The sequence below is a fragment of the Dama dama genome, chromosome 29 (genome assembly GCF_033118175.1).
Source record: "Dama dama isolate Ldn47 chromosome 29, ASM3311817v1, whole genome shotgun sequence".
NCBI classification, from domain to species: domain Eukaryota; kingdom Metazoa; phylum Chordata; class Mammalia; order Artiodactyla; family Cervidae; genus Dama; species Dama dama.
The window spans coordinates 38,180,235-38,324,413 of record NC_083709.1 but is presented as its reverse complement, the minus strand read 5'-3'; the positions used below and the strand labels follow the sequence as shown (position 1 = coordinate 38,324,413).

Genomic DNA, 144,179 nt, shown 5'->3' with positions numbered 1-144,179 from the left:
GTTTCTTAGATGTAGAAATGAATCTTATATACAGGCAGGGGCAGGGTCTGGCCGAAAGGGCTCTCATATTTTCCAGGGGACTCCAGAATACTCTTCCAGATTCACAGGTCTTAGGAGGAGGGGTGGGTAACCTTCCAGCTTTGGAGATGAAGCTGCAGAGTTTCTAACACTGGAGCAGCACTCTCAGTGCTGGCATCAGGAACCAGTGTTCTCAGTTTTCATTTTGACACCGACTTGCAGTCTTTGAAAAGGGCCCAGTCCACATAAATGACTGTGTTTTCACTTTACCTCCTTTCTCAAAAATTATTTAGAAGCTGTCAGTGTTGTCACTTCAGTTGTGTCCAACTCTTTGCAACCCTATGGACTGTAGCCCACCAGGCTCCTCTGTCCATGGGATTCTCCAGGCAGGGATACTGGAGTGGGTTCCCATTCCCTTCTCCAGGGGATCTTCCTGACCCAAGGATAGAACTCACGTATCCTGCATCACAGGCACATTCTTTACCATCTGAGCCACCAGCTTGGGTACTTTCTTTCTCACTTTGCCAAAGACCTCTGTCCCTCCTAACCTATTGATTCCATTTGAGATTTTGGTTATTCTGATGTGTCTTCTCGAGTCCTCATCCAAACACCAGATGTTAAAATGCTAATCCATAACCGAGGGCTTTTCCAACATTACAATAAAGGTAACACACGTGGAAAGGTGATTGAAACCTTAGAGTGGGAAAATAATCAATTCTCTTAAATGAAACTTCTATCATCAAAAATAAGAAATTTCAACAAAAAGTTCACTTATTCCAAAGTCTTCTTGCTTTGGTCATTTACCCCTCAAAGTATATCAGCCTTTTCCAAAATCTCTAAATCTGTAGACCCCTGAAAAGTCTTAGTCACCATGATAAAGGTAGAGTTGAGAAAATAGGAAATGGCAAATGCTGATAACAATGGTTATTTCCCTGCTGGCTGACTTGGTGAAAACCATGGGCCTGTCTGCTAGAAGGGAAATACTATTTTGCAGTTTTAGCTCCTGGACCTTATTCCAACTCTCACTGTCAGCTTTAAAACTTTGCTGCTAATTTCACTGTAATTCCTACATGCTTTTAGCACTTAAGTTTCATCTTGAAAAGGGCAGCATGGTGTGTATAACTTGGGCCACAGATTAGACGCCCATCAACATTGATCAACTTAGAACTTATTGTGTCTCTTAGTCGAAGGGGTTAGCAAGGGTCTTGATGCAACTTAACAATTATTCATTAAGGGCCTTTTATGTGCAAAATGTGTTTGAAAGTGTTAGTTAGTCATGTCTGACTCTTTGCAACTGCATGGACTATAGCTGCCAGGCTCCTTTACATGGAATCTCCAGACAAGAATACAGGAGTGGGTTGCCATTTCCTTCTCGGGAAGGAAATCCCCTTCTTGGGTAGGGGATTTTCCCGACCCAAGGATTGAATCCAGGCCCCCTGCATTACAGGCAGATTCTTTACTGTCTGAGCCACCAGGGAATTTGGTAAGTAAGACTTGGTCCTCATCCTCTTGGGGTTTATAATTTTGGTTGTACATCTGAGCAATAAATAAGACAAATCTTATATCCAAACATAGTAAATATCATATGAAAAACTACAATCATTTGTATGGAACACAGGTTAAACACAGCATAGAAACATCAAATATGCTAGGGTGTCTCAGTTCAAACAGTTGTTGATACTGTTACTTCTAACAATTGTGAAAATGAGAGAAAAAAAATCCCATTTAGAGTATACTGTGCTGTTCATTATATTATGGGATGAGCTAAATCATTCCCATTATAATACATGCTAAGTGTGAGTTGCAATAATAACTTCATCAAGGGATTATTATAATCTGAGTTTTTGTGGTACAAGAACGAGTTTATATCAATGAAAAATCTGAGATGAACTGCAAGGTGGTACAGATGACCCCTGGGAAATCGTCCTTATGACTTCGCCTTAAATATACAAAAGTGGGTGGTGGGTATTGTTATCACTGCTATTGCACGGGATGTGGGTGAACTAGAGGTGCACTGTTAGATGAAGGATTAAGCCCTCTGAATTTAGCAGTAGATTTTGCGAACAGCATCATATAATGTTTTAGATAGCGAGCATTTTCTCTGTGCCTGGTGGAAATTTACCATTATCTCATGCTCCAGAACACTGCAAAATTCTGGGAAGCTTTCCTTCACCTACCCATGTTTAACACAACCAGATAATAATATGTGTATCTTCGATTGGTTTTGCATTTTACAGTTTTCAAGCATTTATTACGTATTATCTCATTGGAGCCTCACAAAAACCCCATGAGGTAAAGAGATATTATCAAAACTCGAAAATGGAAACGCTTTGCTTGCCAATTTCTTTCCAAAAAATTTCCCCCAGATGGCTTATGACTATAGCGAGTCTAATTGTCTCGAGGAAAGATGAATGGAATCACATTTCCAAAGAATTCAGCCACCTCCAACCCTGGAACTGTATAATTCTCAGATTCAGCTGGAGAGGTGGTGAGCTGGCCCACTGGACACGCAGGGAGAGCTGAGCCTTGGGAAGAGGTCAGGCTCCAAACCAGAGGGGTAGGCAGGTGCCAAGGAAGCAAGGGCACCATGCCTGACTGTGGTCACATATCCTGAGTTGTAACCCAGGTCACTGCATGAGACTGCTGAGTGCTGGGTTTTGGGGGGAGGTGGAGCAGACAAACCTCAGACTTGGTGAATTTCAGTGTTCTTTTGCCCCCCTATTAATGGCATACACTTCAGTAAGTTTCCTGACCTCAGAATCCAGCGGCCGCATCCGTGAAATGGGGCTGATAATTCCTGTTTCATTGTGCTATGCTGAAGACTGAATGGGATGACGGGTATAAATTGCCTCCCCAAGTACCCAGCAAACACCTGGCAAATAAGAGGCTCATAATAATCAGTAAGTCTTCTATCTTTAAAAACATAGTATTTTAGTTTAAATTAGCTTAAAATTAATTTAATATGTAACGTTGACCATTGAATATTGCTAAGCCCCAGGAAATACTTCAGAAGGGTCTGCTTTTAAGAAATCTGCTACAATCTGCAATGAAAAATACTGACTTTTTAGGATTCATTTAATGCAGTGGTCCCTAAACTTCCTGGCAACAGGAGCTGCCTGGTTTCGTGAAGGACAATTTTTCCACGGACTTGGGAGGGTGGTTTTGGGATGATTCAAGCACATTGTATTTAATATTCACTTTATGTATATTATTATTATATCAGCTCCACCTCAAATCATCAGGCATTTGCTCCAGAGGCTGCAGACTCCTGATTTAATCTACACAATTCCCACCAAAAAAATTTAGATAAATTCAAAAGGTCAACATGGTTATGAATGCCCCATAGGAAGTACTAGAGTTATACTTACTTAAGCCACCTCATGTATTTTTGGAGCACCTACTAAGTACGCAGACTGAAAGCCTGTATAGTCAGAGTTTATTGTGGCCCCTTGTGCCGTGAACGTGGTATTTACACTGCATTCACCAGGTGCCTCACTGACTCCATCTCATTCATCCTCACGACAGGTTGGAGCGACAAGTAATGAGTATGATTATCTGCACTTTACAGCTGGCTCTACCAGGCACAAGAGGAGCAAATTCATTTGCCAGAGGTCACCAAATCTATGTTTCCCAGGATTCAGTCCTGTGCCCATAAACATATCCATTATGTTATAACCTCAGAAAATGAACATAGCACTGAGAAATTTAAACACTGCTTTCTGAATAAAGTCATATTTTAGAAAGGTGCTGGGATGAAATTTGTGTTAGAACATAAGAAATGAAAATTGTTATTAAAGCTGTCCATTACACGATATGCTAAATCTGCCACATTATAAAGCATGCTAAGTATAATCTTAAATAACAATAATGATCATAGCTAACATTTACTGAGTTTTTTTCTGCTTACTCTTTGCTAAGCACTTAAAATCCAACAAGATTTTAAATGCTGTGTTAATAAAACACATAATATAGCTACACATATGCCTTAAGAGAAGTTCTTGTGAAAAGAACTTTTGCCTGAAGTGCACTACCCCATTTTGCACATTGAGACAGAGGAAGATAATTCTCTTTTACTGGGCTGATATGTTTTCACTGGTATGATTTTCCTATATCCAAGTTCATTTTCTCAGCCCCTCAAAATATATATTATAAACCATAGTATAGAAAAATATCACAAAATAATCTCAGAATCAAAAAATGCATACAGGATAGTGCTTGACATCATTCATCATCTTCCAGAAATACACTATAGTTTCAATGACGTTGTAAGCATCAGATCTCTCTCTCTCTCTCTCTCTTTTTTTTTGACTAGTCTCTAAACTGGAAAATCAACACCAGCTTTCCCATAGATTGAAGAGATAACACTTCTTGAGAACATGACCCTTTGCTTCCAAAAACAAACTGAAAAAAAGGATAGACAAGCATTTTGTTTCCTTACTCACTGATTAAATTAATAACCATCTAATCACTATTTATTAAGATAGGATCCAAAAGATATTTTCCTTATGTAAAATGTATATGGTGAATTTGTTATGCAAGCACATAAGTGAAAAGAAACCATGAAAAATGAAATAAAAATCATTCTGAGGGAAAAGTGTCTTAGAAAAACATTAACATATTTGTATTTAATTACATCTTCTGTACAGTTTATTTTTATTTAAATATGCTAAAATGGTATCACAAATGAAAATATCTCACTAAAGAATATAGGTATGAAAGATGTGTAATAAAAATTCAAATCTACCTTTGATAAAATTTGAAATATTAACAAAGTATGAACATTATTTACAGATGTTGAAATCATGTTTTTCACTCAGACATCACCATCATCATTATCATCATTTTGTTTTTTGACTCAGAAACTAATATTTAATAAATGCTTAGTCTTTATCCACATCATTTATTGCACAGGAGATGGATTAGATAATGGTAATGTTAACATGTTAACATTCACCCACATGACTAAGAGAAAGTATTGGAAAGACATATTAACTACCTTGGACAGTGAGTGACAACTCTGCAAATGTAGTATCTACATGTTTACCGATGCTATAGATGAAACAGAAATCATTCTGAAGCTTTGACTAATATGGGTATCCCCCGCTTATAATATTGGGACCTAGGTTTGATTCCAATATGGAGAAAGAGTCTTGCTTGCCTCTCCACCTAAAACACTGTCTGGAATATAGTAAGTTCTTAAATATTTGTTGAATGAAACATAAGTTTTATAGCTTTTAATTCTGGAAATAAAGGTATAGACATAATATCTTCATGTAACTAGTTGACATGGTTATTATCTATACTGTGTGTATTAGTTTCTATTCCATCGCTAAAGGAAATATAATAAAATTCAAAATTAAATATCAAATTTTGATTTTCAGATATACATTTGCATGGCTGGTAGCTTACAAAACAATGTGAATGTATCAGTAGACTAGGTATGAAGTTTCTCATAAATCATTTTAGCATGTTAATTAGGTTGTTTAGGAACTCTTGTAGTGAAGTAAAATAAAATGCAGATTAATGTATACTAGTTTTAGCATTTGTAAGAAGACACATTAACTTTATAATTTTCAGTTAAAAATAATAGTAAACCAAAGTTCAACTTCTCAAAGACTTTAGAGAAATATTTGCTGTGAAAATAGTCTCTTCAATGTTGTTGTATCTATACTGATATTTGTTGTCAAGTCACTTAATTAAAATTTGTATTGAGAATAGGATTTGATTTTTAGAACAATAAAGTGATGAGTTTATCACCCTACTAAAATGGACTTAAACCAAATGATAAAATTATATAAAAGTACCATATTTTAATATATCAACTTTTCAAAAAGTAAATTAGATTCTTTCAAAAAAAATTAGAAGTATATTAACCTGAGTAGTTTCATTGGTGTTCAACCAGGAATCACCTTTATGCCTTTGATAATGTGAAAACTGGTTAAACTTTCATGTTCGTTTGCCTGTTTTCTTTGATTAAATTTATAGGACCCTGAGAATTTCAAGTCTCATAAACTAACAATTAGTTTTTAAATTAATCTTATGGATTAACATTTATATAATTGTCTTTCATGATTAAAGTAAATTTACAAGTGTTCTAGCCCAATTTTGTGGGATCAAAGGATTAGACTTATGAAATTTGGAAAAAAATAATGTCTGGTGCATACTGTTACCCTGAAGTTCTAAACAGCTAACAAATAAGTCCTAAGTCTTACAGAGAACTTTAAATAAGCAGCAGAAAATAGAATGGAAAGTCTAAAAATTGCTTTTTGTTAGTTTCATTCTTTCAGTAGTTCAAAAGGAAACATATAGCATCATCAGTAACCATTAATGAAATAGTACTATTTATGATACACATCTTTAAAACATTTCAAGTGGTATTTCTTTTTAAATAATGTGAAAGGTCATCAACAGAACTCTAAATATAGCCAACCAACTGTAATTTAAACTGCTTACATGATCTTTCTCTTTGAAAGAACTTACATGCAAAATAATCTAAAGAAGTAAAACATACATGGATGCCTTATTTTAAAAACTGCATATATGTAGATTTTCGACACACACACACACACACACACAAACTCATTCTTCTTGTGCTTGTTTATTTTTAGCTGTCTCAATAAAATGTTTTTCCATCCTCTGTTTTACTAAAACATGCCTATCTAGGAAGGGAAACAGATGTAGAATTGGACAACCACGTCTTGTTTGGGTTTTTTCCCTGTCAAGTAGAATTTATGATCATTGTCACACAATAAGAGAATCTAAGTGAAACGGACAATAAGTCAGGAAGCAATTGCTGGATACTCGAACACTGTAGCTTTGGAATTCAGGATTTGGTTACTAAAACTTCATTTGATTAAGCCAAACAAGGATACAATATCCTTTCTTACACAAAAGGCTCAGAGTAATTGTAAAAATAAAAGAAGCAGTGTCATGGTGAGAGAAGAATCACAATAAACTCCTTTGTAAGAATCTTAAAACACCTTTTAAAATTGTTCCTTAAACCCCAAACAGGGAATCATGGTAAAAGTAATTCACATGCACTTTCTCCTTCTTCTGCTAGTGATAAGCAATAATTTCATTTAATTAATATAGGTTTTCCACAAAACATCTGTCATTCCAAGTTTTCAATGACACATTATATGTTAATTGCTTAGACATTTTTTCCAAAATTAACCAACTTTATTAAACCTGAATTGTCCTTAGTAAGAAACTTACATACTATCCATGTAACCTAACAAAGATTAAATATGAAAATACTTCATGCAAACATTTTTCATTTAATATTTTGTCTCTGAACCTGTCCTAAACATTCTGCATCTTCTCAGGCAATAAAAAAGTAATTTAAAAAAATGAGTAATCAGCTTACACACACCTTTGACAATAGTACTCACAACATACTTCTCTTGGGACATTAAGATCTCTCTGTACAGAATTAGAAAAATGAAACTTAATGGCAAAAATATTTACAGTGATTATCTCAGCATACCCATATGAATCTCAGTTTTTAAGTGAAAAAAAAAAAAATTAGAGTAAGACCTTTGACTTTTTTTTCCCCAACAGAGAAAAAATGTTTCATTTAGTAAAAATATTGATTTTAAAACTTGCTTCTGGGAACATTCTTAAATGATAGTGAAGAGACACAGTAACTATTCAAATAACGCTTCCAGTTCTTGGTACAGTCACACCCAGCAAGGCTTTTAAATACTCATTTTGTAATGTCTTTCTCCAAATATCTGCCAGTTATTTTAAGAGTTCACTGCGCCCATGCACATGCCAGAGCTAAAGTCTAAGGAGATACAACCACCCATGGACATGTGCCACCGCAGAGCTTTTATCCCTTGTAAAATGTACTCCAACTGGAGTAAAACGGTTGAGGGAGAGGAGATAGAGAAATGGGAAGAGGGAGAGAGAGAGAAATGCAGAGAGGCTTTTGTCTCTCCTTGAGGAACTGGCCTTTCTGAAACTCAAAACAGCAACAAGTAGCAGCAGCAGAGAAATTTTCCTGCAGGCTCCCACATCTCACATTGGTGAGAAAGTACAGGCAAGAGCTGCCGTGTCAGAAAAGCTTCTGCACACCGAGCTCCCAGGAAGAGCCCAGAAGCAAGGGCACGGCATTCACCTTTCAGGAAATTCAAACACATTAATAAGAAACCCTCTTGCCCAGCAGAATCAGAAGCCCAGACTCATCAGAAGGCTTTCTCCTCCATCTGACCACTGGGGCTGGGTTGGCCATACCCCTCCCCATCTAGAATAAAGTCCCCATTGTCTTACATTGTACTAATTGAGGGAAAACAGCCCTTGCAGTAAGCATAATAATTATCAAAGCCAGCAAGTAAAAGCAGTCAAGACGTAAATGAAAGGGGCAGAAGGAGAGGAGAGGAAGAAAGAAAGAAATGAAAGAAAGGAAGGAAAGAAAGAAAAGAAAAAAGAAAGACAATAATGCTCAAATGAATTAACCCAAGGATGAATTCAATATTCATACTGGAATGCTTTCCTGCAGAACGTTTGCCCATTCATGTCACGACTATTGCATACAAGAGACCATTGTCCACACAACAGAAATCAGCAGATTGAAGTTTTTCATGTAGCAATTTTTTGATCTGAAAAGTTTCCTTTCCCAAAGCCATAGCCTTGAATCCCAGCATCCTGATTAAAGAACATTACAACTTCTCTCCTCTCAGTATTATTTTTAAAGTTGAATCACCAGATTCTTCAACGTCCTGAATTTTTATGTTGTTTTTCCTCTTCCCCAAATTTGCAGCTGGACAAATATGGAGATAAAAAAACCCAGCAACAACAAACCCACACACATTTGCCCGAGCAAAGAAAAATAATGAACTGAATATGCATATCCTCATTAACTAAATTTAATTACGCTGAGTGGCATAGTAATCAGTGGTTGCTCCAGTTACAGTATTCACTGAAAGGGAGGTGGATTCCAAATTAAGGCGAAGCATGGGGGACAGTCGCATACTGATGAGGGAACCGCACACAACATGATACAATACGCTATCTAAATCATTATTCACAGACGCTGCAGAAAGAAGTACATTACCCTGTTCTAAGACTAATGCAAGAACAATTAGCCAAGAAGGCTCCAGTCCCCCACTGACTGTCCCACCTCCATACATTTCACACCAGCCAGCCTGGGGCCGACTGTACCATTTGCATTTTTTTTTTCAAAAAGTGAACAAAAACACACTGTCTTTTTTTTTTTTTTTTTTTTTTTTAAAGCAGGCCTATGTCCCTGGCCACAATAGCAGGGAAATCCTATCTTACACACTGGTGCGCGGAGCCACGCCAGGCTCCCACAACTTCAGCCTGAACTTTCCGAAGGCAAGGGAACTTTATAACACGTGCATGGAACAACAAAACAGGGAGGCGGAAAGTTTGGGGGTGGGGTGAAAAATAATGGGATCACATCAAACTTACCATCCACCAGGTCCTGGCTGACATGTCATAACATAGCTGCCATTTTATGGAGCTGTCCGACGTTTTCCCAGCCATTATGCTGTCAGCGGTCTTCATCAGATGCAGCTCATTGGAAGATAAGACACCTAATCAAGGAAACATCGGCGGTGGCTTTCTGGACTACATGTAGGCCAATCCTTATCACACTGCATCATGGGAAAAGCTCCTTTATTAGCAGGAGGAACTACTGCAACCTCACAGATAGAAAGACAAGGATCAGTTCTTTCCTTTTTTTTTTTTTTTTTTTGGTCTAAAGGGATTGGTGAAAGTAGCTAGCGTTCTTTGTGTATCATGTGTACAAGAGTTAAGTATCTTGCAAGTGGGCGGCTAACTGCTTTGCTGGGCTATGCAGACTAAAGTTTATTTGCATTCTTCTCTGTTGTATATTGTTTGACATGGTCCATGGTCCTTGCTGAGCAGATGAAGGGAGGGGAAGGGGGTGGGAGGGAGGGAGGGGAGAGGGAGCCGTAATTGCTCAGAATTAATATCTCCCCCAACAAAGACATAACAGTTTCATTGACACAGTCGGAACATGGTTCAGATGTCAGTGCGCACACGGGCGTGCGGGTGTGTGTGCGCGAACACACACACACACACACACACACAGTGGAACACACAGGTAGCAGCTGCAGCTGGATTCAGCCGAGGTTGCCAAAGGCTACAAACTCCACTCTCATGCTGGACATATGGAAGCAGTTTAACTCTTTGAAATCTCTGTTCAAGAAGAGCCCTGCCGTCTGCAGAGATAAATCAGCCTTGAGAACACTTTCTCAATCAGGAGGCATCGGGCCCAGGGCTCTCTCCCATGTGAGCATAGCCTGGAACCATTATTTCCTTCATCTAAGAAAAGTGATTAAAAACAATGAGAGGAGAAGGGCAGGTTTGCCTGCAGTCTCAGCTCTGGACTTCATTCCTCACTCAGTCCTTCTCTGTCCTGCTTGTAGAAAGGGATTCCTTTATTTTCCCAGCTCATCATTTTTCCTTCATCCCGGACTTAGAATAAGTTCTTCCAATCAGCATGCACAGAAAACAGGAACCAACATTTACTCAGAAACCCACTTGCCCAGAATAGCTTTTCTTCCTTTCTAAAGAGTAAAAAGAAAATTTGAATATTTCAGGGAGAAGGAGTCCTACAATTAGAAATCCAGGCCAAGCAAATACACGCCTGCTCTTCCTTTTCAAATACAAAAAGGCAAAAATACCTCTGTGAGTAGTGGTACTGATTTTCTGGGCCTCTACAGTCCACCCCCAAAACCAAACCACCATTTTTAAGGCATTCCGTCATCTTTTTTTCCTTTCCTTAGTGTGCACTAAGATTCTCTAAATGACTTTTAGGCTTAGAATTTACATTTGCTGCGGACAATTTAAAAGGACAAATTCCTACTTGATTCAGATAGAGTGAAGGGGACAAAAAAAAAAAAAATTGCTGTATTACCGGCGTTTTCTTTTCTCTGCATGCGGTGTGTGAGGCTGCAAAGGCAACTTGTTTGGGCCTGGGAACTTCAAAGAGGAAAAGTGACTGCTGTGAGGAGCCCATTTTTATATTCACTGAGGAGGCCTGTCAGCCACAGAGTCAGGCGGGACAGGAGCTTACAGAGGCCTGCCTCTGGGCTGGCAGCGAAATAATCTGCCCTTCACAGCCCTGGTGGATCATCTCCCGGCCCCAGACTCTGGCTTCTCCGTCCTCACGTCGTTGGTTGTGTTTATTCTCAGACGAGTGGGTGGGGGCAGGGGACAGGAGTGCCCACCCAGGCCTCTGCCTTTGGAGTATCCTATGACCCCAAAGCCTCATTTTTTCTCCTTTCTCTTTCTCCACCTGCTTCTTCACATCTTATTATTATTTTTAAAATTTTGAGCAATGATTGTACAATAAGTCCAGGAATAGAAATCATGCTTTCCGGCTTTAATTTGCTCAGCTAACAGCAGCTCTGCCAAACGCCTCCTGTGTGTCAGGCAGCCCACAGTGGACATGGGCTGCAGAGGTTTATGAGATATAGTCCATGTCCCCGTCCTCTCAGAGCCGTCTTTACCCAAAGTTGCGACAGGCAGGCTGAGGGGAAGAGATGGGCTCAGGAAGGCATTTCGTCCGGCTGCTCAGGACCATCATCTCCCTGCACCCAAGACCTTGCTCTACATGCATTTCCAGGGCCTTCTTGGGGGCCAGCTTGTGGGGCTGGATATGAGGCTGGTGTGGCTTGCACACTTCCTCCCTCTCCCCTGCAACCAGACCCTGCCATGGCCCTGTCACCCTCTCAGCTGCCCTGAGTGGACGGAGGACCCGCGTCCTCCTCTTTCTGCTGCGCTGCCTTCGAGGGGCTCTGTAGGGGCAGAGCCCGATGGTGGGGTGCTGGTGAGAGAACACTCCTCAGCCGCCTTTGCGGCCTGTCTCAGGATCCCTGAGGAATCCTGGCATGGCTGATGCTCAGGACTGTCTGCTGAGAGTGTCCGCTCTCACTGTCATTGTCGGGACACCTCTGTTGGCACGTTAACAACCGCACGAGGGAAATAATGGGATGACGGGGTAGCAGAAGCCAGTGGGGCAGAGGCTGCGGTTGTCCTCTACAAACGTGTGAACCGTGGGGAACACAGCCATGGGGCAGAAATAACAAATCTGTGTGCCTCGCTTGCTCGGCTGGGAAACGCCAGGGAACAAGAGACTGGTGGGGCGGGGGTTCCCTGGCAGAGCTAGAGAGGGGGTAAACTCAGAATTGGGGTCACAGTCAGAAGACGCACACCTGGGGGCTGGTCACTCACCATTTGCGTTCCTGGGGGATGTCTTTCACCAACAGGGAAACTTCTGAGCGTGCCCATGTCGTCCACACTCAAGAGAGACCAGCCCAATGGGCTTATGGGTAGAAGCCAGTGTGACTGGATTCATTAGCTCAACTAACCTCACCTGACTCGGGTCAAAGGTTACCTCCATGTTACAAAATACGAATTACGCTCCCAAAGCACTAATGACAAATGAGGAAGGCTTACGGGGAGGTGAGCGTTCTATCCCACCTGATTTAAATCCCTAACATTCCATGAATCTTGGGCTATTCCCCCTTACATTCCTCTTTCCAAATTCTTAATCCCTACCCAGTTCTCTCCCCAAAACCTAGTCTCCCATCTTCTGTTTCCAGCCAGGCTGCCTGTAGCCACCTCCACCAGTTTCTTCACCTCACTCAGTAAAACAAAAAGCTCCGAAAAAGCCAGATCTTTAGCCCTAAGCAATGACCAATTATATCCTGGGGGATGGGGTGGGGGAGTTGGATTCTTTCTCACAGACAAATAACCTAGAGATTGGCCCAGAGCTGAGGTGGAGGACCCTGATATTTGCAGACAGGTTACTATGCCCAGCAGGGCTTCCCTGGTGTTTCAGGCGTAAGGAATCTGCCTGCCAATGCAGGAGATGGGGGTTTGATCCCTGGGTCTGGAAGATCCCCTGGAGAAGGAAATGGCCACCCACTCCAGTACTCTTGTCTGGGAAATGCCATGGACAGAGGAGCCTGGGGGCTACAGTCTAGTGAACGTTACTGTCAGTCAGTAACGTCTGACTTTTTGTGACCCCATGGACTGTAGCCCGCCAGGCTCCTCTGTCCATGGCATTTCCCAGACAAGAGTACTGGAGTGGGTGGCCATTTCCTTCTCCAGGGGATCTTCCAGACCCAGGGATTGAAGCTGAGTCTTCCATTTGCAGGCAGATTCTTTACTGCTGAGCCACCAGAGAAGCCCTACAGTCTGTGGGGTCACGAAAAGAGTTGGACAGGACTCTTGTAGTGACCAAACAACAACTATGTCCAGCACTGCTTTGGGGGATTCAGCGTCTCCTCTTTGAGAAGCAGTCTGGGGTGAGGTCAAGGACCCTGAAGGCACGAGGCTGGGATTCAAATCACAGTGAGGCAAGTCAGTCAAACCTCATTGCCTCAGTGTTCTCATCTGGAGAATGGAGTTTTTAATAAGAAAGACCTTCTAATTGACATGAAAGTTTCCATCAATTAGTGTAAGTACAGGGCTTAGCCTCGTGCCTCGTGGACCAGACCTGAGTGTGTGGTGGTTGCCATTAGACTTCATTTACAGATAAAGAAACAGAGACCCATAATTTGACCAAAAGCATAGAGATAAAAATTAAGGGGAAATGAGAAAGAAAGAAACAATACCCTCCCCCTCTGAAAAAGAGAGATGTTTTAAAACAACATATTAAAAAAAGAGCTATAAAGATAATCGAAAAAAAAGAGAGAGAAATAAAGGGATACAGAGATAAAAAGACAGAAGGACAGCCAGAGAATGAGAAGCAAAACTGAAGTCCTTCTGGTGTCCCCATTGCCCCTGGTAGGGGCTCTGAAGTCCACTCTGCTCGAACAGACCCTCCCCAGGGTCCCTGCTGGCTAGTGGTCCAGACACTGCATGGCCCTCAGGCTCCTAACTCCCATGGGACCCATGGATGGGCAGGGTTACTACTGAGGGCTCTTGACCCATGAAGGCTACACGTTTAGATGCTGTTTGAAGGCTCATTCCCTTAAACTCTTGTGATTTATTTTATTTTTAGGTTTCTGGCCCTGATGTTCAATTCTAATCTAAAGCTGAGAATGTTAGCTCTGTGCTCAGTAAATAGTATCCCTTCTAGGGTCATTATGAGGATTGAATAAGACCGTGTGAAGCTCCATCACAAGCCAGAGTTATTTTTAAAATCAGGACAAACCACAGGGCTGTGTTATCTGCTCCAGCTCCGTTCTCAAGGTTAGGGAACTGACACTTCCCAGAAGTCACATTGGAAGGGAGGAGCTAAAATTCAGTCTTTGCTTTCTGACTCCTTTATCTAGTGCCTCTTCCCTTCCCTACCAAGAAGAGGGACAGGATGAAGATGTAGTTTGGAGAGTTTATTTGTTATTTTGCTGGTTATTTTATTTGTTTTGCTTTTAATGTGCTGGACACTACACTGGAGAGTGAACTGGTCAGCAAAAGTGAGGATGAACAGAGAAGCCCAGTGAGAAGGTCTGGGTAAGACCGATGAAGACTTTAATTTCCTAAACTATCTGCTTGAGGAGGGCAGGGAGGGTGATGACTGAGTCTGCACATCACCCATGCCCAGAGGCTGGCAAACAAACACTCAAATACTTGTCAAATGAATGACTGAAATCAGAAAGTGGTGATGCCTGTGGAGAGTTATTACAGAGAAGAGAAAGGCAGGTCTTCTGTGTGTGGGCAGAGGGAGACAGGGGGTCTACAATGCCTCCCGGGGTCCAGGCTTGGGATCCAAATGGAAAAACACGGGAGAAGAGCAAGTCTGGCTAATAACGGGAAGTGATGATTTTCCATGAAGAACCTGTTTGGAAGAGTCAGACACATTCTCCGATCATTTACCTAGACCTGGCAGAAGCAGCCAGACTGGGGTCGGGAACGTTCGGTGAGCCTCCCATTGGGACCAGGTCAGGGGAGGGTAGCAGAGAAGGGAATGAGAGGCATGTGACAGAGAATGAGGCCAAGGGATCTACATCATTATGTTTCTCCTCGGAGGGAAGCAGTCCCACTTTCCAGCCTTCGTGAGGATTCTGGGAGAGATGATGGTCTTTTTCTACTTCCCTCCATCCTTGGGTGCTGTCATCATACATTGCAACCCCCTCAAGTCAGAGTCCTCCCAATCTGAGCTCAGGGAAGAAGGGAATACTCCAAAGGATGAACCGAGAAGGCTTCCTGCCCCAGCGGCTGCCTCTCCAGCACCTGAGCCCATCAAAACAGTCAGCTGTCTTCCACAATGCCGACCCTCCTGGCAAGGGGGTCAGAAGGGGGTCACAGCCCCTGGGCATCTCCTTTCGCAGGAAGCCCAGACTGAGCCAATCCCATGCCCACCCACTGGAGAGGGCCCCCCGCCCCACCACCTGCTGCCGTGGCTTCCAGCAGCCTTCCCACTGTGTCATCCTGACCTGAGCTCAACCGGTCTCACCCCTCCTCACGAGTCCCGAAGGAACACCCTGAGCCCTGTCCAGCAAGCCGGACAAAAGGCCGTTTTTGAAGTGAGTAGCAGCTTTCTTACCTGTCCAAACGAGGAGAGGGAGGCTTGAATGGAAACAGCCGGTTCTGGAAGTTGGAGCCGTCGCAGTAATGACCCACCTGAAGCTTCTCCTACAGACAGGTGTGTTTCCAGAGGATGATTTGATGGAAATCATGAACAGTCTTAGCTTCCCTTAGAACACTCCTTTTGAAAAGTAAGTGACTCCGGAATTGAAGTGTGCTCATTCTTACTAGCTTTCCTCAAGTAAGTTTCCCCCCAAATGACAGTTTTTCTGAACATAACTGTTTGAAATATTTTTATATACCCATTTTCAAGAATATGCAGCACCTCTGGCCGCTAACCCAGGAAGACTTTTGACTTAGATTCTGGTAAAGAAAAGGTTTGCTGGATAGCATGATTCCATTTGTGATAAACAGCTCCAATTGTATTAGCATATTCATTTGTGCATATAAAATGCTCAATATGGACTCAATAAGTAATGGGAGGAACCTGCCCTGTATATACTTTTGTACTCTGAAGTTTTATAATGTTCATACATTACATTTATAAATAATAAAAAGTACGGTGAAAAGTGCATGGGACCTTTCTGTACTCTTTTTTTTTGCAATTTATTGGGAATGTACAATTATTTCAAAAGAAACTTTTGGGAAAAGAAAATAAGTAAATACACTTCCAACTAAATATTTAAACTTGTGAACCCTAAGCCAGGGATGGATACTCTATAGAGAACTGTCTGTTGCTATAAGCAACGCCAGTCCATGGTATGGTACTTTGCTTTTGTGCTTTGGAAGGCAAAGAATAAGATAAAGAGACAGTGAAGGCAGAGTAACACTATATTGCCATGTTGCCCCTTTTGAACAAGGCGAACCTTGCCAAAAGACAGGAGAGTTTCACAGCTAAGATTCCTAAGAACACTCAGGCAGGCTGTGCAAGTTCAACATATGAATAACACAGGTAAACATGAAACCCGCAAGTCCTGATGGAAAGCGGCGATAGGCGGCCTGGAGTGCCCTCCAGTGAAAAAGTTCTTAAGAGGGAATAAAGGCGACTGCTGATTTCTTAATCACTGCGTCAAAACCTCCCACTGCAGAGATCCTCAAGGGCAGGCTTCTCACTCCCAGGCTGCCATTAAGACAAATCTCCCGACTGCCCCAACATCCACTCCCTCCACTCTTCTCCTCTACGTGCTATAGACAAGTAAAGGCTGGTACTAACCAACTTAGGGAAAGGGCCAAGGGGAAAAGAAAGCCCCAAGGCAGTCTGGGGGGAGGGAATGTGTATTTGGAATCTCAGAAGGGAGGGAAGGGTGGATGGCAGAGTTTCACTGTTTCCCCTCCTTTTCCCAGACACAATTTATCCAGCAAATATTTATTGTGCCAGGCACTGTGCCATGTGCTAGTGAGCAAAACTACTACATGCTGCTCTCCCTGGAGCTGTTTATAATCTAGGGCTGGGGTCAAGGGGTGCTGTTAAATACAAGTAAATACAAAATGACATTTATGATATGGGTGCTTTGCCAGAGAAGTACCATGAACATTTGTAAATGGGAAGGCGGTGGGTTTGCAAGACTCAGGGAAATGGGGAAAATCTTCCCAGAAGTGACCGAAGGAGAGAGCTGAACACTATTCCTCACAATGACGTTCAAGACAAGGTTAATCCTCTTCAATGTACAGAACTGAAGGCTCAGGAAAAATTAAGTCATTTGTCCCGGAGTAAATATTAGAATTTGGAATGCAAACCGGGTCTGTCACACTCTAAAACTAATCATTGTTCTGAAGTTCACACCGCTTTTTTCTCAGAAGCTGATACTATGTTTCAGGTTCTAGTCTTCCTTAAAACAAGCTGACAGGGTGATCACCTTCTGGGACTAGAAGCTTGGATGAAAGCATCTTTGATTCACCATGTTCGAGGGGCAGTTCTGTCTTGAGAAAACGAAGATTAGAACTGAAAGTTCTGCTGAGGGTCCTCCCAAAGCTCCTCCTTTTACAATGCACCCTGGAGGACTGCAAGCCATAAAGACAGGATTCCTGCTGCCATTTATCATCTCAACAAATGGCAACCTACTCCAGTACTCTTGCCTGGAAAATCCCGTGGGCAGAGGAGCCTGGTGGGCTACACCCCATGGGGTCACAAAGAGTCAGACGTGACTGAGCGACTCACACACACACACAAAGTTCCTCTGAGATACCATTTACATACAATGTTCTGTGCAAATCTTAAGTGATGAGTTTTTGCAAACCCATCCACCTGGATAATCCACATTCCTGGTAAGATACAGAACATTTCCAATGCCCTGAAAAACTCCTCATTGCCCTCTTCATGGTATACCCACTTCCCCCAAGCCATACATGGCTACTGTTCTGATTTCTATCACTATTTATGTATACCTTTTCTAGACATCTATATACATGGAATGATGCAGTATCTGTGTGTCTGGCTTCTTCCCCTCACCTGTGTCTGGCTTCATCCCCTCAACATCATGTTTTTGAGATTTATCTGCATTATTGTACACCACTGGTTTGTTACTTTTTACTGCTGAATCTTATTCTATTGTATGATTTTACCACAATTTGCTCATCCAGTCTCCTGTTGATGGACATTTGGCTTGCTTCCAGGTTTTGACTATCATGAGAAACATTATGAACATTCAGGGACAAATCGTTTTCTGGGCATGTTTTTAACTTTTCTTGAGTAAATAAGTAATGACGTTTTGGGACATAAGATAAATGTATACTTAATAACAAACTGCCATACAGCTTTCAAAAAGAGTTGTACCATTTTACACACCTTTGGGTGATCTATGAAAGTTCCTATCATTCCAAATCCTTGTCAACTCCTTGTGTTGTCAGACTTTTTAACTTTAGACTTTTTGGTGAATGTGTGAAGGCATCTCATTGTGGTTCAACAAACATTTACCTGATGACTAATAGTTTTGAGACCTTGTTCACCCAGCCATTTGTATCTCATCATTTGTGAAGGGTCTACTGAAGTTTAATGTCAATCTTCAACTTTTTATTATTGAGCTGTGGAAGCCCTTTGTATATTCTGGATACAAGTCCTTTGTTAAATATTTGTATTATGAATATTTCTCACAGTCCAGAGCTTCTTTACTTTCATGTTTTTCATTTTGATGAAGTCCAATTTATCTTTTTTTTTTTTTTTGCATTTTATGACTAGTGCTTTCTATTTCCTATTGAATAAATTTTTACTTACCCAAAGTTCATGAAGATGTTTGTCTTGTCATCTAGAAGTATAATATTAGTTTTTATATTTAAGTTTATGATTCATCTAAGGTTAACTTTTCTGTTTGAGTTAAGGTAGAGGTATGTCTTCATATGCAGAGGTGTTTTTGTATTTCATATGAATACCCTATTATTCCAGAATAATTTGTTGAAAATAGTTGCATTGCTTTTGTACTTTTGACAAAAAGCATTTGGTCTTATTATACATGTGGACCAATGGCTGGACTTTATTTGTTCCATTGCTAGATTTCTCTATCCTCTAACAAAAGACACACATTGTCTTGATTATGGTCACTTTTGAAAAGTGTAAGCCTATCAACTTTGTTTTCCTTTTTCAAAAATATCTTGGCAATTGTAGGTTCATTGCATTTCTATATGCACTTCATAATTGGCTTGTCAATATCTGCTTAGATTTTTTACTGGGATTGCACTGACTGTCTAGATCACTTCAGGGAGAACTGACATCTTAACAATTTTGAGTCTTTCTATCTATGAATATGTTATACATTTCCCTTTAGATTTTCTTTTATTTTTCTCAGCAATATTTCATAGTTTTCTCTGTAGAGGTGACACATGTCTTTCTTTAAATTTATCTCAAATTTTGGGATGCTATTGCCAATGGAATTTTATATTTTCCTTTCCAACTGTTCATTGCTAGACTGTAAAAATACAATTGATTTTTATATACTGACTTCCAATTTTCAGAAACCTTGCTTAATTTGCTCATAAATTCTTGGTGGTGGTGATGTTGGTATGTGTGCGTGTGTTGGAACATTTCTTAGAATTTTCTTTATATGCAATCATGTTATCTGTGAAGAGAGTTGTACTTTCTTCTTTTCAAACTGTATGTTATTTACTTCTTTTTCTTCCATTATTTCAATGACCATAGCTTCCATGTACAATGTTGAATAATAGTGGTGAGAAAATACCTTCTTGTTCCCGTCCTTGAAAGGAAAGGCTTCAATATTTCATCATTAATATGATGGAAGCTATAATTTTTCCAAAGTGACCTAGACTGAGGAAATTCCTTTCTATTCCTAGCTGGAAAACAGTGTACTTTTTAAAAAATCAAGAATGTGAGTTGAATTTTGTCAAACGCTTTTTTGCATCTACTGAGACAATCATAAAATTCTTCTCCTTTAATCTCCTGATATTGTGGACTAATAATTAATTTTGGAATGTTAAATCAATCTTGCATGCTTGTAATAAATCCCATTTGGTGAAATATTATTCTTTTTATACACTGCCAAATTTGACTTGCTAATATTTTAAGAACTTTTGTATCTGTAGTCATAAGGGGCATTTTCTGTAATTTTCTTGTAAGCTCTTTGTCTGTTTTTTATATCATTGCAACCAAGCATCATTAAATGAACTGGGAACTGTTCTGTTCCTCTATTTTCTGAAAGAGAGTGGTGTCATTTCTTCCTTAAATATTTGGTAGAATTCACCAGTGAAGCCATCTGAGCCTGGAGTTTTCTGGAAAAGTTTTAAACTAAATTTAATGTTTTTAACAGCTACAGGCTATTCAGACTTCCTATTCATTATTGTGTCAATTGTGACAAATCATGTTCTAAAGAAATACATTCACTTTATCTAAGTTTCCAAATTAATTGGTAGAAAATTATTTATAATATTCTCTCATTATTGTTTTCATGTCTGTAGAACATATTATGATATAGTTCATTCATGAAATTGGTAATTCATTAAATTATTTACAGTGTTCTCTTATTATTGTCTTCATATCTGCAGAATATATCACAGTAACTCTTCTTTCATTCTCAAAATCGGTCATTCTTTTTCTCTCTTCCTTTGCTCAGCCTGTGTGTGTGCTCAGTCACTCAGCTGTGTCCAACCCTTTGGAGCCCCATAATCAGCCTAGCTAAGGTTCAATTACTTTTCCTCATCTTCTCCAAGAACTAGCTTTGACTTTGTTTCCTCTATTGCTCATGCTTTCTGTTTCATTTATTGCCACTCCTAGTTTTATCATTTCCTTTGTAAAAATTGCCTTTGGATTTAATTTTCTCTTTTCCTATTTACTTAAGATTGACCACAGATCACTGATTTTATACATTTTTTCTTTTGTTATATAGTCACTGAAACCTACAAATTTCCCTCTAACCACTGCTTTAGCTGCATCCAACAAACTTTAATATAGTATCTTTTATTAGCATTTATTTCAAAATATTTTCTAATGTCTATTTTTTTGGTTCATAGATTATGTTCCAGTGTACTTTCAATTTTGCAAATATTTGGATATTTTACAGACAGTTTACTTATGTTGAGTCCTAATTTCATATTGGGTGGCCAGAGAACATCTGTTATATAATTTCTTTCCTTTAAATGTATTGAGATTTGTTTTATGGCCTAGACTAGGATACTATTATTCCTCGCTTTTAGACCCTTAAAATGTGGTCCTCTGAATCTCTTGCTCATGTCTTCATGTTCCCACCCTTTTCCACACTCTGGCCTTTCAGCTTCTCATTTTGCTGAAACACCTGTCAAGCGCCAGACTCACAGCCTTGTCTTCCTTACAAGCGTCTCTTCTTTTTATGTAAACTAAACTTTAGATTTTTTTTTCAAAGGCTTGCAATCAGACTGATTCTTTGAAAGATAGCTTTCAGGAATATATTCCAAACCTCTAAGAAAATGGAAATCTGGGAGTTAAGTTTATGTTTTTATATATCATAGAGAAATACATGGACTGAGAATAACAATAGTAATAAATAATAATAATGAACTCTTTAACATTTCCTCCAGTGATTTACATCTTAAATGGTATCTGAAACGAGATCATCACAAGGGAAAGCTAGCCTAATATTAGTATCTTGAAGGTGTGGGTTGTATTCACCATCCCAAACATCTGTTTAGTCACATTTAGTGAGTTGTAAGAAGACACTGCCATTGTTTCTCAAATGGAAACTCAAGTATGCTCCTGCAGCCACTTAGCGCTATTGTTGGGTAGCAGTAAAATGTGTGAAAGGGTAAAATCGAAATGGAAGTAGAGTGGAAGTTACTAGTGCTGTGCAATTACTCTCCCTGGTATCCAGGCAACCTCTCATTTCTGGGCACAAGGAAGACTACACTTCCCAGACTGCCCACATCTAGACCAGATCACATGACTAGTTCTGGCCAATGGCATATAAACAGAAATTATGTGAATCACTTCATGTTATGGTTGGAGAAGGAAATGGCAACCCATTCCTGTATTCCTGCCTGGAGAATTCCATGGACAGAAGAGCGTGGCAGGCTACAGTCCATGGGGCCACACAGAGTCGGACACAACTGAGCAACTCACTCATCACTCAGGTTAAGGTAATATAGTACACAGGCATCCTTTCAACATCTTATTTTCCTGACTTGGCAATGAATGATTTCCTACCTGGAAAGTCATTGTCAGTTTAAGTTCCTGAATGGCTATGCAGATGGCATCACCAACCCGACTCACTTTAGATATACAGCAAGAAGTAACACCTTATTTTGTTAAGCCATTGTGGTTTCAGGATACAATTGTTGCTGCAACCCAACCTAGCTCCTTCTGACTCAAAGCATCATCCCTGGACCAGCATCAGCATCACTCGGAGACTGGGGAAAGCTCAGTCTATACACTGGACCTCTTGAATCAGAGTGCGCCTTTTAAGAAGATCTCTGGACAATTTATATATTAGTTTTCTGGGACTGCCATATCAAAAAAAACACAGAAAAGGTGGCTTAAACCACAGAACTTTATTTCTCACAGTTCTGGAGTCCCAAGATCAAGATGTCAGAATGACTGATTTCCCTTGAGGCTTCTCTTCCTGGCTTTCATGGCTGGCAGCCGTCTCGTGTCCTCATGTGGCCTTTTCTCTGTGTGCATGAATTCACGGTGTTATCCTAATCTCCCGTTCTTATAAGGCCACCAGCCAGATTGGATTAGGGCCCTCCCCGGTGGCCTCATTTTAACTTAATTACCTCTTTAAATCAGTCACATTCTGAGGTATTTGGGTGTTTAGAGTATCAACACAGGAATTTGGGGGGAACACAAATTTTCCCTAACAATTCATATTTATTAGGAACACTGACCTAATCTAGCCAAATGAATAGCAAAATGTCATCCTGAGACTGTACAATGACTACTGTGGTCTGATTTGTGCTTCAATTCAGTTCAGTTCAGTTCGGTCACTCAGTCGTGTCCGACTCTTTGCAACCCCATGAATCGCAGCATGCCAGGCCTCCCTGTCCATCACCAACTCCCGGAGCCCACCCAAACCCATGTCCATTGAGTCAGTGATGCCATCCAACCATCTCATCCTCTGTCATCCCCTTCTCCTCCTGCCCCCAATCCCTCCCAGCATCAAGGTCTTTTCCAATGAGTCAACTCTGCACATGAGGTGGCCAAAGTATTGGAGTTTCAGCGTCAGCATCAGTCCTTCCAATGAACACCCAGGACTGATCTCCTTTAGGATGGACTGGTTGGATCTCCTTGCAGTCCAAGGGACTCTCAAGAGTCTTCTCCAACACCACAGTTCAAAATTTGTGCTTAATTTAATGTAACTGCAAGGTTCCTTCCTGACTTTGGGTGTTTTATAATCATTTAGACCCACCTTCCCATCAGTTCTTGAAAGAAGTAATCCTCAGAGTGCTCCCATATTCTACTTCCGAGGGTTGATAAGAAACCAATGGCACAGCTCTGAAATGCAGATTTTGTTTTGGTAGTATGGTCTTGACATCCCAACATCAATTCAAAGGCTAAAGGATCCTTACTGGATGCTTCCAAAATAAAACAAGAGCATATGTTATTTTCTTTTGCAGAGATCCAAGCTCTACCTACTGCTAGGCATCACACAAGGGAGTTTGTCTGTTGAATGCTGGACATTTAGATTAGACAGACATCTTCACAATGGTGCCAAAATTCATATACTGAGGTCTAAATTTAGATTTAGAGGGAATCATGCAAAGCTTAAAAACATACTTTGTCATTTCAACTCACAGACTCTTAGGGATGTAGAAATGTAAGCCAATAATTTGCCCATGCATGGGTTGACTTTACAATGTGCCCACCAAGTTACTGTGTACCCTGCATGAACAGCTCCAGTTCTAGGGGTCTACTGTCTTCCAAGCTGGCCTTCTCTCTCTTCCCACAGAGCTGTTTTTTATCCATTGCTATCCTTGTGGTCATATTCACTGTTCCCAGCCATGACCATTTGGTCATATAGAAACCTAGTGCTTTCTCATAAAATTGTCTTCTCAGGCAATTTTTCTCCTTCTCAGGCTAACCATATCTATTTGACCCTGGGAGGAAAAAAAAAAAAAAGAGGTAATCAAATACTCTTTTAAATCCTAACACCATACTTCTTAATAATACCATAATAATAATACCATACTTCTTAATAACAAAACAAAGGGTCCCTTATAAAACTTCTATTCTGTGACTCTGAGCATTGATCCTGCATTTCTGATTGGCAGGTCATTTGGCATTATTTTAAAATTTCACAAATTGCAAGTTCAGAATACCATTAAATCCAGAGAACAGATACCAAGGAGCACAGTACAGGAATCTAGAGCTATGCTATCCAACATGGCAGCCACAAGTCACACATCTGAATGGTCAGGCCACTCTTGGCTTTAACTCCAATTCTGCCACTTGGAAATGCTACTTAACCACTCAGAGTCTTCATTTTTTCCTCTGTAAAGTGGGAGTAATAATAGAACTCAAAAACAGAACTCACTTTACATTACCAGTTCTTGTTATGACTTCATGTGATAATGTGAATAAAGTGTTTAATACAATAAATACACATTCCTTCTCAGAAAGTGAGAGATTACATAACAGGACTAATGGTAAACATCAAGCTGGGGACAGTCCATTCAAACTCTATCAATTTTATAACCAGAGTACCAACAAACCTGATGATCAGTGGTAGCTGGGAGAGAAATTGGACTGCGCAGTAGCCAGGTTACTATGGCTGGAGGCTGTCATTTAGATAGTAAAAAACAAAATGCACAAAAATAATAGAGTGGAAATGCTGGAAGTTAGAGCAAGGCTAAAAGGAGATATAAGAGTGCAGTCAGAAGTGGAGGGTATAGCCATGCAACGGGCCATGAGCGTGGGCATGGGAGGAGTACCACCTCGAGGCCTTGCAAGCCTGGGGTTGGGGCCCCAGGGTCAGTGTCTATCTTGAATATTTAAAACTACAACCAACAGGGGCTCCTGCTGCCATTACAACAACAAGCTAAGGCTTCTTTCCCTCTCCCACTTAAAGATTAAAATTCTATTTTCACTATTCCAGATTCCTTTGCTAAGGATCAACTGTGTGTATATGAACCAGCAAAATTTCCTCATTGAACCAACATCATTTCTCTTTGACCAACTGCGCATGAGCTAATCCACATTTACAGAAACACGAATGACTGTAGAGCAGGCCGTAGTGGGGAATGGAATGAGCATAGAAGTGGAAAAAAGGTCAAGTCCTGGCTCACCCGTAAAAGCTTTATCAACAGCATGTATCATTCAACTTCTCTGAACTGCCAGGTCCTCTCGCCTGTAGGATAGTGTTCCATGCCTGATAGTTGCATGGATTATTTGGAGGTTCAGACAAGAAACTGTGGAGTGCAGCACTAATATAAATTTCCTGGGAGGATGGAATTTGAATGAGGTCAGTTTGGCTCGACTGTGACAGAGACATGGGCGTTGCCAGCTGCAGTTCGGCTCTTGGGAGTTCCTGGATGATTTAGGAGGTACAGGGTCTTTTTCTGCTTCCTTCTCCTTACGTCACCAAGAAACTGAACCCCAATCACCCCCTCATTCCTGCTGCCGCACAGGGGACTCAGGAACCTTGGACAGGTGCAAGGATCTCTGATCAAAGAAGCCCACAGATCTTTGGGCCAACAGAAACCTATTTTGCTTTTGATTTATGCATTTTCCCGTACTTTCTGCAAATGAAGCAACACTTGGGAAAAAATCCTCTCCCCTCCCTCTCTCTGCTATACCCCCAAGGCCAAATCCACTCATAAATCCTACCTGGACACCACCCACCCCCATTAACTGTTAAGGTCAATGTTTCAGAAGGGACCCATTTCTCTGTCTATTCTCCCCTAAATGCAAAGGCATGATGGAGAAGAAAGATGACTCAATACTGCTTTGTTTTTTTTTGTTGTTGTTATTTTATTTTTTAATTAATTAATTAATTTTTTTATTAGTTGGAGGCTAATTACTTCACAACATTTCAGTGGGTTTTGTCATACATTGATATGAATCAGCCATAGATTTACACGTATTCCCCATCCCGATCCCCCCTCCCACCTCCCTCTCCACCCTATTCCTCTGGGTCTTCCAATACTGCTTTGTTTTAAGCACTTTGGAGACAACAGACCAGTTTTGTACTGGGTTTTTTTAACATCTATCACTTGAGATAGAGAGCCTTTTCTCTGGTACTGCGGTCCTTATGCAGTCCATCCTTCTCTCTCTTCTATCTCCTCCTCTAATTTCCCCACTTGGTTTATCTCAGACCACATTCACAGAAAAAGAATTGCAGCTTCCTGCCCTCCCAGAGGAATGTCACCTCCACAACTACAAAGGGAATGTGGTCATTAGTTTGCTGTTATGCAGTGGGGCAGAGCCTGGATCAAGCCTGGAAGATGCCAGAAGGCTGGCTTCTCAGTGGTCTTATCTTTGCAGATGTCACTGTATAATGGAAGAAACTGAACTGAGAGTCTGCAATTCCTTCTGCTCCTAGGAGTTCTACAATCAGCTGTATGAACTGGGTTAACTCACTTCTCCATAGGCCTTCACCTAGTCTCCTTATCTATAAAGTAAGAATGGTGAGTAATGATGATGATGATGTTAACTATCATCTAATGAGAATTTACTATGAACCAGGGATGTGCTAAGCTTTTTACATGAATTTCCTCACTAGTATTATTTATCACATTTCTACTGATAAGGAAATCTGCCCAAGGTCCTGGAGTTATTTTCTCTGTAGAAGTGTGATTTACATCCAGGCTGTTCCACTGCCTGTGTTGGGGACCTCTGTGTGTACAATCATTACTTCTCTGAAGACTTCTTTGTTGACCAAATAATTGTAATGCATACTTTATCATTTTCATTTATCACACTGCAATGCAGAGAAGTTTGAGGGCCTGTATCTCCCATTAGACTTGAATTATGTCTTCCTAAGATTCTGTCCTAGCACAACTCTCGGTATATAATAGCTAGTAAGGATGTCATAAATCAGCAAACAGCTTCTGCACATCATATCTGAAAGCACTAAGGTGACTTAGTAACTAACTGCACCCCATTCTCCCTTTGAATTTAAGCACTCCCACCCACCATTCTCCCAGAGTGGTGCTTTAGCCTCCAACCTTCACTCATGGGGAGGGGTGGGGAGCAATATGTGGAGTTCACCAGAGGTATGAGACAATTTCCATGTGATGAAAAATGAAATGTTTATTTTAACCAACATTATTTTAGTATCACTGCTCTCTGCTCCTTCAATATATTTAGACTTAAAGGTAATAAGTTATAAGGAAACACAGCCAGAAAAATGCATAACTCAATGAGATGTGGTTTCCAATAAAAGACAGAAACTTAGGCACAGATTTTAGCACATTTAAGGGAGATATGCTTTAGTCTGATTTTATATAGCTTGGGGAATTTATTTCCATACTTATCACATGGTACTAAAGGACCCAAAATAGATAAATCTTTGGTATACCAGGAAAGCAGTTCATCTGTGATTATGGAGAAATACACATTTAATAGTTGTTACAATTTAGCATCAGCACAGCCATTTACACTGATAATGTATGAAACCCTCCTTTTCCTCTCCTCAGGCACAGTGAATGACTCCCTGGGCAGGATTACCTTCCACTAAGCAGATTTCACAGCTCCAAGCCTCAGCAGGGAAAATGTGAGGCTGAACCAATTTAAAAAAATAAAAACCTTCCTGAAGCTCACAAAAACCACATAATTAAACTGCATCACTTAGCATTTTGATTGTTTGAAAATCCTGATACAAAGACTCAGAAATTGCCCCAAAATGCATCACAAACATGGTGCTTTTACTTACGTAAACTCTAGGCAAAGACGAATGCAGAGAGTAGAAATGTAGGGACAAATACTATTGCTATTTTCCCAATCTAAGTCCATTAAGTATTATTTTTGGTGTTTAATCATTTTCATTGCTGTTTCACATTTTAAATAGCAAATTGTCATTTTGCTTGTAGAAATACCCAGCAGTGTAACCACACTATTTCTTTCAGAGTGTCTATTTGTACGAAAGTACACAGGCCACTGGTGGTGATCAGATGATGGAGTTTGACACTACATTTTCCTTTACCCTAAGATATGTCATTTAGTTATTTTTGGTACTCAGTACTTACATCAGTAAAAAAGGGACTGTCTGCCTACCTCAAGATTAGAACTTAAGGAAATTCAGCTTGTTAGTCAAAGCCACAGTACAAATACGAAACAAGTATTGGGGACAGCATATATTGCAACATGCTATCGTTGCAGTTCTTTTTTGACCCTGAACCTGAATGCATTTTCCCCATCCACTAACTCTGCCAACTCTTACCTCCCCATCAGTGCCATCCCCATGCACTTGGTAGTATTAGTCTTGTCCTCAGTCTTCTCCTGTTACTTTGCTTTCAGACAAAAGTCTGTCTGTAGCCAAGTGTGGTTAGGTTTCATCCACAAACAGAGATCTGGCACAGGAACCCAAGATAGAAAGGTGCTTGATGGAAGCAAAGAATAAAATTAAAATGAATGCTTTCACGGAGGCCAACAACATCAGGGAGGAAACAGGAAAAGCAGAGAAATACAAAAGGGGGCCTGAGAGCAGGGATGCAAAAGACTCAAAGCAGAGGAGAGAGAAAGAATGAGCACGGTTTTGGGGGCCAGGGTGTAGATATAGACAATGGCTTTTTTAAATAGTTAATTAAAATATTACCTATAGAAATCAAATTGCACTATCTCTTCTACATAAAACAAAACCCTCCTTATTATTTCTTTTCCTTCAAGTAGATAAACAAGATAGAAGAGATACCCAAAGAATTAATATTAAAACCTTTTTAAAATCATCAGAAACAAAACATTAGAAATAATCTAATGTTCACATTAGAGTATAACCTGCCAGGCATATTCATAGCTTGTTTATTTAGGTTTTGACTTTTTATACAAAAGAAAATATTTTATATAATGTCTTATAATTTTCTTTTTTTACTTAATAGCACATCAAAAATAGCTTCCCACATCAGTAAACATATATCAATGTCATTATTCTTGATGGTTATCTCATTTTTCAATACATGAATGAATGAAGTTTCATTTAACCAGTCTCCTGTTGGACATGCAAGTGGACTGGTTTTTGGCAATTACAAATAGTGTCTTATCAATTAGCTTTCACTGGATAACAAAACCACCCCAAAACTTCACAGCTTAAAATAACAACCATTTTTGGGGACCTAATTAAACTCAAAAGCTTTTGCACAGCCCAGGAAACCACAGACAAAACAAAAAGACAACCCATAGAGTTGGAGAAAATATTTGAAAACAATGTAACCAACACAGGATTAGCCTCCAAAATTTAAAAACAGTTCATGTGACTCAACATCAGAAAAAGGAAACAACCCAATCAAAAAAAAGGGCAGAAGACTTAAATAGGTATTTCTCCAAAGAAGACATACAGATGGCCAAGAGGCACATGAAAAGATGCTCAACACTGATAATTATTAGAGAAATACAAACAAAACTACTGTATACCTCATATCAGTCAGAATGGCCAGCATCAAAAAGTCTACCAACAATAAATGCTGGAGAGAGTGTGGAGAAAAGGGAACCCTCCTACACTGTTTTTGGGAATGTAAATTGGTAGAGCACTTAAGGAAAACAGTATGGAGGGTCCTTAAAACACTAAAAATATAGTTACTATTATAGTCCAACAATCCCACTCCTGAGTACATGTTCAGAGAAAAACAAGGGTCAAAAGGATTCATGCACCCCAATGTTTGCTGCAGCACTGTTTACAATAGCCAAGACATGGAAGCAACCTAAATGTCCATTGACAGAGAATGGATAAAGATGTGGTCCATACATACAGTAGAATGTTAGTCATTGAAAAGAATGAAATAACACCATTTGCAGCAACATGGATGGACCTGGAGATCATCATACTAAGTGAAGTTAGTCAGACTGAGAAAGACAGTATCATATATCGCTTGTATGTGGAATCTTAAATGATACAAATGAACTTATTTACAAAACAGAAACAGACTCATAAAGAATGAACTTATGATCACCAGGAGGAAAGGCGGAGGAAAGGGATAAATTAGGGAGTTGAGATGGACATGTACATGCTATTATATTAAAAACAGATAACCAACAAGGATCTACTGTATAGCATAGGAAACTCTGCTCAATATTATGTAATAATCTAAATAAGAAAAGAATTTGAAAAAGGATACATGTATAACTGAATCACTTTGCTATACACCTGAAACTAACACATTATTAAGCAACTATGCTCCAACACAAAACAAAAATGAAAACAACCACTTTTTCAGCTTAACAGTCTCTGAGGAAACCACAGGAGTTGTCACAGGTGACACAGCTGGGGCCTCTCTCCACACGGCTTCTCATCCTCCAGGGGGCTGTCCTGGACTCCTTCACGTGGCTAAGTTCAGGCAAAATCACACAGGTCTCCTGGGCCCAGCAGAGAAAGCAGTTGAGCACGAAGGGAAAGCCCAGCAAAGTGGGCAGTGCTTCACCTCAGGTCTGAAGCCAGAAAGACACAATGGGAGCTTAACTGAGTGGAGTTCAAGTCTCCGGGAAGGCAGAAACTGCCTATATCCCATTTCCAGTTGCCTGTGTATCACTATATTTAACATATAATATATATATTATATATATATATATAATATACACACACACACACATATATCACTGTATTTAACATATAATGATAGAAATTGTATGCAGTTGAGTAAGCGGTGTACATGGTAGGGTCTTATTTGGCTGGAAGTCTAAGGAAGAGTCTGGAAGGGTTGTGCTAACGGTCCCAGCAGTTGGGATTCCAAGGCTACAGAATAGGGTCTGGTACCCAGTGAGCCCTCAGTAAATATGTCACATGAACATCTAATAGGGTTACTAGACAGGTGAGGAGACTGCTCAGGACAGTGTATCTTGATTTTGACAAACAAAATCAAGTGGATGAAAGTCTGTGAGTATATCCTGTGATAAGGGTACTTTGTGGGGTGGGTAAGAGCTCTCTTATGTGTATTTTTACCTGATTGACCAAAGACAGCCATACTATGGATTAATAGTTCAGGGTATATGTCAAAGGGCTCTGTCTTTGGTTTTTTTTCTGGTTTAATACATTCACAATTTGAAATTTTATTTCTCCAAAGTGATTTCTTTTAAAAAAAATTTTGACAGACCCTCATGGTGCTAGTGGTAAAGAAACTGCCTGCCAAGGTGGGAGACGTTAAGAGACACAGGTTCAATCCCTGGGTTGGGAAGATCCCCTGGAGAAGGGCATGGCAACCCACTCTAGTATTCTTTCCTAGAGCATTCCATGGACAGAGGAGCCTGATGGGCTACAGTCCATTGGGTCACAAAAGAGTTGGACACAACTGAAGCAACTTAGCACATATATACATGCAGTGTTTGACTTAAACTATTTTAATATTACTTAAATATAGACACAAATAAGATTCAATGTTGCTGGTGGTTTTTATATAACTCCAAAGCTGAAAGTTAAAAATAAAATGCAAACCCCATGAAAGTCAAGTGAATAGTATTAACATGACAGGTGATATTCTCTGGCTGACATGAAATCACTGGTTGAGCTCACGTGGTCCTGACAGTGACAGTGGGTGCTTTCGAGCTCTTAAGGTAATCCTAGAAGGGCTTGGGGATGTCTGTGAGTCATCTTTCCTCAGCTTGATGCAGTGTCATCAGCCTCAGCTCAGCTTGGCACACACACACCCAGTTGCCTAATTTTCTTTTCTCATCAGCCTGGACCACTTGTTACAAGGGCAGTCTTTAACACCAATGGAAACTCATGCACCAAATACCACATTGGTGTCAAGACAACTAGAGCTTTCATTTTTTATATGTTCATTGAAAGGAAAGCAGAAAGTTTCCGATTCCTATAAAGAACTCTTTCAAACAAGAACGGCTGAGCACCAACAAGGTGCTGGGCAGCTGCTAGATGCTGTAGGAACACTGATGAACTATACTGAGCATGCCCCCACCTGCAGGATGAACGGAACTGGCGACGCTGGGGTTTGCAGCTGACACAGCATTGGGACAGGGAAGCAATACATGAAAACAGGACCTGGTTAAAAAGAATCCTTACATTTTCTTCTCATGGTAACATTTTAAAATTCTTAAGTTAACTACATTTACTGTTTAGAACTTGCAAGTGATATGAAGTCTGTAAACCAATAACTGTAAGCTGGTACCCTCTAACCCAACTCCTCAAGAGTCACAACTGGGCTAACTTGAACCTTCCAGACTTTTCCATGAGATCAGAAGGCACTGAACAAATTGATTGTGTGCAGAACTCCTTAGTCTCTTGCCTTCTTCTCCCCTCAGTGACATTTTCTAAAAGGATTCCTTCTTCTGTGAGAGAATCTTCCTAGATTGAAGCTACCAGGAATCATAGAGACTGGCCAAAACTCTTCAATTTTGTAGAATCACTACCTTGTTCTAAGATTCATGAAAAGGATTAAAGATACTGTATACAGAACACCTGGCATACAGTAGACACTTAATAAACGTTGACTGCTATTATTATAATTTAAAATACTGGTTGTTCTTAAAATGTACCAGCTCTTCCAAGTATAGGGTTCTATGTCTTGATTATGGAGTGATGGCAGTTCTTTTCCAATGATCCTGGAAAAAAAATTGTCTTTTCATGTGGCTGCCCACTGGGGATTACAGCTTTCCATAATCTTTGGAACACCACTTCGCGGTTGCCCTTGCATTTAATATAATATCCCCTTGTCCCCACAGAGGAGATGTTGGAGGAAGGTGGAGGTTTGGTCATTTGAATTGAGACAGGGTGTAAGTGTCGGGACCATATTTCTTTTCCAACTCTAAAATCTAATTTCCTCAGAACTGTGTTTAACAGTTCAGCATTTACAGCTCAAGTTCCTGGCGTCCCATCCGCTCACACTCACCACATCACTTAGGTAATGCTTGGAAAGTACTTTGGAGGAAATGGGCCCAGAAGTGCTAAGTAGAATTACACGATACAAGTCGACAGTGGGGAGCCACAGTGAATAGATAAAATCTCCTGTCTGCACTACATCTCATTTTCTCCAGTAGATTTTATGGAACCCTCATGTGTTACACTGGAAATAAAGCAGGAAGTCACATTTTTATGAGTAATATGTGTGTTGAATATTGAAAAAAAAGTAACAAAGTAGTGAAAGGCATTATTTGCACTCAGTTGGGCATAATAAAAACAGTCGGAAATTAAGGGTCAGTCGCTTTCCATTAAGTAATATTTTTAATAAATAAAAAATAAAGATAGGAGGAGGTAAATCGCGAAGGGGAAACCGCTTGGGACATTTTTCTTATTCAGGGAAAGTGATTCTGGAGAATTTTAAAGGTTCTTTGTGCATGAAGAACTTCTTAAGAACATTCACCCATACATTCATTTGCTCATTAAGTCAACTTTTACTACATTCCTTCAGAGAGTCGAGTGCTGGGCTAGATACTGATGTAGAAGGTGTGGTCTCCTGGAGGCAAGGTAAAGTGTGTCCCTGCAGGACACAGAGAAGGAAATCCTCTGAGAGGTTCATAGAGAGTGTCTCTGGAGGAGGTAACAACCAAACTGTCACGAGGATGAGTGTTTTCTAGGTGGAGATAAACAGGAAGGGATTCGTGGTGGTGGAACAGCAATAGGAGAAGCGCAGAGGTGAGAAAGGCAAGGACAGGTGAGGAAATAAGGTTTAATGACCTGGAACCATCATGTTATGTCTAGAGGGAGGACAGAACAAGACGCTAGCTCTCATTTCGCAGCACCTTGTAGGGATTGCTAAATGTGAGCGTCCTTTCTCCCTTTTTCAGAGCGGCCTATGCTGACTTATCTGTGGAAATGGTGCATTCCACTCAATTAAATTCAGCAAGTATGCCTAGGGCTATCCTGAAGACATGGAGACGAACATAAAAAGATTCCCATGGTCCAATGTTTGCAACGCAGTGGCATAGTGTTCCTCCACACGCTTTCAGTGTTCACTTCAATCATTCGTTGCTCTATCAGTGGGCCCCATATGCTGTGCATCACTTCTAAGATCAAGAGCAGTACAGCACCAAGGGAGGTGTGGGGCTCTGGCGCTGGACTTCCTAGGCTCAGCTCTCGAGTCCCACAAATTCTAGTCTAGCCGTGTGAGTTCGGGCAAGCTAACAGGTTTCCTCCTCTGCAAAACTGGAACCCTCGTGGTTCAGACTCACAGGGCTGTTGTGTGGATGAAGTGCGAGGAGGCAACACATCGCTCAGTTGGCACCTGGCAAGTTATAAGCAGTGGAGAAACGGGCACCGTTGTTACAGGCACATCAGATCTGTGCTCCATGGAAGACCCGTGCCGCTCCTCAGGGAAGAAACCACTACTGCCCACTGCTCCTGTTCTGGGGCTGCTCTCTGTACACTCAGAAATAGGTAAGATGATAGACTATATGTTACAAATATTTTGCCACAATAAAAAAAATTTTTTTTTAAGCAAGCAAACAGGTCAGTGGCCAAATTTATGCCTTGGGCCATAGTTTGCCAACCCCTGGTCTGAGGTTAGAGGTGATGATAATCAAAGAATAGAAAGAAAACTTTTGCATTAAGCGTTGTTGAGCACTGTGGAGGCAGGGCATCTTGGAGGCCTCTCTGAATCTCTGGGACTCGGCCGTGTGGGTGGTCAGTCACAGACGCTCCGCACACAATCGATGAATGAACTGTAGTTCCTGAACTGCAGACTCCTGGAGAGGGTTGAGTCTGGAGTGAATCAAACAGGGAGGGAAAGAAGGGAAGGAGTAACAAACATCATTTCCATTGGAGGAAAACTGGTTTCAGTAACACCGAGGCTCTCCCCCAAAAGTAAAAGTTCCAATCACCCACATTAAAGGTATCCCACGTCCCGGGACCCTGTAATAAGCCTCTGAAAAGCCACCATGTCTGTCTCCTCTACGGAGCTGCTTTCTTTTCAGTGTTCGTTGTTTTTAAGGTGTCCCCAAGGCCACGTCAGAAAATCTTTTGGGAGGATTTCCAACTCTCCTGCTGTACTGGAAATGCAAGGCATCTAGGTTTAAAATAAGAGAACAAAGTCAGCACCAGTGGCCTGAAGACCCACATCATATGCACTCTCTTGGCGCCATGTTACCTAAGCGCGGGAATGGGTGACAAGGGGGTGGCTTGGTTTCCTCACGCATAAACCCTGGAAGCTGTCACCCTCAGGGACAGCATTCACGTCCTCCACTTATGCCCACGTTTCCCCATTCTCTCTGAACTACCTATGGGCACAGTTGTTCTATCAGACCCATTTCTTTAAAAGACACCTCCCCTCAAGTTTGGAAAAGATTTTACTGAGAAATGGAGACGACACAAAATCACATTATCAAGGGGCATCATAAAGGATTTCTGGAGCCTTCAGAACTAATGCCCAGTTCTTAGCCTTGCTCTCAGAAAGTCAGACCCAGGTCGGGCGCGGGGAACTCTAAAATCCATTTCCAAAGCCAAGACCTGCTCCCGTTTTATAAGGTTAAATGTTGAAAGTGGATTTGGTCGTTGGCTCCGCAAAAATGGAAAAGGAAGAAAAGGGACAAAAATGTGCCTTTTCGGGGTAAGACTTTTATCAACAGCAGGTACACTGTTCAACACAAGCTGAGAGACAAAGGGCGCCTTGTGTAGCTCCCTCCACAGGTGGTTCTCAAGCTGCAAGGGGAGGAAAGGACTCAGGGAATGTTTTCTGTGTGCCCTGGAAAAGAAAGAGCGATTCACGAGAGCTGCACACAGGACCTGGCTTTGAGGTGCGCCTGCAGGCCCTGCTGGGCCAGCGGTCGTGTTTCATCATCAGGAGAGGAGGCCTGCGGGGAGCCAGGCCTGAGGGAGGCAAAGGTTTCCCTGTGGCCCAAGGGCGACGCAGCCTCCCCTGAAAACATAATGGGAGCAGGCAGGCGTTCAGCAGGTCCCTGAGCAGGCCTCCCCAGGCCTGGGCGCCCAGCAGGGAGGTGCAGGTGACGAGAGACAAGCCCTTCTGCTTGGCAGTCTGTTCTCTGAGGCACTTCCGAGTGCCGTGGACCGCGCTGTCCACCACGCGGCCACTGGCCAAAGGCCCCTACTGAGGACCGAAAAAGTGGCTGCTCTGAAATGAGGTGTGCTGACAATTTAAAGGCAATTCCAAGAAAAGTGAGCTCAAAATAAGAAGCTGTGAAATGTCTCAATAATTTTACAACTGGTTTTGAGCTTTTGAATTGTTATGAGAGGATATACCGAGTTAAATAAAACATGATTGATTTTACCTGCAAAAATTGATTTTACCTGATTTTACCTTTTTACTTTTTAATAATAGTGACTGCTAGAAAATTTTAAATGGTACATATGGCTCATATTATATTTCCTTTGGGCTGTGCTACTTTGGAGAATGCTCAGCCAGAATGGCTCTGACATTCTGAACTAATTTTCTTTGGGGTACTGGATAAAGGAGAGATTAAGAGGCAGGGACACATCGAGTGAAGAATGTGCTTATGGTCCCGAGTCCTGCAGCCCCTGCTTTGACATAGCTCATTCCTAGAGCACCAAAGCAGCCTGTCTACCTCTTTGTGGTTGTGTCCCTCATGTCTGATTCACACTGTGGTCCTGGCACCCAGCCTGGCGTGGAGAGGCCCCTGGGTTTGTCCTAGGAAGGGGTGTTTTGTCTGGTCTCAGTTAAGCTCCCTGTGTGTGTGGTCATCTGTAAGTCACCCCAATGGCTGTTTCTGGGGATCCACAGGATATCAGCGAGAGGGACAGAGAAGACTGGGCTGCATGTCTCTCATCCTCCAGCAGCAAACTTGAGCTCGTGGCATGTGGACAGGTTCCAAAATGGTGAGTAGAAGGTGCAAGGCCCCTTGTGGCCTAGTCAGAGCCATACACCGTCCCTTCTGCCACATTCTGTCGACCAGAGCCTTCACCAGGCCAGATCCACTTTCAACATCTTTATCTGGCCAGGCCAGATTCCAGGGGCTGAGGAACAGACTCTCCCTCCTGACGGAGGAAGCTTCAGAGTCATATGGTAAGACCTATGCCTCAAGGGAGGGAAACAATTCGGTCCATTTTTGAAAACCAATCTATCACAGGGGCTGTCTACTTCACTTAGTTATCCCTTGTCCATTATAGCCTAGACTCCAGCCAAACTGTAATCCTCACTTCCCAAACACGATGCCAAACACTTTCAGACTTCTCTGTTCTTGCTTGGACTTGTTGTTTCTTTGACCTCAACTGCCTTTTTCATCCCCTCATGCCTTCACCCTTACTTAAACTGTCTTTGAAAGGGTAACTTACGACTCCAGGTTTAAAGCAGCTGATTGAAGATGTATTCTCCTCTGCTCCCTCTTGAAAACCTAGGAAAAGGATATAATGGGGGCTTTCTATAAAGATGCATAAACCCACAAAAGCAAAGAGAAGAGAAACTGACAGCTGGTAAAGTATTTCAACAAAATGCAGGGATGTGGAAAGCAGATGCACAGTGCCTAACTGAGCAGACCAGAAAGGGATGTGTGATCAAGCCATCAGTCTCCAGCAGAACCCGAGCAGCCAGGAACCAGGGGCTGGGCGCCCGGCAAGGCGGGGTGGGAGGCGCTCAACTGTGCATTTGTTGAGTGTACAGGAAGCCACCGATCCCTGGATCTTCCCATCCTCCCCACCCAGGCAGGTGAATAGCCTTCTTCACCCAGAGGCTCATAGGTTTCATCCTGAAGAGGCTTAGCCTGAGGAACTCTGGAGTTGGGAAGGGTAGACATAGCTCATGGCGCCATTCTGAAAAGAGAGATTAAGGAGATGTCTATGCACAAGAGGGTGAAACTTTCAGCTGCATGCCCAGCCTGGCTCTGGAAAAGTTGGCAACCAGCTTTATACATCCTGAGCAAGAGCCCAAAAGATTCCTCTTTAGGGAAACGGACCAACTCAAAAAGAAGATGTTAAAATGCTGACATGTGTGAGTTGCTCAATAAAATTATCAGGATAGCTGCCTGATTCCCTCATAGGGAAGCCTCCATGCACAGCCCTAGCTAGCTCTTCCATACAGGTTGTTCCAGGCAGCTTGAAACAGGAACTATTTGCCAAGGTCAAGAGACATTCGAACAAAGCCTCTACTATGACAGACAGCAATAAAACCAACAACAACCAAAAAGATGGGGAGGTGGGTGGCAGAAGTCGGGTAATAAAAAAGGCAAGTCTAAGTTTGTATAAACAAAAGTCAATATATACTACTTACCTCTGAAAATATCAAGCAGGAGCATCATAGGCATATTAGTTAGAAATATATTGGTAGCAGAGTTAAAACTGGAAAGTGCTGGAAATCATTGTTTCTAAGGAGGAAAAAGAGGGCTTGGCTGATTTCATGAAAAGTCTTATAAAAGTATTAGATGGACTCAACTCTGTACATGCATTAGTTTGTCAGGAGAAAAGATTATTTTTTTTTTTTAAATAAACAACACCTACTTAAACATCCTCTCTTCCAAAAAGACTTCACAGTCTCCCGAGCAAGTCCGTGGCTATACTTTATGTGTTTTCCTGTAACTACATTCAAAGAACTATGTTCATAGTTTATTGAAAGTCATGAATGAATACATTGAGGAAAACACAGTCATGCATTTAACCATATTTTATCTGTAATGTATCTGTTAGACTGCCTACCTTTTTACTAGGCTTTATGCTTTTTGAAGTCAGAGCTAAGCCTTAATTTAGCATTGGGCATTCAGAAGATGTTCCCTACATATGAGGGGTAGGGAATGGAGATTAAATTATAGCTACTTCATAAGGCAAAATTTTCTCCCTTTAATTCATTTTCTATTTTATTTTTAATTTATCAATTTGTAATTAGTCTTGTTCCTAAAAGGAATCTACGCTGACTTGTTAAAACATATCCAAGTACAAAAAAAAAAAAAAGTGAAGAAATCAGGGCACATGGGAAGCCTGTCTTTAAAAAGTCACACCAACATACTATTTAAAACAAGGAAGAAGGAAGGATTGGGGACGGAGGGATGAGAAACACAAGCAAGACAGCAGGAAGGAAGGACATTTAAATCACTCAAATGGCCAAAAAATTTGCCCAATGCTTGCACTTCATATCCGCCCCACCATCCACTCTGGAAATTTCACAGCCAGCTCTTCGCTCAGGCTGTCTGTCCTTTGTGCTAACCAGTCCTTTCCACTGGCCAGTGACTGATACCGACTCATCCTATAAGACCAGGCCAGCCAAGGTGTAGTCCGTGGATGTGCACCTGTCTGTTTTCTGCATTTTTAAAATTTACATTGTTGTGCTAGTTTCTGCTGCACAATGAAATGAATCAGCTGTCTGTGCAAGTATATTCCCTCCCGCTGGTACCTCCCTGCGACCCCCGACTCCAGCCATCTGTTATCACAGAGCACCAAGCGGGGCTCCCTGGGCCATGTGCAGCAGCTTCCCATTCGCAATTTTAAACCAGTTAATTGAGGGAAGTCTACAAGTTGAAAGAGAGCATTTAGATATGTTATATTATGATATGCTAATTTCATATCTTTGTACTCTAATAACAAAGTTGGGCTTGATTTTTTAAAAATTTTACTTTCCTAGTCAATCATTTTATTGTATTTGCAAGGTAGACTGAAAATTAAAAAGAGAACAGCATTAGGCCTTTAGTATAGTTTGAAAAGCTACTTTAAGACTCCTTTCAGATATCACCTCCTCCAGGAAGCCTTACTATTTTCTCTCAGGTTCGGGGAGGGTGCTTCTCCTTGGCTATACTTCCACAAAGCCAAGCAAGTTTCTGACCTTGTGCAGTTCAAGTATCCGTTTGTAACTGTTTCCTCCAACAACTGTGAGCTTCTTGAGGGCAAGCACTGTATCACTCTATCTTAAGCTATCTTTGCACCAAGGACAAAGCCCACATCAGATGTTTAATAAATGTTTGCTGAATATAAGAAACTGAGCAGTCCTGCTTGGGTATACACAGCCAATATGGGATTCAGTAGTACCTGCTTATCTAAGTTTCCATTATTAATCAAATCATCCTCTTATTGACGATCTTTCTTTAAAACATGTTTAATTACTAGACACAGCTATTGGATTCGATCTGATAGGCAAACTGCCTGAAGAACTATGGATGGAGATTAATAACACTGTATAGGAGCCAGTGACCAAAACCAACCGAAAGAAAAAGAAATGCAAGAAGGCAAAACTGTTGTCTGAGAAGGCCTTACAAATAGCTGAGAAAAGGAGAGAAATGAAAAGGAAAGGAGAAAGGAAAAGATATACCACACTGAATGCAGAGCTCCAAAGAATAGAAGAAAAAGATAAGAAAGACTTCTTAAGTGAGCAATGCAAAGAAATAGAGGAAAACAATACAATGGGAAAGACTAGATATCTCTTCAAGAAAATTGGAGATACCAAGGTAACATTTCATGCAAAGATGAGCACAACAAAGGACAAAAACAGTAAGGACCTAACAGGAGCAGAAGAGTTTAAGAAGATGGTGCAAGAGTATATAGAAGAACTGTACAAAAAAGGTCTTAATGACCTGGATAACCACCATTGTGTAGTTACTCACCTAGAGCCAGACATCCTGGAGTGTGAAGTCAAGTGGCCCTTAGGAAGCATTACTATAAATAAAGCTAGTGGAGGTGATGGAATTCCAGCTGAGCTATTTCAAACCCTAAAAGATGATGCTGTGAAAGTGCTGCACTCAATATGCCAGCACACTGGAAAGCTCAGCAGTGGCCATAGGACTGGAAAAGGTGTTTTCATTTCAATTCCAAAGAAGGGCAATACCAAAGAAACTTCAAACTTTCGAACAATTGCACTCATTTCACATGCTAGCAAGATAGAGCTCAAAATCCTTCAAGTAATGCTCTATCAGTACGTGAACCAAGAACTTCCAGATGTACAAGCTGGATTTAGAAAAGGCAGAAGAACCGGAGATCAAATTCCCAACATCTGCCAAATCATAGAAAAAGAAAGAGAATTCCAAAAACATCTACTTATGCTTCATTGACTATGCTAAAGTTTTTGACTGTGTGGATTACAATAAACTGTGGAAAATTCTTAAAGAGATGGGAACACCAGACCACCTTACCTGCCTCCTGCAAAAGCTGTATGCAGGTCAAGCAACAGTTAGAGCTGGACATGGAACAACGGACTGGTTCCAAATTGGGAAAGAAGTATGCCAAGGCTGTATATTATCACCCAGCTTTTTCAATTTATATGTAGAATACATCATGTGAAATACTGGGCTGGATGAATCATAAGCTGGAATCAAGATTGCAGGGAGAAATATCAACAATGCAGATGACACCACCCTAATGGCAGAAAGGGAAGAGGAATAAAAGAGCCTCTTGATGAAGGTGAAAGAGGAGAGTGAAAAAGTTGGCTTAAAACTCAACTTTCAAAAAACAAAAATCATGGCATCTGGTCCCATTACTTCACGGCAAATACATAGGGCAACAATGGAAACAGTGACAGACTTCCAAAATCACTGTGGATGGTAACTGCAGCCATGAAATTAAAAGACGCTTACTCCTTGGAAGAAAAGCAATGACAAACCTAGACAGTGTATTAAAAAGCAGAGACATCACTTTGCCAACAAAAGTCTGTATAGTCAAAGCTATGGTTTTTCCAGTAGTCAGGAATGGATATAAGAGTTGTTCCATAAAGAAGGCTGATTGCCAAAGAATTGATGCTTTCAAAGTGTGCCATTGCAGAAGATTTTTGAGAGTCCTTTGGAACGTCAAGGAGATCAACCCATTGAATCCTAAATGAAATCAACCCTGAATATTCATTGGATTGTCCAATATTCATTGGACAAATGCTGAAGCTCCAATACTTTGGCCACCTAATGTGAAGAGTGACTCACTGGAAAAGACCCTCATGCTGGGAAAGATTGAGAGCAGGAGGAGAAGAGGACAACAGAGGATGAGATGGCTGGATGGCATCACTGACTTAATTGACATGAGTTTAAGCAGACTCTGGGAGATGGTGAAAGACAGGGAAGGCTGGTGTGCTGCAGTTCATGGGGTTGCAAAGAGTTGGACACAACTTAGGAACTGAATATTACTATCCTGGGAGCCATTCTGACAAGTTTGTTTAGCATAAAGCTGTAAATCTTTTCTCTGTATTTCATTTTGTGTTGATTTCATAGATTAACTCTGAGTAATTTTTCTAATTTTTGAGTTCAAATGAAATTTTTGCTCTACTGCACTGCTCGTATTGGAAAATGAAACCATTTCCTTGTATCACTATGAGGAAAATAGCACATAGTATATTCATATAACAGTACTATACATAGCACATATTAGACTTACAATAAGTATTTCTCTCAAGGTATGGCAAACTTTAGGCATATAACTTCTTCCTCTTGTATCTGAGGCAAACATTGCTAAACAATCATACTTTATTATATTGACCTAAACCATCAGGTTTCCCTGGTGGCTCAGTGGTAAAAAATATGCCTGCAATGCAGGAGATGCAGCAGGAGATATGGGTTAGATCCCTGGGTCAGGAAGATCCGCTGGAAGAGGGCATGGCAACTCCAGTCTTCTTGCCTAGAAAACCCCATGGACCTGGCGGGCTGCAGTCCATAGGGTCACAAAGAGCCAGACACAACTGAAGAGACAGCATGCATGCTGCATGCACCCACTGACATAAACAGACCCTAGGCTGCTATTCAGCCACCATCAACTGAAGAGAAATGGAAATACACACTTTATTTGTCACCCTCAGGACATATCATGCAACTCATGATGTGAGTGTACGCTAAGGCTGAAGCGAGTGATGATCCCAATTTCAAACTAGTTTTTAACGAGTGTAGGATAGCAAGTCTAGTCAGCTTGCATTAGATGGTATAGAAAATGAGAACATACTTGTCTTCAGATTTCCTGAAGACGCAAGAACTATCACACTATGGAAGGAGAGGCAAGAAGTCCTTCTGGATGTTAATGTAGTCTCTGATTCTAAGAAACCAGAAGAAATGTAAACAGATTACAGCTGGATTGAGATCTAACAAACCGGACTTCCCTGGTGGTCCAGTGATTGGGAGTCTCCCTGCCAATGCAAGGGACATGGGTTCGATCTCTGGTCCAGGGAGATTCCACATGCCATGGGGCAAGTAAATCAATGAGCCACAACTACTGAGCCCATATGCCACAACTACTGAAGCTCAAATGCCCTAGAGCCCGTGCTCTACAACAAGAGTTATTGTTGTTCAGTTACTCAGTCGTGTCTGACTCTTTGTGACCCCATGGACTGCAGCATACCAGGCTTCCCTGTCCCTCACCGTATCCCAGAGTTTGCTTAAACTCAGATTCATTGAGTCGGTGATGCCACCCAACCACCTCATCCTCTGTTGTCCCCTTCTCCTGCCTTCAATCCTTCCCAGCACCAGGGTCTTTTCCAATGAGTCAGCTCTTCGCATCAAGTGGCCAAACCATTGGAGCTTCAGTTTCAGCATCTGTCCTTCCAATGAATATTCAGGGTTGATTTCATTTAGGATTGACTGGTTTGGTCTCCTTGCTGTCCAAGGGACTCTCAAAAGTCTCCTCCAGCACCACAGTTCAAAGGCATCAATTCTTCAGTGCTCAGCCTTTTTTACTGTCTGGCTCTCACATCCATACCTGACCACTGGAAAAACCATAGCTTTGACTATATGGACCTTTGTAGGCAAAGTAATGTCTCTGCTTTTTAATACACTGTCTAGGTTTGTCATTGCTTTTCTTCCATGGAACAAGTGTCTTTTAATTTCATGGCTGCAGTCACCATCAACAGTGATTTTGGAGCCCAAGAAAATAAAGTCTGTCACTGTTTCCATCGTTTCCCCAAGCATTTGCCATGAAGTAATGGGGCCAAATGCCATGATCTTTGTTTTTTGAAAGTTGAGTTTTAAGCCAGCTTTTTCACTCTCCTCTTTCACCTCCATCAAGAGGCTCTTTAATTTCTCTTTGGTTTCTGCCATAAGGGTGGTGTCATCTGCATACCTGAGATTACTGATATTTCTCCTGACAATCTTGATTCCAGCTTGTGCTTCATCCAGCCTGGTATTTCGCATGATGTACTCTGCATATAAGTTAAATAAGCAGGGTGTTCAATACACAGCTTTGATGTAGTCCTTTTCCAGTTTGGAACCAGTTCGTTGTTCCATGTCCAGTTCTAACTGTTGCTTCTTGACCTGCATACAGGTTTTGCAGGAGGCAGGTAAGGTGGTCTGGTGTTCCCATCTCTTTAAGAATTTTCCACAGTTTGTTGTGACCTACACAGTGAAAGGCTTTAGTGTCATCAATGAAGCAGAAGTAGATGATTTTCTGAAATTCTCTTTTTCTATGATCCAATGGAGGTTGGCAATTTAACAACAAGGAGTCAATACAATGAAAAGTCCAAGCACCTCAACTAGAGAGTAGCCCCCACTCGCTGCAACTAGAGAAAGCCCACACACAGTAATGAAGATCCAGTATAGCCCAAATAAATAAATAAATAAATAAGACCTAACCAACCAATGCATTTCCCTCAAGAGAGAAGAGTTGGTAAATACCCAATTCCCAATAATTTACGTGACAATGTATGAAACCTTTGTGTCACTCCTTAGGATGAGGCATGGAGAGCGAATGGGTGCTTCAGACATAAAACTAAAATGAGAAACAATATAAAACTGTATTAGACAGTGAGTACAATTATGTAGTAACTATCCATAGCATAAGAAGACTGGATGGGAATACATCCAAATAAAGGCTGTAGTCTCTCTTAGAATGTAGTTATAGATATTTTTCTTGTTTTCAGATCTTCTATAAGAAGTTTTATTAAAAATGGGGAGGGAGGTTCTAGAGGGAGAGACCATGTATATACCTATTTCTGGTTCATGTTCATGTATGGCAGAAACCAATAAACACTATAAAGCAATTATCATTCAATTAAAAATAGATAATTTTTTTAAAATAACATTAAAAATGAATTAACTCTTTCACATCCTACAATATTCTAAATAAAAGGACACTTAAGAATAGGGCAAAGAGGGGTCTCTTTAGCTGTAGGGGCCTGAAGCAGGGAGGTTGAATAAGTAAGCAATGAGCATTTCGTTGGTTTCCTGATTCTTTCCTGGCTAAGTACAGGAAGAGAGAAGAAAAACCCATCTAAAGGAAGCCATATGACAAAAGCATAGGAAACTGAGATTCCCATATCCCCCAAGAAGGAGAGAGCTTGATACCTCAATGAGAGAAGTGAGGATTGATTCGCTAATTGTGCTATTTGTGTGTGTGTGTGTGTGTGTGTGTGTGTGTGTGTGTCTTTCAAGGTCAGAGGTAAGTCTGGACCATCTGGGATGAGTCTCTTCTTTGCATAACCTGGTTTGATTCCAGAGCACACAATAGTATTACCACATCCACACAGCTTATGAACTGGAAGTTTGCGAATCCTCTTCAAATATGCCAGTGTCAACTGGGGGTTTCTGAAAGGGCCCATTTAAACCTGACCATCACTATAATACATTACTGAGACAGCAGTGTGCAAAAAAAGTATCAAAGGAAAACAAAAGAATGTTGTCCTTTTATTGTAATCCATTGGAAGAGAGGTGATGAATGCTTTCAAACAAAGCATTTAACAGGAGAACACTGAATACTGTGTCACTAGGAGGAAATAGTCTTGTTTATCTACAAGATAAGGGCCATGTGTTGCCAGGTGCATTGCTAACTCTTTCCAGAAACTTGGTGTCTGGGTTGGAAATGACCTGAGTATCTCTTCCCCCAGAGGCTTTGGTTTTCTAATTATTAGTGGAATGTGGTATAAAGGCCAAAGACGTGATCTTTTATTAGGTTACAAGTTCATTGCCAGCCTGAGGTGTTGTATTTTTTATCCATTTTCTTTAGAATAACTGCCTTAGATGTCTCCTTCATGTTGATTCCTAATGCTTTTTTTTCCCTCCAAGTCTCCTGAAACCTAGATAAACTCAACACATACCCACATCCTCTAAGTACAACTGTCAGGGGCTCTTTTGCATGCTTAAGAGACTGAAGGGATGGGGTTTAGACTGACAGGGCAGGCTGGGCACTCACTGAGCCCATGAGAACCTCTCATTAGCACACACACACCAGCCACGAGGCAGGGCCGGATCCCTATGAAGTTGCCAGAATTCAGCCACTAACTATAGTTGCTGTCAGATGGGCTGCTAGGAAGGGCTACTGCCATGTGAGCCTCCTCCTCCTTGACTATCTTTTCACCCTTGCAGTTTGATAGTCAGCAGTTCTTTTCTGTTGGTTGGTTTTGTATGTTTTAGGGGATGGGGAGCATGATGAGAAAAGGTATTCATTTCTATACTGTTGTGGCTACTAAAAGACAAAGTTGAGGGTAACTGCCAAAGGCTACTCCTTTCTCTTCTTTTTGTTCACTTGATCTGTTTGGACCAATGCACAAGGGAAAAAGGCAGACAGAATGGCTCTGAAAAGTTGCACTCTGTTTTAAAGCTGATAAAAGGATGTGTTTCAGCTTAGGAGAAAAATATATTATAAAGTGCCTGAGTAATTAAACAAATGGTATTTGCAAACATCTGCCATCCAGTACTGTTGCCTGTGTTCAAACAAAGCCTCCCAGTGTCTTTGGCAAACCAGGGTGAGATAAGCTGGGTGCCATTTGCTAAATGAACTCTTCCAGATTACAGTTCTATGGCCTGAGGGAATTCATTCAAACCCACATGGGAAAATTAATTGCCAAAGAGGTAGACATTCCCTAAAAAAAACAAAAAAAAAACCCTAGAAACAAAGAAACAAAAAAAAAAAACCTGGAACCTGGAGTGAAGTTGGCAGTAAGTCAATGAGTATTTTATTAACCTTTGCCAAACAATGTTTATTATTTACATCTGAATCACAGAATCCTAAAGTTATAAAAGGGAAAAATGAGACTTCTGGTTGATAATGGCTTCTAACAGGACTACTGCTTCCCTTGCAATTTCTCCAGTCCATACCTATAAAGATAAACCCAAACAGAAACTTTCAATAGCATCAAAGACGACCAGTCCAATGCACAATATGGGGGAAATGGCTAAAAATGCAGACGCATTCTGAACTTTGGCTCTCCTATTTAATAGTTGAGTAACTTTTTCTCACCTGCAGAGTAGAGATGATGGGGACATTTTCATAGGCTGGTTATGAGGATTGGAGAAGATATGCCTGTAAAGCCTTCACCACTATGCATGACATCAAGTAAATACTTAGTAAATGTTAGCATGAGTAGCATAGCTTCATGGTTATTCATGTTGTCATTATAAAACAGGATTTCCTCTGTAGTCCTGAAATTGTAGCAAATGGAGAAAGTAATGGCAAAGAATGTTCTAGATTTACTGACAGGTGCTCATTTTAGTTTATCTCCTATTCCTAGTCCCAGTCCTATCTGCAACTAATATAAAGGAGAAACTGGCAGAGAAGTGTGTCCTCTGGGTGAATATTTGGAAAAAAGAGACTATAACCTCCCCTTCCCCATGGGGGAAGACACCTGGTGTTTCTTCTCTAAGAGGTTGAGGGAGGGAGATCCTAAGAAAAATTCTAACTATGTTTTGGGGTTTCCAACACCTCCATTTTTCATTGACTAAATGACTATCCTTCCCCTGAAGGTTGGTGAGGCAACAGGTCTGCTAAGTAGCCAATGTGTCCCTTGGTCTTGGAGAAAAGACAAGAAAGAGATGGTAGAGTTGAGGGAAGAAGTGACTGAGCGACTGCTTAGGTTTCCACTGCATTCATGGCAAGGCTAAAAGAATGTTCCATGGTTGCATGGACACCACTTTGAGACGGCTGGCCTTTTTTCATTTCACCTATGTGTCAACAAGGAGCCCCATCTACCATGTAAAAGCAAGTCAGTCACAGAAGCTGCTGGAATCAAGAGGTGGGAGAGAAATCCAATCCCTCAAGTCAAGGGCTCTACAGAGTTCAGGATCCTTTGTCTCCCAGCTCCTCCAAGGAGACCATCAGAGAGCCAGAGCCAGCAAGGGGAAACTGGCCACACACAGAAGTGTCAACGATCCACTGGATGCAGTCAGAGAAGCCGAGACAATGAAGAATGAAAGGACCTGCCTCTTGTCCTCTGTCCTGTCCTTCTTTCCCACTTAAATCCCTTGAGAGGAGACAGCTCTGAAGGGCCATCTTTAGCCCGATTTGCAGTAGGAATGGGGATAGAAAGAGCTTTGAATTCAATGTAAGACTGACACTTAAAACTGATTATGAGCGAGGCTTATTAATCTATTCTAATAATCAAGAGTGACTGAAAACACTGCAGAATCTGAGCAAAATACCAACAAGGGAACCATCACCCGGTGGTGGAAATGGCAGCTAACAGAGCATAAATATTTAGAAAAAATTTCATATTTTTGAGTCATTTTGTGAGATTTCTCAATAAAGTATATGTTATTATTATTACTAGTTATAAGGCTGATGGGGCAAGATTTAAAAAGAGAACTGTATATAGAGGTTTCAATTCACAACCAATGCTGGCTTTAAATCATGAAACAGAAACTCTCTGAGAAAAGGCATAAAAGATGCCAATCATTCTACCATGAGCCCACTGATCCAGATGATCAAGCCGACACAAACCAGAAAACGGGGCTACGACCCCTCTCTCTCCACTAGGAGTGCTCTGCGAAAACATTTTTTTCCTGCAGCAGTCTTCATCAGCATCGTCCTGTAACCAAGCAAGTAACACACACACACAAAACACCTTGCTCAGAAATTTAAGGACAAACCATGGTGTTGTCTGAAGTCTACAGCCCACATCACAAGCACTGGTACATGGAGACAGCCTCGACAGTGTACCCTGATCCCTATACTTCATTCCTTTCCTTGGCTCAGAATACCAGAGAATCACACAGGAAAAGAAGCAGCATCTGTTGAGAGCAGAGGTTCATTAGGTCAAAGTTTCCCGGGAACAAGGGGTTGGAAGGGAAACAATATACACTGACTTGTCTTTTAGCTGAAGAGGCATCAACTCAGTGAAGCCTGTGACCAGGTGAAACAGAGATATACCTAGGGAATGCATTCGAGAGTCCAAAGCATTCCTAAAACTGAAGATTTCTAATGTTTTTTAAAACCACTTTATTATACGCTACATGTGTAAAATAAATAGCTGGTAGGAAGCTGCCGTGTAGCACAGGGAGCTCAGCTTGGTGCTCTGTGATGACCTAAAAGGTTGGGATGTGGGGTGGTGGTGGGAGGGAGGCTCAGCAGGGAGGGGATGTATGTATACACATAGCTGATTCACGCAGCCGGACAGCAGAACAAACACAACACTGTAAAGCAATTTTACTTCGATTTAAAAAAATAATAAATAAATAAATAAAATCCCCACTTTATGGAGGTAAGTTAAAAAGTTGTACATAGTTAATGTATACAACTCGATGAGTTTGACGATAAGTATACGCCTGTGAAACCATCACCACCATCAAGGCCATAAACAAGAAAGAAATCTTAGTCACAATACGGATGGACCTGGAGAGTATTAAGCTAGGTGAAATAAGCCAGGTACAGAAAGACAACGATCATATGTTCTCTCTTACACGTGGAATCTAAGATAGTCACATTCATAAAAGCATAGTAGAATAGTGGTTGTCAGGAATGGTGGGGATGAGAAAATGGAGAGGTGATATCCAAATAGTACAAAGGTTTAGACTGCAAGATAAATGTGTTCTGGAGATGAACTATACAGCTTAGTGTCTGTAACTAATAACACTGCATTGTATACTTAAAATTTGCTAAGAGGACAGATCTTATGTTAACTGCTTTCACCACACACATGAAAAATAATAAAGCAAGTTGGGGGAAACTCTGGGAACTGAGGGGTATATTTATATATATTGATGTTGAAGATTTTAAATGTTTTTAATGTTAAAAAAGTAATGTAACCTCCCATAACAATGAAAAAAGTGAACAAAAATGTGTTAATCAACCATTCTGAGACATTGGTTGATAGGGAATACCATTAACAGAGTCTGACCATGAAAGAAGGGAAAACAAATGAGGTAAATCCTGAAATCCCCTGGATTTCTGTTAACAGACACTCTGTAGGTTGCTAAATCAGGAAGAGAATCCTACACAGAGCATGGTACTCTCACTGAAGTCAGGGAGGCAGAAGAGGCTGGAATTTGCAGGGCAGAGTATCATAAGGGAAGGTACCATACAGAACAAGAACTCCAGAAGTTTTTCACGAGGATGTCTGAGACTCCTGCTGAACACTATGCCACCTTTACGTAGGATGAGACTCCACAAGGTTGAGCAAAAAGTGCTGGGGAAATTATAAGCTGAACCACTTTCCGAGCTCACAGCGGATTGGAGATGTTCACGCTTCACACACATGCCTTAGACTAGGATCAGTCTAGCCTTCTTTAAACAAAATTTTCAAAGGATCAAGTTGATCAACAAATAATTGCCTGTCTTATCAAAGTCCAACACTCTAAAAGAAAGACAGTAATCTCCAGTGCTCAAAAATATTAAAACATCCATCATCCAACCAAGAATCACTAGACACAGAAAGAAGTTAGGACATATAAGTCGTAACGGGAAGAAAGGTCAGTCAGTCAAAACAGATGCAAAATGACAGAAATGGAGGAATTAACTGACAATGGGCCTAAAACATGATTGTAACAGTTGTGTTTAAGTATTTAAAGGAAAATATGTACATAATAAAAAGGGAAATGTATGACACAAATAACTAAATATAACTTCTATGAATGAAAAACATAATATCTAAAGTGAAAAATTCACTGTATGGGATTAATAGTAGATTAGACACTGCAGAAGAAATGGTGCTGAACTTGAAACATCAAAAAAGAAACTATTCAAACAGAAGGACAGAGGCAGACTGAAAAAGTCTCAGTAACCTATGAAACAACACAAAGTGTTACAGTGTATGTTTAAAAGTGATGGGGCAGACAAAATCTTTGAAGACATAAGGGCCAAATTTTTCAAATTTGATAAAAATAATAAACCCATAGATTTAGGGTATTTAATAAACTTAAGTAGCATAAACACAAAGAAAACCACACCAAGACACAATGTAATTAAACTGCTGCAAACTACAGATAAACGGGTAAAAAAATTATAACACAATTCTCACCAAAAAATAGGCATGCCAGAATGGAATGGAAGGGACTGACTGTGTGTCTTGTGGGGTGAGGTGGAGGGCATAGAAGCCCTATACTTAGAATTTTATATTCAACAAAAACATCCTTCAAAAATTAAAGTGAAATAAAACTTAACCAGACAAACAAAAGTTCAGGAAATTCATTACCAGTAGGCCTGAATCATAATAAATATGAAAGGAAATTCTCAAGTAAAAGGAAAAAGATTTACTTACACCAAGATCTATAAATGAAAAAAAGAAAAGCACCAGAAATGGTAAAGAGATGGGAAAATCTTTAAAATATTTTTCCTACTTTAAAATTTTTTAAAAGACTATTGACTAGTAAAAGAAAGGTAGTAACAACATAGTGAGGTTTATAACACATGTATCAGTAAAATATATGCCAACAAGATCCAAGAGGGGAAAAAAGGGAAATGGAAGCAAAACAATATATGATTTTTATATTATACATGAAATAGAATGATATTTAAAAGTAGACCAATAAATTAAAAAGGCATATTATAATTTTGAAAGAAACCATTAAAATTAAAAGAGGTACAGTCAGTAAACCAGTAGTGGGGATAAAATGAAATATTAAGAAAACAGAACAAAGGATAGGACAAACAGTAAATAAACAGCAAGATGACAGGTTTAAACACAACTATAAAAGTATAAAAGGGCTTCCTGGGTAGCTCAAATGGCAAAGAATCTGCCTGCAATGTGGGAGGCCTGGGTTTGACCCCTAGGTCGGGAAGATCCCCTGGAGAAGGGCATACCAACTCCAGTATTCTTGCCTGAAGAATTCCATGAACAGAACAGCCTGGTGGGTACAGTCCATGGGGTCTCAAAGAGGCAGACATGACTGTGTGATTCACTCACTCTCACTCATTAAAGTAATTACATTAAGTGTAAATGACCTAAATGAGTAGCTCTAAAAACTGTGGTCTACTGGCCCCTCAAGAGAAATCAGCATAGAACATCAAACTGTACTGGCAACCACTGTACTGTCATTATCATTAAATGCACAGAGAAAAGAGTCAGTCTCACTTAAGAAAATGTTTCATGTAGCAGTACAAATTATTGACATTATTAAATCACAACCCTTAAATACCTCTTTTATAAAATACTCCCTCCTCTTTGTCTTTTGTAATACTTCGTGGCATAAAATCTATTTTGTCTGATATCATTAGAGCTATTTTATCTTTCTTATGATTACTGCCTGCATGGTATAGCTTGTGTAATCCTTTTATTTTTAATCTATTTATGTCTTTGAACATAAATTTTGTCTCTTGTAGACAGCAAATAGTTGGATCTTGCTTTTTTTTATCCAGTCTGACCATCTGTGTCTTTTGATAGTTCTTATTCAATTTATTATAAAATAGTAATTGATACAGTTATGTTTATAATTAGGAAGTTATAGCAATTACAAGTCCATTCTCATCTAACAGCAAAACCTTAAAATAAAATGATGCAAAAACTAAAAGAATTGAAAGGAGAAACACACAGTTCAACAATATATTTGATCATTTCAATAGTCTACTCTCAATAACTGACAAAATAACTAAGCAAAAAGCCATAAGGGATAGAGACTTGAACAAACATATTAATCAACATTCCAAAACTGACACTTGTAGACCACTGCATCCAAAACCAGCAGAACATACCTGCTTTTCAAACATACTTGGAACATTCTTCAAGAGGTATGATATGCTAGGCCATAAAATAAATCTCAAAAAATTTTGTAAACGTTGAAAAAAAGTGTACTTTTCAACCATAATGAAATTAAATTAGAACTCAATAGTTGAAATAAATTTGGGAAATTCCTAAATTCTTCAAATTAAACAACACACTTCTAAATAATCCACGGTCAAAAAATATGTCATGAGGGAAATTACAGTGTTTAAAATTGAGTGAAAAACTACAGCGTATCAAAATTATGGGATACAGCTAAAGTAATACTAAGAGGGCAATTCATAGCTTTGAAAAATCTATGTTAAAAAAGAATAATGGTTTCAAATCAGCAATTTAAGCTTTCACCTTAAGAAACTAGAAAAAGAAAAACAAACTAAACTCAAGGTAAGCAGAAGAAAAGAGAGTGGAAATAAGAAATAATAGTACAAATCAATGAAATAGAAAAAACAGAGAAAATTACTGAAAAAATATCTTTTACAAAAAATCACAAAATTGACAAAAAAGAAAAATAGGTTTTAAAAATTAAGAATAAAAGATGGGACATTGCTATTTAAACTATTGAAATGAAAAGACATCTAAGGGAATACTATGAAAAACTCTGTGTCAACAAATTAAACATGTTGGATGAAAAAGACAAATTTCTAGAAAGATAGAAATTCCCAAAACAGACATAAGAAGAAACAGATTCCATATGTTTATCTTTTTTTTTTTCATTACCCTAGGAGAGAAATCCAAAACAAAACAAAAATACTGCTGCAATTTATGTCAAAGAGTATTCTGCCTATGTTTCCCTTTAGGAGTTTTACAGTATTGGGTATTACGTTTAGGTCTTTAATCCATTTTGAGTTTATTTTTATATATGGTATTAGAGAATGTTCTAATTTGATTCTTCTATACACATCTGTCCAGTTTTCCCAGCACCACTAATTCAAGAGACTTATCTTTTCTCCATTATATATTCTTGCCTCCTTTATTGTAAACTGATTGACCATAATTGTGTGGTTTTATTTCTGGGCTCGCTATTCCGTTCCATTGATCTAGAAGTTTGCATTTTGTTTGTTTGTTTGTTGTTTTAACTTTTAATTTTATATTGGAGCATGCTTGTTGACAATGTTGTGTTAGTTTTGGATGTACAGCAAAAGGATTCAATTATACATATAATGGATCTATGCTTGTTCAAATTATTTTCCCATTTAGGTTGTTACATAATAATGAGCGGATTTGCTCGTGCTATACAGTAAACAACTGTTTTTGCCAATTCCACACTGTTTTGACTACTGTAGCTTTGTTGTATAGTTAGCAGTCAGGAAGTGTGATTCTTCCACTTCTGTTCTTCTTTCTCAAGATGGTTTTGGCTATTTGGGGTCTTTTGTGCTTCCATATAAATTGAAAATTTTTTGTCTTTGTTCATGAAAAATGCCATTGGTAATTTAATAGGAATTGCATTGAATCTGTAGATTGCCTTGAGTAGTACAGTCATTTTAACAATATTGATTCTTCCAATCCAAGAACACATATATCTTACCATCTGTTTGTGTCACCTTCAATTTCGTTTTTCGGTGTCTTATAGTTTTTTGAGTACAGCTCTTTTGCCCCTTAGGTAGGTTTATGCCTAGATATTTTATTCTTTTTTGATGCAATGGTAAATGAAATTGTTTCAGTAATTTCTCTTAAGATAGTTCATTGTTAGTATATACAAATACAACAGATTTCTGTATATTAATTCCAGCAATCTTATGAAATTCACTGATGGACTCTAATAGTTTTTTGGAAGCATATTTAAGATTTTCTATGTATATTATCCCCTGCAGAAGGAAATGGCAACCCACTCCAGTATTCTTGCCTGGAGAATTCCATGGACAGAGGAATCTGATGGGCTACAGTCCAGAGTCACAAAGAGTCGGACACAACTATGTGACTAACACACACAAACGTATATTATGATCTCATATGTGAACAGTGACAATTTTACCGCTTCCTCTCCAATTTCGATTCCCTTTCTTTTTCTTCTCCAATTTCTGGGGTTAGGACTTCCAAAACTATGTTGAATAAAAGTAGTAAGAGTGAGCATCCTTGTCTTATTCTTGACCTTAGAGGAAATGCTTTCAGCTTTTCACCATTGAGTAAGATGTTAGCTGTGGGTTTGTCATATACAACCAATATTATGTTGAAGTATTTTCCCTCTATGCACACTTTCTTAAGAGTTTTTATCATAAATGGATATTGAATTTTATCTTTTGATAAAATTCTTTTTGATAAAAATCTTTTTCTGCATCTTTTGAGATGATCATATTATTTCTATTCTTCAGTTATTTAATGTGGTCTATCACACTCATTTGCAAGATATTGAAAATTCCCTGCTTCACAGAAATAAATCTCATACTACTCAAGGAAATCTACAGATTCAACGCAATCCCTATCAAATTACCAATGGCATTTTTCATAAACTAAGACAAAAAATTTTTTAATTTATATGGAAACACAAATGACACCAAATAGCCAAAATAAATGTATTGTTGAAGTTGGTTTGCTAGTATTTTGAAGAATTTTGTATCTATGTTCATCAGTGATACTGCCCTTATAATTTTCTTTTTTTGTGATATCTTTGGTTTTGGTATCAGAGTGATGCTGACCTCACAGAATAAGTTCAGAAATGTTTCTTCCTCTGCAGATTTTTTGGAATAGTTTCAGAAGGACAGGTGTTAACTCATCTCTAAATGTTTGGTAGAATTCACCTGTGAGGCTATCTGGTCTTTTGGGCTATCTGGGCTTTTGTTTGTTGGCAGTTTTTAAATTAATGATTCCATTTTAGTACTGGTAACTGGTCTGTTTATATTTTGTATTTCTTCCTGCTTTTGCACAGCAAAAGAAGCCATAAACAAACTGAAAAGACAACCTATGGACTGGGAAAACATATTTGTAAATGATGCTATTGACAAGGGATTTATTTTCAAAATATATAAACAGCTCATATAGTTTAATATAAAAAACACAAACAATCCAATCAAAAATGAGCAGAAGAGTTAACCAGACATCTCCCCAAAGAAGACAAATAGATGGCCAACAGTTGCATGAAAAGATGCCTAGTATCATTAATTATTGTTGTTTAGTCACTAAGCTGTGTCCGACTCTTTTGCAACCCCATGGACTGCAGCCTGCTGCTGCTGCTAAGTCACTTCATTTGTGTCCAACTCTGTGCGACCCCATAGACGGCAGCCCACCAGGCTCCCCCATCCCTGGGATTCTCCAGGCAAGAACACTGGAGTAGGTTGCCGTTTTCTTCTCCATGTAGCCTGCTAGGCTCCTCCATCCATGGGACTTCCCAGGCAAGATTACTGGAGTGGGTTGCCATTTCCTTCTCCAGGGAATCTTCCCAACCCAGGGATCGAACCAACGTCTCCTGCATTGCAGATGGATTCTTCACCACTGAGCCATGAGGGAAGCTCTACCACTAATTATTAGAGAAAGGCAAATCAAAACTACAATGAAGTGTCACCTCACAGCAGTCAGAATAGCCATCATTAAAATGTCTCCAAATAATAAATGCTGGAGAGAGTGTGGAGAACAAGGAACCCTCCCACGCTGTTGGTGGCAATCTGAATTGGCATAGCCACTGTGGAGAACAGTACGTAGGTTGCTTAAAAATCTAAAATCAGAGTTATCATATGATCCTGCAGTTCCACTCTTGGGCACACATCTGGAGAAAACCATAATTTGAAAAGATATATGCACCCCAATGTTCACTGCAGTAGTGTTTATAATAGTCAAGACATGGAAGCAGTCTAAATGTCCATCAACAGAAGAATGGATAAAGAAGATATGGTACATATATACAACTGAATATTACTCAACCATATAAAATAATGAAATAGTGCCATTTGCAGCACAAGGATGGACCTAGAGCTTATCATATAAGTGAAATGAGTCAGAAAGAGAAAGGCAAATATCATGTGACATAACTTATATGTGGAATCTAAAAAAAAATGATAGAAGTGAACTCATTTACAAAACAGAAATAGACTCACAAATATAGAAAACAAACATATTTCCCAACGAATAGGAGGGGAGCACAGGAAGAAGTAAATTAGGAATTTGGGATTAATATAAACACACTACTTACTATACATAAAATATATAAACAGCAAGGTCATACTGTATAGCACAGGGAACTATATTCAATAGTTTATAATAATATATAGTGGAAAAGAATATGAAAAAATATATATTTATATACTATATAATATGTACATACATGTTACTGAATCATTTTACTTTAGCTGTATAATTGAAACTAACATTGTAAATTAACTATTTCAATTAAAAATGGTTAAAAATTCCAAAAAAAAAAAGAAGAAATAGAAAACCTGAGTAGATCTCTAACAAAGTAACAAATTGAATAAGTAACTAAAAATTTTCTAGCAGAGAAAAGCTTAGGTCCAGTTAGATTCACTGGTGAAATCAAACATTTGAATAAACAATACCAATCCTTCCTAAGTGTTTCAGCAAGTATATTAGATTAAAAATTAGGATTATTTATAAAACAAAATACCACTGTAAGAAAAGGAATCAAATTGATACTCACAACATGAACGAATCTCAAAAACATAATGCTGACCAGAAACCTGTAAAACAAAAAGGACATACAATATAATTCCATCTATGTGAAGTTTTAGAAAAGGCAGATCTAATCTATAGTGAGAGAAAGCTGACCAGTGTTTTCTGGAATTGGGAGTGAGCTTCCCCAGGGAACTTTTTGTGGTGACTGAATATTCTATATCTTGACTGTGGTCATCACAAGGTATAAAACCAACTGAAATGTGGGTTTCCCATGGTGGCTCAACAGTAAAGAATCCCCCTGCAATGCAAGATATCCAGATTTGATCCCTGGGTCAGGAAGATCCCCTGGAGAAGGGAAAGGCTGCCTACTTCAGTATTCTTGCCTGGAGAATTCCATGGACAGAGGAGTCTGTCAGGCTTAAAGTCCATAGGGCCATAAAGAATTGGACACGACCGAGTGACTAACACTTTCACACACACACACAACTAAAATGTACATGTAAAATCGGTACCTTACATTTCACGCAATCTACCTCAGTAAAACTGATTTTAAAATGAAAGATACAAAATATTATCTGACTTTAAAATTTCAAATTATATTCATTAAAAAATAAGTGGAAATATGGAAAGAAAAAATAAAAAATTCCTTGCTTCAAATGGGTAGAGGTGTTAAAAATACTTTTTTTTTTTCATTTATTTTTATTAGTTGGAGGCTAATTACTTTACAATATTGTAGTTGTTTTTGTCATACATTGACATGAATTTAAATGAAGGTCACAGTGAGGAAAATACAGGTGAATGCTTCTGAAATTTTAACCAATAATTATTAGAAGCATTAAATGCACACTACATACCTTCAAGAATATAATTAACATTATATATCATATATGAAAAAGTGAACTGTGCAAAAAGTTGTGGCGATATTCTGTAAATGTAAACAAATTTAAAGTTAGTCTTCTGTGTGTGTATGTGTGCTCTGGCGCTCAGTCATGTCTGACTTTCTGTGGCCCCATGAACTGCACCCCGCCAGGCTCCTCTGTTCATGGGAGTTTCCAGGCAAGAATACTGGAGTGGGTAGCCATGCCCTCCTCCAAGGGATCTTCCCGACTCAGGAATCAAACCTGCATCTCCTGCACTGCAGGCAAATTCTTCACCACTAGCTCCACCCTTTTAATATATACTTTTTACAAAAATACAGGTTTATAGAAATACACAAAAACACTGAAGTTTTAAAAAATTAAAGTTACATTGGAGTTTATAGATTGGAGTAAATAGATTCAGCAGCCTAATACAAATGAGCAACACTATCAAAGTTTTCTAAGAAATAAAGGAAAATACATAATGTTGATTTAGGAAAGGCTTTTTTAAAAATAAGATAAAACCCCAGGCATCTTACAATGCTCAAATTTCAAGATAATTTAATACTTCCATAAACCATAATGATTGTAGCAAATTTTATTATCCATATTTGTCCTCAACAATATCTTCCTTTTAAAATGATTTTCCTGTTAAATGTGAACTTGACACTCTTCCTAAGAAGACTGTCAAATTCTCTTTCACTGAATCTGGGTAGGCTTGTAACTACAGCAGGCTTCTGAGTTCTGGAACTAGGTCACAAAAGGTGATACAGCTCTTACCTGGTTCTCTTGGGCCACTCTCTCTTCTGGAACCCAGCCATCATGAAGTGAGGAAGTACAAACAGATTTATGGAAAGAACCATGTGGATGTCCTCAATGACAGCCCCGTTGTAGTCCCAGCTGAGAACCAGCATCAACCATCAGACATGTGAGCAAATGCGCTCTGGCTGATTGTGGTTTCCAGTAATACATTCCTTCGCAGTCTTCAAAACTTTCTAGCTGAGGCCTGACACACTATGGAACAGAGAAAAACTGCTGTGCCCTTTCTGAATTCCTGACCCACAGAATTTGTGACCATAAGAAAATGGTTGTTGGTTCTGTACCACAAAGTTTGGGGTTATTTGTTACACAGCAGTAAAGAAAAACCATAAAAAAAGAGACTGGGATAAAATAGAGAAACATGTTGAATAAGTTAAAAAAAATATACAGAAAATATGAAGTTAATAACACACAATAAGGAAAAGCAAAGAGTCTAGTCAAATATTCAAATGCCATACAGAAGGAACTTGGAGAAGAAAAAAATGAACAGATGCTCACCTCTATTAGAAGGACATAAATTTTAAAGAGTAATAGTACCAAGTGAGGCTGTGTGTAAACTAAAGAAGTTTGGAAGGCAATTTGGTATTTCCTATCAAAATTTAAAATATGCACATCCTTTGACTTGTCAATGTCACTTCTAGAAATCTACTTATAAAAATACTAGCAAATGAATGTTAAGATTTTTGTACAAGTGTTTACTGTAACATTGCTTCTAATAGCCAAAAAAAAAGAGTATATTTGATGTTCATTGTAGAGGCATAAATATATTATAGGATATAATATAGCATATAATATAGGATATTATAGGATATGATGAAATCTACAGTAAAGGTAGAAGGAATGGGGGAAGACTATTATGCCTTCATAGAGATGATCACCAAAATACACTGTTAACAATGAAAAGCACAGAAAAGTTAGTTTGGTCTTCCTTGAAAGCCAAACAACTGTGCATGGGAAAATACTTAGGTTGTTGGGTAGGTAGGCAGATATGAGATATGTGAAGAAAAGGAAGAGAAATGATGGATACTAAGCTACTGTCAGTAGCTGCCTCTAGGGAGTACAGAAGTAGGGATTTTTCACATTTTGTTCTAAATGGTGATAAGTGCTATGGAGAAAAAAAAATAACAAGAACAAATAGATAAATGCTGGTGACAAAGACACATGTACCCCAATGTTCATTGCAGCACTATTTATAATAGCTAGAACACGGAAGCAACCTAGCTGTCCATCAACAGATGAACAGATAAAGAAGCTGTGGTACATAAACATAAGGAATGCATTTGAGTCAGTTCTAATGAAGTGGACACACCTAGAGCCTATTATACAGAGTGAAGTAAGTCAGAAACAGAAATACAAGTATCGGATACTGGTGCATATATATGGAGTCTAGAAAGACTGTACTGATGAATTTATTTTCAGGGCAGCAATGGAGACACAGACATAGAGAACAGACCTAAGGGACAGAGGGGGAGGGGAGGAGGGAGAGGGTAAGATGTGTGGAGAGAGTAACATGGAAACTTACAATACCAAACGTAAAATAGCCAATGGGAATGTGCTATCTGAAGCAGAGAAGTCAAACAGGGGCTCTGTGACAATCTAGAAGGGTGGGGAGGGAGAGGGGAGGGAGAGTCAGGAGGGAGGGGACATGGGTTCACGTATGGCTGATTCTTGTTGAGGTATGACAGAAAACCACAAAATTCTGTAAAGTAAATACCCTTCAATTAAAAAAAAAGTGGAAAAAAAAGAAATGCTAGTGAGGAGGTTTATGTAAATAATCAAATAAAATACATTTCTCATCTTTACACACATGAAATTTTTTTTCGTTTATTTTTATTAGTTGGAGGCTAATTACTCTACAATATTGTAGTGGTTTTTGTCATACATTGACATGAATCAGCCATGGATTCACATGTGTTCCCCATCCTGATCCCCCCTCCCGCCTCCCTCCCCATCCGATCCCTCTGGGTCTTCCCAGTGCACCAGTCCTGAGCACTTGTCTCATGCATCCAACCTGGACTGGTGATCTGTTTCACCCTTGATGGTATACTTGTTTCAATGCTATTCTCTCAGAACATCCCACCCTCGCCTTCTCCCACAGAGTCCAAAAGTCTGTTCTGTACATCTGTGTCTCTTTTTCTGTTTTGCATATAGGGTTATCGTTACCATCTTTTTAAATTCCATATATATGCATGAGTATACTGTATTGGTGTTTATCTTTCTGGCTTACTTCACTCTATATAATGGGCTCCAGTTTCATCCATCTCATTAGAACTGATTCAAATGAATTCTTTTTAATGGCTGAGTAATATTCCATGGTGTATATTTACCATAGCTTCCTTATCCATTTGTCTGCTGATGGGCATCTAGGTTGCTTCCATGTCCTGGCAATTATAGAGTGCTGCGATGAACACTGGGGTGCACGTGTCTCTTTCAGATCTGGTTTCCTCGGTGTGTATGCCCAGGAGTGGCATTGCTGGGTCATATGGCAGTTCTATTTCCAGTTTTTTAAGAAATCTCCACACTGTTCTCCATAGCGGCTGTACTAGTTTGCATTCCCACCAACAGTGTAAGAGGGTTCCCTTTTCTCCACACCCTCTCCATCATTTATTGCTTGTAGACTTTGGGATAGCAGCCATCCTGACTGGCGTACACACATGAAATTACAAGAACATCTTTGGAAATAATACATGCCAAATTTAGAATAGTGTTTACTTCAATGGAGGGAAAAGGGGAAAATCCTCTAAGAGTCTGAAAACCAGGAGATGTGGATACCTGAGGCCCTCTTAGAGATTATCTACCACAGAGATCACCCAAATTACTGAAATTATTTTCAAATATCAAAAAATACAAACAGAAAATGAATGGCAAAAATCAGAGCACTTTGTATTGATTGGTATTTTCCATATTGTGGGTGCATTTTCCATATTGAGAAGATTTGAAATGCTTTCAAACACTTAAGAACTCTCTAAATCAGACATCAAGTTATAGTGTAGATAGACCACCCCCAAATTTTGATATTTCTTATTTTTAGCTGCCATTAAAATATGAACGTATTAAATGGAACGAGGGTTATTTGGCCTAACTGCTACACAGCTTACATAATTTATAGAACAAAATTTATTAACTTGATGGTCATTCCTTATTCATCAAGATTACTCACCCATAGTTCCAAGGTTGAACTATAAAAACTCCACATTATATTAGATCCTCAATCACTCAACATATGCCAAGAACCAGCACTAGCTAGAGGGGCCAGCTGTAGTTATAAAAATAATAAATTTCAGTGTTAAGAAGGATAAGTATCATCTGAACCATTCCACAATTTACTACTAACAACACACGTAAGCACTTATGCACAGTACCATCTGAATGTTTGGATTTGTATATTCCAAGTTTCTCTATTTCTTGATATTCTGGCTTTTTTACATGCAAAACACATTACCATTTGGGTGTTTGATCTTTAAGCAGAGGCACGCTTTTGTTTGGAAAAAAGGACTAATTTGAAAAATACTAGGCAACCAGAGGACATATAAAGAATGTGCTGTGACTGATACAAGTATTTTTTTAAGTAAGCTTAGATGTATTTTTTTCCCAAAGCAACACACATCCTCTATCCTTCCTCAGAGTCCTGTTTGCTCAGCTGGATGTCCACAGGGTCCAATTTTCCCTCCAATTGCCCTTGCACGCTAATATAATTGCTGCTCGTATGGGTAATTGGTCAGCCTAGAGCAGCATTTGTATGCATTTGTTCACTTACGGTATCTGGCAGCTTCTCAAATGATTTTGCAGTATTGTTAATACTGTCATGTATTTTTAGTTTTTGTCTCTTTATAACTAGCTAAATAGAGGTGAATCCTTAAGAATGCTATATTTTAAGTGTTTCAAAAGCAGGCATATAGAAATACAAATTCTCTTTTTAAGCAGCTCATGTTCCTTTTCACTTATCAACCGAAGAGTAAATGAACTGGAGTCTCAAGTGGATCATGTTCTGTCTTACCTTCCCTCATTGCTTTCCTCCCTGTGTATGCATGCTCAGTTGCTTCAGCCGTGTCCGACTCTGCAACCCTGTGGACAAAAGCCCGCCAGGCTCCTCTGTCCATGGGATTTTCCAGGCAAGAATACTGGAGTGGATAGCTATGTCCTTCTCCAGGGGATCTTAAATTAAGTAGATGCAAACAAAGTTCAGCTTAAAAAAGAAAATGACAAGCCAGTTTCACTTAATATGCCCTTGATGAATCAGTAAAAATAATAATTTTACTAAACCTCAGCCTTTGAGTACATTTTCAATATTTTCTTTGACAGCATAGGAAGTAAACATGAGGCACTCTACCTGTATTCCAAAGTATGGCTCTTCATTCTTGAAAGAAAAAAGCACTGGTGTAATTTTTGAGTTGCAAGCTGAACTAACCACATTTTTCATGGATAGAATTTTTCACTTGAAAGAATAACTGACAAACTTTCATTTTTCAGGCAGGGATATATGGCAAATATTCTCTCAAGATGAGTTAAGTGAACTTGCCACATTAAGGGAAATCACTGACACTGTGGTTACTGGTAATACAACTCAGGCTTTTACATGAAAATTAGGATTTTGCAAAATGTTAATGCATGAGCTAAACAGTGGTCTAATACTTACTTTTCCTAAACAAGATCAGTGGTGATATTAGTTTTAAATTTTAATTTAATCTAATTTTTATTTTTATAGAATGAACATGTCAACACTTGAAAGATCTGTGTTACTCCAATAGTTTCCAAATGACTAATGAATGATGTCACAGAATCATGTATGGGTTAAAAGAACTTTCCAAAGTGAAAAAAAACCCAGTGGCTTTTAACGTAACAGAGTTGGAAAAGTCCTTGGTATTGTTTCTGGTTCTACAATGCAACTAAACTTTAAGGAACTATGACTTGTTAAGACTTTTATATTATCAAAGAAGAATATCCACAGACAATTGAAAAGACTATTAAAATATTCTTCCTTGTTTCAATTCCATTATTTGAATGAGCTTTTTCTAGATACTTCAACCAAAATAACAATGTAATGGATTGAGTGTTCTATGAAGATCCAACTTTCTTTTTTAAAGCCATGTATAAGAGCTTTGAAAAAAATTTAGAATCATGACTCTCTAAGTAAAAAACATTATTTATGTTAACAAGCAATAGGTTTATTATATGTTTAAATGAATAAATAAGCATTTAAAATACTTCTCAGTTTTAATTTCCAATATAGTCAATATTGATAAAGACATTCTATATAAGCAAAAACTCTTTGGGGCATGTAATAATTTCTATGAAAATAAAGAAGTTCTGAGACCAAACACTTGAGAATTGCAATTTATCATCACTGAGAAACCACAATTATCGTATATGCTGCTTAGAATCAGAGCCAAGGAAACTGAAGAAGGAACAAGAGTAAAGTTTTATAATCCTTTAAGACTTGTCAGCATGCAACAATTTGCTTTGAATTACCAACACAGCAAAGTTTATAGTTTCATCTGAAATCCTACCAATTTATTTATCTATTAACTCAGACTATTTATCAAATTATTTTTCTGGTAATAAAAATTTAAGAAGGGGTTTTAAAAATAAGAGTTAAGCTCCTATCTATCAATCTCAGGGCAGTTTCTACTTTTTCATTCTTCCTAACACACACTGATTTGTCTTTTCAGATGATATTTTTGACCCATTTATACTCACTAATATATATGTCTCTCTTCTGATTTCTTGCATATACATGTAATTAGTCGAGACTTAGGAAGGTATTTTTTAGAACATAACTCAGTGAGAGCAAAAACTCTAAGTAATACCCCTAGAAAATAAACAATGCCTAGACATACACTCTCTGCATTTTACCTTACATAGATTACTCCACAAAGAGAAAATATTTCCATAAAATAATGTCTGGCACAATAAATGTTAAAGGGGTGACTGGATATAGTCAATTGGGTCATCTCTACACAAATATGCCTAACTAGAAGTACTCTGTCAATTTCAACTCTACTATGTATACTGAGTTTTTCTTGAATATGTAAACAATTCTGAGATTATAACAAAACAAAATCTTAAGGGTACTAAGTATGAATAATTATCCAAATTATATAAAACTAAACAAAGTGGCCAGTCATACTGACAGTCCTAAATTCTAGAATTTGGGTTTATTTTAATAAATACAGAGGTGCGAAAGAAAAATAGTCCCATGTTTTTAAAAAATATTTATTTAAAAATAAGATATCTAAAAATACAGTACATAATACATTTTGAGAGAAGTAAAAACTTCACAATTTAAATTAAAAAACAATCTGCAAAGAAAACAGAAATATTACATGAATAAAACTAAGCAAAATAAATTAAAAACAAAACAAAACATCATTCTTAAGGTAGATACATGGTTTGTTTTTCATTCAAAAACCAGTGTAGACTTTTCATTTCAACAAGTGTATCTCGGATACATGGCTCCCACTTATCATTTTCCTCCCTCTTCTCAATCTAGTTTCATATCCCTCAACTACTATTTTCTTTATTACCTTTAGCACAAGAAACATCAGTGACAATATTTCTTTAAATGTTGTTAGGGGAACTGACAAGTTAACACAGCAGACATGCAGCAGAATAACACTCAGATTTAAACAGATGCACTGAATGTAAAAATGCCCAACAAATCTAAGAACAGAATCGTCACATGGCGCTTGGAACATACCACTATCAAAAGAAAAGTCTTTTATTTTAGGGAGGATATAATATTAAACATCACTTGAAGTTGACACAAAATTTTAAGAGCCTCAAAATATCACAAATTTTTCCAATTCATTAAACTTGCCAGTCACATTTTAAAAGATTAATTCTAGGGACACAAAGCCCATACAAGCAAGATCATCTACACTCAGTTCCTTCAAAAGTCTATTTTATTCCCTCAGGTTAAACTTACAACTCATTTGCCTGAGTATCTCCAGTTGTAGAGAAAATTCTTCCTATGATTTCATTTAGTCACTTTATTCTACCTATGCTAAAGCAGACATTTCTTTTTAATACTCTAGAGGACAACAGTTGCGAATCTTCTACTACCCAACAATTTAAATAAATGACTGCATTTAGCCACATTAAATTAAGTGACACATAAATAATCTAATCTGAGTAACTCAGAACTGATACTGCAGCAACAAGACCTAAAAATATATTTGGATAATTAGAGACAATGTTGTTTCTTCCCAGTTTGCTTTTAAATTTTGTCTTTCCCCCTAATAATATGTACATTTGTATTTCAATATGCCATTCACGTGATCCTAAGTCACATCTCACATTAGTTTCAGGCATGATTTTTTTCCATTCAGAATTCACTGCAAAACCATATATTATATCTACATTCAAAGACAGAACGATTTTAGTTGATTGAAAACTATGCAGAGCATTCTCAAATGTGATTGTCTACTTTTCCAATACACACACTCAGTTATCTTCTTGCCAGAATTTTTAATCAATTCAGCTACATTTTTCAAGGACACTAAATGAATGCTTTAAAGGTTTGTGGGGAAAAAAACAGGGAAAACAGGATAGTAAGCATAACAGTATTACACTGGACGGTTACAACTACTTCTAAAGGGTGTTTTCTTTCATTTTTCACAAAATGAATCACTAAGCAGAATTAGTTTTTAAAATACTCAACTATAACTTACGTGAAGGGATTTTCTAGGTTTTTTGGGGGGACATAAAGTTCAATTTCCTATTAGTTTTGTTTAAATGAAAGTTTTGCGTTTCCTCTTAGACAAGCATATGTGTGCTTGTGTGCATGTGTGTACACACATATATATGTGTATATTTTAACATTTCCTTTGATTTTATCTTTATTTGCAAAATAGAAAAATGGCAATATCATTCTTTAATACCACTAATACACACACAGATGCAGAAAACTTCATCTGTTATCAGAATGGGCCTTTAACTTTTCCTTTTAGCATTTTGCTTCAGAATTGATTAAAAGGGCCCAACAAGCCATACAGTTCATTTGTAGGAAGAGTGGAGTTCTTATTATTTCTCATTTATTCCTGCAGATTAAAAAAAAAAAATCTTGTGAAAAGTGTTTCAATTAGCTTTTGTAAGTTCAACCTACCAAACTACTTTTTAAAGTGGCCAATCTATATGAAAATACAAAATTAAACATCATACTAATCTTCCTAACTAAAAAGTTAGAAAGTCCAAATGAGAGACATTTAAAGCCAACTAAATTGAGGCAGCAGTGTGCAAAAACTAACATCTATTAATCAGAACTGTTCTTAGTAACATCAAATTCTCCTTTATAAACACAAGGATGTGAGAAGAGAACCCTCTGGGAACTGAAAAGAAAATTAACTCTTTGGTACGGGAGTTAAAAATGTCACTCAAGGCTAAAGTGAGTAGCACCAGGATGTTTTAGTTATTGAGGTTGTAAAACACTAACTTCAGGCACCAGTAGTGCAAACATCACCCAACACATACTGGCAAGAATGAGCTTGCAATATGCAGACAAGCTTTCCCTTTAGTTAACAGCCTACACAAATAACCCTGTACTTAGTCAACAGACAAGCAAAGCCACAAAAAGAAACACACCTTTTGTTGCTACTGTTTTGTCCACATCTCTGTTTATATATAAAGCTATCAATACCAAAAAGATCAGAAGTGTGCACGACTGTGGTAGGCACCATATTACACGTTACAGGAATTCACAATACCAATAGCTATGGAGACCCTCAAGATCTCAAAATATCTGAAACAGTCCAAAATTTAGAGTGAAAAATCACCCTTCATATACAAACAGTTGATTTTCTCTCTGGTGACAAATTCTACTTTAATACATAGTATCCTCTCTCCATAATAGGAGACTTATGAAAAGGTCCTAGTTTTTTCAGTCAAACTTTAGGCAACCTATTCACTTCTCCTTGGCATTAAATAGCTGTACTACCGCATAATTCTTGAAACTTCCTGACAGCAGACACTATACAATTATGATGTTTAAAATTAAAAAGAATTTCTCAAAGGCATCTGACTAGCTGACAAGAATCAGCAATATAAACTCCTTAGGTAAAATAACTCAAACGAAATGCTTACGTGCATTAACAACTCTAACAGTAAACGGTATCAACAAGAGCTAAGGCTGAAGTGATTGCAGCAGGGAAATTCTGTGTCCAGTAAACCCTGCTGTTAAGATGCTGATTATACATCGTCTGTCTAGCCTTCTCTCTATCTCATTATGTTCCCCTACTCTCTTTATCCAGTTTTGGCTACTCACTCCTCATTTATACCTGTACTCTATGGTAGAAAAAGGAAAAAGGAAATAATACAGCAAAAAAAAAAAAAAAATTAATGATAGTGGAAAACACCAAAAACGTAAGAATAAAGATCACTACTATTTCTGTTTCAAAATAGCACTAGCAGGCAGTATACGATAACATCTGAAGAACAGACAAAAATGCACTAAATTTAGTTGTTAAAAATTACACAATGATAATGAAAGGAGACATAAGAGAAAACTTTCCTGAAGTTAAACCATCACCATCCCCAACACAGCAGAAATGTTAAATATTGACTGATAGACACAACAACAACATTGATTCAAAGTACTTCAAGCAAGTTGATTCTATTACTTTTTCATGTTCTACTGAAGAATATTCTAGGATTCAGTTGAGAATGGCTAAATTCAGAGTTCAATGAAATTAGTGATTTACAGAGAAATTCAGAGGATTCTTAGGATCTAAAGTAATAAATGTGGACATTAAATACTACATTCATTCATTTATTAGTTTTATGGCTACTAATACTAGCAAGTAGAACATACTAAATGTGCATGACTTACTAACTACATTTGCTAATACTTTTTTTTTTTAAAGCAACAGTAGGAGAATTGGGTAAAAAAATCTCATATCTATTAATAAATTATTGAATGTTTATAAGTATAAATTGTACCAAATAAATTCTAGATATATCTACACATATAGAGGTCATGTCAAAAACTTATTTAGTAAAGCAGCAATAGTTCAGTAAACTTGAGCTAAGTAGTCTATTCACACAAGAAGCACTAAGGGAAGTAGACACTAGAGAAAAGTCCAGGGAGACTAGCAGCTCTGTTAATATTAATGCTTCTGTAAACTACAGCTGCATATATTGTGATTTTATACCAACATAAGTGAGAACATTCAAACCACTCCATCATCTAACACATAGAAAGCTACATGGTTAAAAATCAAAATTACTTCATACATCTTGGGTGGAGGTGTTCTCCTAACGCAAGTCTTCCTGATTAGCATCAAAACACCCTTTGGGGTGAGACATACCTTCAATTTATTATTTGTACAAAAGTGGCCTGAAAAAGCCCAATAAAGAATAGTTATAATTAGCCACCGTCCTAGAGAAAAATACTCCTAAGCTTTAGCAAACAATCACTAATGCCCATTCTGACAGAAATTTTAACTTAGCTGTTACACTAAACTTTATCTATGCTTATGTTTTCTATTTCTATTATTTAAAACTATGCTTTCTTCTGCTCAAAGAGATTAATATATTACTATTTTAAATATACCTATTTCTTAAGTTAACCACAAATATTTTTAATACAATTCTTAAGCAAAATAGTTATTTTTCTTACAGTGGAACGTCAGCTGATTTAATATTTTTAAATTTTTGAACTCAGTCAATTTTTGCCCACAATCTTGAGCCTAGAAAATATTTTTGTTTGCAGAAATAAACAGCAACAAACATAATTGTTCAAGAGGTGTAAATTCTAATAACTACTTAAAAATCTTTCATTTCCAGAAGCCCAATTAATGACTTTGCTGACATAAAACATCCTTTAACATACATTTCACTTAAAATGAAATGGAATGTTTATAAGGAAATATTTCATCCAATAAATAGATTACATCAATAATCTCATTGCTCATAATTATTTTTCTAATGTTCAACATCATTAGTTATTTTCAAGGTTATCCAGAATACATAATAAATCAGCTACTAAAGGTACAGTTCTAACTCACAGTAGGATAATTAAAAGGAATGAAGAAAATTATAGAAAGAATTAGTAATCTCATTATTTTAATGCAATTGAATCAGTAAAAAAAATTCATTCCAAAACTAGGATTAAAAACTAAATGTATTTTTTTATATATTCAGTAAAACACACTAGACGCTTGCTATTTTAACTACAATAAATTTGTTTTGTAGTAAGTTGGTAATTTTAAGGTAATAGTTTTTTCAATTCTAAGGCTTAATTTGCCAAAATAAGGTTCAAAATAAAATTCCTGAAATGGTTTCATGTGTATTTATCCTCATCTGATATAAATCTGACAGTAAAAAAAAATACAATATGAATACACATAAATGAGGAAAAGAGGTCATACCTGTATGAACTAGACATCAAAATCATAAATAGGAACACATTAATGTTCATAAAACCTTAAATTTTTTACATAGACTTCCCTTAAATTTGTACCTTTGATATGTTCAGAATTTGACTATACAATTCACTTGTGGGGCAATAAGTCTCTAAAGCCAGTATAATTACATCAATTAGCCAAAAGAGGGCGTAGAGAGAACGCCAGAGTTCATGCACGCCCTAGCAAAGTGCCAGGGGGCTTCTCTCACGTGGTCTACCAAGAATCACAAAACCCAGTTAGGTGTGCTAACTTGAAAATACTTAAAGTTACAACATAAGTATATATAGCTATACTTTATATAGACTCTTATATAAATATATTGATATGTAGCATTTTTGCCATTCAAAGAAAAATAAATATATGCCTTGCCTAGCGTATTGGTCTGTATTTCAGTAACTTAGAAGAATCAGCTACAGTGGGATCAGGATCAGGGAAAGTAAAGAGAAAGAAGCGAAAAGAATGTGCCCTATAATTGGGCAATCTAAGAAAGCCAGAAACAGAGACTCTTAGATGAGGAAAGAGACCACCTCTGGTTCTCATCACCGAGGCAGAGGTTGGCACTGACCTCCCCACTACCTTTCAAGGTAGCTACTGCTACTACATGAAGTATAAATACATCCATAAAGCTCTTTAGGAGTCCTCACTTGGCTATGCTGTTTGCTCAAGGTCCTCATTTGAAAGGAATGTATACAGCATAAGGCATTTGACTGATATCTATCTACATTATCTACACTCCTTATAACTTCTGTCACTAGGCCAAATTTGGTTAATATGTTAGCTTGCACAAAACCCTACCCATTTATTTGCCTGGCATGAATATACTAATTTTGTGGTTCATTAAGCTCTATAAATATATTTCTTATATTAAATTTACTATGCAACTTATCAGCACCAATAAATATTTTTATCTGCCATGTCTAGGTTTTTACATAATAAAGCATTGTAATCAGAACATGAGAGACATGGTACTTATTTCTCTGAGAAGACCTTATTCTATTACTTTAGAAGATTATTTACAGTTTCTAAAAACTAAACACAATCCAGTTAACTTGCTGACAATGGTTAACCTTCTGTTTCATGATTTCTCAGGTATGACTCCTTGCTATCAAAATTAACTAAAAAGGAAATACTGCTATGCTCCAAGAACACTAGACACCCCTTCAATCCTCTCTTCAAGAGAAAGACTGAATACATAATTTCTTTAGAAAAGATACATGGATTTTGCAGTATTCTAATGGAAAAAAAAAATGTTAACTGAATTTTTTTTCAAAACATGCTAAATATTTTTTTCATACAAATGTTCTATACTTTCCAAGAGACCATCACTATCAGCAATTCAAATTTTTATAAGGCTAATCATGAATACAGATCACTATACTTTCTTATTTTTAGGTCATTTCCTAACATTAGCTATGACGAAAGGTCTCTCCATCCAGATTACAGCTGGGCAATTAAAATTTAATTTCAATTTGGGTGATTACAGGTACACAAAAGTTACTTACTTTTACTAGTAACTTTCTATAAATAAAATTTCAATATTAGTTGGTCAATATTTATTACATGAAAATCTTAAAGGTGTCATTTAGATCTAATAGGTAAACAAAAGTCAAAAGTATACATTTTTTCAAAAGCACAATACTCCTCTTTATACTATACATTACATGTTATCTAGTTTACAAGCATTTAAAAAACATAACACATTCTAATATAACTACACGAAAAAAGGTATCAGTGGAATTATTGCAAATTCTTTATGCTTTTGCTCATCAAAATCTTAGGGTAAAATAGGAACACGTCTGTTTAGTCAAAAATTCTTCCTCAGAGCAAATATCTCAACAAAAACCAATAATTACAACAGTAGAGGGAGAAGAAATGGGAAAGTTAATGTGGAAAAAATTAATTTTTCTTTTAAAATAAGGTAGGTAGTTGGTATTTTACTTTAGTGGTGTTTTTATTTAGTTTTTGGTGAAGAGAAAAAAAATCAGAAAGCTACTTCTAAGAAAACACAGTCCTTTTTTTGTGTTGCTGCTTTTGGTTTTTGTTGCTGTTCAACCTTATATGCTGCATTTAAAAAAAATCTCGCAACACATATAAAAGGGAGTATATCATATTTTAAATTGTATTTGAAAAAGAAAATTTACATAAAAGGTATATCAACTTTTGTAAAATGTGAAGAATTAAATTCAGATTTGGTTAGTACTGCTTAAGAGTGAAAATTTTAAATAAACATCTGAAGTTTCCCATAAATTGAAACCTGTAACACTGTTAGTACTAAAAGAAATTATGTACAATTATTTCATCCCAATCAGTGCCTTTTGAGTTTAATAACAAAAGCATTTAAAGAAATCCCTGTGGAAAGCTAATTTGAAAGTAAACATGCTTTAAAACTTAAATATAGATCTTGTATTAGTCCCACAACAGGATCAAGATCACTATTAAAATAAAGCCTGGGGCACATTATGATGCTTAAGATTGGTGGGTGGATTTTAATTGACTTGAAGACTGTCATAGTTCTATTATCAGAAAACCTGTAACGCATTTCCAGCATGGAGTACCCATCTGTGCCCACCATCCATCTGTTTAGACGTGATTGGCAAAGTGGTAGGGAACTCGCAGTGGTTGCCTCCGCCTGAAAGGAATAAACCACAGGATCTTCCAACGAGTGCCAAAAACTTCTGAGAAGGTCTGCTGCCATGGCTTTCGGGGCCTCGATCTACAGAAGACAGCATTATTAGTGAAAGACAGCACTCCCATGGTGCACTCCAGTAAGCTAAAACAATACAGGTTGGCTGGGGATCCATTACTGGACTCTGATGAATTGTGTCCCAGCATCACAAATACAGCTTTTCTTTCATTATGGCATGCAGCTGAGTTTTAACTCTGGATAGCAGATATTGTATCTGTGTCGTCAATCAACCTAGGCAACTTTTGAAGCAGAGGAGAATCTCAGGATTAACAGAATGTGTGTCAACAACACAGTAGCAAATCTCTTTTGATGTACTTTCAGGACAAATAATTTAACTTACTTCAGTTAGACAAGGGACAAGAATGATCAGTACTTATTTTGTTTGAAAACTATCACAGCTAGAAGACCCCTACTGTAAGACTGGGTCATGCTTGTCTAGCTCAGACTTTAGATAAGGTACCGAGAAAAAGCCATCATTATATTATCTTTTCACTACATGCACACATTTTTCAAAGGTAACCAGTTGTTTACATTTTTAAATAAGAAACTTACAGAGTTCACTTTAATACTTACATTTCTTCACAACAGTTTGACATCTTTTCAATAGATGTTGTATCCTATTAAAAATTTAAAAAATTATACTCAGGTATAACAAAGCTTTCAAGGCTTTATTTTATATCTATTTTATGGGCTTTATTCTATATCTACTTTATGATGTTTTTAATCATATTAAGAGAATATTCTGAAGATATAAACAGTCTATATATAGGTACTAAGAATTCTAAATTATCCATGTACATTGCTGAAATTCCCTTGGAAAAACAGAGTCAATATTACTTTGTGCTAAAAAGAAACAAAAAATTCAATTACAAACCCCATTCCCCAAATTGTAGGAGTCGCACTTCATTAAAAAATACCTTTCATTACATTTGCCTTCTTGATAATTCTTTTAAAAGCCTATATTTAATTTAACTGTCACATGCATTCAAAATTAAATACCAAAATATTAAATTAAAGACACTAGTGGACAGAAAACTTTAAAGAGTCAAAAATTGCTACTGGTTATGGATTTCTGTAAACCAACACAAATTCAACAACGCAATGTATGCATTTACCACGCTACAATACTATTACTCGAAAAGTAAAGCTAACTGATTAGTATTCAGTAAAAACTGCTTCAAAAGAAAAAAAACAGTCCCTTCATAATAATGCAATATCTCATTATGTGTTTTCTAAAAGGCTGTTAACACAAACATATAAGAAAAAGAACTCAACAAAGAGAATAAAGTTTCTAGACAAGCTAGTCTAATTCATGTTAATGGAAGACTTATCATTAGACTGAGACACTGGGATGGATAAGGAACATAGAAATAATTAAAAACACAAGTTACATAATCTTATTTTAGATATATATTTACATTTTAAAAATATTTTTAAATAGTACAAAAAATATTCTTTTTAAATATACAAAAAAGTTAAGAGTTTTCCTCCTTTTACCCTATTTATTAGCTTCCTCATATACAGCAGGTGGCCTGCACTATTATTAAAGCAGTACTATTCATGCAAATATTTCTAACTCCAACTCCAATTCCAAGAACTTCTTTAGATGTGACTGTCTTCCAATACTACTACTAAAAAATACCTTTGCTTCAAAAAACTCTTTAAAAGAAGTTACATGAAGGCTCATAATATTAAATTCTTCTGTATGAACAGCTGTCTAACTTCAGTTGGCCCACACACAGGAAAACAAATCTATGGTTTTTTAGATGACTAGTAACCAGTAACAGGGCTTCACTTCCAGATTTGTCAGAATGTGTGAGGAGGCTGTGGATTAGTTATTCTATATTCACTAATGTTCCTAGCATTTTCTGAAATTCATGATATCCAATGACAATTCTACTCATAATTAACCTTTCCTGGTTCTATTGCATAATTTGCTCAAAATAATGTTTTACTTCGTGAAAACATCGTCTGCAAATACATGTAAACATTGATTAGAGGCTTAGAGAAAAGTTGGGACTCTGGTTCTATATCTGAAAAAAAAAGTGAATGAAGTAATTTAAATGGTTTCTTAGAACTGATGATGACAGGTCATTATGAAACAATTAAGACAGTTTGCACAAAAATGTGAAGGAAGAAACAGAAAAGAAATTTAAAAGTGTTATGAGGAAAGGTGTATAAATGACCCTGAATTCCAGGTGTGGATAATATTTGAAACTAGAAACTATTTCGAGATAAGGAAGGCAGTTATAAGGTTAGATTATTATAACTAGCTAATAGTACAGGAAATTTTTTACCATGCCTAAACTCACAACCTGATTATAATTTTGAGGAATGTTTTTGTGACAATAAAAGATCAACTTAAAAGACTTTGTACTTAGACTTCCTATGGGGAAAGAGCTTACTTTCAAGTGCTTTTGTTGCTATCTTTCTAGAATCTGGTTCAAGAAATAACAGGAACACTACTTTTCAAGTTATCATAAACAGTCATCCTATCTATTGGTTACCATGACTTTATGAACATGATTTGTGAGGCAACCTATAAAGAACTATTTTTTTCCCCTCCAGAAATGGCAAATGCTTACCTCTCAGCTATCCAAAATACTATTACGAGAACAACAAATGGCCAAACAAGTCACAAAGTTTTTGCACTGGCTTCTATACAACACACTCAGGGCAACAAAAGTTATCAGCTATCACATTCATACACACAATAGAAACAGTAAACTAGAAGAGAGATTACTAGCGAAGGAACGTTGACAATTACAAATTATTTTCAAGTGCCAAACTACATTCAATAAACTTCTGTTTTATTTATGCAGGGAATGGTGGGATATTTCACAGAAAAACTAAAAGTAATTTAAATAGATTTCATTGCAAATAATTCCACTGAACATAAAAGACTCAATAACCTTTAGTGACTATCACAAAAGGACCAATAAGATAATTACTATCTTCAAGGAGGAATAATTCAGCCTTATAAATTCCTGCTATATGTAGGACAGCTATCTAGGAAAAATCAGATTCTTCAAGGAATGATAAGAAACACATTTTTATTGTGTGTTGTCTACAATCAAAATACCTTATTTCCAATGAAATATTTATGTCTTGATTATGGTCTAATGATCAAAATAGCTAAGACTTGTGTCAGTCTGCATAACTGAGATATATGAGAATACTTTCCTAGTTTAAAAACCAGAAGTTTATTTTCTAAAAAAAAAAAAAAAAAAAAAAAAATCTAGAAATAAGCAAGACTTACAGAAATACAGCCCTCATGTATTTTATCAAATATACTTTGTCTTCTCCTGATGGCCGACCTTACTCTAAGAAATGATCTTTCAGGTTCAGTCTAAGGAAATACGTTTGACTATAAAAAAACGATGTATCTCATCTAATAAGATTATAACTGGTATGAAAAAAAAGTTTCTAACGGGAAGGGAGAGGGAGGTATTATTGCATATGGGAAAAAATGGGGGTGAGAGAGGCAAAGAGCAAGAATTTATAACTGAACATTTCCTGGTTAACAGATCTGAGAATCTAGTCCTCTTGGGATAGACTGCTTGATGATATAATTCATCCAACGAACTCGCTCTGCCTTGAGTTCATCCTCACCAAGCAACACTTTGCTGCATACACAGTTGTAGAGGAGAGTGTACTGCAGAGTCCTTTGGTATCTGACAGTTGTACATAAGGGAATAAACAGTCGCCCTGGTTATTTAACTATCACTTTTACATCCAGAAGTAAGAGTTACTGCTTCTGGGCCTGATTAATCCTGGAAACATTTTCAAAATGGAGTTTCCAGAGCTATCAAAACAAAGGTCGGAGGAAAATAAGAACATTCTATCAGAAAGAAGACAGTTCGACCTAACTGCCTGCTCTCATTAGTCTTAGTATAGGTCTTCTTGATAGTTTTTACTCTGCTGCACATACCTGACTCAATGACTCTGCTGATTTAACCTGGAGTAAAAAACACTATTAAAGAAAGTTTATTTCAACTAGAGATGATATACCTGTTGTGCCTACTAATAATTTCTGTAATTCTAAAACAGATGTTAGTTGACTTCCTATAATTTCTGATCAACATACAGAGAGCAACTCATTTCACTTTGTATCTTTCATAGCACCAAATCACACAGAAAGTAGGTAGTCAATATGTGTTTGCAGCACTAATTGAAAATGGACAGAAATAGCATTATTCCTTATCTTTATTTTTTTTCAATCCAGAGAGAGAAAACTTCCTCCTAACTTTAGACCTCTCTTATCCTTTGAAGCCAAACTCACTATATTACTCACTTGGAAGAGATAGTTGTTTAAAAATCCATCTTCCACAAAAGATCAGCTGTATCTTTTATTAGAGATCTTAAGTTCATATAAACATTTAATCAATCATGAAACCAAACTGAGACGGCAGTAGATCCTACATTTATAGCCACTGAAAATTTCTTTCCAAAAGAATTTCTATACTCCTTTGGTGTGTGTGCTTAGTTGCTCGGTCATGTCCAACTCTTTGTGACCCCATGGGCTCGTGCCAGGCTCCTCTGTCCATGGGGATTCTCCAGGCAAGAATACTGGAGTGGGTAACCATGTCCTTCTCCAGGGGATCTTCCCAACCCAGGGATCAAATCCAGGTCTCCTGCATTGCAGGTGGATTCCTCACCATCTGAGCCACCAGGGAAGCCCAAGAATACTGGAGTGGGTAGCCTATTCCTTCTTCAGGGGAACTTCCCGACCCAGGAATTGAACCAGGGTCTCCTGCATTGCAGGTAGATTCTTTACCAGCTGAGCTACTCAGGCTCTTAATCAGCCTTTTTCTGGTTGTTCAAATACTACTACTAGGCTTTTGTAGGAATCAAATGAATTAATATGTTAGAGCCCTTAATAACTCAATAAATGGCAAACCTAAGTTTTTATTGTAGGACTTGGAGATATCTCAGTTATATTAGATTGTAACTAGACAAAATTATGTTTAAACAAAAGTGGTTTTCATAATTAAAATGACATGGACTGTGGAAGACTACACAGATAAAATAGTCCACAAGGGACTTATAATCTGGTTGAAAAAATAAGTAGTTAGGTATTATACATAAACCATTATTCATTTACTCATTTATTCCTCTTATCAAAAATTTAATAAGTACATATTATACAGTAACAGAGCTTACAGGCTAGTGACAGTTAAATATATAAGAAATAATTATACAGAAACATAAAGAAGATGTCAGAGAGGATGATCATATGTAACAACATATAAGGAAGCCATACACTCTTCGGAAACAGCAATCAACAATCAACTCAAGGTCAATTATCCTTACATTTTTAATACAAAATTATACTTTCAAGAAGATTTTTTGTTACCAGTAGAAGATGGGCTAATGTGCCCCTTTGGCTTGGATTTGAGGAGTAAGTAATATAGTGACAGAGAAAAACAAAGAATTACTGTGGGAAAAGATCTACCAAGTTAACTATAAATATAAAGTTCATTGTTTTCTTCAATTCTATAAGTTGTAAAGTTAGAGCAAAAAGTCATGTGGATTCAGAACATGAAACAATAAAGTGGGAAAAATCATAAGTAAGAGGGAAACTCATAAATGTTTAGCTTCCTTATCAGGAAAAAAAAAGCATCTATTTAATCACTAAAGCAATTAGTCATGCCTTAAGAAAATTAAAATGCACTATTCCTATTTACAGAAACAGATCTAAGTTGTTTTAAATGACTTTTAATCTTATCAGAAATAATTAATTACACTGAGTAAAGAGAGAGGACATAATATAAATACATTTACACACAGGAACTGCTGCTGCTGCCGCTAAGTCGCTTCAGTTGTGTCCGACTTTGTGTGACCCCACAGACAGCAGCCCGCTAGGCTCCTCTGTTCCTGGGATGCTCCAGGCAAGAACACTGGAGTGGGTTGCCATTTCCTTCTCCAATGCTTGAAAGTGAAAAGCGAAAGTGAAGTCGCTCAGTCATGCCCGACTCTTAGCGACCCCATGGACCACAGCCTACCAGGCTCCTCCGTCCATGGGCTTTTCCAGGCAAGAATACTGGAGTGGGGTGCCATTGCCTTCTCCACACACAGGAACAGTTTTATGCTAAAGAGCAATCCAATTCCATACATAATAATCATGATGCTAGCAGGCATTTTTAGCAAGAAAGCTTTTCTATTACTACGCAATGTAACTTAGCATGTATTTAAACTAATTCTTTTGCTAGAGTGAACCTAGTTTCTATACAGGTCTCTACTGTACCCAAAATTCAAAGAAATATTATAGCCAATATTAGAATATGATACTGAAAGCATGTAAGAAGTAATATTCTAAATTTTAATGATTTTTCTAGGTTTTAAAAAGCTACACAGATACTTCCTGTAATATTATGATTAGAAATGCTGTATTAGAAACATATTTTGTTTTTATTAAATGAAAATATAATTCAGAAAGGAAAACAAAATGCTGCACAGAACTCCCTTTATAGAAATGTAAGTGAGCTAGGTTCAGCATAATTGGCAATGATATCCATATTTGCAATGCTGATTTGGAGCTGAGTAAACCAAACATAATTTGTACAGAGACTGTACTGAACACTTAATTCATCGCATTGATTCAGGGGATACTTAGCAAAATTTCATTATAAGTCTTAGGACTACATTTTTGGGTACATGTCTAAAAGGCAGGTAAGTTCACTAACTCTGATTAATAAGAGTGCTATTTAATAGATAATCTCATTTAAGCTAATTTAACATTTTGAACATAAGATACTTTTCACTGTAAAACATAATCAAGTTAAAATTAAAGTCACTCCTGCATCTGTGATTCTGTCTATATTTATTTAGGTAACCATGAGTGAGTATTTAGGGAGGAAAACATTTTCTCCTTTTATTTTGAAACACTTTGCTTTAAGCTATCTTCAGTAATTTAAGTAGTGGTCCAAAAATAGTACCTGTGAGACCAAATATAAAAAGCTCAAAATTTTTTCTTTGGGAACTTAAAGCCTTTTACAAAATTGCAACTAAATATATCTTCCCCAGCCTACCCTCAACCTCACCAGGACTGAGAAAAGCACTAAGCTCCAGAGACACCATCAAAAGCTTCAGCTTTTACACAAACTCCACGGTGCCCTGAAAATAAAAATGCGTGTATACAAAATTGAGATAAACTGTCAGAACAGTGTCGTGGTATACAATAGCTCACTGTCAGACCCTCACCAGAAGGCATTGTACCAGCTGTTACAGGCTTCTTGATTAACTCTCTCCAAGCCCAGTGACTGCAAACATGACTGATACAATCACCCAGCACTGTTAGTGTTGGTGCTCATCAGAATGGACATTGTTCTTGGCTGTTTGTGAACTACTGCATGATAAGAAATACTGACAACGGCAATTACACTAATAACATCACTATCCATTTCATTCAGAAACAAACAAAAAGGCTAAATAGTCTAAGTGAGGAATAATTAGAATAATCTGTTCCCTGAATAAAGCAGACTTTGAAAAACACTTTTAACTTCAATATTAATTGTAGTCAAAAGGAGCAAGAATATGTATTTAAGCCTTGTTTTTAAAATCAAGTCTAAAAATAATCAAAGGCAATCCTTGAAAATTGGGTTTAAAATTAGTTATTTCATAGAAACATCTGGCTGGGTTGAAATCTTTTAACCTTGGAAATGAGACTGCAAATCCAATATTTTTAAATTTAAGTAATTTCTAATTATTTTATCTGGGTCACAGTAATCTGCTCTTGCTAGGTCTAAAATGACACTGGATTATCATTACTAAGATTATCCTGTTACCTTCTACTATCAGTAAGAAGATGGGATTTTTCCTCTTATACAGGAAGGAAATGGTTTATTTTTCCATAAGGGCAGATAATGGGAAAAAATTACCGAAAATTAACATGTAGCTTCCTCAAAACTTCAATCTAAACCTAAATAGAAATAGCTTTTGTTCTGCTTGTTTGTTGTCTAATTCAAACTATGTAATTACATAATTTCTATAACGAAATGATACTCCTACCAGTGTTTTCCCAAAATCTATCTTGGTCTTTGGGGTGCAAGAGTAGGGGAAGGAGAAACCCATCAATGGAAGGATTAAATTTACTATGATTCCTTCTCCTCCTTTACTTTTTTATGCTACCTGACAAATTTGTCACTATTTTCACATTGTAAAGAGAGATCCATGGATTCTGACAGTGACAAAAAGATGTCCAGATGTGAAATATCCTATAGATAGTATCCACTTTTTCATTAAATTAAACAGGAGGCATATATTACAAAGAAAGGAAAGCAAAATCTATATTTTAAACTTTAACATTAAATCTATTTTAAATACAAGTAATTCACTAAATTTAAAATTAAATATTGAATGCACTAACAATATAATTAAGCTCTAAAGAACCTTATATCAATGTAGGAAGTAGTGCATTCTGGAAACCTAAAAAAAAAATCTTTTTTTCATTAAGAAGAATGGTCCTTGAAGTACACTATGAGAACCCAGGTAAATGCAATTGAAATTTACTATAATTTTTTTAGGGATTTAGATTGAAGAGGAAGTACAATAACTAAAGGTTGGACTAGCAAATGGAATATATAAACAGCAAGCAAATTTTATAAAGAAAGGAAGCAAAAATCTTTATTTTAAACTTTAACACTAAATACTATTTTAAATACTAATCAATTCATTAGATTTAAAATTAAACAATGAATGCATAACAACTTTACATAATTAAGCCCTAAAGAATCTTATATCAATGTGGCTAGTAGTGCATTCTGGAAACGAAAAAAAATTTTTTTTCATCAAAGAGTGTTACTTGAATTACACCATGAGAGCCCAGGTAAATGCAATTGAAATTTACTTTTTTTTTTTTTTTTTAGGGATTTAGATTCAAGAGGAAGTGCAGTGACTAAAGGTTGAACTAGCAAATGGAATGTATTCTGTCTCTTAATACTTGCATTCTTTTTCAAATGTTTCACAAATGTTTAATTTCTATAGACATGAGACCTGTCTACTATACTATATGTATACAGAAAGAGATGAAACTCTGGGAGAGAGCTTTATTTAACAAATGGAATTTCTGCTCGAGGACTTCCCTGGTAGCTCAGCAGATAAAGAATCTGCCTGCAGAGCAGAAGAGCCGGATTCGATCCCTGGGTCTGGAAGATCCCCTGGAGAAGGAAATGGCAAACCAGTCCAGTATCTTTGCCTGGAAAATACCATGGACAGAAAAGCCAGGCAGGCTGCAGTCTACAGGGTTGCAAAGAGTCTGGCACGACTGAGCAACAAACACATACTCAGTTTTAGAAATGTCACAACCTTAAAACCAATATCCCTATCTTAAGAAAGACAATGAAATGCAGTTCAATATTATAGCAAAAGAGAACATCATACAATTTGAAAATTAATATTAATGTACTGGTAGTATGGAACACAGTCAGAAAGGAACCTGATACTGTATATCCTTTAAAAAGCATATATATATATATATATACATATATATATATACACACACACACACATATATATAAATTATATAACTATACTATAAAAAACTTTAGGTCCAACTCAGAAGTGAATAAGATAAGTAGTTTTATGTCCAACTCAGAAGTGATACGAAATTTGAGAGCAGAATTTCTTAAATGATCTTGAAGCCTATGCTGCCAAACCCCATTTTCTGAAGCTACTAGAACTGCTTAGGTGAGAAGGAAATTGTTACTGTCAGCTATAACCCTGATGACTCTCAGAAGTAACTCATAGTCTTAACAGCAATGCTTTCAAATGTCCATTTCCAGTCATTAACCATAGGAAATTGGGGAAACCAGAGAAACTTCATTTCAGGAAATATAAATATGATTTGGAAAAATTCAAAAGTATAAATTTAAAAATGCAAGCATAATTTAGACTCAACTTAATGAGTGGACTATAAAGTAATAATTATGAGTGAGTGTAAAAGCAGAGAAAAAAGATTTTAGGGAATGATCTATTCTCGTCCACAGGAATGTGATTAATACCATATTATTTATCATCACCATTAGATAAATCACAAGAGATATTAGAAAATAAATCAAGCCACTGAATAATAACAAAGGTATATCTAAACAGACATCATCCAATCCATGAATGACCAATAAGCACATGAAGAAGTGTAAAATATCATTAGTCATCAAGGAAATGTAAATTAAAACAACCATTTATTATTAAAACCTATAGAACAGCTGCAATTAAAAAGACTGGCACAATAAATATTGATGAGTATGTAAAGCAACCAGAATTCTCATACACTGTTGGCGAGAGTGCAAAATGGTACAATCACTTGGGGAAGAGGCCTGGCAGTTTCTTATGAAATAAAAGATAAATCTATCTTAAGTGACCAGCAATTCTTCTCCTAGATATTTACCCCAGGATATGAAAACATGTTTCCACAAAAATACTTGAACAAGAATGTTCATAGCATTTTTATTCACAATTACCAAGTTCTGGGACCAGACGAGTTGTCTATTAATAGAATGTATAAACAAATTGTGGTATAGTCATACAATGGAATATACTCAGTAATAAAAAGAAATTATTAGTACATGTAAAACATGGATGAATCAAAAAACATTACACTGAATGAAAGAAGACCTAGATAAATGGATGTGAATCAAGTTCTATAACCAATACTGTTCTATGATGGAAAAAAAACCAGATAAATGCTGCTTCTTCATAGCACATGGATCTACTGATAAGAGGCACGAGAGAACGTCCTAAGGTAACGGTAGCAGCTCTAGTGAGAAAGAGGTTTGGGATGCGCATGTATGCAATTATGCCATTGTATGTAAATCTTGTCTATGATACATTTTGAGTAAGTTTACATATATGGTATGAGTTAAGGGCTCAACTTCATTCTTTTGCATATGGATACCTAGTTGTCTCAGCAGCATTTGTTGACTTTTCCTTCCCTCATTGAATTTCTGTTCTAGATACAAGTCCTGTATCGGTACTCATATAAATGGAATCATACAAATCTGTGACCTTTTGTGACTGGTTTCTTTCACTCAGCATAAGGCTCTCTGGGTTCATTCATATTGTTGCATGTATCATACTCCACTTCTTTTCATGGCCAAATAATATTCCATTTTATGGACACACCACATTTCATGTATCCATTCATCAGCTGATAGATATGTGGACTGCTTTCAGTTTCGGCCTATTATGACTAATGCTGCTATAAATATTCATATATAAATTTTTGTGTGAACATATGTTTCATTTTTCTTGGGTATACACCTAGGAGTGGAATTGCTGAATAAAAGGTAATTTATGTTTAACTTTTTAAAGAACTGTCAGACTATTTTCTAAAGTATATGCACAATTTTACATTCCCATTAGTAGTGTATGAGGGTTCTGATGCCTCTGCATCCTCACCTCTGTTATTATCTTTATTATACCCTCCTAGTGGGTGTGAGAGAGCTTCCCTGGTGGCTCAGTGGTAAAGAATCCACCTGCCAATGCAGGAGATGCAGGTTCAATCCCTGGGTCAAGAAGATCCCCTGGAGAAGGAAATGGCAACCCACTCCAGTATTCTGGCCTGGAAAATCCCATGAACAGAGGGTCCTGGCAGGCTGCAGTCCATGGGATTGCAGAGTTGAATAAGACCTAGCAACTACAGAATAACAAGGATGCATGAGAAGTGATAACCTAATTATGGTTTTCATTTTCATTTCCCTGATGACTTATGATGTTGAACATCTTTTCATGTATTTATTGTCCATTTGTACTTTCTCTGAAGAAATGCCATTCAGATGCCATTCAGGTTGGCCAAAAGGGTTGTGCATTTTAAATTCTGATAGACACTGACAATCTGACCTTCAAAAACTTTATACTAATTTATACACCCACCAATAACAAATGAGAAAGCCTATTTACATCTGAAATGCAGTGTATTTCCAAACGTTTTCTGAAAGTTTGTTTTTTTCTTGTTTTATTTTTCTCAGTGTTATTTTTCACATTTTTAAAATCTTTTCTGTTGTGACAAGTTCACTTTGGCTAACAAACACATGCAAAAAAAAGCCCTTTACTTACTAATCAAATGTTTATACCTGCAGCCCTATTTTTTAGAATTTACCTTAGATTAGAAGTTAAAAGAGAAAAATAGAGATGTTCAAAGAGCTATCTGTAATATAGAAAACAAACTGCATAGTAGATACTGATCAACAGAAAAATGATTAATTAAAATATGACACAGTCACTATATCAATAGTATATCAAACTATTAAAAACTATAAGCATGAAGTTTATAGCCATATAAAACTACTTTAAGCTAATTTTTAAAAGCAGGATACAAAATTATATGTACACTCTGTACACTGATTATAACTACTTTATAATTACACAGGCATACAAAAATGGTACTATATAAATGACTATGGGTAAGTTTCTCTTTAATTTCTAAACTTTTTGTAACTTTTTAGAATTAAGTTCATAATTAGGACATATGTTCATAAATACATTAAAAACATACTTACTGTGATGATGCCAATTAGTTGAGTATAAAACAGTCCAGTTATTCCAACTAACATTGTAATGCCCATAAAGGCAGCTAGTCTCATTATGGCCAATTCATGTCTAACAACAAAGAGGTCCTGTAAGAAAAAGAAAGTCTTAAAAACAATTCAAAAACTACCTACAATTGCAATAATAATCAAGAACTGAGCCATAACAATTTCCCTTATTATCTTAAAAGAACTACACTCCCCCTTTATGAGTTTATTCCACTTTATGAATATATAAATATCTGAAATTATCAAAACTAATTGTTTGTAGTTCATAGTAGCAAGCTGAGAAACAGGATTTTACTACTCTATTATCAAATAGAAACTCAATCCTAAAGTTGCAAATTACCCATGCTCATTTGGAGCAAAAACAAAACAAAACATTCTTTAAAAAAAAAAAAAAAAACAGATGGTGCACAATCTCTGGTTCGACAAACAAAAATTTTATTATGGCACTGCTAAAAAGCTTGAATGCACAAGTCTGATTCATAATATTAAAGTTCAAGTGGCCAAGATACCTAGAGATTATGTATTTTAGTCAAAATGAGAGGAACACACAAACAATAGGATCACATGAACGGCTCTCCTCAAGCCCCCCTCATTCATTCATTCATCCACTCATCCAACTACCACTGCCAAGCACTGAGCTATGTAGGAGAAATGTAAAAATGATAAAGACGTGGTCTGTGCCTTCAAGAAGTATGCAATTTGTTCACAGAGAGAAGCCAACTTTGCAAAACCCCAGAACAATGAGATATATGTTTTAACAGGAATGTGTGCACAGAGGACAGGAGAAACAAAGAGGAATGCCTAGACTGGAAGGTTAGAAAGAGAAAAGCTGTGAGGGAAAACTGATTTTCCAGCCCAGGGCATGAGGAAGAGAGTCTTGAAAGTGATCCAAAGAAACTGTGGTGGGAGGTCAGGAAAACAAGGAGAAGCCATTTCATTTACCCTCACAGTTCTTTCATTCTCTCTCCCTCCTCTGGATAGAATAGTCCAGTCAAGGGAGACAAAGTGAAAGAACAAAGACTTCTGGAAGCCTGTTGCTGTGAAGCTTTGGAATAAAAAAGTCACGGTGGATAAAAAGCAACAAAGGAATGGGAAGGACCCCAAAACATAACCATCCACATGTTTTTTTAATACTGATTCAGGTTAAGGCTTAACAGTACTCTGGTAGCAATACCAGAAACGGGGAGGTCACTGAACATGATTATCTTGTTTGAAACAAAAGAAGCGATGCTCTCCTGTGTACCACAGTGATCGTCCACCAGGCTCAAGCACAACCCTGAGTCCACACTCAAACCACTCAGCTTATTAGCTGGGAAGAAATTAAAATTCACCGAGACACTTAAGATGTCATGTAATGGTCACATATTAGGCAATCATTTAAAAACTTGAGTAAAAAGAGAACAGAGAATCCCAACAAAACATGTAAAGAGGAAAAGATGGGGCTATAAATGACACCACGAAATCAGTACAGTAAGCTCTTCTACAATGCTTTTTAAAAACACAAATATGTTCCAATATGACTGATACATTAAGCAACAACTTGACCATAGCAAGGCTCTTGCATTTGTTTATATGTGATTTTATCTGCAAGAAACCCAAGATGAACAATAAAATCTTCACCCAAGCCACACTGGAATACACAAAATACACACTGTCAAACATCTACCAGCTACCTCAACTTGTCATAAGTGTTATGAGTCACATTCATCCACACCTGGTATTACAATTTTCCCTCCAATTTTGCATGACTCTCCTTCCATCACTTGTAATAACTCACATAAGGCAACCCTTCTGGATGCCCACTTCCACGAGAAAAGTTTAGGTCTCGTCTAAGGTAAAATGCAATGTTCATTATAGCATATCTTAACTAGTTAACATGTAAAACCATGCTGCTATTTGTATTAGGTGTCCTTTTTAAGTGTCACTGACAAAGTTTTTGAATATTTTCAGTTCTTTGCATAACCCCTATGGTTTTCTTTGAATGATTCTGCATAGTGGGGCAAATTTTAGGAATTCACACATTGTGCTATGTAGAGCTTACCCTAATAAAAAAAACATATGGTCCCCAATTGACAATGGTTCACCTTATGATTTTTTGACTTTAAGACAGTGCAACTTAAGATATTTTCAATTTAGAATGGGTTTATCATGATGTATCCCACTGTAAGTCAAGGAAAATCTGTGACACATGTGACCAAATAAAATGCATCCTCTTTCTCCCCAGTGAAAAGATTAAAAAATTCTTTGCCAACTAGAATTTATACCTCTTAGGGATGAAGATAGGACTATAAAAGATCTATTTAAAATTACATTTACCCACTTAGATATACATTTATTTTTAAGAGTATTTGTGTAAAAATAATTCAGAAGTTGCTTTTTATCATTCTTTTTCAAAAAATGTATTTCAATTTTATACACACATGATTAACATTAGTGCTAAATCCATATTTTGAGGCATTTAACACACATCTCCGAGCACAACATTTTTACTTCTATGTTCGATTTTTCTTCTTCTTTTTTTTTTTTTTTAGATACAGCACTTTTGAATCCAAAAATTGGCTTGGGAAATTTTATCTAAATCACAAGTACCCATTTGCTATTCAAAGCTTTACTACATAATCAGCGTTAAGGTTGAATTATGGTTCTCCAAAAACTTGTATGTTGAAGTCCTCATCCCACCCCATCTTCAGTACTTCAGAATGTGACCGTATTTGGAGAAAAGGCCTTTAGAGAGCAGATGAAGTTAAAAATGGGACCCTTAGGGTGGGCACTAATCCAGTCCGACTAGTATCCTTATTAAGAGGAAACAGAAACACAGAGACACCGTAGTTGTTTAAGCACAGAGGAAAGACCCTGTGAGGACCCGGAACAAGGCGCCACCTGCAGGCCAGCAGAAAGGCCTCCAGCGGAACCAAAACTGCTGACGTCCTGACCGTGGACTTCCAGGCTCCAGAATTATGCGAAGATGTGTTTCTGATGTTTGTGTCCGCCAGTCTGTGGTAAATTGTACCAGCCCTAGAAACCTAATAATACAGTAACTGTGTTTATAGTTTTAATTTCTTCCCATTTTTGTTAAGAAATGTGTTTATATATAGATGAACACATAAAGCACAAGTTCAGTTTAGAGAAAAGAATGTGAACATTTGAGAACATACAGAGGCTTTCCTCAGTGCATTTCTTCCCCATCACATCCAATCCCTCATCTCCAACTTAAGGGAAAGGTTACTGATTTGTTCTTCAGACATTTTCGATACTATGTTTCTGTTGCTTATCACAATATCTTCTCATACTCTGAGTCTACTTTTTCATTCTCTTTATGGCAACTTTTGATAACCCCACATTCTTAATGTAGTCCAATTTATCAATCTTTTCTTTTAGTGCTTTTTGTTTTGTATTTAGGAAATCTTTCCCAATTCTGAGGTAATAATGACATTCTCCTATATAATCTTCTAAAGCTTTTAAAAGCTTTGTAATTTTGCCTTTCACATTTGGGTCACTAATCCACTTGGACTCATTTTTGTACACAGAGAAATACAGGGTTCTAAACTTACTTTTATTGTATGGATATTCAATAGTCCCAGGATGGTTTATTTAAAAAGCTGGCCTTTCCTCAGTGATCAGAGGTCAAGTCTCCATACATGCATGAGTCTGATGTGGGCTCTTCTATTCAGTTCTCTTGGTTTATTTGTTTATCCCCATACTAGTGAGCACAACTTTGTTACCATGGCTTTGTACTAACTCTCCATACCTAGGTGGCCAAATTATCCCAACTTGTTTTTTTTCAAGAATATCTTGGTATGAGATTAAGAGACACAAACTACTAAGTGTTAAGTAGATAAGCAATAAGGATATATTGTTCAGGACAGGGAAATTCAGCCTTTATTGTAATAAATTTAAATGGAGTACAATCTATGAAATATTGAATCACTATGTGCGTTACATCTGAAAATAAGATAATATGGTAAATCAAGTATACATCAATTAAAAAAGGAATTATTGGTTATTCAAAATATAGCTGACCGCTGAACAACACAGGAGTTAATCTGTATATAATTCACAGCAGGCAATCAATATCCACAATTCCTCAGCATCAGGAGATTCAACCAACCACTGGAGTAGTTACTAGTAAAAATACACCCAGGTAAGCAGTCCTGCATAGTTCCAATCTTTGTTGTTCAAGGGTCAACTGTAATTTATATTTCCATAATAACTTTTGAATCAGATTTCAAGTTATGACATACACACTCAGACATACACACACCTGACATATTCTTTCCACTAAGAGTCACAATTTTCCACTAGAGGCCTTGTGCTTCTTCTAGTCAGATTTAATTCAGGAACTTTCTATTTCTTGATTCAATTATAAATAGTTCTGCTATTAATTTCACTGTCTAAGGCATTGTTTGCTGGCATTTAGAAGTAAAACTGATTTTTAAGAATATTTTATTAGAGTCACACTTCTTAAACTTTCTCTAAAAATCCCGAAGAATCTATGAATAAATTATTTACACAATCATGCCATCATGACTTTTACATCATATTTACACAAGAGTAACGATAGGCTTATTTATTTCAGTAGTTCTACTGTTTCCTTCTACTTCTTGCTTCACTGTATAGACTAGAATTCCTAGCATTGTGTTTCATAACAATGGTTACCGGGGCACAAAGGCATCAATACCTTGTCCTGCAACTTGGAGGTCAACATTTTATCATTAAACGAGCTACAGCTGCTGTGTTGTGTTCTATGTGTGGTTTTTGGTTGTTGGTTTGTTTTGGAACCATTTATCTCACTCAAAAAACTCTCTAGTTCTAGTTTGCTAAGAGTTTATACATGAATGGAGACTGAATTTTATCTCTGTCTTCATACACTGATACATGTAGTCTTCATACACCTGGCAATCTTCCCTAATCTGCTTGTGTGATAAAGCATACTGATTGATTTTCCAGTGTAAAAATAATCTTTCATTCCTAAGATAAACTTAACTTGTCCAGGCTAGTTATATATAACCAGATACAGTTGGTTAAAATTTTGTTTATCTATGTTCATAATCAGATTTTCTTTCTTTTTCTTATTATCTTTGATAGGTTATATATCCAACATATATTATACACATAAAATGAGTTGAGGAGAGTTCTCTCTTTACCTATTATTTTAATAAGTTTGCATATTTTTCCCTTTCATACATGACAGAGTTAGAACTCACTGGTAAATGCGTGAATATTCTTTTCAGAAAAAGTTTTAACTACTCACTCATCATCATTGGATTACCCATGTTTCCAGTTTCTTCCTGCTGCTATACTATGTTTATGATCAGGAAACTCAGTAATGTACAGATGTCAATTATCCAAACTGACGTATAAAATTAATACAATCCCAATAAAATTCCCCCACTAGTAGAGTCCTACTGGTAGGAGTTTTTCACTTTCTTTTGATTTGTAAACTGCCAAGTAAGCGGTTTCTAAATTTCATTGGGGGAATAAAAGGCAAAGGACAGCACAGCACTCCTATATAAAAAGAACAAGGGGAGCATTTGTTCTACTGCATGCATTCTCAGTAGGGGCAGTATTTGCCCCCAGGAGAGAGAAAATTGGTTCCTGGAGGATAAAAAAATCTTAGCTATTACAGTGATTTGTGGCTGTTCAAAATCAGTCCTACCTGATAAAATCTAATTCCTTTAGTATTTAACTTCACAGAGAGAAGAGGAGCAAGCATCTACAAAGGCTCCTGAGGGGAACAGAAATAATGGAAATAAAAAGGCTGAGAAACACTCCTATACGATATAACAAGATTTATTATAGAACAACAGTTGTGGATTCTCCTGGTAGCGCAGTGGATAAGAAGCCGCCTGCCAATGCAGGTGACACAGATTCCATCCCTGGTCCAGGAAGATCCCATCTGCCAATGCAGGTGACACAGATTCCATCCCTGGTCCAGGAAGATCCCATCTGCCAATGCAGGTGACACAGATTCCATCCCTGGTCCAGGAAGATCCCATCTGCCATGGAGCAACCACCCAATGCGTCACAACCACCGAGCCCTTGCTCGGGGTCTGCAAGCCACAACTACTGAAGCCCATGTTCTTAGAGCCTGCGCTCTGCAACAAGATAAGCCACTGCGATGAAAAGCCCACACACAGTAGCTAGAGAATGGCCCCCACTCACCACAACTAGAGAAAGCCTGTGCACACCAACAAAGACCCAGTGTAGCCAAAAAGAAATAAATATTTTGTATTTTAAAAAGCCCTAAAAAAAAAAAAAAAAACAGTTGTAACACATAACATTGTCCATGAGGTGGTGACCAAAATCGTCCCCAAGAAAAATAAATGCAAGAAGGCAAAGGGGTTCTCTGAGAAGGCCTTACAAACAGCTCAGAAAAGAAGAGAAGTGAAAGACAAAGGAGAAAGGGAAAGATATACCCACCTGAATGCAGAGTTCTAGAAAATAGCAAGGACAGAAAAGAAAGCCTTCTTAAGTGAACAATGCAAAGAAATAGAGGAAAACTACAGAATGGGAAAGACTAGAGATCTCTTCCAGAAAATTGTAGATACCAAGGGCACATTTCATTCAAGGATGGGCACAATAAAGGACACAAACAGTATGGACCTAACAGAAGCAGAAGATATTAACAAGAGGGGGCAAAAATACCCAGAAGAACTATACAAAAAAGATCTTAATGACCCGGATAACCACAATGGTGTGATCACTCACCTAGAGCCAAACATCCTGGACTGCAAAGTTAAGTGGGCCTTAGGAAGCATCACTACAAACAAAGCTAGTGGAGGTAATGGAATTCCAGCTGAGCTATTGGAAATCCTAAAAGATGATGCTGTTAAAGTGCTGCACTCAATATGCCACCAAATTTGGAAAACTCAGCAGTGTTCACAGGACTGGAAAACATCAGTTTTCATTCCAATCCCAAAGAAGGGCAATGCCAAAGAATGTTAAAACCATCATACAATTGTATGTTAAAACCATCATACAATTTCACATGCTAGCAAGGTAATGCTCAAAACCCTTCAAGCTAGGCTTTAACATTACATGAACTGAGAACTACCAGATGTACAAGCTGGATTTAGAAAAGGCAGAGGAACCAGAGATCAAATTGCCAACATCTACTAGACCATAGAAAAAAGCAAGGTAATTCCAATAAAACATCTACCTTGGCTTCACTAACTACATGAAAGCCTTTAACTGTGTGGATCACAACAAACTGCAAAATTCTTAAAGAGATGGAAATACCAGACCATCTTACCTGTCTCCTGAGAAACCTGTATGCAGGTCAAGAAGCAACAGTTAGAAACAGACGTGGAACAATGAATGGACTGGATCAAAACTGGGAAAGGAGTACATCAAGACTGTAATTGTCACCCTGCTTATTTAACTTACATGCAGAGTACATCACGTGAAATACTGGGCTGGATGACACAAACTAGAATCAAGATTGCAGGGAGAACTATCAATAAACGGAGACATACCTGGTGTCAGATATGCAGATGACACCACTCCAAAGGCAGAAAGCAAAGAACTAAAGAGTCTCTTGATGAGGGTGAAAGAGGAGAGTGAAAAAGCTGGCTTAAAACTCAACATTCAAAAAACTAAGATCATGGCATCCAGTCCCATCACTTCATGGCAAACAGAAGGGGATAAAGTGGAAACAGTGGCAGATTTTGTTTTCTTGGGCTCCAAAATCACTGTGAATGATAACTATAACCACAAAATAAAAAGACGCTCACTCCTTGAAAGAAAAGTTATGAAAAAACCAGACAGTGTATTAAAAAGCAGAGATATCATTTTGCCTACAAAGGTCTGTATAGTCAAAGCTATGGTTTTTCCAGTAGTCACATATGGCTGTGACAGTTGGACCATAAGGAAGGCCGAGTGCTAAAGAACTGATGCTTTCGAACTGTGGTGCTGGAGAAGACGTTGAGAGTCCCTTGGACAGCAAGGAAATCAAACCAGTCAATGCTAAAGGAAATCAACCCTAAATATTCACTGGAAGGACTGATGCTGAAGCTCCAATACTGCGGCCAGCTGATGTGAAGAGCCGCCTCACTGAAAAAGATCCTGATGCTGGTAAAGATTGAAAGTAGGAAGAGAAAAGGATGACAGAGGATGAGATGGTTGGATGGCATCACAGACTTAATGGACATGAGTTTGAGCAAACTCCAGGAGGTAGCGTAGGATGGGGAAGCCTGGCGTGCTGCAGTCCGTGGGGCTGCAAAGAGTAGGACATGACTGAGCAACTAACACACACAGGGCTTAGTCTTAAGATCTGTTTTCTTGTCTGTCTATACTCACTCCCTAGAAAATCTCCTATCAGGTTCCATGGCTTTAAATGCCATCTTTACACCTAAAGGCCCCAAACTTATATATCTAGCTCACACTACTCTACTGAAATCCAGACTTCTATATCTGTCTACTTAACATCTGTTTTTGGATACTGAGTTGGTACCTCAACAGAATCAAAATTTTTTATTTCCCTAAAATTTACTCTTCCTCCAGGCTCCTCCCTCTCAGTAAATGGTATCTCTATTCTTCCAGTTCAGGACATAAAACCTTACAATCATACTTAGCTTGTCACTTTCTATCTCATATCCCACATCGAAATCATCTCCAAATCCTGTTAGCTCTTAAACTAGAAGGCACCCCTTTTCAACACTTCCACTATTCCCCTATCCATTGTCACCTTGTTGGGACTGTATTTTAATAGTCTAACTGATCTTTTTGCTGCCATCATTGTCCCTAAATTTATTCTTCCTAGCAATCAGTTTCCCTTCTAAAATGTAAATGAGTTTGTGTAATTTTGCTAACAATCCTTCAATAGATTCCAAAGTCCCAATCTTTAAATTAAACCTCCTGACACAACAGAGTCTGGCCTTCAATTCCAGCTCTCACTGCTCTCGGATACCCCCTCCTACTGTTGCCCTACCACACTCCACTCAAGATCCACTGGCCTCCTTACCGTACCTGGAAAATATCAAGCATGCTCCCACCTCACCGTCTTGGCATGGGTTCTTTCCTCTCCCTGGAATGTTCTTCCTCCCAGTATCAGTGACATGCTTGAGATCCAGGTCTCTGGCTCTAGTGTCAATATGAGAAAGGCCTCCTGCGACTGTATCAGCATGACTTTCTATCCCTTACCCACCTTTATTATACTTCATAATACTAACCTGGTATACCATACATTTGCTTATCGCCTGGCTCCTCCAATTAGGATGTAGGCTCCTTAATGCAGGAACTTTATTGTGGTCTCTGCTGCATCTTCAGAGCCTAGAAGAGGCACCGTGCACAGAGAAGACACTCGACAAATATCTTTTAAATGATTCATGAGTGTTCTTCAAAATTTTTGAGAATAACTGTTTTACAAAGAAAATTTTACATCCAAAGTGGTGATAGTCTCAGAGTAATCAGTAGAAAGCAATTTTATTTATAACTATTATTTGTAAGTTATTTTCTGTTTTGTTTTTTTGCTGGCCCGGCATGTGGGATCTTAGTTCCCTGACCAAGGATCAAACCTGTGCCCCTGCAGTGCAAACACGTAGTCTTAACCACTGGACCACCACAGAAGTCCCCGTTTTCTGTGTTTTTATGAGACTAGCCTGAAAATGAACACGAGAGGTATTTGTGATCCTTCTGCTACTGTGCAGGGGTTTCTCAGCCTCCACATTACTACGCTTTGTGCCAAAAAATCCTCTTTTGTAAGGGCTGGCACTATTCACGCAGGACATTTAGCAGCATCCCTGCTAAACGCCTGTAGCACTCTCCCAGTTGTGACAATCACAAGTATCTCCAGATATCCTTATCAAACTCTCCCTTCTTCCCCCACTGCACTCCTGGCATGGGGTTTGTTTTCCCTCTTTCTCAAAGATGAAAATAGCTGAGATCACAACTAAGATATCTAGAGTATACCGATTTGAATTTTGAAAATGGCTAAATAACCAACTGCACATGCTGAGGTTAGGTTCATGTGGCACTTGCTTTTGCATAAAGTGAAATCCTACCATATATGTACAGTTAGCAGCACTTTCTGGAATGGGCTTCACCTTCAGTTTCACCATTACATTCAAAATCACAGACAAGTTAGAGGATTATTCTGTATAGCACTCTCACCTCCAGTCCCCAGGTAAAATGTACTTTACAGTTTTGTCAAATTCTAGTGCAAATTAATATCTGAATGGAAAAAAAATCACTCTTCATACCTGACTTAAGGCTCTTGCTGAGTGATCAGAATCCTACATTAAATTTGGATACAGATATAAATGCAGCTTTCTCAGGGAGCAAATTTCACTGGCACCTGACTGCCAGGTTCATGGCTGAGGGTAAAACATCTCAGAAAAATAATTTTGTCTGCCTTCCTATCTTTTAGCAGGAAAAACTCTAGAAAAGTTAGAGCAAATTGGTAAGAAAGCAGGATACCATACGTTCTTGCTATATGTGTTTGATAAACAATGAGATGAGTGAGATTGTAAAATTGCTGACAGCATTTAACCACTTAAACTCACAGTGACTGAAATATTCTCATAGAGAAATAAAACTGCTAAATTTTTACACTGTTATAATATTCATAAATAATTAGCTATATAGAATTTAATGAGGACATACATTCAGGAGACCTGGTATTGCAAGGCAAGATCAAGATTTAGTATAAGGTTTCTTTGTTCCACCTGTCAGTAAAAGCACAAGAATATACAACATATAGAATTGACAACTGTTAGAACAGTACGGTATTCCTATATAGTTTTTTTTTTTTACATATATTAACTAATTATACATCTGACACCATACCTTCCAAGCAAAAAAAAAAAAAAAAAAAGGAAAGAAAAATTTACCAAGAGATGGTACTTCGACTAGCATTTCAGGAAAGAGACAAAAAAAAAAAAAAAAAAACCAATTATCTCTATACTTGTTAATGAAATAATTTTCATTTCATATTTATCTCAGTTTCACACTATTCTTGGCTATTCTTGCCAAAAATAAACTAAGTACATATTTCCAGAAATTTTATTCATTCTAAAATGTCCATACTAAATGACTCTATATAAATATAAAGCCTAAATCATTTTTTAAAATAGCAATAAATAATTGAAGTACTCAGTATACTTTAAGATTGATTATATAAAAAGATTAAACTAAATTAAAAAGAGATTTATTAATACTCAAAGCTACCTGCAACCAAGTCCTCTAGCTGCTTCTATTCTTTGTTAGCCAAAACTCTATGCAAATAACCCCATGGCAAGGTTCTATCTGACATCAATCCCTAGCAACACTATTTTAGATAGGAGCTAATTGGAATAATAATAATGCATCTTCCTAGCAGAAGAGTTGGCTGGACGGCTAAACATTATTTATTTTCCTCTTCTGAATACTGGCAGCATGTCCTTTATTGAAATCCTTTCCCATCCTTTCCCACTTCTGTCACTTACCCCATAGCCTTAAATGCAGTTAATATATTAGTTTTTGCCCTTCATATAAAAACAGATACAAAAGAATCAACTAGAAATTACCTGAATCTACTTCATCTAAAAACAATTTAAAAGATGTAACTTCAGAACTGTGCCACAAATGATCAGTTGCATAAACTCTATGCTAACAGTTAGAAATTATTAAAGAAAGAAAATAATCTCTTATTTTCTCACGTAGAATGTAGAGATAGTACTGCCTACAATGTGTGATTGTCAGCATTTACATATTTTTAAAAATATTTTTAACTTTCTATAATGCTTTTATAACATGTATTTTGACAATCTTTACATTAGATTAACTACTAAAAATGTGCTGATTCAATTAAAAATGGAAACAGCCAAGTATGAATTTACCAATCAGGAGATTCAATAAGATTTCTCTGGAGATTTTGTGGATGTTTGACTATTTTTTAAACTGCTGAAAAATCTTCCTCAGGGTAAAGTGCAAACAGTGAAATAGTAACTTTATAAGTACAGAAAGAATATTGATTCAGGGATCAATGTATGACAAAACCCACTGAAATGTTGTGAAGTAATTAGCCTCCAACTAATAAAAAAAAAAAATTAAAAAAACAAAAAAAAGAATATTGATTCAGGGATAGACAGAAAGGGACCCAAACACCCCTCTGCCAGGTGGGATAATTCTCTGCTTAGACAAGTTACTGGACCTCTCTGAATCTCAGTACCTTTTCTGTACAATGGGAACCACACTACTTATCCTCTCATGGTATTTTAAAAGAGCTGACATTTTCCACTAATTCAATTGTTACAAATCGAGAAAAATATAACGTAAAATTCCTGAAATGAATGAAATATTCATGGATCAATAAATAATGAACTATAGAAAGCATATTCTCTAATTATAATGATACTTTCCCTCATATTTAATTAAAATTTTATAATTTTCTAATAATGGTTTTGGTAAACAATTAGCATACAATAAGATCAACTACATTTTTGTAATTTAACAAGATGCCAAATGACCAGACATTTGCTTATAAACATTTAAAATTTATTTAAAATGTAAAATATAGTCAAATAGAGTCTCTGACTAAAGAAAATTTATTTTCTTTAATATCTATCCATTTTGTTAATTTAAAATGCCAAATCGCTCCCCAATCTACAAGTTTTTAAATCTTTAAGATGATTTTCACCCCAATCATACTTAAAGGAAGACATTATATTCAGGAGGATTTTAAATAAAAAATAACATTATAGTGGCATGATAAATACAAATGATGGTTGAATTAATCTGACATCTAACATTTGAAAATATCTACAAATATCTCCAAGTTTATAATTTTTATTAATTTTGGATTCTGTGATTCTAACTGAAAATGTTTTACTTATCCCCATTTATTTAGAAAGACACTTATTATTTATGTTTCTGCAATTTTCTAAATATGAATTTTTGTCTCAATATTACCTGAGAATTTATAGAGATTTTTTTTGTTACTATTCACAAAGAAGATGGCAATACTAATTCTTCTTGGGTTTGTAGGCCTTTTTTAGGTAAGACTTAGGCTATAAATCAATATTTACAATACAATAAATACTGATTTGGGGCACTGATACATGGTGAATAAATTCCTTGTCTTCACTTTTTCTTATTACCCCTTTCTCTGACTAAGGGATATATTAAAGCATTTCCTTAAAACTTCACATAGTAAAAACACATAAATCCTTGGAAGCCCATGATAGGTGGATATTTTAAAAGTAAAGATTAAGAAGAAATCTAAAAAGCATTAAGTTACTCTCAAAAACAAAGGGGTTATTGCAAAGCTATTAAAACAATCCAGCAGAGACTGTACTTTCCTGAAAGGACAAAGCCAAGAGAAGAGAGAAATGGAAGAAAATCAGGTTCCAAACCCTTTACATCCCAGAGTTTGTGAACCCGCCTGCTTTCTCTCAATTCTTTCTCTCCTACGCACTTAACCAACAATCTACCAGTTTTCTCCTAAATACAGGTTAAGTAACATCACCACAAGTTTAAAAGTCAGTCTTTTTCTTTTGTTTAATGAATACTTTCACATTTAAGAAAAAGAAAAAAAGAAACAAATACCTAAACAAGAGTTGTTAACACTTTCTTTTCCCACCTAGAGAATAAGCACTCAGCTTTAGAACTGAAGATGGTCTAGAAAAGATATATGCTGCCATCTATCTACCTGAAGGGGCATAAAGAAAAATACAGACTAAAGCTTTCACTTCCTCTGGCTGACAGAATACAGGGTCAAAGACCATGGCATACTCTGATTGTACTTTTTCTCCACAAGAAAGCAGCACAGTAACCAGAAATGTGATCTCCAAAGATAATTAGGGTTATCTGGGGATCTTTATACCATATCCCAAGTAACAGAAAGAACAGCAAGTTTTATGAACAAGGTTTCTGATACTATCAAGACAACTTTACATACAAAACAAGAACTGGATATACGTTTTTTGTTTGTTTTAGAGAAAAATGAGAGACAGGCAAGGGCTTAGGTAAAAATGGCTGGGGCTGGACTGTTTGAAGAATATTCCACTACAAAACACTACTTTATAAAAAACACCAATAGTGATTTTTGTACTGAAATTACTGGCAATTTTCTACCTTTATGGAAAATATGATAAATGTCATTATCAAAAAAAAAAAAAAACCTGCTATAGTAAGGAGAGTTTTCTATTACTTAGACTTAAGAAAATTTTCTATAGAGTTTATTAGTATCTTAGAACAAATGTGACCTTAAAACCAATTTCCAATTAACTGCCTCAAGCTTTTTAGCCTTTTGTTATTCTCTTGTCCAGCAGCGATTTCCTTCGTTTCTCCATCTGGTTTAACACTATTGATACGATAAGGTCCACCGCCAGTTTAATTCTCTACAGCACAACAACAGCTCTCAAACCTTACAGTTACAGGAGCATTTTTCGGTACAACTTCAAAGGATCCGGTTTACACAGATTACGATATGAGTGCTGTCTCCTGGAGTTGTGCAGTTCGGAAGCACTGACGAAATCACCTGGGAAGAAGTTTTTAAACAAAACTGTAGGCCAATGATACTTATGAAAGAGGAGATTGTATGAGAATAACCCTACCAATAAGAACACTACTAAAAATCAGACAAAACCCAATTAATTGGTAAATAAACAGCTGACTGAAGACACAGAAGCAGCCAAACCAGCCAGGGTGTAAATGACTAACATCCCAGAAAAGGCAGACATGCACTAAGGTGAGCTCTACATTCCACACTGTTTTTTACCTAAAGGTAACTGTCAGCTCATAAACAGCACTGCATGAAAGGTCAGGTAGACGTGGAGGCTCAGAGCCTTCTACATTCCCCTAGAGCTGGGGAGACGCCACGGCAGACGTCACTGCACATGCTGAAGTTTCCAGCTGAAAAACCCCGCGAGGGCTACAACATGAGAGAAATGAGAAACGGTAACTTGTTCTTCATGAAGACGAAACCCAAATAGTAAGCCCTACAAGGGCTCAACGGATGTCGTAAATTTCATCTTCAAAAGAACTGCTGTGTTAAGACCCATGTTTTGTTATTTTGCCTTAGAAATATATATTACACAAATCTTCGGCTGGATCAAGATGAGTCTTCTCTTATTGACTGTCCACAAAGACAAGTAAATCGTATCTTGAAAAAGAAAGTATCAACCAGGTCTTCTACAATTTGTCATATAAAATGCCTAGTATCTAAAAAAACTTATCAGATATATCAGAAGAAAGGACAAATATCTGAAACTAAAAGAGAGAAGAAAAAAGTCAACAGAAGCAGACTCACAAGTGTATCTCAACACTGAAGATCTCAGACATAAACATTAAAAGAACTTGCATTAAAATGTTCAAAGTTTAATGACAAATGAAGAATTTCACCAGAGAAGTGATCTATGAAAAAAAAAAAATCAAATGAAAATTCTAACAATGAAAAATATTGTACAAAGCCAGTATTAACCAGATATAAAAACCAAATAACACTAAAAGTAAATTATAGAACCATATATCTGATGAACAAAGATGCAAAATTCCTCAACAAAATATTAGCAAGTCAAATTCAACAATACATTAATAAGGTCACACACCATGATCAAGTGGGATTTAATTCCAGGGATGCAAAGATGTTTCAACATCTGCAAATCAATCAGTGATTGACTGTATCAATACACTACATTAATAAACTGAAGGATAAATATATGATCTTCTCCAAGGAAACAGAAAAGCACTTGACAAAATTCAATATCCATTCATGATAGAAACTCAACAAACCAGGTATGGAGGGAACATATTTCAATATAATAAAGGCCATATATGACAAGCCCACAGAAACATCACACTCGATAAAAAGCTAAAAGATTTTCCTCTAAGATCAAGAATGAGACTAGAACAACCATTCTCATCACGAATATTCCACACTGGATATCAAAACAATTAGGCAAGCAAAAGAAATAAGATATTCAATTAGAAAAGAAGAAGTAAAACTGACATTATTGGCAGATTACACAGTATTACATATAGAAAACTTAGAGATCACCAAAAAAGTGTTAGAGCTAATAACCAAATCCATAAAGTTGCAGAATGCAAAATTAATATACAAATATCATTCACATTTCCATAAACTAATAACAAATTATCAGAAAGTTAAGAAAATAATCCTATTGATAATTGTATCAAAAAGAATAAAATACCTAGGAGTAAATTTAAATAACAAGGTAAAAGATCTGTTCAGTGAAGAAACTGATGAAAGAAATTGAAGACAACTAATAAATGGAAAGCTCTTCAAGGCTCACAGACGGGAAAAATTAAATATTCTTAAAATGGCCATACTACTCAAGCAGTCTACAGATTCAAAGCAATCCCGATCACAATTCTGACTTCACTTTTTTCACAGAAATAGAGCAAATTCTAAGATGTATATACAACCACAAAATATCTCAAATAACCAAAGTAATCTTAAGAAAAACCAAGCTGGAAGCATCTTATTTCCTGATTTAAAAATACATTACAAAGCTATGGCAATCAAAATGGTATGATACTGACATAAAAAGACACTGAGATCAATAGAACTGAACAGACAGCTCAGAAAAAGAAAACAGAAAACACTCTGACATGGTCAATTAATTTATGATGAAGAAGGCAGGAAAAGTCAATGGAGAAAGGACAGTCCCTTCAATAAACGGTCCTCGGGAAACTGGACAGTAACATGCAAAAGAATGAAACTGGATCCCTACCTTACACTATACACAAAAATCAGCTCAAAATGAATCAAAGACTTGAATGTAAAACCTGAAGCCATAAAACTTATGGAAGAAAAGGTTTTGGGTAAGCTCCATGACACTGGTCTTGGTAATGATTTTTTGGATTTGACACCAAAAACGAAGCTACCAAAGCAAAATAAACTAGTGTGGCTACTTCAAACTAAAAACCTTTTGCACAGCATAGGAAACCACCAACAAAATGAAAAGGCAGCCTATGTGATGTGTAAAAATATTTGCAAATCATCTCTCTAATATGGGGTTAGTATTCAAAATACACAAAGAACTCTTTTAACGCAACAGAAAAAAAAATGATCAAAAAATGGCAGAATACCTGAATAGACATTTTTCCAAAGATATACTGATAGCCAACAGGGAAATGAAAAGGTACTCAATATCACTAATCATCAGGGAAATCCGAATCAAAACCATGAGATATCACCTCACACCTGTTAGATTAGAATGGCTATCATCAAAAAGTAAAAGGTAAGTGTTATCAAGGATGTGGAGAAAAGGAAACACTTTTGCACTGTTGGTGGGAATGTAAACTGCTATAGCCACTATGGAAAGCAGTATGCAGACCTCTCAAAAAATTAAAAATAGAACTACCATATGATCCAGCAACTTTACTTCTGGGTATATATGCAAAGGAAATAAAAACAGAATATCAAAGAGATATCTGCACTCTCATGTTCACTGCAGCATTATTCATAACAGCCAAAATATGGAAGCAACTGAGGAATCTATTACTGGATGAATGAATAAAAAAGACATTTTATATACACATACACACACACACAATGTAATACTATTCAGCCATGAGAAAGAAGGAGATCCTGCTATTTCTGATAACACGGATGTACGCTGGTGGCATTACACTAAGTGAAATAAGCCAAATGGTATCACTTATCTGTGCAATTTTTTTTTTAAGTTAACTCTAGAAACTGAAAGTAGAAAAGTTCCCAGGGGCTGGAGTTGGGGGTAAAAGTGAAAGACAGATAAAAGAGTACAAATTTTAGGTGTAAGATGAATAAGGTCTAAGGACCTAACATAAAACATGGTAACTACTGTTTTATTACCATATTGCACAACTGAAATTCACTAAGAGAGAAGACTTAAATGTTCTCATAAAAAAGATTAATATGTGGGGTGACAGAGGTGTTAACTAGATGTGGGAATCCTTTTAAAGTATATGTGCTGTGCTAAGCTGTTTCAGTCGTGTCCAGTTCTTGGCGACCCCATGGACTGTAGCCCGCCAGGCTCCTCTGTGCATGGGATTCTCCAGGCAAGAGTACTGGAGTGAGTTGCCATGCCCTCCTCCAGGGGATCTTCCCAACCCAGGGATCAAACCCAGGTCTCCTGCATTGCAGGCGGATTCTTTACCAGCTGAGCCACCAGGGAAGCCCTTCAAAGTGTATACATAGATCAAATTATCGTAATGCACAATTTAAGTATCTTATAAATGTATACGTTAATTATGCCTCAACAAAGCCAAAATAATATAAACAACTAAATCATAAAAGCAGTTAGAGAGAAAGACACATTACTTCAATGAATGAACTATAAAACTAACAATTGACTTTACAACAGAACTGATGGAACCCAGGAGACAAGGAAATAATATCTTTTAAAACCTGAAAATAACTCTAAACCTATAATTCTATGCCAAGCAAATAAACCATTCAAAAATGAAAGAGAAATAAAGACATTTTCAGGTGAACCAAAAACTGGCAAAATTTGTTTCAGTACACTTCCACCAAAAGGCAGGAAAAAATATTCTCAGAAAGAAGCTTAGAACTTACGAAGTCATGCAGGATCAAAAAAAGCATCAATATGTGGGTAACTCTAAACAAATACTGACTTTATATAACATATGTATTATAACACATAATTTATAAATGAAAATCAAATGATAATTGTCATGAGTTTTATTTCTACATCTATTTTATGCCCCCACAATACCAAAAATGATGATAATAGGAGGGGTTCTAAGGCTACTCCATTTATTATCTTGGTAATGTTTAAAGTACCAATTTATATTAAACTTCAGAAAACCAAGGAAGAATGTTTTGATCTCTGGGAAAACCATTTTTAAAAGAGTAAAAAAGAAAAAGCCTCAGAAGGGATATGTTAGAAATTTCTTTTAATTGAAAATTTCAAAGCAAATAGAAAAGGAGAAAAATGGAAACAAAGAACAGAGGGGTGAAATAAAAAATAAATAGTAGGAAGATAGGATTAATACTAGTCAAAATAAATGAAATAGACCATTTCAATTAGAAGACAAAGATTATCAAATTAGACTTTAAAAAGAAGAGAAATATTTGGTGTCTACAAGACACAAAGACAACTGATAAAGGTTGTAAGTAAAAAGTGGAAAATACTAACCAAAATAACATAGCTAAATTAATAACAGAAAACACTACAAGGCAGGAATAATTACTGCATATAAAAAGGTATAATTTATAGTGATACAAGAGTAAACTCATTAGAACAATATTAGAATTCTAAGATTGCATGTACCTGGTGTGTCACTTCAGTCATGACTCTTTGCGACCCAAAGGACTGTAGCCCACCAGTTTCCTCTGTCCGTGGGATTCTCCAGGCAAGAAGACTGGAGTGGGTTGTCACACCCTTCTCCAGGGGATCTTCCAGACCCAGGGATCGAACCTGAGTCTTTTAGGTCTCCTGCATTGGCAGGTGGGTTCGTGACCACTAGTGCCACCTGGGAAGCCCTATGTACCTGGAAACATAGCTTTAAATTATCAACATCTTAATCAATGAAATGATTAGAATTCATTTCAATGAATGCTAAGTACTATTGAACATTCATTTTCCTTCAGATCCTTGGAATATTTAGGGCTATATATTCCAAAGATCTGAAGGAAAAGTTTAACCCCTGGGTCAGGAAAATACTCTGGAGAAAGAAATGGCAACTCACCCCACTATCCTTGCCATGGACAGAGGAGCACGGCGGGCTACAGTCCATGGGGTCGCAGAGTCGGAGACGACTGAGCAACTAACACACTAGTGAGTTTAAGCAGGTTAAAGAGACCAATGATAAACATACTATATAAAAACAGTATTAGTCAAACAAAAGAGTCTTTCCTTATACTGGATAACATTATGGTAAAATTCTCCTCTCCATATACCTAACTTAAAAATATTATGAATCACTTCATTCAGAAAATACACCATAAACAGGGTTAAAACACAATGGATTCCTCAATAGGATGCCAAATGCTCTCAGAAATATCATAACATAAACGCTTTGGGTTTCAATTCCATTCTCTCTAACATGAAGGTAATTTTAAAAACATCCTACTTAATACAACAAGGATACTATAAACCTTGAACAATTCCTGCTCAGCACTGCTAGCTAAAAACTCTGTCAGGTCCATAGAACTATCTGTAATTTACTATTACCAAAGTAGCTTTATTACAACCAATATGATAGAGTTAATTATTTGATTTTCATCTGGTAATCCTACTAACAATAATTATGATTTTCAAGAATTTTTAAATTATCTGTATTGTTTCTACAAGTGATTGCTCTAAGGAAACTCAGGTTTGAATTTTTAAAACCCAACTTGTACAGCCTTTTTATATTTTCATCCTGGATTTTACATTTCTTAATAAACCTTTACTACGCTGCTAGTCTTTTGTCATTATGCATGTAAATACATGTCTATGTATATGTTTCTAAGTATATTAGTATCATCTGTAATCAGTTTTTCCATTAAAAAAAAAGTGCTCTTTCCTCTAAGTGATAGTAATTTTTCCAGAGTTTCTACCTTTTGTTTGGAAAGACAAATCAGTTTGTAATTTGTAATGTCTTAATCTTTCACTTAAATATTATCATTATAGTCTTATTTGAGTGGTGGAACTTTTTTATTCTGTCATCGATCTCCTGGTAACATTGTTAAACAGTCTGTTAAATGTTCATAAAAATTAAAGGGGCAAAGAAAAACTGTTCCCTTCTTCTGAGAGCTTTCACCAAAGTCAAATGTAACATAAATTGAAAATTTCTTATCTACCAAGAACTTTTACATGTGCTATCTCATTAAATCTCACTACTATTCACATTTTTCAAGTGGATATTACAATTCAGAAAGGTTAAATGATGTGTCAAAGCTTATACTCACAATAAGAAAAGCCAGGCTTAATTCTAGGTGTGTCTGTTTATAAAATCAAGATCTTTCCACTACCAGAAGCTGGTAAATGCAAGATAAAGAGCCCGATACCTAATATTTTAGGCTTTTCAGGACATATGCCTCTGTCACAGCTACTTAACTCTGCTGTTGTACTGCAAAGGCAATTGCAAACAAAACATAAACGAATGACAGTAGCTATGTTTCAAACAAAACTTGATTAATAAAAACAGGTAGAGCGTCAAATTTATCCCAACACCCACAGTGTGCCAATCCCTCCACACTGCCACAGTGCACTCCCTCCTAGAGAGACTCTGCTAGCTTTTCGTTAATACCATGAGATTCTACCTCTCTCTCCATTCTTAAAACATTCTGATCTTCATCTTACAGGTACATTTTTATTTTAAAGCTCTTCTTATTAGGCTCAATCTATTGAATATTTGAAACAGATTACTTGGAGAATACATATAACATTTTACATGTTCTAACTACAATACCAAATACATCAGAAATTAATCTATCATTGAGATTCAAACCCAACGAATCTGGCTTTAAAGTCACACTCACATCTTGGCCACCTCACATGGTGTGGGAATTAAAAGAAATGACACGTGCAGAAAGTACTTTGCTAACCCTAAATGATTCTTTAAATGTTAACTGCTATTGTTTTAGGGCTTCTGATCTGGATGCTTTGGGTGACCATTCTTTTGTACCTGGTTTTATCAGAAAGTAAAATCAAAATATAAGAAAGCATAAAAAAGAAATTCATCTATAAGATAAAACATTTCTAAGACTCTAGTATTAGTATGCACTAAATTCTCAGTGTGATAAATGTCAAACACCTATATTTACAGTTCTCCTCCTTGAACTTTTTTCAGTTATTTGCATCTAATTTTAATTTCTCATTCTGCATTTAATATGTAGAATTACCTTGACAAGGCCCACTAATATATGCAACCAAGCAACAACAGTAAATATCCTCTTTGAATTATACAAAATGATCATGTGTACAAAAAAGATCTAAATACACGGAACTCAAAGACCTTCTCTCAACTGTTCCATTATTACAAAATTTACTTGTATGTGCTATCACTAAGCTTGTTATTTTTAAAAGAAAAGGTTTAAAGAGTATAAAATGACTTAAATAGGAAATAAAAAACACCCTTCTTCATCAGAAATTCTATTCCTCTTCCCTGTCTCCTTCCCTATCTTGCTTCCTGTAAGTACACAAACTCTGTCTCTCTCTCTCTCTCTCACACACACACACACATACACAGAGCATTCTAAAAACACAATCTAAGTCAAAATGGCACACAGGATCAGGCTGAAATACAAGTTCTACAAACAAAGCACGCAAGATATGATTCAGAAAACACAAACCCAGATTCAAACCCCAGTCTACAACTAAAACCAGTTAAATAATCACTTCCTAGCTTTGTTCCTTCAGTAACTGCTTATTTAACCTCTAGTAGTCTATTTCCTCATCTATAAAAAATGGAGGAAAAATCACATCCACCTCATGTGATTGTGGTGAGCATTTAAGTGAGAATTAAAATCACATGTCCATAGCACAGTGCTGAGATATAGTCAAGACTTAAAACTCCTGGTTGATGCTGTTACTACTATTACCTTTAACACCAGCGTTCTGGGCAAATCTTATTAACATATATTGTAGTTCCTCTACAAAGTGGGAAAAGCATTGCCTCAAATGGATATATAACAACAACTTTTTAAAGCATCTGAAAATTCATCTTATCACCAATGTTAAAAGTTGGAGTTGGGGTGCGGGGGAACGAATCCTTTTCTCAAGAATTTAATGTTCCTTTGAGAACTTTTAAGAATTAAACAAGTCTATTTTCACCCCTGAAAAGCAATAAGAAGCTAACCTTTTTCACTTTGCTTTTCACTACTGTAGATTTAAAACGAAAATATCTATATATTGAGAGTTCTAATATGTCACTTTTTAAAGAACTCGACACTAACAAGTAATCATAAATAGATTTGGTTAAAAGGCAATGTCAGAATAGGTCCATTTTCTCAATTCCAATACATTTTAAAATGCACCAATTTGAGGGTTTATGTTCATTACTTTTGTTCTCAATTTTCTACACTTTTAAAAGCACCACATGTTAATAACTATATACTACAGCTGTTCTAACATTAGTGGATATAAACATTTCTTACCAAATTACGCTTTTTTAGCGGAAGAAAGTAATAATAGTGGCAGAAAGAAAACATCAGTGCGTAGCAAGTAAGAAGTTCAGTGTAGAAACACAACTGCAGAAAAAGCCAATGGTTATCTTCACCAACACAATTGTTAATCCTAAAGAAAAAAAAAAGGAAAAAGAAAAAATATTTCAAACTTTAATAAGATGTTAATTTTAGGATGGTAAAACTAGAAATAAGCACAAACAACTTCTTAAGTGCTTAAGTTCATAGAGATAAGTCCAAACCACTCAAACCTAAAAGCAAAGAGTACATAAGAAAAGATATGACATAAACATGCCACCTCACATTTGTAAAGCACATTCTACTTGTCAAAGAAGTCCTGTATATGATTCCCCATTCAACTCAACAACAAGCCAGTGAGGCAGGAAGAACAGATGGCAGTCTCCTTGCTTCACCGATACAAAAGAGGAACAGAGGAGTTAGGACAATTGCCAGAGGATGTACAGTTAGGACAGACTGTGGTCAAGAGAACAAGAACCCTCTTCTGTACACTGCTCTTTCACTGCAGCATTCCAGCTGTGGAGATCAAGCTGAATGATGTAAAAGCAAAGTAACTTAAACCTGCCATTCTGACATACTGCTAAGCATTCACAATTTTTCTTACTTTTACAGTCTAACCCTTGGTGGCTGAAAATAAACATATATTCAAAAGTACGTATAAGTTCTTAGAGCTACATTTCCACCAATACAACAATGAACCAAAAACTAGGAAAAAGGATTAATGTTAGCATTCCAAAAATTCAAGATTAATGCAAGCTGAATATTTTATTGTTCCAAAGTTACTGTATCTAAATTTTCTAAATACTTTACAATTCCAGCAGAAAATTCTAGTTCAAAACTACAAATTATCTTTCACAATGTTTTAATTTCAACATATTATAGCATTATACTGCCACTGTTTGAAAAAATAATAGGGCCAAATTCCTAACTTAAACTGTATTAAAGATGTGCTGTCTATTTTTTAAAAGCAGATATATAACTGAACAGAAACCTGAAAGAGGCATTTCTTAGACTGAAGAAATCATGCTGAATAAACAAGAAAACTTCCTGTGTTTTGTTATCTGTAAGCAGGGCTACCAAGGAAGAGTACTTCTGTGTGCACTCAAAAACACTCCCCAATAGCTACTGCTTAAAAGATGCTTTATCTTTGCCCCACCCTTTCTGTCCCCCCAAAATCTGAGATACAACTGCTATGAACATTGCATTCTTCTTAAGAATAGAACTGTAAGAAACACTACTATCATCTACATGTATAAACTGTTTTGGTAAGGAATTCCTTAGAAAGAGTGATCAGAGTCAAACATAGAGTAAATCTTGAGGTCATCAAGAGAACTGACCTCTAAATCTAAAGCTGTTAAACAGTTAAGATAATGCAATTTCTGAAAATATCGAAAATTCTCCTTGCTTCTGCTTCACACTGTACATTTCCCTCACTCTCTGAATTGCTCAGCAATGCTTTATTAGGGAATTCAAGCACATAAGTCCCTATATCTATTCATGCCCCTGATCGACCCTCTTTTCCTGTCTATTGCTCTTTGTCCTTCCACTCCTCTTCTCACCAGGGCTCTGAGAAGGTGACTAAATGTGGAAACAGAAGGCCTAGGAACACAGAGCTCACCCCAATCCTAGAATTTTGGTTAAAAAGAACTTTCGGTCACCAAGTCAGTCTTAATTCCTTGAAAATAAATAAATAATATCACTAATCTAATCTATATAATCTATATATAATCTAGATAGAAGTTATAAAATAGTTGATTATTTTTAAGCTTAAATCACTGCATTCACTTAAAAGGAAATATCGATTATTTTTTAAGCTTAAATTACTGCATTCACTTAAAAGGAAATATCGATATCCAACCATCATGAACATTCATTATATTTTTAATCAGAAATGTTACCCAAAAATTATATAAAATTGAGTTTTTCAGTGTGATTATCACTTACCTGAATACATGCTTTACACAGCTTTAAAAAGCAAACCCTATTACTATTGTAACTGTAAACAGATCATTGAGGTTTATAAAATCATTTGAGAATTAATCTGAATAAATTCCAGGCACACCAACTGTATGTTATATACTAAACTATCCTGTGATGGAATTTTAAACCTTTTACATAGTAACACAGTGCTCTTATTTTTTCTGAATCTCAGGAAATTATCTTCTAGTCAAATAATCATTTTATAGTGAAAACCAAATTCCCACTAAAAGCTTGCTGATAACCTGTGTATCAAAAATAAAGGCAGCTCTAAATGATTAGCATTACTAGACAAAACTAAAATTTACCCTTGAGACATCTCAGATAAATGCAGTTATAAATTTAAGAAGATTATTATGTAGCTAACTTTGTATACATGTGTGTATAAACATAAATATACATGTATATAGATATATTTATAAAGTGCTACACCATACCAGTTTAAATATTTATGCAGAGATCCCATGCTAGAAAAACAGAATTAAATACAATATCTTTTCACAGATTTTTGTGACAGCTTTGAAATGAGATACAATGCAGAACTCTCACAGCATTTGTTTTCAAAAATTCCATTTCTCAACTGAACATTTTCTTTAAATATTACAAGAGAGCCCCCTACTGACCAAAAATGTTGGCAGTTCAGCAAAATCAACTATTCTGGTTTTTTTTTTGCTTCTAGCTAGCATGTAATATTAATCCCTATATCCAACACATAACACTGAAAAAAAAGGCTGAAAGGAAGTGAAAAGAGGTATATAAAGTATCTGAAATGTTATTCTTTAATTAAATTGGAAGGGAAATACAAACAATGAGATGTATATGGTTTACATTACAGTTAGAAACAGTAACAGCTACTATATTTAAATTTAAGTACTCTCTGTATGTCTTATACTATACTAAATGCTTTACCTACACTGCCTCGTTTAATAAAACCACTTTAGTTCTTTTGTATATTTGGGTGCGTGTTAATTCTTGGTTTTCTGCTCAAATATCTCCTTGTTAGAAAAATCTATGATCTCAAAAAATGACCCTGGGAGTTGATAGAACCATATGATCAATTAAAGTTCTCCTTATAAAAAGGCTTTCTTAAACTGTATAACTCTGATATAACCTTTTTGTTTAAATCTGCTAAGTACTAATATCTATTTTTTACTACATTCTTTTTTCAAAAAGTGAATTATTCATTTCTCACCATGGACAGTGATGATCCATTCTCCTAACACAGTGGCCGCAGCGACTGCAGTGATGGGAACGCTTCGGTCTCATCAAATTACACTTGTTACACAATTCCCAGAACTCCCTTTCTAGAGAAGGAAATTAAAATTCATTTAGTAAAGGAACATGAGTAATGGTGAAATTTAGCAACAAGTGTTTCGAAGAGTTTATAGGAATTCTTCGAGATACGTGCCTAAGTCTCTACCGTAAATGTTTGCCGTGAACGTTGCTTCTCTATTCTCTGCATGTTTTATTTTGTACGTTTCTAATTTTAAACACTATAAAATAAGACTGTTAATAGTCAAACTAAGGGATAAAAAACAACATATTTGGGTTTAAGTATATTGCTGTAAGTAAAATTTAATGACAAAACTCTTATTTACAAGCAAATTATTACATTAAAACAGAATTTTATTGAAACAAGTTAATTTCTAGAAATTTATTATCTAATGGTTCTAAAGAAGAGATAATGCTGAGTACTGGTTTCATAGACTAGAAAGTCAAAATCAACTGCATAAACAGAGACGGCATCCCCCCAAACTTCCCACACAAAACCATTTTTTGAATGGATTTATTTGGGAATATTTACGACAGAGGGATGGAAAAACAGTTCAGATGCGTTTAAGAGGTACTAAAATCATTTCAGAAGTGAAGAGGATTACAAGAAAATCACTATTTAATGGAAATAAAGGAGTCCTCTACAAAACTCTATCCTACTACCAAGGAGCAGTTTCCTCTAGTCTGTTGTGAAAGTGCACATGACTAGGCTCTGTGCTAAAAACATGAAGTTTACAGGAATAAAGGAAAAAGTAATTTATTTCCATTAAGAACTCCTGTAGTCAGAGCCATTAAAAACTCTATGGGACTGTCATCTACCAAGACAACTGTTATACAGGATATATAATCTTAATATTTCTTGACATGGAATTTTACCTTTATAAGAATTCTTAAACTTTGTATCACTTATGGAAAACCTCACTAAACCCTAACCTCATTAAAATTATGGGTATAGTAAAATTAACCTAACCTCAATGCTCCAAGTGAATATTAGTATATGCAAAGTGTGACCGAGCACACCATAGGTAGTCACTAAATCCTTGCTAAAACATGGCAAGTTTAATTTTTTTTAAATGAAAGATTCTAAACATAAGTAATAGAAGAGAAGAGTAGGTAGTTTTCAATTTTTTAAAAACATACCCTACTTTATTTCCATTATTTCTAGTTTAATGACCAGAAGTAAGATCAATATACTGGAATTTTATGGTAAAGTGTTGGAAAAACATTCTGCTATAAACATCTCTGAAGAAATCAATAAAGCATGAATAACAGCTATACCAAATTAATTGCTCCAATAACATGAAAGTTGAGAAATTATCTTTTACATTTAAAATATTTCATTTTAAAATAAAATTATCTTCCATTTCTTACTTACAATTCTTATTTTAATGAAAACATATTACATGAGAGAACAACAATAATGAAGCTTAATTTAGGTACAATTAAACTACTGCTATTTAACTGTTAGTGACATAGAAACTCATTTCATATGTAGCATAATACAATGTCACATACATATCACTTTTTTCCCCACTTAACTAGATGTTCCCAAATATTCCAATGTTAAACTCTGAATTCACATATTTCAAGGAATATGTGAAGGTGAGCCCATTTTCATTGAAAGACAACATGAAAACTATGTTCTTAAACCAGCTTCTTTAAAAAATAAACATGGGCAATTTTGGGCAATAAATATTGGCAATTTCAGCATAAAATAGTCCAAAGAATAAACCATTTATTTCATACTTAAAATGCTGTACTCTCAGGAAAAAAGACAGAATTTGGCTATAGTCAGAGAAAGACTGTAATTCATTCTGTGGTGTAAACTACGGTTGGCAAACTACAGACCACAGGCAAACCCAGGCCATCACCTGTTTTCGGGTGATCCATGAGCTTCCCAGGGGGCGCTAGTGGTAAAGAACCCACCTGCCTAATGCAAGAGATATAAGAGATGACTGGGTCAGAAAGATCTCCTGGAGAAGGGCATGACAACCCACTCCAGCACTCTTGGCTAGAGAATCCCATGGACAAAGGAGCCTGGAGGGCTACAGTCTACAAAGAGTCGGACACAACTGAAGTGATTTAGCATGCATGTGTGAGCTAAGAGTATTTTTTTTTTTTTGAGTATTTTTAACAATTTAAATGATAGAAAATAATAACAACAATAACAATTTGTGGCATGTAAAAATCTTGAAATTTAAATTTCATGTCCATAAATAAAGCTTTATTTAAACACAGCCATGCCCATTCATTTACATACTGTGTATGGCGGCTTTGGGGCTACCACGACAGAGTGGAGTTGTGATAGAGACCATGTAGTTCATAAACCTAAAAATATCTATCTGGCACTAACACTACAGTAGAATTTGCTGACCTATGGTCTGGACCATAAATTTGTTCAAACAAAGAGTTTGAGTCACTTAATGCTCAATTTAAGATACAAAAATCTAAAATGAAGATGGACATTTTTCACACACAAGCACACACACATTTATGTCTTAAGAAAGGAAAAAAAAATCACTTTCTAAAATTCAGAAATTTAAAGTATCATCTATGTTTCTGCTTTGCAGAACAAGAAAAAAGCCATCCATCTTAACCTACCCTATGTATCCAGAAACCATTTCTTAGTCTTCTCCCTTTTTTCTTCTTCAGGATTTATTCAAGTCCTAATAGTATCTTGGTGACTGACACATTCTGGTGTCTGATGACTACCTACAAGACTTTTGCACTACCCATCTAACAAAATAAAATAAAAGCCTATGGGAGACAGAATCCACCTGCTAATTTATGGCAGCTATATAGAAAGTTAACAATTAAGATAACATTTTTCAAAGGAAAGAAAAGTCAAAACATAAAACAAAAGAAAAAAGGTAAACTCTATAAATGATCCTCTTTAATATAAGGTAAACAGTATCATATTGTTTAACAGGGAAACTTATTAATGCTGTAACTGCATGAAAGACTATAAAGCCAGATACAGTTTGGTTTGGTTTATCCCTCAAAAAGGAACAAATCACTTTCCCTTTGAGTCTTTTCAATATTAGGGGGACTTTTTTCAATGACTATGTTTCAGATCACAAAGTAATGTTTTGGGGAGAAAAATATAACTTGAAACTAACAAAAACCAATACAAGGACTGAGTCTTACTAGAGGTTTTCTGGCAGAACTGGTTGGCAATGCAAGAAATCAACGAACAAACAAAACAGAAACAGACTCAAGAAACAAAGAACAAACTAGTGGCTGCTGGGGGGGTTGGGGGGCGCGCAAAGTAAGTGAAGGGGATTAAGAAGTGCAAGTTTTCAGCTATAAAATAAACAAGACTCAGGGATGCAAGGTACAACAGAGGGTATGTACAACAATAAAAAAATAAAAACAAAGTGGCACTAGTGATGACAAAAACAGAAGTCTAACATGTAAGTGAACAGCTTAATGATGAAAATGTTCTAAGATTGATTGTGGTATTGGTTGTACATCTCTGTGTATATATAAAAGACACTAAATTGTACACTTTAAATAGGTGAATAATATGATGTGTGAATTACACTCAAAGTTGTTTTTAAAAGTTAAGAGACTGAATAAAATAATTTCATAAAATTCAAAAATGTTGTAATCAGCCTCCAATTAAAATAAATTTATATTAAAAAAATTCAAAAATGACAAAAAGTAATATTTCTGTATTTCAAACATGCATGTAATTTAAATAGACATTTAATAGTTTCATTTGACTATTCCATCTACATGTCCCAAAGTTTATAAAATCCAATTCTTGGGATCTTCCCACGGAAGCATTCTCTTATATTCAAATTTCTCATACTTGGTGGGTCATATAGAAACTAAAGTTACTATGTTTAAAAAAACAGAAAGGCATGTAAAATATTTCAGAAAGGCATGTAAAAATTTTTTAAAGTAGCTAAAATAATAAAAGCATTAGGGTTTAAGTTTCCATTTCTAAGGAGTTCAATTACATAAAACTGTTCACCCTTAAAACAATGCAGAATAAGGGTCACTATTTTGTAGAACCCAACACTTTAGTCATTATTTTTCACTATTAAATTTTTATTTTTTTTAACTAAGTTAAAACTGTATCTATACAATTATCAAGTAACTGAGCAAAAAGCACATGATAGCTTTAATTAATTTCCTTCAAACCAAAGCAAAGATGAATGAAGGGGTAAGATAATTCATCTGTAAGAGGATTCATGGTAAAAAAGATGATGGAGACAAGGATCTGGGCTTCACAGCAACTCTGTAACAACCTACTGTATGACCTGCGAAGGACAATCTATGCTCCTGATTTACCCAGTCTACCCACCTCATACAACCACCTTGAGGATCATATGACAGGAGATACCAAAAGACTTTAGAAACTTTAAAATGTGATAAATAAATGCGTGGATTTTTTTTTTTTTTTTTTTTTTTGGTTGGTCAAAGGGGAACTCTCCACTGAAGAAAAACAGCCCAAATGTCAATGAGAGCAGATATAATGCAGATAACCAAAAGGCTGGCAAGATGCCATGGTATCCTCATCACCTGAGCCTAAAAATTAAAGGTAACACAGCAGCTTCAGATGGATTCAATCTGGCCCTCAGGTATAATCTGTTTGGTATTCATTTAAAAACAATGCTTTTAAAATTTTGAATTAGTTGCTAATATTTTTTTAAATCATAAAATGTCTCATAAAAATTGAGATTCCGTGTTTTCTCTTCAAAAATTCCAAGACCTAAAAATACCCGTCCTGCATGACAATTTCAGTGTAGCTGATTAGTGCCACTTCCTTTAGATAGGATAGGAGATGTTCAAGATGAAATAGTTCCTTCCTGGCCCCTTTCACTGATTTGTACTATCTGACAGATGTAGGCATTTGAATATTTGACCACAGCAAACTGAAGTTTTCATCAGAAATGAGTCCTGAGTTAGGAAAACCCTGCTTCCTTGATTTTCAGGGAACATCAAGTTTCAGAGTTGAAGTAGAAAAATACATGTATCAGTATTTTAGACAGTCTTTTGTTTTAGGTTAGTTGAGAAGAGAGATTCTATACAAATTACAGACTGCCATCCTCCCTGCCCAAACACAGGCACACACACACACAATAACCGTTAAGTGACAGTGATACTGTTCTATAAATTAATAAAAATACTCAAGATTATTTTCAGAAATTTCTACAACTACATAAATATCAGTGTCATTCCCACTTAATCATTAAATGTGCAAGGTCCATTAAGCCCCAAAATCATGGATCTCAAAAACCAATCACAAACTCAAAGAAGGCTCTCTAAGTGACTTGCCACTTCTAATTTTGGAAAGAACGACTACATTGCTTTCCAAACTTCTACACATTCGAGTCACCTGGGATCTTTCAAAAGCATGGATATCTGGCTCTTACCCCAAGACATTCCGATTTAATTAATATAGGATGTGATTTGGACATTGAGGTTTTTTAAAGCTCCCTTGGTGATTCTAATGTACAGCAAGTTCAGAAACTACTGCATTACTATAAAAATATTCTGGTTCTATAATGTATAGAAAAGACATGGAAATTTCTTCCTAGAAGAAAGTACAGGGTTCTCAAAGATTACATAGCAAATGTTCAAAAGCAAAACTCAGGAAAGAGGATAAGGGAGGTTTACTATATTTGGCAAGTAATACATTTTAAATTTATTTCTGTGATTAAATGGTTACTATGCAATCAGGTGACCAAAAATTACTTCCATTGACACTAGAACAAAAGGCTTTCAAATTTTTCACTGAATTGTTCCAACTTGGAGAAAAGCAAGCAATAGCATTATAATAAAACACATATTTATTTTGTAAATATTTGTAAATATATTGTAAGCAATATTATATTTATAATATCATGAGGTAAGTGGCACCATGAAAAACTCCTCTACTAAATAAAAATGTGATTTTTCAGGTAATATCATTCAACAAATATTTACCCCAGCAATTATTACTAAGTGACAGACTATTTAGGCCCTAAGGATATAGTACTGAACAAATAAGCAAACAAAACAAAAAATCTACACCCTCACAGAGGTTATACAGCTCTAGAGTGGAAGGAGTGAGAGACAAATAAACAGCTAAACTGAAAAGGAGAGCCAGAGATGGCAGATACGAGGAGTAAGCTGGGATTTGTGGTTTTAAATTGAGAAATCTGGAAAGAAAACACTTGAGAAGAGACACGAAAGTGGCTCAGATGACATATGTAATTAATATACCAAAGGCAATAATACGCATTAATAAAGATGATAATTCTGACATAGTAAAAGTGATGAATGGTAAGAGCATCATACCTCCATGTGGGATCTTTGGGTTCTCAGGGAGTCTTCCTGGATCAGTTATTGAGGCCCTCACTAAAGCAACCAGACAAAACATGGCAATGCCATAGAATACTTGAAAATAAGCAAATAAATAAAATTAGTATTTACCCTTCAAAATGTTTTTTGAGAAGCATATTTAAAGGCTAAAAGCATATTTTAATTAATAGCATCAGCCTAAATTCTCAGAGATAAGATGGAAAAATGATTAACTCATTTCATTCATCAAATAATACTGCCAAGAGGACTTTCTAAAATATACTAATTTTAAACAGTTATTTTGTATAACAATTGATAAACTTGTAAATCAGATTCGTTATGAACAGAAATTAATGGTATATTAACTAACAGAAATGAATTCCTTTTTTAATTACTACATATACTATATTTGATAGAATCAAAGCGGCATTTTTAATCCTATACTACAATTAAACTTTTTCATTAACTCTAACTGGCTAGCTTCAAAATTACATTGGATTAGTGATGTTCAACCGCTCTTTTCAATAGATCTTGAGATTCTCAATTTGAAAATAAAGAATCTAGAAACTTTTGAATTTTACAATGAATAACACTTTAAACTATATACATTTATACACGTACTTTAATTATCTAAATTTCAATTGTATAACAGAAACATTAAAAATACACACACACCTACATAAATAGAACTATTGTGCCAGTGTAGCTTTAAACAAAATGGTTTTTGTGATTTTGTAGAGTTAGATATGAAAATATACCAATTACCTTATGCTGCAAAATATATGAAGGTCATTCTTTTAAAATGAGTAAATAATTTCATATTAATAGCACTGAATAATATTAAAAGGAAGGTTATTATAGTGGTATTACACTCCAAAAATATTCACAATGAGAAAAAATCTTTAATTATACAAGAAAATAAAGATTTAGAAACTTACTTATTATTAATATGCCTGGAATATGTCCTTCTTCATAGTGAGGAAAGAGGACAATTTTGGGAATTAAAAAAAAGTTGTATAACCAGACAAAGACAATCAAACCCATGCAGCACCAACCATGTGGGTCAACAACAAAGTGAATCCGGAGACCCATTCTGCAGCCCTGTGACTGCCTACCAATCCACAAGCAAAGATGAACCTAAGGAAAGGGAAAAAGAAAAAAACTGCTTATATAGGAAAAATTATCTGACTAAAACAAAACTACCTTATTGGCAACTATAAAATGACACGAATTTCCTTCGTACATATATTTTTGACATTATAAAACCCTTTGGAAAACAAAGGGAAGTTTTAGGCTATTCAAATTTCACCATAAGCTTCAAATAATTTAATTTCAATTTATATTATGGATTGAGATCACAGTGTAAACTGGCATTACCTTCTGAAGTTAAACACAAGTCTGTCTTTAGCTCAGCAATTCCATGTGTAAGTTCAAGAGACACAGTGCATATATTCACCAAAAGATATTATTAAAACTACTAAAAAAAATCTTGTACATAAGACTAGCTGATGGTCATCCAAGTCAAGAGTACCCATCTCATGATGGGAAGTATGTTTAATTGACTGGAACGGGACATGGGGGAAACTTTGAGGAGCTAGAAATGTTTCATATGTTGACCTGTTGCTTTATGGTATGTATATATGTAAAAACTCACTGAGCAATACACTTAAGATTTGTTCAATTTAATTCTTAAATCATAATAAAATGCTTAAAAATCATTTTGAAAAATTATAATAAAAAATGAAAAGTAAATACAAATTGCCAGAAATACTTAAGTTCATGGAATGAAGCCCAACTAATATTATTAATACTACCAATTCAAGAAGACTCCTGCTTAAAATGTGGCTTTTTTCAGTTCAGTGTTAACAAAATGCTAATACACCTCACAATGAGATGCTTGAAGTTAAGATATTTCTACACGGGTAGGAAAAAGTGACTTAAAATATGTCCTTTAGCAGATACAACTTATAAACCCTCAATAATAAATTACCATGTAAGGTTTGGGTCTCCCATGTGACACAGTGGTAAAGAATCTGCCTGCAATGCAGGAGACGTGGTTTTGATCCCTGAATCAGGAAGATCCCCTGGAATAAGAAATGGCAACCAACTCCAGTAGTTTTGCCTGGAAAAATTCACGGACAGAGGAGCCTGGCATGCTACAGTTCATAGAGTTGCAAAGAGTCAGACACAACTGAGCGACTGAATATACATGTAAGGTCGAGGCAGCAACATTTTTTACATAAAATACAATGGAATAAAACAGTAATAAACTAGTTCAATATTTCTCAAACCTGTAAGCAAATAGGAATCAGTTGAGGCGCTTTTTAAAAACACTTATTCCCAGGCCTCATTCCAGACCTACTGAATCATAATACTTTACAGAGTAATGCCCAAAAACCAATAAAATGTTCTATTGATAAAATGGTCCCCAGGTGTCTCTGATACAGTTGACTGGTATCCAGGAACCACTAATCCAGGAGCTTCACTATGACTTCAAATGTAGAGCAATGAGTTGAACTCATTTCAACAAATATTCAATGAGCCTCCACCATACACCAATCACTTGCTAGACACTGTAAATACAATGAATAGGACATGATCTTTGCTTAAAGGAACTAACAGTCTAATGGAGGAAAAAGTCATAAAATGGGTTTAATATGATATAATGCATTCCAGGGATGTGGACAATATATTGGAACTACCCCCACCCCGGAGGTCAGGGGTCCCACCCAAGAGGAGCTACCCCACCTCCAAGGAGCGGCTGCTGCGCGGGCGCAGGAGGGCCGAGAGGAGCTGCTCCACGTTCACGGTCAGGAGGGGCGGCCGTGAGGTGACGCCCCTCGTCCAAGGTAAGGAGCAGAGGCTGCGCTTTGCTGGAGCAGCCGTGAAGAGATAACCCACGTCCAAGGTAAGAGAAACCCAAGTAAGACGGTAGGTGTTGCGAGAGGGCATCAGAGGGCAGACACTCTGAAACCACAATCACAGAAAACCAGCCAATCTGATCACAGGACCACAGCCTTGTCTAACTCAATGAAACTAAGCCATGCCGTGTGGGGCCACCCAAGATGGATGGGTCATGGTGGAGAGGTCTGACAGAATGTGGTCCACTAGAGAAGGGAATGGCAAACACTTCAGTATTCTTGCCTTGAGAACCCCATGAACAGTATGAAAAGGCAAAAAGATAGGATACTGAAAGAGGAACTCCCCAGGTCAGTAGGTGCCCAATATGCTACTGGAGATCAGTGGAGAAATAACTCCAGAAAGAATGAAGGGATGGAGCCAAAGCAAAAACAATACCCAGTTGTGGATGGGACTGGTGATAGAAGCAAGGTCCGATGCTGTAAAGAGCAATATTGCATAGGAACCTGGAATGTTAGGTCCATGAATCAAGGCAAATTGGAAGTGGTCAAACAGGAGATGGCAAGAGTGAATGTCGACATTCCAGGAATCAGCGAGCTAAAATGGAGAGGAATGGGTGAATTTAACTCAGATGACCACTATATCTACTACTGTGGGCAGGAATCCCTTAGAAGAAATGGAGTATCCATCATAGTCAACAAAAGAGTCCAAAATGCAGTACTTGGATGCAATCTCAAAAACGACAGAATGATCTCTGTTCGTTCCCAAGGCAAACCATTCAATATCACAGTAATCCAAGCCTATGCCCCAACCAGTAATTATGAAGAAGCCGAAGTTGAACGGTTCTATAAAGACCTACAAGACCTTTTAGAACTAACACCCCAAAAAGATGTCCTTTTCATTATAGGGGACTGGAATGCAAAAGGAGGAAGTCAAGAAACACCTGGAGTAACAGGCAAATTTGGCCTTGGAGTACGGAATGAAGCAGGGCAAAGGCTAATAGAGTTTTGCCAAGAGAACACACTGGTCATAGCAAACACCCTCTTACAACAACACAAGAGAAGACTCTACACATGGACATCACCATATAGTCAACACCGAAATCAGAATGATTATATTCTTTGCAGCCAAAGATGGAGAAGCTCTCTAGAGTCAGCAAAAACAAGACCAGGAGCTGACTGTGGCTCAGATCATGAACTCCTTACTGCCAAATTCAGACTTAAACTGAAGAGAGTAGGGATAACCACTAGACCATTTAGGTATGACCTAAATCAAATCCCTTATGACTATACAGTGCAAGTGAGAAATAGATTTAAGGGGCTAGATCTGATAGACAGAGTGCCTGATGAACTATGGACGGAGGTTCGTGACATTGTACAGGAGACAGGGATCAAGACCATCGCCATGGAAAAGAAATGCAAAAAGGCAAAATGGTTGTCTGAGGAGGCCTTACAAATAGCTGTGAAATGAAGACAAGGTAAAAGCAAAGGAGAAAAGGAAAGATATTCCCATTTGAATGCAGAGTTCCAAAGAATAGCCAGGAGAGATAAGAAAGCCTTCCTCAGCGATCAATGCAAAGAAATAGAGGAAAACAACAGAATGGGAAAGGCTAGAGATCTCTTCAAGAAAATTAGAGATACCAAGAAAACATTACAATCAAAAATGGGCTCAATAAAGGACAGAAATGGTATGGACCAAACAGAAGCAGAAGATATTAAGAAGAGGTGGCAAGAATACACAGAAGAACTGTACAAAAAAGATCTTCACGACCCAGATAATCACAATGGTATGATCACTCAGCTAGAGCCAGACATCCTGGAATGTGAAGTCAAGTGGGCCTTAGAAAGCATCACTACGAACAAAGCTAGTGGAGGTGATGGAATTCCAGTTGAGCTATTTCAAATCCTAAAAGATGATGCTGTGAAAGTGCTGCACTCAATATGCCAGCAAATTTGGAAAACTCAGCAGTGGCCACAGGACTGGAAAAGGTCCGTTTTCATTCCAATCCCTAAGAAAGGCAATGCCAAAGAATGCTCAAACTACCGCACAATTGCACTCATCTCACATGCTAGTAAAGTAATGCTCAAAATTCTCCAAGCCAGGCTTCAGCAATACGTGAACCGTGAACTTCCAGATGTTCAAGCTGGTTTTAGAAAAGGCAGAGGAACCACAGATCAAATTGCCAATATCTGCTGGATCATCGCAAAAGCAAAAGAGTTCCAGAAAAACATCTATTTCTGCTTTATTGACTACGCCAAAGCCTTCGACTGTGTGGATCACAATAAACTGTGGAAAATTCTGAAGGAGATGGGAATGCCAGAGCACCTGACCTGCCTCTTGAGAAACCTGTATGCAGGTCAGGAAGCAACAGTTAGAACAGGATAGGGAACAACAGACCAGTTCCAAATAGGAAAAGGAGTACGTCAAGGCTGTATATTGTCACCCCACTTATTTAACTTATATGCAGAGTACATCATGAGAAACGCTGGGCTGGAAGAAGCACAAGCTGGCATCAAGATTGCCGGGAGAAATATCAATAACCTCAGATATGCAGGTTATTGATATGCATATGCATATGCAGATATGAGACACCACCCTTATGGCAGAAAGTGAAGAGCAACTAAAAAGCCTCTTGATGGAGGTGAAAGAGGAGAGTGAAAAAGCTGGCTTAAAGCTCAACATTCAGACTAAGATCATGGCATCTGGTCCCATCACCTCATGGGAAATAAATAGATGGGGAGACAGTGGAAACAGTGTCAGACTTTATATTTTTGGGCTCCAAAAGCACTGCAGATGGTGACTGCAGCCATGCAATTGAAAGACGCTTACTCCTTGGAAGGAAAGTGATGACCAACCTAGATAGCATATTAAAAAGCAGAGACATTACTTTGCCAACAAAGGTCTGTCTAGTCAAGGCTATGGTTTTTCCAGTGGTCATGTATGGATGTGAGAGTTGGACTGTGAAGAAAGCTGAATGATGAAAAATTGATGCTTTTGAACGGTGGTGTTGGAGAAGACTCTTGAGAGTCCCTTGGACTGCAAGGAGATCCAACCAGTCCATCCTGAAGGAGATCAGTCCTGGGTGTTCATTGGAAGGACTGATGCTGAAGCTGAAACTCCAAGTCTTTGGCCACCTCATGCGAAGAGTTGACTCATTGGAAAAGACCCTGATGCTGGGAGGGATTGGGGGCAGGAGGAGAAGGGGATGACAGAGGATGAGATGGCTGGATGGTATCACCGACTCAATGGGCATGAGTTTGAATAAACTCCGGGAGTTGGGGATGGACAGGGAGGCCTGGCGTGCTGCGATTCATGGGGTTGCAAAGAGTCGGACATGACTGAGCAACTGAACTGAACTGAACTGACTGATAGGCACAGATGGGGACTAATTAAATCAGGACAAGACTCCCTGGAGCGGAGTTCAATCTTAAAAGAACAGTAAAAGTTATCCAACCAAAGAAAAGTGTCAACTGTACTGCAAACAGAAGGAAGTGTAGAAGGTATTTAAGACTTAAAAACTTTTAAGGGAGAGCAAGCAGTAAGAAATAAGGGGCTATATCATGATGGGCATAAATTGCCATTCTTAGACACTGGAAAGCTACTAAAGCAGGGGGGCAGGGTAGTATAGTGAGGTTTATACTTTGAATAAATTATTAAAGCTCTGGTGTGGAGGATGAAATTAAAGACAATTCATTTGGGCTAAGAGAAGACAGAAGTCAAAATTAGTTTTGGAGAAATTAGTTGTAGAATCAAACCAGTAAGCTTTTGGAGGGTATCTCCCAGATCTCTAACATATATCAGACTACTTCATTCTAGGAATAATTTATCATCAGTTGAAGAGCCTCACAGAACTACCTTTAGAGACTTTGCCAATGTTCTTTAAGTTACAAAGCTACCAGCACAAAGAAAAAAAGATTAAGGATTACTTAATTCTAAAAGAACACGCTTATCCTATTATCCCTAGAACCTTGAAACACTTGAAATGCAGGGGAAAAAAGACAAGAACTCAAATGCAACACCACCCAACCCTTTAAATCAGATTTGGTCTCTTAGTATTTATGCATGAATTTTAAAACTGAAATAATGCCTCGATCTTTAAAAAAGTAAAAGTTGAACTTCATTACCTTTTAACTAAAAAATTAAAAGATCTATCAGTATCATTAAAGTAAGGAAAGCCACAGAGGATAAAGCATGCTATTTAATTTTCTAGGTATCATTATTTTAAAAAGTAAATGAACTCAAATGCAAATAATAAGCTATCAACATACCTAAAAAAGAGAAACATTAAAAAGAATGTTTATTTTTACAATCTTGCCAATTATCAAGTGCTAAAAGAAATGACAGAAGTCTCTGTCTCTCAACACGATCAGTATCATTAACTTCACGTATCTTCTTTCTTTTAATCTTTCAGTTCCATTCAGAACTAAAAAAACAGACAATGAATTTCAATAATTATATATAACAGAGTAACTTCATTACTTATTTCTAAATATATAAGTATCAGAAACAGAGATGCATAAAACCCAGCAAAACAAGTAGCAAAATGATCAAACACTTAACTCATTTTTTAAACTCTATTTTCATTCTCCTCTACCAGAGAAGAACAAATTTTTCTTATCACTGCAACACATTCCTCACAACAGAAACTATTAATGAAAAGCACAGTTTAAAATGTGTCTGTTTTTCCTGGATATAAACATACACAGACAACAAGCTCTAAAAGAACAAGAATCCCCAAGGAAAAGTGACCTGAGTATAGAAATATAAAAGAATGAACAAGTAAGACTTTGAATATTTTTAAAAAAAAATACCTGATCAGTGAAAATTAGTGCCACTGAATCCTGACAACTGGATTGTAGAGACGAAAACAGAGCTCCAAATCAGATTACAGCCAGAAACATGTAACTGGTAGGGTTGCAGGGTCGCGCCTCTCAGTTAATATCTACCAGGCGTGGCTCACGGCTGAACAGAAACTATTACACATCCTGAGCAACCACCAAATTGAACACTATGTTGCTACATGGTTTTAAGGGTGGCATCTGTAAATACTTTCATCAGCTAGAGAATTCAACGTATTAATTTGTGTATTAAATGATGAGCTCATAACTCTTTGATGTAACTAGTGGACACACCGGTCCTTCAACATTTTTGAAGATTGCTATCTGGTAACTATACTTGGGTGCTGTGACCAACTCCATTAATAATATAAATTACTACAGCACAACATTTTTTTTCCAAAGAAATTATAACTCAACTCTAATAAACTAGGCCATGTAAATATTTACAATGTTCAACCTACTCTGGTAGGAAGCCTCCTTTCCTTTTCTGCCTTCTTCAGGCAACTAAATTTCACCTAAAATAATTTCATGTATTTTCCTCAGGAAGAATATTGAAGTCACTATGAAAAGTATCAGAAAACTATGACAAAATTATAACACCAGAATGCTGATTTTGGAAAATGATAAAAGTGAACCAAAATAATTTACAAGAAATTGAGCCAAATGAGTATCTCTAAATTCACAGTTTATATGACTCACCATGTCATCCAGTGGTCTTATTATTGTTCCATGAATAAGAATATATATACCTCTCTCATTCCTTCTGTCCAAAATGTCCCTGCCATTTTGTTTGCTCTATTCAAATTCAACACATACTTCAAGGTCAATTTGAATCTCACTCTCCATATGAAATTTTTTTACTGGCACCTAAGTTCACAGCGAATTTCTCTTTCTCTTCAAAATTTCAAATAAAAAGAAAAACTAACAGAAGACTATATATAGTAAGTGATTTTATAATCTTAGAATGAGCAAGATCTTTAGTAAGACCCCATAAGCCATATTTAATCACAGAAAGATTAAAATCTCTGAAGCTCAAAACACAGCAGAAACAAAATTAAAAGACAAAGCATCCTTGGAAAAAAGAATATACCATGTTTCTAGCAAGAGTCATTAAAGTAAATACATGGAGAGGAAATTCACAAAGGACAAAAAAAAATCCAATGGTTAATCACTGCTGACTAGAAAAATGCGAAATCACTAGTTGTATTTTTCATCCTTTGTATTGACAAAATTTTAGAAAGACAGATGACACCCAATGTTGAAAGGGCACAGAGAAAAGGACACTTTCAATTCATTGCTGATAAGCATGTAAACTGATATAGTCATCTTTGGAGGGCAATTTGGCAGTATCTATTAAAATGTCAAACTCTCTGACCCAGCAGTTTTATTTCTAGTCATATCTATAAAAACATTCACTAGAGTGTACAGATATATATATATATACACAGCACTTTTTATAGTCACAAAAATATGGCACAACCTATATACCCATGTAGGGACTTCCCAGGTGATCTCAGTGATAAAAATCCACTTGCCAAGCAGAAGTGAGGGGTTCTCTCCCTGAGTTGGGAAGGTCCCCTGGAGGAGGAAATGGCAACCTTCTCCAGTATTCTTGCCTGGGCACCTGGGGGACTACAGTCCACGGAGTTGCAAAACACCGGACACAACTTAGCCCTAAACAACAACAAATGCCCATACAGAGAGAGGGAAATGGTCATATACCGTAAATCATAATATATCCACAGCATAGACTATTTCCAAGCTACTGCAATTTTTAAAGAAGAAAAACAAGTTGATCAAGATGTGCATATGGCTACCCACACAGGTGTTGAGTGAAAAGAAGAGAGTTATATGGCAAAATCTATGGGGGGTGCATATCTTCCTAAAAGGAGGGCAGGATAGAGTTGAACTAGGAAAAGGTATAAGGGCACTTTCTGAGGTGCTGATAGAGATCTCTATCTTGACACAAATTTGAGATATACAGGTTATAAATTTGTTGAAACCCAGCAAATGTGCACTTAATATTGGTGCATTTCATGGTATGTCAGTTCACCTTAAAAAAAAAATCCTTTAAACCAATACTGAACTCTAGTTAATGATACGTACACTGAAGTACTGGGGAGAGGGGGAAAGAAGTGTACAGATGACTGCAGTTTACTTTCAAATGGATCCCAAAAAACATGGATTAATGGGTGGACTCAGAGATGGATGAGCATGTGATGTAGTTCAGTAAAACATTGTAGAATCTAGGTGATGGGTATGAAGGTATTATAGTATGAAATTCTTTCAGTTCCTCTGCTTAAAATCTTTCATAATTAAGTGTTGGAGGGGAAAGTTACAGAGAAGTTTGTGCAATGTGATTCTTTTTTTGTTAGGAAAAAAATAATGTGTAAGTTATTTCTGTATGTGTGGAAGAAAACACACCTACCAAACTGTTAACAGTGGTTATCACTGGGCTGAGGAAGGAAAGAATAGAGAGAAGGAATGCCATCACATTTTGTACATATATTTATGTATAAGTCTAAGCTCATTAAGAAATAAGTGTGCTTGTGTTCAGTCGTTTCAGCTGTGTTCAACTCTTTGCGACCCTATGGACTATAGCTTGCCAGGCTCCTCTGTCCATGGGATACTCCAGGCAAGAATACTGGAGTGGGTTTGCCATACCCACCAAAAATTTTCATTTTAGCCTCTCTTTATCACTATGCATTATCTTTACGTGGAATGTTTTTCAAATTAGTATCTTTAAAAATGCAGCACAGAAGCATTAGCGATAAAGCCATATAAGACATACACTTCAGGAAGATGTTTCAATATTATTTACAGATTTTTTTCCCTCTGTGTGGAAAAAGCCTTGTTTAAGAAAATGTTCAGTTAAGATTTTAATATGAAAAACTTTACATAAACATACAGTAACTATAATTTTTTACAAATGAAAGATTGTTAAAATTCATCTAAACATAACACTTTAAGGACACTAAGAATAAGAAACATATTCCCATTAAAATTAAATGCACTTACCACTTGCAAATTCACTGAGATGTGTTGTAATTTTCCTGGTACTTGAATTTAGCAGTTTTATCTTGATTTATTCTTTTTTTTTTATTGCATCCCAACAAATGGATCTCTCCTCAACAGCAGTTCTCCATGAGACTCTATTAATGGTTTAATAAAAATGATCTCACAACAATGATACAAACTGTAAACAACTAAATATTCTAACTGCAAAATGACCAATTACAAAAAATTTAAATTTAGAAATAAAATGATCCAACTCCACTTAATTCTGTCTTCATACCTAATCCTGCCAGCCCCCAAAAATCTTTATCTGACTGCCATTATACATGAAAGTTTTCTCTTTTGAAATGACCCAGTTCCCATAAAATCAAATTAAGTGTTGTGTGTCCAGCATTTGGCTTCATCAAACTTCCTGACCACAAATCACAAAATAACAGTAGATTCTGAGGTCACTGATGTGACAAAATGCAATGTAATATCTATCAACATGTTTAGTGTTTAGTTTAGTGAAGTAGCTCAGTCGTGTCTGACTCTTTGCAACCCCATGGACTGTAGCCTACCAGGCTCCTCCCTCCATGGGATTCTCCAGGCAAGAATGCTGGAGTGGGTTGCCATTTCCTTGTCCAGGGGATCTTCCCGACCCAGGGATCGAACCCATGTCTCCCACATTGCAGGCAGACGCTTTAACCGCTGAGCCACCAGGGAAGCGTTAGGCCAGGACTATCTAATCACAATTGATAAACGTAAAATAAGGAGTTTAAAAATAGAAGCACATATTAATTTAAATGTTTTAAGGAAAAAAGTTATCCTCCTATAATGAAATCATTAAAAGAATCAATCATTAAAGTTAATTTCTATAGTTCAGGCATAAACAGTAAGAGTTTAAGAGTTACTGTAAAGAGTTCTAGAAAATATACTGATCCAGAATTTCACTAATTCAACCACCTCCTGTTGTCTATATACCAAGCCTTGGCACTGTGTATAGATTTAAAAAAAGAGAGAGAAACCAGCCCTATTCTCAACAGAGACAAACTAGTAAACAGACATAATCAACAGCAACCAAGACAAAGTAAGATAGAGGGCAATGGGGCAATAATGTATCTCATAGAGGATGGGTACTGGTTCATGGGACTTTTTTCAGTCATGTGAATATTTATGTGTCTACCAGGCTGCGGTGAAAAATTTATTTCTTTTGGTGTTGCCACCAAGAAAAGATTTCTGGAGCGAGTGAAACCTACGAAATGAAATGATGAAAAACGGAGGCTCTTCTGAATAAGCAAGCAAAGTAAGCAAAAGTATAAGGGCAGGCAAAGAAAATCTAAGTAAACTGAAATGACTAGAGTCATTTCATATGCAAGAATCAGATAAAACATGTTTAACCTTTCGAGAACAATCATCTTTAAGAAATATAGTTCAGAACATCTAGCAGCAAATACACAGAAATACATGAGATATGTGAGTTATATACTGCATATGTATAAAATATATAACTGAAAAAGTTTAATGAAGTGATATTTATCCAGACTATATGTGATATAGACTGCACTATTATATTGTATTTCACTTTAATGAAAATATATAGTGTTGGTCACAGCCTACTAGACTGATTTCATGACCTACAAGTTGACAAAGTAAAAAACACTGTTAAACCACGCCAATGAGTTTGGACTTCACCCTGAAGACGGTGGTTTCGAAAACCCTAAAGGATTATAGGCAAAAGAATGCCGTGGTGAAATGTGCATTTTAGAAAGAAGAGCAACACTCTGAAGAACAAACTTGGGTGGATGGATAAAGCTCCAAGACTGACTATATGAAATAAGCTAGGTTTACTGGTTATTCAGTTGAGAGATGAGGGCATATGCTAAGTACCCCAAAAGCAGCAGTTTCTAAGGGAAGTGGGAAGGAGTAGGGGTGAAGATGGAAAACTTAAGACAGGAGGTATGCTGGAAAAGGGCAGAAAAAGAACTTAAAGAGTAAAACTAACAGGACATAGTGATCAGTCACACATAGGGCAGATTCTAGGATGACTCCCAAGTTTTAGCTTAGAGTCTAGGTGAACGGTGGTACCATTCCCCAAGAAAGGAAATAAAAGACAAGTTGTGAGTTTGCCATGCATGCTGCTTACCATAGGAATAGGAACCTATTACATACAGAGGATGTGGAAGAAAATATCAAAATCATTATCACTGCATTTCCATTCCCCTTATAGACTTCTTTTTTTTTTAACTGCATTTTTCTCCCAGGGTCACTTTTTCTATGGATCATGATTGTTCGATTGTGAAATGTAACTTGTTTCTACTCTAGCTTGCTAAGCTAATTTAAAGTGGTCTCCACGGCTGCACATTTGCTTCTCAGGGACAAATACAGAATGACTTAGCAAAAGAGATGCTACGCTAACAGCAAAGGATGAGCTCATCTTCTAGAAAAGACCTCAAACAGAATTAAGTGTGGTCCAAGGAAGTGCTCTGAAACATGGCCAAAGTCAGTAATTCTGCTAGGGCTATGCCTCCAGCGTGGCTTCTTAGCATTACAGCGAAACAGTAGTTTCTGTCAGTAACATTAGTAACAGCACAAGTCAACCATCCATGAGTCAAACCCTAGGCATTCACCAGCTTAAAATCAAGGGGAAAAAATCCTACTTTGTATTTACAGTTATTAGAACTACATCACAGCCATAGCACCGAAAATGAGATAAGCATTTTATCTATTCAGCATGGCCATTACTGTAGAATCAAATCTCACCCATGTGATATAAAAGCAATCCTAGTCTTAAAAACCCAACAAATTTTATGACAGCAAAGAATATCTCAAAGTTCTGTAAGTACAAAATGTTATTTATTTTTAACATTGCTGTGTGTGAAAGACTGCAATTGATGATTTACAGGGCAAACCAAAAAAAAAAAAACCCCCCACAGTGTCAAAATAAAATGGTTAACATATTATACAAATATATAAAATGTAAACCTTATAAATACAGCTTTAAATAAATCTTAAAAATATAACTATATAACTGTATATATTTATACAGCTATTTAACTTCCAATTTTATCGACTCTGAGAAACTAGTCAAGTAATTCTACCTAAAATATCAGGATACAGCTGTCATTAATAATTAGCCAAATAGGTCATGCAATTTTTAAAATATCACAGGGGTATTCCGTTTATTTTAATAGAGTAGGAAATTAATGTTTAAGAGAGTCACATTCAAATTATTACAGAGCCTTTATTAGCTCTTCAAGCTTCAGTTTCTTTTGAAGCTTCAGTTTAACCATCTCTAATATGGTGATTAAAATACCAACACACAAGGTGACTGTCATACCTAAAGGAGAAATTGCTTGGCAAATAAGAAACACCTCCAACAATGGTAATTTTAAATGGGAGTTTGTAAGGGGAAAGAAGGACTTAAAGATGAATTTTACATCTAGTCTTAAAACCTCCAAGATGAAACAATGTTTCTGGGTTGCCATCATTAAAGCAGTGATTTGAGGTGGCGCTAGAGGCAGGTAAGAGATGCAAGTTCAATCTCTGGGTCAGGAAGATCCCCTGGAGGAGGGCACGGCAACCCACTCCAGTACTATTGCCTGGAGAATCCCATGGACAGAGGAGTCTGGTGGACTACAGTCCATCAGGTCGCAAAGAGTCAGACGAGACTGAAATGACTTAGCAGGCACACACAATTTAACTATACCCAGCTATCTACTTTTTCTAACACCAGAGTCTAAGAACTACTTGTCAAGGGATGTGAAACCTCAGACAGTATACAGCCTTTTCCCTTGCATCATACTATAAGCATGTAGGGAGGCTGTATTTCCACCAGGCAGACATGAAGGCAGTCTCTTCAAGCAAAAAACCAAAAACAGAGATCTGATCTAAAAATAGAGTGACTGAGCTAAATCTTTTCCAGGTAAAATTAGAAGGCCTGGTGAGTTAAAGAATGAAGCATGGGAGAAAATCAGGACCTGATTTCAAAAGCTAAAGAAAAATACAGAATTACAGTTGGGAATTCTGGCCCATCTGCTAAGGTCTCCAGCAAGATCCTGTGAAAATGTGGGTGAACAAAGTGTCAAAGCTGTACCACTGATGGTTTCAAGAATCCACTTCCTAGAACAAGTCTTTAAGTCACTATATTATGGGCAGAACTGAACATAAGCTGAGGCTCTTCTGTATATCTGCTTCATAGGTGAAAAAAAAAAAAAAGTAAATTTAATACCATTATTAAAAGTATTGCAATACAGTAACTTCTTCTAACAAAAAACAAACCTCCTAACAAAAAAACAAAAATAACTCAAAAGGTGTGGGATGATATGATTAAAGACTACCTAATACTGTTTCAGTCAGCACAAACTGCCCATGTGGGACTCTTCATTTAGGAAAAGGGACAGGGCAACCAGGAAAGAGCTGGTATTAAATGCAGGGCAGGGACAGAAGCTCCCTACCTTTGAACACAGGTAACTTCTGCTCAAACAATAGCACAAGAAAAAAACCTTCAGCTACAGGAAAAGCCAGAAATAAGGCTCTGGCATTTCCTGGCTGTGAATTAGGCATGTTCTTCCATGAGGAAAGGCAACAGCTACTTACCCCTATCTAGTAACCACTGCACCAAGAACAGATTGGGGAAAAAAAAAAAAAAACCAAAAGGCTAAATTAGATTTCCGTCACACCAGGCTTTACCAAAGCAGACATGATTTAAAAACAATAATACTGAAAGAAAAAAGAAAATCTCTCCTTGCTTGCTGAAGCTGAAAATCCTACAACAGTTAAAAAAAAAAAAAAAAAAAAAAAGGTTATTTATTCCATAATTACTGATAAAAGGCTTAAAATCAGAAGCCAGGTTGAGACCACAGTGGAGCACGTTAAGTTAAAATTAAAATTAAATGAATCAGTGAGTAGTAAAATACTAATTTTTACCTAACCTGCCTTTTTGTGGAACTAGTAGCAACAGACAAGAGAGCAGAAACTTCTTCAGTCCTTAAATGGACAAAGTTAATCCACTTGAGAGAAAAAGCACCAGGAAACAGAGGTCTAAAAGGCAAAAGACAAACTTTGCAAATATCACATTTTTTCACCAGAGCACATCAAAAGAGGGAAATAAGTTAATAAACTACCATCACATTACTTTGGGATAGGTAGCTACCAATGAAAGTAGTGTTGTTTTGTATCTATTAAGATATGCTTTTCAAACTAGGCCAACTCAATTTCAGTTCAGTTCAGTTGCTCAGTCGCATCCGACTCTTTGAGACCCCATGGACTGCAGCACACCAGGCCTCCCTGTCCATCACCAACTGCCAGAGTTTACTCAAACTCATGTCCATTGAGTCAGTGATGTCATCCAACCATCTCATCCTCTGTCATCCCCTTCTCCTCCTGCCCTCAATCTTTCCCAGCATCAGGGTCTTTTCAAATGAGTCAGCTCTTCGCATCAGGTGGCCAAAGTATTGGAATTTCAGCTTCAACATCAGTCCTTCCAATAAACTCTTAGGACTGATCTCCTTTAGGATGGACTGATTTGATCTCCTTACAGTCCAAGGGACTCTCAAGAGTCTTCTCCAACACCACAGTTCAAAAGCATCAATTCTTCGGCGCTCAGCTTTCTTTATAGTCCAACTCTTACATCCATACATGACCACTGGAAAAACCATAGCCTTGACTAGACGGACCTTTCTTGGCAAAGTAATGTCTCTGCTTTTTAATATGCTGTCTAGGTTGGTCATAACTTTCCTTCCAAGGAGTAAGTGTCTTTTTATTTCATGGCTGCAGTCACCATCTGCAGTGATTTTGGAGCCCCAAAAATAAAATCTGCCACTGTTTCCACTGTTTCTCCATCTATCAGCCATGAAGTGATGGGATCAGATGCCACGATCTTAGTTTTCTGAATGTTGAGCTTTAAGCCAACTTTTTCACTCTCCTCTTTCACTTTCATCAAGAGGCTCTTTAGTTCTTCTTCACTTTCTGGTTCCAAATAGGAAAAGGAGCACATCCAGGCTGTATAGTGTCACCCTGCTTAGTTAACTTATATGCAGAGTACATCATGAGAAACACTGGGCTGGAAGAAGCACAGGCTGGAATCAAGATTAACGGGAGAAATATCAATAACCTCAGAAATGTGGATGACACCACCCTTATGGCAGAAAGTGAAGAGGAACTAAAAAGCCTCTTGATGAAAGTGAAAGAGGAGAGTGAAGAAGTTGGCTTAAAGCTCAACATTCAGAAAACTCAATTTACCAGGTGCTTAACCAAAAAAAAATCAATATTCTAATAATGAGAAAGACGTGTTTTTCCATTTATTCTTTTCAGTTATCTATATTTTTTAACATTTTCAACTTTAGTAAGATGTATTAATGCACTGGTTTCTCTCAATGCTAAAGTGCCATTTGTTTTTAGTGTGTTTGAGAATCTGAAACGGAGTCCTGATGTTTCACTCCAGTAAGATAAAATGCCCTCATTCCTTAACGCAAAAGTACAACTGAGCTTAGGACACAACTTCCTGGGAATACAAATAGCTTTTCCTTCGCCTTCCCTGCTATGTCTGGCAGAACTGATAACATCACTACGTAGTCTTCTACACTGAGAAAGATTTTATCGACTCACATTCAATTACAATTCCTGAAAAAAAAAGCTCCACAGAGACATTACTAGACTTCTCAACTCATTTCTTCACTAGTACATGACATTATTTTACCCATGTGCTTTTCCACAGGCTCTGAATCCATCTCTACGAATTAGAGAAATCAGGCAGTGAGTAAATAAGAAGTAAGAAATTTTATGAGTCACTGATTACTTCTTAAGAACCTACCTGTTAAGCTGATGGTTCCATGTTTGCATTTTTAAATGCTTAAATTTCTTTCATTAAGCGAAACACCCCAGAGGTAGGCAATGTGACACAGTTATCATTTTATTTAAAATACACTCTAGTTCATTTATTCCAACTATGGCTTCGAAAGTATGTTAAATTAAACAGAAATCACAACAGTTTGAAAGGACTTATATAATCCTATTGTTTTATCTCCAAATGAGGAATTCTGGAATAGTACTATACCAAATATTACGCTAAAAGTATAGAATTATACATTTTTGGTTCTATTTTGATATAATTTTACTAATACTTCTTTGGGTATCTTTAACATGTTAAAGGGTCTTAAATTATTTACAAACTTAGCGTATTCCAAATAAGCATGGGACAGGTAAAATAAGGCTTAAAGAATTTGGCCCAACTTCCTGGTTGCTCAGACTGTTAAGGAGTCTACCTGTAACGCAGGAGACCCAAGTTCAATCCCTGAGTCGGGAAGATCCTCTGGGGAAGGAAATGGCAACCCACTCCAGTATTCTTGCCTGGAAAATCCAATGGATGGAGAAGCCTGGCAGGCTACAGTCCATGGGGGTCACAAAGAGTTGGACACGACTGAGTGACTTCACTTCACCTGGTTGTATAGATGAAAAATGTCATTGGTCACTGACCTACCCAGGAAACCACAGCTAGATAGTGTCTGAGTTTTTCTTTCCACAACACCAAATTATTTGGTTCTTTCTTTCCAACTGATTTCTCATCTTTTCAAAAATACTTTTTGCCAGGACAACACAGCACACCTAAGGCAAAATAAAGCAACTCTCTGGATTTTATTCTTAAAATTTAAAAAAATCTGAGGAGTTGGAAGGATTTAACAAGACACTACACCAAAAGTCTTTAGTCAAGGAATGGCATGTACCAAATAGTCATCAAATGAAAATTATCATTATTACTTTTTACTTCAAGGAAGGTAGTGAATATTTAAAGCACGCATATTAGCATAACAGATCTTGGATCCATTTGACAAATAGTTTTAACCTGTGTGCTTAATTATACTTACTGGTCTTTATTTTATACTGTAACTTCACACTATGATTTATGACCCGCCCACAGCGACCTTGACTTTTTTTCCTCTTGTACTTTTATAGATGGCTATATTGCAATATTTTCAAATAATAACCAGTCAGGTTCCCTTAGCCCTGGAGGTACCGACATCCTCCACTGACTCACAAAGGATCTTAATGCATGACCCAAATACAGCTTGAAAAAGACCACAGCATTAAATGGTTAAAATTCAGTGGGCTATTATAGTGAATGGTAACAAGTGCAAACTGCTGCCATCCATAAGCCATTTTCTCAAAACCACTCTTGGATCTGGGGGAGGGAGGCAGAAGGTCAGCAAAGGAGCAAGTTGTTTCTCCTCCCGCAAATTCTTTGAAGCCTCACCCCAGCGATCTGGGAATGAATGAAAAGCTGAGATGGCAAGAACAAATCCCAGATCTCTAGCAGGTCCCCGGGCGTGCGTACAGAGACGGGAAACTAGAGTTCAAACGTGAGAAGCTCAGGGCACAGATTTTTTTTTTTTTTTTCTTTTAATTAAAAAAAAACCACCACACAAACAAAAAAACTACCCCAAATCACCTAGACTGGAACAGGAAACCACCAAACTACCAGTAATGGGAGGGGCAGCTGACGGGTGGCTGCAGCTCCCTGGCGGAAGATACTGAAAGGCCAGACCCCAGGGGTGCAGGGCACGGAGAAGCCCCGGGGCTCTGAGCAGGGGTGAGGGCAGGTGCGGGCAGAGGACAGCGCGCGGGGCAGGGCGGGCGCCGGGCTGCCGTGGCGTTCCCGCGCCTGCACACACTCACCGGCGCCGGGGGCTCGCTCTCCCCGCGACTGCTCTCCCGGCTGCAGGCGGCTCGTCCCCCTCCACCTCCACCTCCGCCGCCTCCTTCTCCTCTAGTCCCGCCGCCGCCGCCCAGCCGGGCCTGCGCTCCCCTTCCGCTTCCGGAGCCAGAGCGCCGGGCAGGCGGGAGAGGTGCACCCGCCCGCGCGGTGGAGTGACCGGCTGCGGCTGCGGCTGCGGCTGCCGCCGCGGTCCCCGCTGCGCGCCCGGGGAGCCGCGATGGGAGCCGCCGAGGGCCCAAAAACCACAAATCGCGCTTGGGGCGGGCGCTGACGCGCCGCGGCCACGTGCCCCCCGGACAGCCGCTCCCCGAACACTCGCACCTGACGCACCTCGGCGCCGCCACCCTCCCGGGCTGCCACCTTCCCAGCTTTGCCCAGGCCCTCCTCCTCCTCCTTCCCCACCATTGTCCCCACTCTCCTGAGTGACTGGAGAGGGGCCTTTCTTTAAGGATCGCGTTTATCCTCTTTCCTTCGAAAGGGCTGTCCCGCGGGCCTCTCTACCCCTAACTCACACTGGATGGCCCCTGGTACCTTGCCTCAAATTGCAGTCCCCAGCATCAGTATCCTCTGGAAACTTGTTAGAAACGCGCCATTTCAGGCCTGCTGAATCAGTATCTACATTTTAAGAAGGGTTACAAGTGATGCCTACACGTGCACCTTGAAGATTGAAAAGCACTGGACTCTAGTGAATGGTTTTGCCCACTTCAGACCCTCTGTGTAACAAGAGCCAAAGTTGCCCAAGACAACCAAGATTTTTCTTTTTCCTGTCGGCAACCAAAATTCGTAGTGAAACAAGCTTTGCTTTCTGTTTGTCATCGAAAAATTACTGGCTTTATCATCCCTGCCACCTACGAAAAACACATTGACTCAACACTGCAAATAATCCACCTCTCAATCTCAATTCCTATCTTTGTCCAACACCAAAGATAAATCAAAACCTTTCCTCTCCCCTTCACCTCTGCTGAACAGTACTGTGGGAAGGTTAAAAAGTTTGCAGTATGCTGGATCTTTGAGCCTGTCTGCCACAGGAGGAATAATGTGTGGATGGGGGAAAAAAAAAAATTCTATTTGCTAAACTCTAAAATCTGAACTCTACAGAATGGCATTGAACGCTGTTCACAAACTGGTCCCTACCTATCCCTCTAACCTTATCTCTACCTATCTTGCTTCTGAATCTACCCTTCCTAAAATGCCCTCCATCTTCCTCTCATGATCTTAATTCTATCCAGACCTGGGACTCAGCTCAAATCCTGCCAGCCCAGAGTTCCTCTCTCTCAATATCTCACACACTGTAGTTTAGTTTGGACCCTTATGTTACCTTGTATTGCTAGGTATTTTCAAAGGTGTTATGTCCTGGTTTCTGAATTAGTTACAAATAGAAGACCTTGCAGTCTTAAAGTCTTACATTGGTGGTTATCAAAGTGTGGTCCCCACACCAGCAGGAGCAGAATCACCTAGGAACTTGTGAGAAGTTCATGTTCTCCAGCTGTACCCAGACCTACTGACATAGAAACTTTGGGGGTGAAGCCCAACAATCAGCGTTTTAACAGACCTTTTAGATGATTCTAATACATGCTCATGTTAAAATTACTGAGTTGGAGTGCTCCTCTGGTGGCTCAGTGGTAAAGACTCTGCCTGCCAGTGCAGGAGACATGGGTTCAATCCCTCATCTGGAAGATCACACACACTGAGGAGCAACTAAGCCGGCGCTCCACAACTGTTCAGCCTGTGCTCTCGAGCCAGGCGCCACAGCTACTGAAGCCCGCGTGCCCTAGAGACCATGCTCTGCAACCAGAGAAGCCACGACAATGAGAAGCCTGCACACCACAGCTAGAGAGTAGCCCCTGCTTGCCACAACTAGAGAAAAGCCCATGCGGAAATGAAGACTCAGCACAACCAAAACTAAATAAATAAAAAATGAAATTACTGAGTTGGAGTATTACCTATTAATCCCAAAGGAACTCATTAATTGGGGTTGATTTGGCTATATGCAAGGTTTTTTGTTTTTGTTTTTGTTTTTGCATTTTAGCTTGAGAACTAAGCTCCTTCATTCACAAATAGCTAGGTTTGAAGGTTGTCATAGTTGCTTTTGGAAGAATTATCATTGTTTATCATAATGCTTTTGATGTAGTAGGATTTTCATAACTGGATTGGTTTGAAAGGAAAGAAGTCCTAATGATAGTCATTGTGAGGAAGAGGAAACGTGAAGTTTTACCCCCCTTAAACCCTGGTACTGAAGTGCATATTATTTGGCTGTCTCTTAGTATACCCTTGTGAAAGAGAATAATTTGTGGCAAATGATCTCAACAGGTGCCAAAATGAGACTTAGTTGATGAGCATGTGAATGCACATGACTATGGAAGTGTAATCTTGCATGTAATCATGCATCTTTAAAATATTATTAGCCAAATCAGTTCCATGAAGAATTTTCTAAGGAAGGCAAGGAAGGAGATAAGTGGCAGGAAAGATATTCTCAAAATCATGGGTCTTTTTTTGTTTTTTGTTTTTTGTTTTTTTTGCATGGGCAGTTAAGAAGTATCATCAAGGGCCTATCCCTTACACTGAAGGTCAAGTCATAATTTTATCATTCATGCTAAACATTGACTATATTGTGCTGCAACATATACACTTAGAAACCCATGTTATAGAGAAAGAATAGGAAGATATGGCATCATGTAATCTTTTTGAGGAGCTTTTCTACTTAGTTTTAGAGAAGACATATGCCATGCACTATTTTTTTCCCTTCAGAATTTTAGTTTTTCATGGTGCCTGTGACTGACTGAAACGTGATTATTAATCAAACTAATATTTATCTGGGAATAGAAAAAAGTAGAAAGGAGAAGTAGCACTGCTGCCACTGCCAATTTGGCTTCTCAACAAAGGCACAGTCAGGGCATTTATGTGGATAAACTCAGCCAACGATTGTGCTTCTGTGCCTTGACTGGGGAGGACAGAATTTTACTGCAATTTCCCAAAGTCAGTACAAGTGCAGTCCAAAGTTTAATCAGTACTGGCTAATAGCCCTTGGCAGCTTGGGATGGATAGCGTTCTCCACCTGCCCAGCTGGGTACCATGCCCTAAGCACCCACATTTGATGCACATTCATGATTTCTTGGTTGCTTATAGTCATCTCCCCCATCTGTTTGAGTGGCAGAGTGCCCATTCCACAACAGTCTAATATTTGAATAGTTTTTCTTAACCTCTTTGGGGTTATGCATCTCTTTGAGCATCTGCAGAAAGTCATAGACTCTCTTCCTAACAAATTACACAAGTATATAAACATGTACATATATGTTTTATACCTTCAGATTTATACTTGCTGTGAAGTCACTTCAGTCATGTCTGACTCTGTGCAACTCCATAGACAACAGCCCACCAGGCTCTGCCGTCCCTGGGATTCTCCAGGCAAGAACACTGGAGTGGGTTGCCATTTCCTTCTCAATGCATGAAAGTGAAGTCGCTCAGTCATGTCTGACTCTTAGCTACCCCATGGACCACAGCCTACCAGGCTCCTCCATCCATAGGATTTTCCAAGCAAGAGTACTAGAGTGGGTTGCCATTGCCTTCTCCAGATTTATACCTAGAGTTTCACAAAATGCTGTACCTTCCCAAGTTTCCAAAGAACCACAATGAATTAACAAGCTTCAGGTTAAGAACTTTCCCTAGGAAATAGAGAGTAGGTAAAAATAACTCTTTTCTCCCCCAAAATATTAAGGATAACTCTAAAAAACACTGCATTCTTAGGAGACAGAAGAAAAGCAATGCTAACCAGAGGTATGGACAAGTTACTATGGGAAGTGCTAAAGAAGCAGCTAACAGTGTCAACAAGATGATTCAAGGGTGGGTTCATGGAGAAAGTTCTTGCATCAGATAAATGAGAGTAAGATTTTGATTAGACAGAAGATCCCTCCAGGATGTGGGAAAGTGTAAGCAAAGGCATGGAGGTGTGGAAGTGCAAGAGTCCCTCTGGTGTGGCTCAAATGTAAAACACAGAGAAAGACAAAGAGGAGAATGGAAAGGTAGAAAAAAGCCCAATTATGGTGAGCTTCAAAGACAATGAGCTTTCCAGTGAGGAGTCATTAAGCTTTCAGAGTAGAGTAATAGACCTGCCAACAAGGGTCCATATAATCAAAGCTATGATTTTTCCAGTAGTCACGTATGGATGCGAGAGTTGGACCATAAAGAAGACTGGGCACCAAAGAGTTGATGTTTTTGAACTATGGTGTTGGAGAACACTCTTGAGAGTCCCTTGGACTGCAAAGAGATCAAACTAGTCAATCCTAAAGGAAATCAACCCTGAATATTCATTGGAAGGACTGATGCTGAAGCTGAAGCTCTAATCCCTTAGTCACCTGATATAAAGAGCCAACTCATTGAAAAAGACCCTCATGCTGGGGAAGATAGAAGGCAGGAGGAGAAGGGAACGACAGAGGGCAAGATGGTTGGATGGTGTCACCAACTCAATGGACATGAGTTTGGGCAAGCTACAGAAGATGGTGAAGGGCAGGGAAGCCTGGCATGCTGCAGTCCATGGGGTTGCAAAGATTTGGACACAATTGAGCAACTGAACAACAATAGACCTGCTGTACTCTGGAAAGACTTTTTGTGAGGGCAGTGGCATTATCAAAAGTTGTGGGGAGGTGTGGGGCATTTGGAAAATCTCTAAATATCCTAAAATGGAACCTGTGAGTGAAGCCACATGACTTTGCTTCAAGCTCTTAAGTTGCTTGATGTTTGCTCTACAAGTTCCTACTAATTTAAACCAAGATGAACTAAAATGCTTACAACTGTTTAGGTAGGGAAATGTATCCCAGTGAATGACCAGGTGAGTTTAGAGTCTATGATGCTGAAAGAGTTAAAATCTGTTTGGAATTGAAAGAGAGAAAATTAACTTGGACTGAAAAGAGGAGAAAAAAAAAGCCCTGCCACTAATCAGGCTGGGAGGACAGACACAGATGAAGGCAGCTGCAACGTTAATAGAAAACACTGTTTCTGCCAAGGTCATGCAGCAGTTAGAAATTACAGTAATGACCCTCTCTTTGGGTGGTTACTGACCAGTGATGCCCCAGACCACGTGCTCTTTTCATTTCTTACTAGGGATACCCAACTGCTCAGTCTTCTTGACACCTTCACTTGCTAACAACACCCAATTCCTAGTAAGTTCCTTCTTTTTCAAATCATACCTCAGAAGAGCAACCAGTGGGAAGCTGATCCCTGCTTCCCTCAGACCATCTTCAGAGTCCTTCAGTAAAAGCCCAGTTCACAAAGATGCTTGCTTCCTCCCACCAACCTAGTGGCAGGCACTCCTCTGATGCGTCCTCCCTTTTCCCAAGGCAATAAATCTGCTTTTATTATGCTACAGACTTGTTCCTGGTAGTCCTGGGCTGAGTAAGTTTTAAGAGCCCATTTGATAATGAAAGCCAGATGTTGCCAGGACTCAACAATCAAGATTCTTCAGGAAAGAGGTCTCCCTTTTTGTGTCAAAGGCACAGCAAAATAGCTGCCATCCTCAGCAGGGAGACTCAGCAGTTTCCCACATGGATTCTTCCAACATGGGAGGAAGTGATGCTTTGGGCAGAGCCTGCCCTGAGCCTTTGGAGAAACATGGATTGAAGTAGAAGGCTTTTTATTGCTTTGAAAAACTATTTTTGTGGGTGGTATTTCAGAAAACAGCTTATTCTAAGTAAACAGGATTAACAGAGTTCCAAGACAGAAATAAAATGGGCCTAGAAAGACAATGGCAAGTTCTGCTCTGATTCAATGCAAAGAACATATTAAAAATAGGGCAGTTTTGATGATGCTGACCTCTTTGCATGATGGAGAAAGAATTGAGTGAGATGTTCTTTGAGAGATGTTATTATAAAGAAAATAGCAAAAAGAGATGGAGATAACTGACAAGACCATAAAAACAGAGATGCAGAATACAAGTCAGAATTGGAAACTTGAACAAAGTGAAGGGCAGGAGCACCAGGAGAATCAAGAGTCCAAATAGGAGGGCTATCTTTGCTAGAAAAGAAACAGTTGCTTAATTCTCAGTCAGAAGCAAAGAAAAGCCAAAGGATGACCAAGCGGGAAATTTTGAAGGGGACAGGAGGAAAACTAAGGGTTAAAACTGAATGGCTTCCATCTTTGTGTAGAAACAGGAACAGGAGGTGCTGAAAGTGAAGTCACTTAGTTGTGTCCATCTCTTTGTGATCCCATGGACTATACAGTCCGTGGAATTCTCCAGGCCAGAACACTGAAGTAGGTAGCCTTTCCCTTCTCCAGGGGATCTTCCCAGCCCAGGTCTCCCGGATTGCAGGCGGATTCTTTACCAACTGAACCACAAGGGAAGCCCAGGAGATGCTGGGCTCTCTGAAAGGAAGAGAAAACATGAGACTGTTTAGCACCAGGAAAGGTGATGAGGAGACTGAAAGGGACAGCCCATGTGGCTCATGTGGAGATAATGTTGATGAGGACAAGAACCAGAGAAGGCAATGGCACGCCACTCAAGTACTCTTGCTTGGAGAATCCCATGGACGGAGGAGCGTGGTAGGCTACGGTCCATGGGGTCGCTAAGAGTCAGACATGACTGAGCGACTTCACTTTCACTTTTCACTTTCATGC

General features: G+C 37.4%; 1 protein-coding gene across 2 annotated transcripts; it reads right to left on the bottom strand.

Moving 5' to 3' along the window:
- Positions 1-65,131: 65,131 nt before the first annotated feature.
- Positions 65,132-137,654, bottom strand: ZDHHC21 (zinc finger DHHC-type palmitoyltransferase 21). 2 transcript variants are annotated; one of them, XM_061132068.1, is made up of 10 exons: positions 137,534-137,654; positions 128,885-129,018; positions 125,297-125,451; positions 119,108-119,306; positions 118,167-118,265; positions 111,796-111,907; positions 108,582-108,720; positions 85,517-85,633; positions 73,593-73,636; positions 65,132-73,046 (listed from the first exon to the last, which is right to left on the bottom strand). In XM_061132068.1, exons 4-10 carry the CDS (start codon positions 119,259-119,261, stop codon positions 72,914-72,916), a joined length of 798 nt encoding a protein of 265 aa, XP_060988051.1. In that variant the 5' UTR covers positions 119,262-119,306; positions 125,297-125,451; positions 128,885-129,018; positions 137,534-137,654; the 3' UTR covers positions 65,132-72,913. The 2 variants fall into 2 exon arrangements, with proteins under 2 accessions (XP_060988051.1, XP_060988050.1); XM_061132067.1 differs by lacking the exon at positions 125,297-125,451.
- Positions 137,655-144,179: the final 6,525 nt, after the last annotated feature.

Excerpts from the sequence above, each read along its gene's own strand:
- ZDHHC21 (XM_061132068.1), bottom strand. The coding sequence starts at position 119,261 with ATGGGTCTCCGGATTCACTTTGTTGTTGACCCACATGGTTGGTGCTGC. Across the intron at positions 111,908-118,166 it reads CCCAAAGATCCCACATGGAG|AAAGGGAGTTCTGGGAATTG; the intron begins GTATGATGCTCT and ends TTCCTTCTCTAG. Across the intron at positions 108,721-111,795 it reads ATGGATCATCACTGTCCATG|GATTAACAATTGTGTTGGTG; the intron begins GTGAGAAATGAA and ends TTTTTTCTTTAG.